The 144,179-nt window shown below is 38.2% G+C and overlaps 11 protein-coding genes and 2 pseudogenes across 16 annotated transcripts in view; 9 read left to right on the top strand and 4 right to left on the bottom strand.

The window, feature by feature from the left end:
* Window positions 1–10,112, top strand: part of LOC143566570 (palmitoyl-acyl carrier protein thioesterase, chloroplastic-like) — a 17,537-nt gene extending 7,425 nt beyond the window's left edge. The window contains exons 4-7 of the mRNA XM_077053238.1: window positions 8,563–8,679; window positions 8,777–8,948; window positions 9,627–9,695; window positions 9,882–10,112. Coding sequence (XP_076909353.1) covers window positions 8,563–8,679; window positions 8,777–8,948; window positions 9,627–9,695; window positions 9,882–10,109 — 586 coding nt within the window. The 3' untranslated portion in view covers window positions 10,110–10,112. The remainder of the gene's footprint in view (window positions 1–8,562; window positions 8,680–8,776; window positions 8,949–9,626; window positions 9,696–9,881) is intronic.
* Window positions 10,113–16,213: 6,101 nt separating this feature from the next.
* On the top strand, window positions 16,214–19,523 carry LOC143569158 (serine/threonine protein phosphatase 2A 57 kDa regulatory subunit B' kappa isoform-like). The gene is made up of 3 exons (XM_077055140.1): window positions 16,214–16,350; window positions 17,284–18,476; window positions 19,018–19,523. The coding sequence occupies exons 1-3, from the start codon at window positions 16,323–16,325 to the stop codon at window positions 19,327–19,329; spliced, it is 1,533 nt and encodes a 510-aa protein (XP_076911255.1). The 5' UTR covers window positions 16,214–16,322; the 3' UTR covers window positions 19,330–19,523.
* Window positions 19,524–21,503: 1,980 nt separating this feature from the next.
* Window positions 21,504–24,450, top strand: LOC143569150 (cytochrome b561, DM13 and DOMON domain-containing protein At5g54830-like). The gene has a single exon (XM_077055134.1). The coding sequence runs from the start codon at window positions 21,504–21,506 to the stop codon at window positions 24,183–24,185; it is 2,682 nt and encodes an 893-aa protein (XP_076911249.1). The 3' UTR covers window positions 24,186–24,450.
* A 935-nt stretch (window positions 24,451–25,385) lies between these two features.
* LOC143566561 (uncharacterized) lies at window positions 25,386–28,978 on the bottom strand. The gene is made up of 5 exons (XM_077053232.1): window positions 28,730–28,978; window positions 27,503–27,739; window positions 26,598–26,844; window positions 26,354–26,506; window positions 25,386–26,254 (listed from the first exon to the last, which is right to left on the bottom strand). Exons 1-5 carry the CDS (start codon window positions 28,976–28,978, stop codon window positions 25,911–25,913), a joined length of 1,230 nt encoding a protein of 409 aa, XP_076909347.1. The 3' UTR covers window positions 25,386–25,910.
* A 20,477-nt stretch (window positions 28,979–49,455) lies between these two features.
* On the top strand, window positions 49,456–50,067 carry LOC143566551 (uncharacterized). The gene has a single exon (XM_077053225.1). It carries the CDS (start codon window positions 49,456–49,458, stop codon window positions 50,065–50,067), a length of 612 nt encoding a protein of 203 aa, XP_076909340.1.
* A 22,639-nt stretch (window positions 50,068–72,706) lies between these two features.
* LOC143569142 (ABC transporter G family member 32-like) lies at window positions 72,707–81,540 on the top strand (annotated as a pseudogene). The gene is made up of 23 exons (XR_013141685.1): window positions 72,707–73,005; window positions 73,940–74,060; window positions 74,144–74,232; window positions 74,316–74,400; window positions 74,480–74,631; window positions 74,727–74,803; window positions 74,868–74,921; window positions 75,001–75,393; window positions 75,501–75,782; window positions 75,884–76,200; window positions 76,289–76,449; window positions 76,560–76,663; window positions 76,749–76,905; window positions 76,982–77,104; window positions 77,560–77,651; window positions 77,737–78,069; window positions 78,526–78,816; window positions 78,895–78,978; window positions 79,059–79,192; window positions 79,290–79,517; window positions 79,590–79,761; window positions 79,842–80,096; window positions 80,824–81,540. The product of XR_013141685.1 is annotated as an ABC transporter G family member 32-like (transcript).
* Window positions 81,541–82,259: 719 nt separating this feature from the next.
* LOC143569134 (transcriptional corepressor LEUNIG_HOMOLOG-like) lies at window positions 82,260–86,419 on the bottom strand. Its single transcript, XM_077055121.1, has 13 exons — window positions 86,319–86,419; window positions 85,181–85,278; window positions 84,982–85,088; window positions 84,586–84,729; window positions 84,429–84,488; window positions 84,271–84,346; window positions 83,995–84,044; window positions 83,578–83,859; window positions 83,388–83,487; window positions 83,196–83,299; window positions 82,973–83,122; window positions 82,515–82,667; window positions 82,260–82,411 (listed from the first exon to the last, which is right to left on the bottom strand). Exons 1-13 carry the CDS (start codon window positions 86,354–86,356, stop codon window positions 82,280–82,282), a joined length of 1,494 nt encoding a protein of 497 aa, XP_076911236.1. The 5' UTR covers window positions 86,357–86,419; the 3' UTR covers window positions 82,260–82,279.
* A 3,813-nt stretch (window positions 86,420–90,232) lies between these two features.
* On the bottom strand, window positions 90,233–92,530 carry LOC143566539 (uncharacterized). The gene has a single exon (XM_077053218.1). It carries the CDS (start codon window positions 92,528–92,530, stop codon window positions 90,233–90,235), a length of 2,298 nt encoding a protein of 765 aa, XP_076909333.1.
* A 6,309-nt stretch (window positions 92,531–98,839) lies between these two features.
* On the bottom strand, window positions 98,840–101,981 carry LOC143567732 (putative inactive receptor kinase At2g26730; annotated as a pseudogene). The gene is made up of 2 exons (XR_013141460.1): window positions 100,790–101,981; window positions 98,840–99,481 (listed from the first exon to the last, which is right to left on the bottom strand). The product of XR_013141460.1 is annotated as a putative inactive receptor kinase At2g26730 (transcript).
* A 2,525-nt stretch (window positions 101,982–104,506) lies between these two features.
* Window positions 104,507–109,476, top strand: LOC143569113 (putative inactive receptor kinase At2g26730). Of its 3 annotated transcripts, XM_077055113.1 has the most exons (3): window positions 104,528–105,566; window positions 105,618–105,813; window positions 108,636–109,476. In XM_077055113.1, exons 1-3 carry the CDS (start codon window positions 104,691–104,693, stop codon window positions 109,277–109,279), a joined length of 1,716 nt encoding a protein of 571 aa, XP_076911228.1. In that variant the 5' UTR covers window positions 104,528–104,690; the 3' UTR covers window positions 109,280–109,476. The 3 variants fall into 3 exon arrangements, with proteins under 3 accessions (XP_076911222.1, XP_076911228.1, XP_076911217.1); XM_077055107.1 differs by having other exon boundaries at window positions 104,507–105,813; window positions 108,645–109,476; XM_077055102.1 differs by having other exon boundaries at window positions 104,529–105,813.
* A 16,754-nt stretch (window positions 109,477–126,230) lies between these two features.
* LOC143569097 (uncharacterized) lies at window positions 126,231–128,420 on the top strand. Of its 2 annotated transcripts, none has more exons than XM_077055091.1 (2): window positions 126,231–128,061; window positions 128,164–128,420. In XM_077055091.1, the coding sequence occupies exon 1, from the start codon at window positions 126,232–126,234 to the stop codon at window positions 128,023–128,025; it is 1,794 nt and encodes a 597-aa protein (XP_076911206.1). In that variant the 5' UTR covers window position 126,231; the 3' UTR covers window positions 128,026–128,061; window positions 128,164–128,420. The 2 variants fall into 2 exon arrangements, with proteins under 2 accessions (XP_076911206.1, XP_076911201.1); XM_077055086.1 differs by having other exon boundaries at window positions 126,231–128,065; window positions 128,171–128,420.
* A 1,866-nt stretch (window positions 128,421–130,286) lies between these two features.
* On the top strand, window positions 130,287–131,737 carry LOC143566529 (uncharacterized). The gene is made up of 2 exons (XM_077053209.1): window positions 130,287–131,491; window positions 131,596–131,737. Exons 1-2 carry the CDS (start codon window positions 130,287–130,289, stop codon window positions 131,735–131,737), a joined length of 1,347 nt encoding a protein of 448 aa, XP_076909324.1.
* An 8,305-nt stretch (window positions 131,738–140,042) lies between these two features.
* Window positions 140,043–143,586, top strand: LOC143569087 (putative inactive receptor kinase At2g26730). Its single transcript, XM_077055079.1, has 2 exons — window positions 140,043–141,420; window positions 142,688–143,586. The coding sequence occupies exons 1-2, from the start codon at window positions 140,079–140,081 to the stop codon at window positions 143,356–143,358; spliced, it is 2,013 nt and encodes a 670-aa protein (XP_076911194.1). The 5' UTR covers window positions 140,043–140,078; the 3' UTR covers window positions 143,359–143,586.
* The last annotated feature ends 593 nt before the right edge of the window (window positions 143,587–144,179 follow it).

Here is a 144,179-nt window from a genome sequence, read left to right as displayed (position 1 = left end):
GGGTCAAACCTTTACCTCTGTAGCTCACCCGCAAGCGAATGGTCAAGTTGAAAGAACTAACCGGACCATCAAAGAGGGAATCAAGGCCAGACTAGGAACTAAAAGGACGGGTTGGGTCGATGAATTACCTCATGTGTTATGGGCCTTCTGCACTCAGAAAAATTCCAGTAATTGCGAAACCCCCTTTAGTTTAACTTATGGCACAGAGGCCATGATTCCGGCCGAAATCGGAATCCCATCCGTCATAGTTCTCATGATTGAAGATAACGATCATGAACTCCGGATGAACCTTAACCTCCTTGAGGAAAGAAGGGAATTGGCATCGATCCGAGAACATAATTATAAACGCTAGCTGCAAAAATATTATAACTCTCAGATCCAAAGATGTGAATTCGACGCGGGAGACTTCGTCTTCCGCAGTAATGAAGCCTCAGGGCAAGAGCCTCCGGGCAAGTTAGCCCCTACCTGGGAAGGACCTTATAGAATCCAGAAAATTCTATCTAAAGGTGCCTATAAACTAGAAAGGCTGGACGGGATGGAGATCCCTAGGTCTTGGAATGGGGCTCAACTGAGGAAGTGTTACTTTTAGTAAGTTTGTTTGTTGGCATGCATGCCTAGTCAGATGTCAAAAACCATTGTAATTTTGTTTCCTGTAATACGGCTTACGCCTCAGTTATGAAAATTTTCTTTTCAGTCATATAAGACTTGTATTATTATGTAATCTTTTATTGGCATACAAAGAAGATCCTATACACATTTATATTATGACAAATAAACAAAATATAGCGGATACAAAATCAAACCTTCTTTATTCACACAAATGGGATTACAAACAAACAAAAAAAAGGGATCAAGTTACAAGAACAGAAAAATTCATGGTGCAACATCATTATGCTCCGCACCCTCGCCTCCCGCATCATCGGCATGATCGTCATCTTCTTCTTCTTCGTTTTCTTCATCAAGTTCAATAAGAGTCTTTAGTTGCTGGATGCTATACTCCTTATCAGCAAGCTCGGATATCTGTTCCGTCAAAGAGAATTTCAAAGAATCAAAGTCCTTTGATTTCTGTTTAAGGATGGCAACAGTATCTTGGCCAGCCAAAACATACTCCTCGGGAAGCTTGGAGTTTAATCCAAACTGATAACCTTCTTGGAAGCCTAGTTGGCGACCGGCCTGTTTGGAAGCTTTGAGGAGGATAGCAACACAATTCCCAAGCTCATCACTAGCCTGGACATCAGCAATGACATGCCAAAATCATCATGCATAAATAACTCTAAACACTTAGATTATTTGTGGCTAGAATAAAATACATACCTTGGGAATAGCTTCCGCTAATAGCCATTTTTGATCCGCCTTGGCCCGGACAAGCTCCATCTTGTGACCAGCGCATTCCAGGGCTTGATCACGATATCTGACATTAAGATCAGCCAGGCGCTTGTCCTTGGCTGCTGACTCAGCTTGCAGGGTTTCCAGCAACTTGGTCTGGTCAGCCATCATCTTGGATTGTTCATCCAGTTGCTTTTGGAGAGTAATCTTGGCTTCCTCGGCAGCAGATCGGACAACCTTCTCCGCCTCCAGAGCCTGGTTGGCTTCCCTAGCTTCATTGATAGCCCTAAGAGCTTCTTCTTTGGCATCGGAAGCAGAGGCCGCCAGTTCATCCCATTCTTCATTCATCGCCAGCCAATCTCTGGTTATCTCATGGGTAGTGGAAATAGAATTTGCCACATAGTAAGTATGGGAGTTCAGCAACTCCTGGCGGACACTGAGGCGACGTCTTTCCTTTTCACCATGCGGAAGACTCTCCCGCATAAATTCATAACATGTGTTCACGTCACGGAATGTCGAATCCCGACGTAAGGTCCAATTAGGTTGATGTGGGGTAGGGTCTTCCTCTTCAGGAGTAGGGGAAGTTTGGGAAGCATAAGGGAACGTGCTTATCCCCCCCATGATCCCTGAAACGGTAAACATTATAAGAGGGCGACACCTTGGCATGATTAGTCGTGTCGACCCTCTTACCCTTTAAAGGCGAATCATCCGCCACAACTACCGGGCCCTCGACAATATTAGGAAGCGGTGGTGGCGGACGAACAGGAGAATCCTTCAAACCGGAAATACCTTCAGGAAGGTTATCCAGGTTTACTGAAAAACATCACCAAATGAGTTAGACACATTCTAATTCACATTAATAAAGATTTAGCTTACCTAACGAAGGATCGTCAGCGTCGAGTTGATCCAAACGAGCTCCCAAAGCAGCAAGGTTCGTCGTTTTAGATCTCTTCTTCTTTGAGACAACCTTGATTGGATTAACCTTGCGTTTTCCAGCCGCTTTGGAGACGCCCGCCTCACTCGCTTGACGATCACCCTCAGCAGTGAGGTCATCAGACGCAGGTCTCTTACCTTCTGCCTCAATTGTAGCATCATCTTGATCCGCCGTTTGGCTAGATGCAACCCTCTGGCGAGTGAGACCTGCAGATGAGTCCACAGCTCTATTAACATCAGTTGAACAAGCTTCTTCACAAAGTGATGACTCCTCGCTAGACGAGAAGAGCACAATCACTCCGTTGGAAGTAATAGCAGTCATAGGTTTGGGTTTCAAAATGCCCTCACCTTTCTGGATACAATCTTTAACATATGCCTCACCTTTGGCATACATCGCCTCGGAAACTTTAGGTTCCGGGCGGAAAGCTGTAGGGAATATAAAATTATGACGGGTGCGCTCAAGGAAAGGCGCATCCCTCTTATCGATTGGGCGTCGCACCATCATTCCCCCCTCGCAATCCAACAAAGTACTAAAGGCGGAACCTTCACCTACATAAAGCAAGAAAACAAAGTTAGAAAGTACTTAATGATAAAACAGAGATAACAACAAACTTACTCTTGTTGGTCTCCTTGTAGTATGGCTCCAGACTTGGAAACGGCCACAGGCGGCTCATCTTTGCACACACCATCGCCCCTTCATGAATTGGGCGTAGAGGAGTTGGGGTGGAGATCAGCGTTTCATACCACGACTGATATTCGTGAGCGCTGGCAAGAACTACGGACATGGGAGCATCCTCCTTACGCTTCGTCATCTTGAACGGAATGACGTCCTCATGAATCCAGAAAAACTTTGGCTTCCAGCCATGAAGGCTACGGAGCCATTCAGTGCCTATAATCCTCTTCTCGATGGAGGCAAAACTGTACCATCCATCACGAAAGGTCATCTTATAAAAAACGGCAAACATGCCAACAGTCGGTTCTAAGTTATGAGTTTGGCAACAAAATTCTAAATGTCAAATTCTCAACATTCCAAAGGGATGGATCTGCGATAGATGAATCCCATAAGTCGTTAAGATCGATCCGACAAATTTGGTAATCGGAACCCGAAAGTTCCCCGTGGTGAAATGGTCCACGTAGACAGCCATTTTATTCGGAGGAGGATTAGTGGCAATAGAACCACTAACAGGATGTTCCGGTTTCCACTCCATCGTTAATCCGTAAACATTAACAACGTCATTATAATCTTCTTCTTTAAGACAGACGACAACGTCGTTGATGGTGGGGGTATTCTTCTTCTCTTTAGCCATTTCAGTTTCAAAAAAATTAAGGAATCTCAGAAAGTTGCAGAAAAGTTTCAAGTGTTTGGGAGAAATCTGAAAGCGATAAAGATTAAGTGGAAACTGCAAGGGTTATATTTATACCCATCGCAATTAATGCGGTACATAGAGTGACAGAGGAGAGAGAAATGGCGGACCGCCAAATAGTTGACACGTCAGGCGGGAAATTCAAGATAGTGAAAACAGGCTATCATAAGGCGCCAGACACGTCTTATCAGTTGTCCTTAGTGAGCTTCTCTCTCCGCCACGTCATCATAAGTTATCCAAACGTTTAAACATTTCAAAAAGCTGTAAATTTCAAAAATATCTTTTAGAGATATTTTCTCCAAACAGTTGAATGTCCACAAAATTCGAAGAGGTTTTCTCATTAATGATTCAAAAGATAATTACAAAATGAGAAAGAAAAATTACAAGTGATAAAAATCTAAGAACATCCTAAGGGTTCGAGCTTGATGGATCTTCCGGAACCTTCTGCGAAGCATCTTCGGAGGAATCATCCTCAGATTCCTCCCCAAGGTAACTCTTCAAAAGTTGTACGCCGTCGTATACGGAAGCAAACTCCGGAAGCGCATCTTGTAAAGGAAATACTAGAGTGTCATGCTCCTTGACCCGGTCTGCACGATCTTGTTTGACGTTTACACCATATAGCGGATGGTCTTGAAATGTGCGGTTGCTTCGAGCATAACTTACTCCTTCATGGAAGCCCGCCACACGCTTAAGCGAAGAAGAGGCAGCCATCACATTAGCAAAGCTATCATTCAGCTCCTTACTTCCTTTAATATGGCGGACGACCTGTTGAGACAAAAACATAAGTTCCCAATATCAAAGAATAAGTGCGAAATAATAAACGATAAAGATTAACTTACAGCATCAACTCCCTGAGTAAGGAACCACTGACGGTCCTGCTCTGCACGCTCCGCCCGCGCTTGGAATTCTTTCGATTCCGCGATAGTTTCCTCATGAGCTTTGAGGAGGGAGTCATAAGCAGTCTGAATTTCAGCAGCATTTTGATCTTTAAGACTGACTCGTTCCTTTTGCAACTTTAGCTCCTCCTCAAGCTCATGAATTCGGGCACCCTGAAGAGCAACTTGATTCTCTAATGAGGAGTTGGTTTCCTGGGCACGGGCTAAATCATCTTTATCCTTCTGAGCCTTGGCCCGATCTGCCTCACGAATAGAATTTTGCCTTTCACAGGCTTCTTTCCATCGTCGAGCAGCGTCCGCGTTACGATCCTTCTCACTCTTGAGGGCGTTCTCCGCGTCGGCTTGCTTCCATCTAGCAGTTTAGGCGGCAATACGATGCCCCTCAGCCTCTTTTTTGGCAGCCTCAGTGGCCCGCCGAGCTTCTGCCACTTTCCCGCCAAGAGTACGCCACTCACTTAAGACCTCCTGGCTACCGGCCAAAGCATTAGCTAGATGATAAGATACGTTCGTGTGAAGGTCATGGCGGGAAAGGTCACGTTGAACTGCCATCTCAGCGGGTGGCGTACAATGTTCAACGAAATCCATACAAGTTCTAGGATGGGAGAACCGTGACCCGTTAGTAATCCCCCATGAAGGGACAAACAATTCGTGAGTATCACCCAGACCCGTATCCCCATAGTAACGAGAACCCAAAGGTTTAAGGCGAGCTGGGGTTGAAAAAGGCTGTTGGGGAGGAGACTGAAGAGGAGACTCCTCAGTCCTATAACCTTCCTCATTAACAGCAGGATCGTCCTGCTGACCACCAGTACCACCCCCAGCCTCAAAAAGATAGTTAAAACGATCATCAGTCTCAGACTGGACGTTAACCCCCTCTATAGTGGCAGTATCAATCTGAGGGGTTGGCGCTCTCTCCTCTACCAAAGGTGAGGATGGTTGATCCTCCGTGTTAATATTACTAGGAGGAGTCGGAGGCTTATCCTCTACATTTTTCTCTGGAGAAGGAGATGGTTGTTGATCAGTTTGAGGAGTTGGTGTAGGCAACTTCTCAGAGACATCTTCACTAAAGATCAGTGGATCTACAAACACAAAAGCTATTTTTAGTTACACACCTTATGAAAATATAGTACTTAAAAAGATTAATATGTACCTTCAACAGTGTCAATACGGTCAGCAAGGCTATATTGTGGCTTTTTAGGACGGCGAATTTTTCGTTTCTTCTTCGAAGGTCCCGCCTCAACATCCGCAGTCTCGACGCCCGCTTGTCCTGCTTGAGAAACCATAAAAGCTCTCTTTTTCTCTAATTCTACCAACAAATGGGAGACAGAAGAAGGTTCAGGTATGTCATCATCAGATTCCCTCTCTCCTTGGGAGATCGAGAAGTCAGAACTATCGCCGTCATCGTCACTCGACAATAAAGTGGCGATCATCCCATCAGAAGTAATAGCAAAAAGCGGATGAGGGTTCAGAACATACGCACCTGTTTCAAAGGTGGCGTTTGAGACAATGAGCTCAGCCCGCACCTTCTTTGGGAAAATGAAGCGGGACTTAGTTTTCTCGAGAATAGGCATGTCACTGGCATCCCGGATACCATGTCGGACACAACCCCTATCTTAAAAAAAGGGCGTCGAACATCGAATCCCGACCTGAGGAAATAAAAAAAAATCAATTATAGAAAGTATCGCAAAAAGAAGAAAAAATAGTAAGAATAACTTACGTTCATATAAGTCAACAAAAATAGGCTCCATAAATTCTGAGGCTCATAAGCGACTCATGCCTGCCCACACCAGGGCTTCTTCTGGCAGTGCCTGCATTGGTGTTGGTTCCATCGTAAGTACACGATACCATTCTTGACCTTCATGATTAGCAGTAATAACATCCGGAAGGGCAGAATTCACCGTACGGCGAACCATGTTCAACGGCACCACGTCCTCAGAAATCCAAAGGAACTTATTCCGCCAATCTTTAAATACCTTTTCAACTTCATATCCGATGCTTCGGTCAGAAAACCCCTAACACGTATACCAACCATCACGAATGGCAAGGCGGTAAAAAACTGGAAATCGATCAATATGTGGCACCATGTCACGTGCTATGCATACGAATTCATAATGACGAATTCGCATCATAGCACGAGGATGCAATTGAGATAAATGGATTCCATATGCAGTTTACACCTTCTGAAGGAATCTCGTTATGGGTAAACAGAAGTTCCCATGAACAAAATAATCTGCATACAAAGCCATTTTCCCAGGCGGTGGGAAACTGGCTATAGAACCGATAGAAGGAAACTCTGGTTCCCACTCTGGTGGAATACCATACGTTTCCAGTAATTTTTCATATTCTGAGTAGTCCCATGCAATTTCTATCTCATCAACTTCAGTCTGAACATTCGACATTTTAGGAAGATTTAAGGAAGACATATAAGAAAGATTCGATACTTTATCAGAGAGAAAATAAGAAGATAATCAGAGGAAAAAAGTGATAAAACTTATGAAGAAATGAGTCCCTCCTTATTTATACCCATCACAATTAATGCGATGGGATATGAACATTAGAGAGAGAAAAGCATCACCCAACCGGTGACTGCCACGTCACGCGGGAAATTCGAAAAAGAGAAAAAGTTGTACAGTTGGGTACAGTGACAGCCGTAAAAAACGTTCCATCACCTGTTCACGCGCCTGCGAGTGGTCAACTTGTCCTTTTTCATAATTATCCATACCATCAGAAGATATTTTCTACCTAACTTCTGAACAATAAAAATCCCCAAAACGCATTAAGTCCAGAATTTCACCAGCATAAAGATTTCACACGGAAGAAACACTGGACTGGGGGAACTTGTAGAGGTAGGGTACCAAAAAGACCCAAATACCCTTATGTACCACCCGTGGGTTACAGAGAATCCTCTTATAAGCCACCCGCGGGACACATGGACCACCCGCATATCACGAATAAGGAGGAACGTCCTCACAACACGCGCAGAAGCATCCTGGAATCCTAAAAAGTCATCCGCAAGACGGGATATCTGTCCGCCTCAACATCCGGAAGACAATGCCAGCGGGACAGCTGTCATCACTCAAATACTCTCTAAAAGGAGGTTCATGATTCTTACTTGGGGGATACGTGACTAAACAACCAATGAATAAAGGACATCTGGCCAATTTGTTATAACCTTGAACATGGCCAGGGTGCAATCCATCCTATCATTGGGCGACGCGTGTCTAGGTTGTTATACTCATGCACATGGGACGTATAGCTCAACCTATCACAAGAGGACACGCGTCCAGACAGTTATCAAAGATCTTCTAGAAGAGGACAGCTGGCCCAATCACTTTCCTACATTCTTCGGCTATAAATACCTTGTCAAACGGTATGAGGTATTCATTCACTCACTTGCATTCTGACTACACTTAGTCTGTTTACTTCAGTACTTTCTTCATTTACGAACGTTACTGATTCTCACGCCGGAGGGTGGTTACAGGAAGAACCCCCCCCCCTCTTGTCCTTCCTGTAACGAGACTCACGGTGTCTGTTTTGCAGGTTCCGGTCATTGAACTTTAGGAAGTCACACTCATATCATTGGTAGTAATTATCGTATCTTACCCAGTAGACTCATTGGATCCAGGACCCATACCCGGGGAGTGGATCCGTGTTTCTTCACTTTCTATTCTACACATTTAATTTGAGACATTTGTGTGCAACCTTAAAACATGTTTTAACATTCTAATCTTGATTTAGATGTTAAATTTTATTATAACTAACATAGATGTGACAAAAAAAAAATTCAAGCATTATTTATACTTTCTTGTTTTAATTGTGATACATAAGACAATTATATAACCGATCACCCATATCTCTTTCTAACCCTCGTTATATCTGTCAAACTCTACGTACACATGCATTATGCAGTTCTTGCGTTTTTGTGCTTGAATTTGGTTTTGTAATGAAGCTCAAGCAAACAAATTCCAAGATTGTTATATTCACATGTTATGCCGAGCTTATTAGTTATACCTCATTATATTTTGGCATGTTCGACTCATTTACAGGGGTGATGTCATTCGGGTCATGAAACCTTATTTAAGTATCTCTGGGAAACATAGTTTGCGTTGGGATATGCTGATTTGTGATTGCGAAACAAGTGAGGTATTGGTAAGAGCTACAAGGTAAGAAACAAAAAACAACCTTTGAAATACATGAATTAGAAGAATAACTAATATAACATGTGATCAATTATTTTTAAGAAGATGAAATAATGTGTAGTAATATGGTGGCGATGAATAGATCGACGAAAAGGTTATCCAAGATTCCTGATGAGATTCGGGCTATACTGAATCAGTTCTTTGTTGAGAAATCTCGTATTATTGTCAAGGATACAAGAATATTGCCGAAACTGGATGAGACCACTGCTGGTCATGTTTGTAGCGGTTTAATGGTGAGTAGGTTTCATGTGGGGATGCTCACTATACGATTCGACCAATTTTGATGAAATTTTAATCATTTTATGGAGTAACTAAATTGAATCGACCAAATTGACCAGATCGACCAAACTGGTTTGATTTGACGGTTGGTTCGTTTTTTATGATTGAGATCATACGGGCCATTAAATCTTAGAAATATTTGTGAAATTGTATACTTATAAAAAAGTACATAAGATGTTACCTTACAAGTATTAAATAAAAAAATGATAAAAAAGTATTGATTTTTTAATAAATAAATTGGTTAAATTGATAAAATATAAACATTATAATAAAACTAATTGTTGAATTTTTATACGCGAAAAAAAAATATTTGAATTTTTCTTAAAAAAGTTACAAGCTAAAAGGTTTTTTTTTCTCTTTATGTAATATTCAAGGCGGTAAAGTACCTGACATATTTCAAACCGTAAACCATAACTTGAACTGTGAAACTATCTCAAACTATAAAACAAACAATGATACTCCAAACTCCGTCAAACGGTCTGATTTAGCTTGTTTTTGGACGATTTTATTGGTCACAACAAATTTTGAACGATCCCTAGTTTCATTAGCTTCTTATATCTATTAGCCCTATCTATAGGTTTCTTGTTTCTTACGTAACCTTTTTCTTGTCGTGCATATGCATACATGTTTAGCCAAGATGGAGCGATTTGGATATTCAAGAACACGTTAATAACGTGAAGTATATTGGTTGGATCCTCGAGGTGGGCCGCCTTTTTTTTACTTATACGTTAGATGACGTAGTTTCATATCTAAATAACATAATTTTACTGATAAAATCATTATTAGCGGAAAAATTATTTACAAAATCTCAAGAAAAGAAAATTTGGCATCCCAGAGTCCTATAATTTATAGTTACTATTGATAAGAATAATTGATTGTTATTGTAGAGCATCCCAGAGTCACACTTGAAAAACTATGAGCTTGCTAGCATGACATTAGCATATTATAAAGAGTGTGAAAAGGACTGTATTTTACAGTCACTTACTTCTATACTTAAAACTGACAACAATGGTTATAATCATGTTGATTGCCACCATATGCTTCGACTTGAGGAAGATGGCAGCGTGGTCGTGAAAGGATGGACGAGGTGGCGCCCAAAATTCGATAAATGTTAGGAGTCATTATGGTTCTTGGTTGTGAAACAATCATCAAATTGTGTATTTGTTTAAGGGACACCTTGTAATAGTGTGTGCTTGCATGCATACTATGTAGCAAATAAAACACATGCCCATTTATTGACTTGTAACAATGCTTTATGAAATAATAATAACTAACATGCTTTTTGGGGAAGTTTAAAAAATTTGTAAATTTAACACACTACTAAGTACAGGGCTTTAGCACCATACAAGTAATCTTTCGGTAGACGGTAATTGCCGTTAATGGTATTTATAGGGACGAAAAGTGTATGGATTGAGCAAACAATAACTTCTAAAATAGTTAACACGAGAAGTGAGGTTTTGTGTAGGGGTGTAAACGAGCTAAGACACTCGCAAACTAAAAATAAGTTTGTTTAATAAACGAGCCCGAGCTTAAGTTATCGAGCTCGAGCCGACTTACGAGCTTTAATGAGCCTAGTATTTATACAATTTATTTAATGTATATAACAATATTATAAAACATTTTGAGAAAAATAACTAAATAGCAAACATTATATTACATTATATAAAAAAGTTATAATAAAAAATATATAAAATAGTTATAACTTATAAATATATAAAAGTTATTTAATAAACAATGAACGAACCGAGCCAGACCGAGCTCGAGTTTATAACACTACCCACAATCCAAATTTGTGCCTTAGAGATAGAGTTTGAAATGAGCTTAAGCTCGAGCTCTCTGCAAGTTAAACAAGCCGAGCTTGAGTCTAGTTTTGTGGGACAAAATGTGATGTTATAATAAACTAATATAACATATAGTCTATACAAAATCACTTTAGTTAGTCCACTGGACCACAAATTCTAAGTGGACCGAACCACTGGTCCTCTAACAGAAGCCCAAAATGAAAAGATGAAACGTCGGTATGAGAAAAAAAATATACATTGTTCGAAGTTCGAACAAGACCCATATTTTTATTTGTGAAAAAAAAAAACATATCCCTAACCAACACACACATAAATCGTATAACCAGAATACAACCCGTTTAACTCATTTATCAAAATGTCTTAAAAGGTCGGCGGATAATATTCAAGTTCTAAACACGTTGATCGATTGCTGGGTTGTAACAAAAGTAGGTTAGACAGGTTGTGAGTCGATTTGCTTAGATAAATATGTTGGGGGGAAACAGGTCAATCCAAACACTAATTGTTTTATTAAAGAAGTCAACCTAAACACGACCCGTATTTTAAACATATAAAATATGACAACCCAAAACTTGTTTATGTCCATGTCGTGTTAGAATATGTTTCAAATTGTATCGGAAATTGTCACTTTTACATATAAATCATAATATATAAAGTATAAATATACTACATACACAATGATAAAATATAAAGTAGGTTATCTTTAAAAATAAACAAAAGTATATTATTAGATTTGAATGGATCAACTTTTCATGTTATAACCTTTTATGTTTGTGTTGCTTTCTAACTGTAGCCTTATTTAATTATCATGAATTATGAATCAAGGATTCTTTTCCTTGATGAACAATCATATTCACATGGGTGTGATAATGAGTAGCTAAGAGACATTCCATTATTAGGACAACACATGACATACGTTAATTTATCCAAAAGAGTAAAATTACATATTTATAAACTATACTAGATATTATGTTTTTATTATTGGGAAAGTAAAATCACATATTTATTTTTTTTCTTAAAAAGTAGTTTCTCTACTCAAAACTTGAAAAAGTAATATTACTTCTTCTGTATTGAATATTTGAATGACTCTTATATAAAATAATTAAAAAAATCTTTCTATTTATTTAAGTGATGAAATTTGATTTTAATATTATGAGTTTATTAAAGGCAGTGAAAATGGTGAGGGCCATATATCATTATGTCATATTGTTACTTGGTCTGTTTTACACGCTCATGTCTCATCTTGTTCTCATTACTTTAATTATTATAATTCTGGTAATTAAGTGGATGAGATTAACTTTTAAAATATGGTAGTATTTGTAATTTGTTAAAACAAATTAGTAATGTAATCAAAGGCTCTAAAAATATCCATGAACTAGAAGAAAAAGAAATTGTGCTAAAACATTTGAAGCATATTAGGAGAATTGGTAAAAGATGAGTCCGACTTAACCCGACAAGGTCAGGCCGGATTCGGTAGTTATTATGTTATCTCTACGTGGAAAAAGTTAGTGCAATGTGACATAAGGAATGTTGTTTTTCCTCCAATGAGAGAAGAGATTACATTATCAAATCAGTTACACCTGAATAAATGATCGTATAGTGTGATGATGACATCAGGCTCTAATTTATCAATTTAAGTACATCACCATGATGTAACATATTCATTCACTCACATAGTGACTCACTCATACTCATGCTTAGACCTTGTTCGTGCCTGATTACATTTTCTTCCTAAAACCCCGATATATATTCTTACGCTAGCGAGTGGTCACAAGGAGAATCCCTTTTCTTTTGGTGAGACTAACGGCAATTTCATTTTGCAAAGACAGTAGACCAAGTATTGTCATCCAGAACTTTACAGGAGATATATCTTATAGATGAAAGCAATTACCTTATTCGATAATTCATTATTTTGATGATATTATTCACTCACAACCTGAACTTAAAATATGCCCGAATTTAATACTAATAGTTAATACAGTGGAACACACTAGTTAAATTTTAACAACAGAATCATATTAACTAACATAACTGTATCCGATCAAAAACCAAACCAAATCAAACGAAACCATGGTATTTGCTTTATTTATATAAATTCTATAACTCTATAGGCCATATAAAGTTATAAACCATATACCATTTATGTTATAATATAATATACCATTTATGTTACTATAATATATTGGTTCTACATTTTTTAGGATTCGATAATGGGTTAAATAGTTAAAATAATTCACTTTATTCAAGTTGTAAGCCTTTGCTTTCGGTTAGCATTTAAAAAACTAATTTTTACACAAGTGGTAAGCCTTAATTTGCTTTTATAAATTTCAATCAAATAAAGTACTTTTTGCTTTTGTAATTTTTCTCCCTTTTGTTGGAAATCACTAAAAGACAAAAGCAATATTTCAAACAAGCATATGTAAGCTTAAGCTTAACTTGGTTGTATCTGATTTAAGTTAAATTTGATTCGAAAACACTTTCATAAAGCAAAATCTAATTGTAAGCTTAAATAATAAAGAACATGGCTTTTACAGAGATGTTGGAGGTTGTTTATAAAAAGTATATAAAATTATTGTATTTTGAAATAGATTAATTAAATTAAATTAAATAGGTTAAAAAGTTTATATAAATATTTTTTATCACTCATAAGTTATATCAAAGAAAGTAAACAAGTCGAATCTCATCTCGTTTAAGCTTGAAATAATTTCCAAGCACAAAATCTAAAGCTTCGCCTTAGTTTGTAAACTTTTTTAAACTCGAGTTCAACTCGTGTGTAATTTTCAAACAAAGATTGTGTTGGTTAATTTTTTTATAATTGAATGAAATCCACGCATTTTTGAGCTTTTTTGTGTTTAACTCGATTCAAACTTTATTACACAATTGTAAGTAGCACACCGACGACACTTCTTGTTTACAACCCTATTAAGATATTAATTTGTTCATTGAAACAAATTTAAACAAGTAAACCAAAATCATATGCGGTCTAGTAACTCTTGTAGTATTAAAGCATGAAGAAAATGTGACACTTTAGTTGAAAAATCTTGTATAAACAAAAATGTAGATTCATAACAACGATAAAGTGGAAATGTTGACAAAATATAATAAACGTTAACCCACAGTCATGTCACTAGATTTGAACACTGCACATGCACATTGTTACAAAGAGGAGAAAGGGTCACCATTTGAGGGGAGGCGTTAATTGAATTGCGGACGCCAAGGCCCAAGGGAAAACAGCTCGGGGCCAAGGTGGTCTCAACTAGTCAGACTTTTTTATATTTTTTTTTAGTATTTAGTTAAACCCATTACTAAATGAAATGAGGCTTTACTCAAATGATCTTTGCTATGTGACTGGCTTGGTATAATAAAATAATAAAAAGGAAAATTGGTTTTTATTGGTCCCAACTATCATCTTTTGGTCACTGCCGGTCCCAACTAACGAATTAGCTGCTGACGGTCCCAACTTTTAACGTATTTGTTCCTAACGGTCCGTGACTAACAGAATTCCAACGTCGTTAGTTTCAGGACGCCGGAAAAACGTTTTTGGCCGGAAAACACAAATTTTTTCCCGAAACTCAACAATTTTGTCCCAAACATCATGGTAACTTTGTATCGTACATTTAGAAACATTTTTCTAGTAAAAGCCTCAATTATTGAGGTCGCCGGAACCCTAGAACCATCGTCGGAATCAGTTGATGGTGCTTAAGTGATGGTGGTTGGTTGGTTGTGAGTCAATTGGTGGTGGTGGTGGCGGTGTTCAGGTGGTGTTTCCCGGCAAAAAAAAGTTGAATTTCCCGGCTAAAAACGTTTTCCCGGCGACGGCGTTAGGATTCTGTTAACCGTGGACCGTTAAGAACAAATACATTAAACGTTAGGACCATCAGTGACCAATTCATTAATTGAAACCGACAGTGACCAAAAAACAATAGTTAGGACCAATAAAAACTAATTTTACTAATAAAAAGGACAGAATTACAAATTTTGTCCTTTAAAAAAAGTCAAATTACGGTTCGTGTCCTTTGTTAAGTTTCCTTGCAGGCGGTGTACTTTAAACATTTTTTTCCTACACGTTATGTCCTTTACGCTAACTGGGTTAGAAAAACTCAGTTAAGTATGACATGTGCCAGACATGTGATGGGCATAATTGTAATTTTAGTGTATCTTTAAATTAAAAAAAAAAAGAAAATATATATAATCCCCTCCTTTCTCTCTTCTTTCTCTCTAAGCCACCACCATCACCATAAACTCCGGCCACCATAAACTCCGGCCACCGCAAACGATCCCTATCACCCGAACCCGACCCATCCTTTTCCAAAACCCGTATCCCTATCACCCGAACCCGACCCATCCTTTTAAAAAATATTTATGGTTACATAAATTACTAACATCAACAAAATCATACAGTATCCTTAACAAATTCTTGATTCTAATAACAATTCACAAATTATTTTGGTTTCATACATGAATCAGGTAATGATTGAAGTAAATTAGTAAATGAGTAGCTAACCTATTAAGTCCACAACATTAAGAAGTAGTCGTTCGCTATCGTTTCCGTGCCGGAGAATCATCAACCGGACCTAATATACAGCCTGTAACAACCAATTAAATATAAAAACCTAAAATTCGTAATTAACTAAAAAAATAGACAAATTAAGACTCACAAAACTTATGGCGGTGGAAACGAAGTCGCTTTATCCACCCATCAATTGGAATTGGATACCAAGACAACTAACCACTCTAAATATTTTCATGTAGTTGGATCTTGCAACAAAAAAAAACAGATGGCTTTGGATCTTCAACAAAATCGTCGATGTGAAATTACAAAATTAGGTTTTGGCTTCAGATTTCAAACATATATACGATCCGGTGTAGTTGGCGACATAATTAGGTTTTTTCTTGGCGAATTCCGGTTCTTCTTCATCAGAGGATGGTGACGTGGAGGTTGAATCTGTGATGGAGATCGAAGCTGCGGCTAGGGTTAGTATTTGGAAAAGGATGGGTCGGGTTCGGGTGATAGGGATACGGGTTTTGGAAAAGGATGGGTCGGGCTCGGGGTGATAGGGATCGTTTGCGGTGGCCGGAGTTTATGGTGATGGTGGTGGCTTAGAGAGAAAGAAGAGAGAAAGGAGGGGATTATATATATTTTCTTTCTTTTTTAATTTAAAGATACACTAAAATTACAATTATGCCCATCACATGTCTGGCACATGTCATACTTAACTGTGTTTTTCTAACCCAGTTAGCGTAAAGGACATAACGTGTAGAACATGAACATTAAGTTTGAAACAACAAACAACATTAAGCTCAAACTTTCACACTTTAATATTCCAACTCCATTTCTTGGATCCTTATCTAAATAAAAAGAGGTAGTAGACATACACACACGGAGATAGATGGGCTCCGTAATTATCATTATTATTATGTCTGCAAATTCATATCAAAAAATTTTAACCTGAAAGAAATTTCTCTCTCTTCCAGCTTTCCATCTCATTTGCATGTCTTCTTCTCTCTGATTCTCTCTCACTCTCTCTCATGTCCATTTTTGTCCCAGAAAGTCCAGGTATATTATTATTATTATTCTCCATATATAAATATATATGTATATATATGTATGTATAGATCTTCTGTGAACACCACCTGATTCTTCTTCAGTGCTCTGACTTTTAGATTATTATTATATTACTACTACTGTCTTCTTCAATCTTTTATTTAATGTAAACACATGTTGCTAAGTACCCTACTGGCATTATCAAATTTTTATTCTTGTTACAGTTTGCTGCTGCCCACATATAATTGTTAAAGTTGTAACTTTTTTTTTTTTTTTTACAAAATTTGGGGGTTTAGGGCTTTTTATGATCTGGGTTAGTAGATCTTGATCTGGGCTTCAGTCTTTAGTTTCAGATCTGCAAATTACTGTTTTACTATTTTCTTCTTATCTTCAGGTTTTGTATGGTTTTGAGTGTGTTCTAGATCTGTTTGTATGTTTTGGTTGTGTTTATGAGTAATGAGTGTTATGTTTTCTTGTAAAGTTATTTTTTTTTTCATATAAAATGTTTTTTTAGATAAAAAAAATTCTTGAGAGGTGAAGTTTTTTACAATGGATATTATTAGGGATTTTTTTTATAAGTTTTTCTTGAATCATTTTCTTGAAAAGCTTTAATCTTTTTTCATTTGAAATTGGATCATAGGAATGGTATTTGGTTTTTTTTTATTGAAATAGTTTATTTAAAAGTTTATTTTTTCCCATTTAAGATAAGATCATAGCTATGAATATTAGATTTTCTTGAAATATTTTCTTTGAAGTTCAAAGTTTCTCATATTAGGTGAAATCATGTAGGGAATTTTTTTCTTGAATATATGCAATTAATCTTAATTACTTTCCACCTTTATGCTCCAAGAATCTGCTTATTATATCCCTAAATATTTAATAATTTCTTGAATATTTTTTTTGCTAATCATGATTCTGATATGTGTATTAATATGTGTATTTCAGGCTTATTATTGGCTGCAAATTCAACTATTCCTACTATGATTAAACAAATTCTAGCAAAACTCCCCCGAAAATCATCAAAATCGAATCAAAATTGTTCAGACGGGAGCAATGCAACCGGAACCGCAACAACTACTAATTTAACCAACAATGGCAGCTTCACCAACACGTGTAATGTTATTTCAAGTCGATTAAACGTGGTTAAAAAGATGTCATCATCCATCTTCCCGACATCCAATGGTGACATGATCCAGCCACATTTATCCTTTAAAGATGTCCAAAATTCAGAAAAGTCAAGACTTTTGATCAGTAAGTTGAATCTTTGCTCGATTGTATACGATTTTAATGATCAAGATAAAGATCATACAGAGAAAGATCAAAAACGGCAACTTTTAGTCGAAATTCTTGATTTTCTTGGGTCGGATACGGTAAAACTCACCGAACCCGCCATGTCAGCGATGTGTAAAACATGCGGGGCCAATCTTTTTCGCGAGTTTCCTCCAAAAAACTCCAACTTGCCACGTGGCGAGACCGAAGATGAAGATCTATGGTTTGATCCATCATGGTCACATTTACAACTTATTTATGATATACTCCTTAGATTTGTTAGTTTAAATTCTCTTGATCCAAAAGTTGCTAAACAATATATCGATCAACCGTTCTTGTTAAAACTACTAAATCTTTTCGACTCTGAGGACCCACGAGAACGCGAGTGTTTGAAGTCGGTTTTACATAGAATTTATGGCAAATTTATGGTTCACCGACCATTTATCCGAATGGCAGTCAGCAATATAATGTACCAGTTCGTTTACGAAACTGAAAAACACAACGGGATTGCTGAGTTACTCGAGATTTTCGGGAGTGTGATTAGTGGATTCACATTGCCATTAAAGAAAGAACACAAAATGTTTTTGTCACGGGTTTTGATTCCGCTTCATAAACCGAAATCCATTGGTAGCTACCACCATCAGCTAACGTATTGTGTGGTTCAGTTTATAGAAAAGGATCCGAGGCTTGCAAGTATTGTGATAAACGGGCTGTTAAAATATTGGCCCGTGACTAGCAGTCAGAAGCAATTGATGGTTTTGAGTGAGTTGGAAGAATTGCTCGAGATAATTCGGACCGATGAGTTTGAGAAAATTATGGTTCCGTTGTTTCGACGTATACGTTGTTGTCTTGACAGCTACCATTTTCAGGTAATTTAATGCTTTAACTATTTTTATGTTTATAATGTTAGATGGTAGATGTTTAACTATTTCGACCCGTTAGCCAATAAACGGGTTGATTCAGGATATTATCTCTAATGGGTTAGAGGGGTACAATTCAATGATTGGTTAAAACTGAAGCGGGATTGAACGGGTCAAATGGGTCGAAAGTCACTCGAAAGCGTATTCAAAATGCATAGAATCTAATCAATCTTATCATTTTAGATATTCATTATCATATAGTTTCTTAATCTTATTTTAAAAGTTTTATGGGAAAAAAAGTGTTTGCAGGGGCCGAGCCCGGCCCGGCCCGATTCCCACACTAAAGATTTTCTCCTTCTTACTGCTGCATTTGAATTATTTGCAATTCAATAAAGTGAATTATTATAACAATAGTTTTTGTAATTATTTAATACTAAATTATAAATTATAGATTTAAAAATAAAAATGGTTCGGTTTGATTTTATGGTTTAGTGGTATATAGACGTCACGTGCATATATAAATACTAATGTAAGCATTAATAATGTTTAGGTGGCGGAACGAGCACATTTCCTATGGAACAACGAGCACATACGTCATCTTATAATGAGTAACCGGCAAGTGATTATGCCTATTGTCTTCTCCTCAATACAACACAACTCAAAAATCCATCGAAACCGCACGGTTCTCAACCTAGCACAAAATGTGATGAAAATGTTTCACGAGGCGGATGAACAGTTGGTGCTCTCATGTCAAGGTAAGGCCGAGGAGGACAAATCGGCCACCAATGTGGTGGATGAGAGGCGGAGATTGACATGGGAGCACCTTGAAACCGTTGCAGGTAATGGTATCTCGTGTCAGTGATCAGTAATCGGCCACCAATGTACTTGTTACGGTTTTAAGAAGCGTTTTAGAACGGGCTTCTAGAGATGTCACAAAATGGCATGTGAAGGCCCTTGTTTAATATTTTGGTTTTTTTGAGGTTTGAGAATGTTTTTGATCTCATTTCAACAATGGTGTTTATGTATATTAATGGCGCCACATCATTCTTTTGGTTATGTTGTATTCTGCAAGTTAGTTGTCCATCATTGTGACTTAAATCTTGTATGTGACAAGATGGTAGGAAGATGGTTTGTGTAAACAAGAAACAATTGTCAAATCATTTGACAATGGTCACCTTATTATATAACTTGGTTTAGTAAAACACGAGCGGCTCTGATACGTTTTGGTCCCAAGCCGTGAGAGTACGTATCATGTATGTTTTAAACCTAACGATTTCGGGAAACAACAAACCAAATTGAGCGGGCTGGGGTCAGACGGGTAAGTTTTAAACCTAACGATTACATAAATATCAAATAAAAATTGACAATAAGATCTAACTCTATACGATCGCCATAATAATCTATACAACTATCACCAACATGATGACAACAATAATCAACGGACAAGATAATATGAGTTCAAAAAAAATGAAAGAGATGAACTCATATGACAAATAACTAGCGGTTTCAAGATGCGAGCAGTGAAGAAGATGTTTGATGATCATCTATTCTCGCTTAGAGCTTTCGATATAAGAAGATGAAGCATATTGTGCTCCAAATGACAACTCTAAATGTTCGCACAGGTGAATCAATTGAGGTCAAGTTAACAACTGGAAGAATAAACAGTAAAGTTGAATACTTGGTAAGCTCTAATAATATCTAAACTCGTGCTTCTATCTATAAAACTGGCAATTTAGCCTATAATAATCAAAAGTTAAAACACAGAGAAACATCATAAACATAAACAAAATTGAATGGTGGTTATGTGGTTACTTTAGTTGATAAGACGGTAGCTTTCATTGGCCTTAGATTCATCCTGGAATATTGCGTCATGTTATGTTGACTGGACGCTGACTAAGCTTCGGATAACGCCCCTGGTCACTCACCTAGCCATGTTGTGGATAAAGCCTCTGGTTGCGAGCCACTTTCCCAAACATTCCCCTCCAATTTGCCAACTGGAGCATCTACAACAACAGACCTTAACAAACCGTCATATAGGCGCCACATCATATTCCGAACTTTTCTTAAAAATACTCACTTTTTATATAATTTATATAACAAACTTTCACAAACCGTATTTAAAATATTATAATTGTATCATTGTATGTATATGTAATATATGTATGTATGCATGAGAGAGAGAGAGAGAGGGTGGCCTCACAAATTTGCCATTGTGCAAATTTGTGTTCATAAACCCCACCCCCACATCATTTGGACCTTGAGTTGCGTAGCCTGTTATAGATGCTCTTAGTGTCTGTGAGTCGGCTCGTGGTTGCCTGTTCGTGCCCTCATCACTGACACCTATTGTGGTGTTCGCAAGTGACGTGACACAAATCACCGTTCGGCCCCCGTTGGACTTGCCACAAATGGGGGTGCAAACTAGGCTCGTCTAATTTACACGGAGCTCGAGTTCGGCTCGTTTACTATTTATTATTTAGTTTTTATATATTTATAATTATTTTTATATATTTCTTTTTCATTTACAATTTTATGTATAATAAAAATATTTTATTGAGTTATTTGTAGTTATTTTTCATAACATCAAATATTATAATTAACACCTATTAAATATATAAAAAGAATTATATAAATGACATGCTCAATTAAGTTTGTAAGCTGGCTCGCACTTGATTAGCTTGGCTCAGTCGAGCTTTTTCATAAATCAATCTTAAATAGTTTGTGCAACAGCTCAACTCGTTTGCACGCATAGTGACAACGTAAAGTCTAATTAAATTATTTGAGACCATTTTGGTTTTACAAAAACTTTTCCCAAACTCCATCTTTGACCCGGATAACAAATAGACCTTTGACTTTATTATTATTTCCTTCGCATAGTATTATTATTATTCCATCTCTCTACACCGCCGCAGAGTTCACCACCCACCACCGTCTTCCGGCGATCAAATCCGGTAAGTTCGCCATCATTCGTTAAACCCTTCATAACCCACTTCAATCATCCAAAACCCAGATCGAATCTTACTTCTTTCACCAAAATCAATGGCTATTTCACACTTAATTTTGCTAATTTCATCATGCGTTATTATAACCCTGTTTGTACCCATCAAACCCGATCCGTTAAATTGCAGTCAATCCAACACTAGTTTAGTCAATTTCACTTCTCAATTTGTCATGGTTCAGCATCAATTGAGAGGATCTTTTAGTATTATTAATGATTGCTCGTTTAGGGTTAGTGAATTTGATATGCTTCCTGGTGGTTCTCATGTTCATTGGTGGGGTGCTTTAGGTGATGATTATGAGAATTTGGCATCTGGGTTTGTTATATCTGAGGCTCAATTGGATAGTATTACTTATAAAAATGATAGCTTTACTGTTAATTTGATGAGTAATGTTAGTTGGGATCTTATTAGGGTTGTCTCTGTTTGGGATTCTGATATGGGTTCCGATTTCGGGCATGTTTCGTTACCCGAGATGGGATCGAATAATTCGGGTAATTTAGGATCGAATAATTTGAGTGTGCAGCCGACGATGTTTGAAAACTGTAAGGTGTTATCGGATACGTATCGGTTAAGATGGACGTTGAACGAAGAGGATAATGTGATTGATATTGGGTTAGAGGGTGCGATCGGGATTCAAAACTATATGGCGTTCGGGTGGACGGAACCCGACCGGGAGCATGATCATATGCTTAAGGCTGATGTGGCGGTGACGGGTTTTACGGAAGAGGGTGTGCCGTTTGCGGATGATTATTATATTACGAAGTATAGTGAGTGTATGAAGAACGATGATGGTACGGTCGAGGGTGTGTGTCCTGATACTATGTATAATGTTTCGGATTCGGTTGACTTGGTGAATAATACTCGGTTAGTTTACGCTCATAGGAAAGACGGGGTGTCGTTTGTTCGGTTTCAAAGACCGTTAAAGTCGGTGGACAAGAAGTATGATTGGGATATTAATGTTACGGCCAAACGAACGTGTATTTGGGCTTTGGGTTTGATAAAACCACCCGATTCGATTCGACCGTATTACCTTCCGCAAAACCATGGTAAGACTTACGGGCACGTCCACGTTAACGTTTCCGAGCGGGTTAATGATTGTGTTGGGCCACTTGATGCAGAAGATAAGGAGGATCAAGAGTTGGTAATTGCAGATAAGAAAGAACCGATCGTTGTCACTTCGGGCCCTGCTTCGCGTTATCCGAACCCGCCAAACCCGTCAAAGGTTTTGTATTTAAACAAGAAAGAATCACCTGTTTTGCGAGTCGAACGAGGCGTGCCTGTAACGTTCTCGATACAAGCGGGTCATGACGTGGCATTTTACATCACGTCGGACCCGCTTGGCGGGAATGCGACTTCTAGAAATATGTTGGAAACGATTTTCACGGGCGGGCCGGAAGCACAAGGGGTGCAGTCGAGTCCTAAAGAGTTGACGTGGGCCCCGGATCGAAACACACCCGATCAAGTTTATTATCAGTCGGTTTTTACCCAAAAAATGGGTTGGCGGGTTCAGGTTGTTGACGGGGGTTTAACTGATATGTATAAAAACAGTGTTTTGTTAGACGATCAACAAGTTAATTTCTTTTGGACATTGTCGGATAAGTCGATATCGATAGCGGCCCGTGGCGAGAAGAAAAGCGGGTATCTTGCGATCGGGTTCGGGTCAGAAATGGAGAACAGTTTTGCGTATGTTGGTTGGGTCGATGTTAACGGTACGGGTCGGGTCAATACGTATTGGATAGACGGGATGAACGCTCAAAGTCTCCACCCGACCAAGGAGAATTTGACATATGTCAGATGCAAGTCGGAAAACGGTGTCATCACGCTCGAGTTTACCCGCCCGTTGGATCCGGGTTGTAACCGAAAAGAACGAATAGAGTGTAATAATATTATTGAACCGACAACTCCTCTCAAAGTGATCTGGGCCATGGGGGCAAAATGGTCATCTGACCATTTGACCGAAAGTAACATGCATTCGGTAAAAAGTAATAAACCGGTTCGGGTTTCGCTTATTCGTGGATCGGCTGAAGCCGAGGAGGATATAAGGCCCGTCTTAGCGGTTCATGGGTTCATGATGTTTCTTGCTTGGGGCATGTTTCTTCCGGGCGGGATTCTAGCTGCCCGGTTCACAAAACATCTACCCGGTGACATATGGTTTAAAGTTCATGTCTACTTACAATACGCGGGTTTAGTAATCACGTTTCTCGGGATTCTTTTTGCGGTTGCTGAGCTTCACGGGTTTTATCTCGGCTCATTACATGTCAAATTTGGATTCTTGACGATTCTCATGGGTTGCATGCAGCCCGTTAACGCGTACTTCCGGCCCAAAAAGGGGGGAAACGAAAACCCGTCAACGAAAAGGGTAGTTTGGGAATACATTCACACTTACGTCGGAAGGTGTTCTATTCTTGTCGGGATTGCCGCTCTGTTTACTGGATTGAAGCATCTAGGAGAACGATACGATGATGAAAATACCCTTGGGTTAAGATGGGCTTTGATCGTTTGGGTATTGTTAGGCGGTCTCACGTTTTTGTATTTAGAATATAATAAAAGGCGGAAGCAGGAGACGGTTACACATGGCAGTTGGGTTTTAGGTAATTCGGAAGACGAGGATGCGGATCTTTTAAGATCAAACGGGAATCATCGGGAGAACGATTCGGTTATGTCTGAAAGAGGGGAAGTTCAGATGGAACCGGTGTCAGGTGGGAGGTATACGGTTATCTAAATGTCGGGTTGTTTTCAGTTTTCAAGATTTGGTAGCCCATTATTATTCGGTTTTCATTTTTTATATGAACGATGTCGGCCCGGTTACCAGTTTTGATCTTGATGGCTTGTGTGTGTAATCAACATATTTGCAGGTTCTTGAGGGATAATTATATTTTTATGTACCTTTTTTTAACAGTCAATACATTTGTTATATTCATATACAGTTAACATATTTGCAAATAATTTTTAATGTTTTTTATGCTAGATGGTACATGTCTGGGTTCAAATTTGATGTATAAAGGGTGGCACCTAGACATGGAAATTTCGACCCGTTAGCCCATGAATGGGTTAGACCGGCACAATGATTGCCTAAAGCTGAAGTCAGTCAAACGGGCCGAAAATACTCGAAAGTGCATTTTAAACATCATTTTTATATAAATTTTAAGAGTGGGAAAGTGTTTGCAGGGCCGGGCTCATCTTGGCCCGGCCCAAGCCAACCCAATTCTCATATAAAAAGTTTCCCTTTTTACTGCTGCATTTGAAGTATTTACAGTTCAATAAATTGAATTATTCTAAGAATAGTTTTTGTAATTATTTGATACTAAATTAGAGATCTAAAAATAAAAATGCAAACAAGTATTGGTGGGTCAACTTGGTCCAATCTATCCTGGAATTTATGTGTTTAACCCAAACCCGTTTTGTCATGTTACCTGACTCGACCGGAGCTGTACGCAACTTGACTATAACTTGACCATCTTGGGTTGGTTCGGTTTGATTTTGTAGTTTAGTGTAATTTTCTATTTAGATTTGCATCTTCGGATCGAGGTCATTTCTTATGGAACAACGAGCACGTACGTCATCTCATTTCTTATAGACGTTTTGGTCCCAAAAATCGTGAGAGCACGTATCATGTACATGAGACGTGTAGATGTAGAACCAAGTTAACTTTATTACCATGTAGTATGCAAGTGAACTTTGTCAAATGACAATCAGAAAACAATTCCGGGTTGTATAGAAATTTATGGAATGCCAAAGGATTTTGGTTAAATGCAGGGTGTCCATCCATCCCGATTCTATCAGTTTGACAAATTATGGAATAACTGCTAACAACAGTTTCGGGAAACAACAAACCAGAGTGGCAACTGCAAATTAAACTCACTACCTCCAAATAACAAAAAAATGTGACTTTTGTAATCATAAAAGCTCAACCGTTTTAAAAAAAATAAAAAACAAAACCTGTTTTAACCCGACTAACCCATTTGATGTGACGCACGTGCAGATACCGAGCAAAAATTAACACAATATTTGCACAACTGCAAGAATTACATAACATGTAGAAGCATATGAAGGTTGATGCTAATGGCTCTCAAAGGTTTACACCACCATGGTCAAGTATGATAGGGCCCGGACATCCGCTTACAGCTGGTTCAGGTTTAACAACCTGAGGGAATAGATTGTGTTAAATATGATTACAAAAGCCATCATACATAATAATATTAAACATTTAACATTAATAAATTGAGCTAATTACCTGACAGTGCGATCAAGAGCAGGAATCACCCGCCTCTGCCACGTCCCCTCCCTCTTCTTCTACCTCGTCCCCTACCCCTTCCTCTGAACTCCCCCCTACCGTGGGCCCCGGGATCATCTCTTTCAAAACTAAACATGCTCATCCTGATATTATCAGCTTCTGTCACATGCTGACTTTGATGACCCTGAACCAATCACAACTTACCGTGTCAAATCAAAGCATTAACATAATAACAATAATAATCATGATTATAACAAAATAACTCAAGCAAGAATGAATGCTAACATGAAAATCTTCCAGATCAAACTGGTTTTGAAGCTGTCGTGCGAGATCCTCGTCTTGATTAACATTAAGGTTTTCTTGTTTCATTGATGAGCTCCCATTGGCTCGTTTTCTCTCCCATTCTTCAAGAGTCAACACAGAAGACTCGTTATCATCTTTACCCCTCCCTCTTGGTTTCCAACCTCTAGAATGCCCTTCATTTCGGTTAGAATTACTCATTTTCTGTAAAAGTTTCTGTGCAGCAGCCTGGTTTTGCACAGGTACAGACTCGGCCACTGTCATCAAGAAAATAAAAACTCAAATCAGTATTCTTATGTTATAAAAGGTAAGAGCAAAATTCAACATATTCTAATCATATTGTATTATATACAGACCTTCTTTTGGTCTTGCTTCGGTAGCAGGTTGTTTTTCTTCACTCTTCTCGGTAATAGAATCTGTTTTTAGATTATCGTCCCTGTTACCGGCCTTTTGATCAGAAACCCGTGAGCCACTCGTCTGTAAGGAGCCAGTGGGTCCAGAAGCTTTATCTGCAATTAACCAACCCGGAATTTGAATTAAAACAAAGTTTTTGATTGAACACATGCAATTTCCGAGATAAATAAGGGTTTTCGTATGAACCAGAAGATTTGCTGTGTTGAGTGATCCGCCGTGAAGGAGGGCCGGTCTGAAACTTCTGGAAAGGTGGTGGCCCACCAGTGTCATTACTTTGTGACAGTTTTAAGGTTGAGCGTGTAAACCCTGCATATTTTTGGTTCATCTCCCACTCTTCATATAGTGATGGAACAATACCTCCAAGAACAGTTACTACCTTTGCATTCAAGCATAAAATACCGCTGTGAATTACAACTTTATTTTCCAAGCGGATCTGTGAAGCAGAACCAACAACGGAATGAGAGGATACCCTTTAGCATAATAAATTTCATTAGAAAACAGGTTTCCTGGCCCTGTTGCATGTACACAACAACGTAACTACTGGAAAAAAAATGACTACTTTTCATCAGGTTATGACTTAAAGTGATCATTTATCAAGAAAAAAACTCACGGAATCAAATATGTGCACAATCGGAAACATGCATAGCAGCCACAAAATGACCATGTACCATGTATGCATAAATATTAATGTCTCAATCTTACTCTGAAGACAAGTATGATGATGCACGCACATTGTATGCATAGACGTTCATGCACAAGCATCTGCTATATATTTGTTTGTATGCATCTAAAGATCTAGACATACGCTACCCACATTTTCTGATTTTCAGTTCATGATCAAACTTTCTTGAAAGTACGGGTAGCTCCTAAGTTGTAACATTTCATCATATTAACTCAAATTAACGAATTACTTCATGAACACACCCCCATAATGAGAAATAAACAATTTGTGATTCAATGGTGTAAACTATAATCAACATCTAAAGAACATGACCATAATTCATAACTTATAATCACCAAAGGCCACACACAACTGTCCTAAACTATAATCAACACATTCTAAATGTATTAAATTTATCTATTATAAGTACCTTTGTGCCTGGAACAACATTATCAGGAAGGGAGGGAATGTGACTGAACTCTATTGCAGTCACCTCAGAGTGTCCATCAGTGAGCTTCAATCTCAATAACCGTTTGCTGCTCGAACCACCTGAACTCTCAGCTATACTACTTTTACTTATATCCCTAGCAGAAGAAACCTGCATAAACGCACCAGTTATATGCAAATTGCTCAGGATCGGCTCGAGAAAAAGATAGATCGAGACAGGCTTAAACGAGCTCGAGCCAAAAAATAAGCATGTTTAATAAACGAGCCTGAGCTGCACTTATCGAGCTCGAGCCAGCTCGCGAGCCTAAACAAACCTATTATTTATATAGCTTTAATTTAAATATATATTTATAATAGTTATTATTATATAAATTGTTGAAAAAATAACTAAATATTATATTTAAATTATACATAAGATTAAAATGCATGGTCAGTTCCACAAAAGAGTCATCCATGTTTGATTGGGCCATATGGCAGGCTGTGGTGGCGCCACATCAGCATTTTATGTTTTTTTCTTTAAAAATATATTATTTTGGGCTGACTAACTTATGTTTACAATCTAGTGCTGGTACCATCGATACCAACACAGTTCGTGTCGGTTCAACGCCGTAACGTGCCGTTATTTTGGTTTAAATATGTTCATATGATGTATTTTGGCATGACGAATTTATTTTTTCGATTAGTTCCGGTCCATAACCTGATACGGGCCGACAGCTTGCTGACTCGCAACCACACCGGGCGGGTGTTACCAACTAAGTACACATCATTTTATATAAATAATTTATATATCATAAACTATACAAGTAGCACTACTATTCCAGGCGTTTGCTAATTTCCTTTTTGGTTTTATTGCCATTGCTGTAACTAACGTAACCTATACCAACGCAATTCACATTGCTGCGCCAGCAGGTTTTGTTACCTAGTTAATTAGTAAATAGTAGACGAGCCGAGCTCGCGCTTGAAAACCTACTCACGAGCCAGACTCAAGCTTTCAAAATAGAGCTCGAAACGAGCCAAGCTCGAGCTCGAGCTCATTGTAAGCTAAACTAGCCAAGCTCGAGTTCGGCTCATTTATACCTAGGGGAAAACACAGTAACACCTACAGTTCTAATGTCAAACTTCTACAAAGAAGCTACAAAGAATGCAATTAATTGCTGATTAGAGTAAAAACCTAAAAGAACAAATTGATTTACGAGCACATGTAACTTGCCTGAAGAACTTTGGGGCCTTGAAAATGAGTAGATTTACGTAGAGTGGATGAATCAGGCAACGATTTGCCTCCGCTTGATCGTAAGTCAGTGTTAAGTAGCTCAGATTCAATGGAACGAATGTTGGTTGAAGGTCCAGAGAGTTTGGTTTCAATTAGGGTTTTGATTTGATTAATGTCTTGAAAACACCAGCCGCTGTTAGTTAGCGTTTGAATCAAAGCATCTGAAGAAGAAGCTGATGAAGTTGCCATTGTTGTGAATGTGAATGTGAATGTGAATGTGAATGTGAATGCATACCAGGTGTTCGATCAATTGTTTGAACGATATAAAGTTATAAACAACGGTTGTTAGTTTTGAAGCAATTTGACTAATCGGTTTTTGGTTAATGAGTTCGGTTTATTTGGTTTCGGTTTTGTTTGTTTAATTTCGTTAATGACTAAAATTAAATTTGGACAAAAAAATATCTTAGAAAAGAAATACGGTAAACAGATCTATAAATACATGAAATGAAAGAAAGTATATATACTTGAAATGCAAGTTAGATACACTCATCTACTTTAAAAATATTTCAGTTATATTCAGTTGATCGTTCAAAAGGGATAGGCTAAAATTTGAAATCTTGTTCATGATTAATGAACCTTCATGATAATTTGTTTGTGTTCCATTTTAAGGCTGATGAGTATACATCAGTGGGCAATCTTCAACGATTCAATGGTTCTAGGTGACAGCCACACGACAACCCATCCCTCACTAGTCTTATTGATCATAATAGTGTGTTGAAAATAACTTAAGCCCTTATATGTCTCCAATGCCTAAAACTACTTTTTACAAAACTCTTTGTTGTGGGGCTTCAAAGAGAGGGGCTAAGGTGATGTGACAGGGCTTTAAAGCCTCAACACCGTGTTGGGCCTTTGAAAGAGGGGCGCTAAAGTGGTGGCCGGCATTGTTTGTTGGGACATGAAAGGTGTAGTGGTTGAAGAATGTTGGCAAATGGTGGGCTTTTAACGTTAAAGCCCTCAATGTCTACGTGATATTAACGTGACACTTTATTGTAGACTTTAAAGCCTCTTCACAACTAGATGTTTAATCAAGATTCACTTCATCTTTGAATACTACCACATAAAAGTTTCATAACCCAATCCTTGTTTTTTTTATTTATTTAACAATGTTAACATATAAAAAAGTTTATAAACATTAATCATTTATAAATTTTCAAATAATAAAAATGCTCACAGGTCAACCAAACATCAATCACTTATAGAAACGTATGAAAAGTTCAACCCAAGTTAGTCCTATAGGTTTGATCCAAGTCCAAAAAATGCAACACGTTTCGACCTACGTTACTATTATCTTAAAAGCATGTTTCAACAGTTACCAATCTTGTTCAATATGATTTACACTTTATTTTGTTATGTGCTCTCCTTTTTTGGAAGCGGTCAATCGCATTATCATTAATAACACCTACAAATCCATCTTTTATAAGACACAAATTACACATACGCTCAAGCGATAATCATATACGATGAAATTAATATAAGCAAATGAATGAAAAGGTTAACTTGTCATGTAATAAAACAAGATGAATAATGAAATGAAAAGGTAAAAATGTAGTACCTTTCTTTTGTTGTTTTTTAACTTTTGGGTGGGCCTCATGAAAACGACTTTACTGCCCTACGCCCCTACAATAGACTTGTGTGTCCTTGCATAAAGATTTTGTGTCCTTCAATTTATCACTTTGAACTAAATACATATCAAGTTTGTTACATGCAAGTGGACAAAAAGACAAAATTGTAATTTCTGATTAATATGATTCAAGTTCATATTCTCTCATATTGTTCAATTTCGACTTCAACACTTGTTTGGATAACCTACCTGTGTAGTTATTTGATTGTTCTTTTGTATAGTTTAACTAATTAGCTTGAACATATGTGCAAATTTTCTTACTAGTTCCTTAATAAAAAAAATGTGTTTTGGAGCTCTTGCTAAACAAAATAAGCAAAAATATGTGAGCATATATCACATGTTCTAAGAATAGTTGTAGAACGTAAATCCACACGTTACAGCGTTACAATGATTTTATTATTATTGATTTTCATTTTAACGTCAACGTGTTACAGCGTTACAATGATTTTATTATCATTGATTTTCTTTTTAACGTCAACGTGCAAGCGAGATACAATGTGTAATGTGTGAGTAGTGAAGGCTTATAAAGTCCCTATCCAGTATTCATGGATTTGTACTTGTTTTTATACAATTAAATGCAAAACTGTATATGTTTTAAACCATAATTAAAGTAGTAGATCTTCTAGCCCCTAATTGTTGTGGTGGAAAAATCAAACTATTTGGGGGAGCCAGTTTGGATAAGACAGTACACATTATTTTTTTTTTAATTTTTTTTTTGGTTCTAATATTTTATATAACACAAAGCGAACTACATCTGGATAATGGATAAGCGAGTAACAAGCTGCGCGCTATCCCCTTTTGAATCGCAAATCCTATCCTACTAAATATAAATCCTTGGTTCCTCGGACTCTGCGAGTCACTGTGGACCACCTTCTGCACTCGCTTCAAGAAGCGAACCGCCTCGGGAGCTAGGGATCCAAATGTGTCGAAGGCAAAGGGAATGAACACGTGCTGATTCTCCAAACACGCTGCCTCATGCTTAGCAACCTTCCTAGATTCCGCTCTCAAAACCGCCTGTCCCGGTACGAAGCCACTGTCTCTCAGCCCCACCAACGGGGATACCCCAGTGAGATCAACACACACATGCTTACCCCCTGCCCAGCCAAACACAAGAACGTCCGCAGGACGCAAGGTAGATCTTCCCTCTCGCGGATCATACAGAAAGTTAACAGGTGCCTCTTTCTTGGCTGAGATCCCGGCACGCCTAAGCACATCCCATAAGACATCTCTAACCCAGTCATGACGATACTTGAATCCCGGCAATTCCTTACAGTGGAGGGCATGCTCACCAAATCTATCCAAACAAGCTTTTTTTACAAATGGGGCATGATTCATCTAAAGGGAAAAGAGGAATCATAAGCCGGTATTTAAGGATGGCTCTGTATTCAACTGCCGACATCCGTTGCCCAAGACCTTCAATGGGCACAACAGTCAAAAAATCCTGGGCATGAGCCCCCTTGAGACAAGCTAAAACTGCCTTTTGTCTCGGGGTCATATCGAATCGCTCCTCCAAATCATGAACGTGTTTACCATAAAGAGCACTCGCCAAGGTTTGTTGAGGTTTCTTTGGGGCGGTCTCCTTATCAGTAAAACCGCCTAGATCAAGGTCAGAGAGAGTTGTTCCAATATTACCAAGTGCATAAGAGTAGTCAGGATCTACCCCCAAAACACCAGTGTTTCGCAGAATGTGGTCCTGCAATTTCCACGACTGGGACCTGGAAGCCACAAAGGCATATGCGGAGACATCCTCAGCCAAGAAAATTCCTAAGCCTCCGCAACGCATAGGGAAGGAAGCCAACCTCCACTGGAGGTCCCCAAAATGCGGTCCTCCACACACAACAATATCTTCAATTGCCCCCCCCCCCCCCAGGCCCGCATCAAAGATGGACACAACCTCTTTGACATGTTCAGGTTGACAGGTCCGGAGCCCAAACACTAACTTAGCAACCCCCATGCACGAGTGCAACAAAAGGAGCTCACTTTGGGGGTCCCTCAGGTCCGGCAGGCGTTTCATAAGTTCAACCGCCCTCAAAGCTCTTTTAGTTGCCAAAGACCGAATAAACCCTGCATCCCGACTAACCGCTCCCCCAAGGAGTTTAACTCCCGTCACAGGCCTGCTAATCTCGCCAGGGAATAAACCCGGCACTTTCTTCGAATCATCACATGACGGCCAAAAAATCTCTGTTTTTCGGATATTAAGCCTAAGCCCTAGAGACGCCCTCTCTGAGCGAATAATGCCCAACGCTCTAGCAACCTCCTCAGACTTACCAATGATAGTGCCATCGTCTAAATACCAAGCATGGAAGGGCAATGAACATGCCCCCTGCACCCTAAGGATGAGCGGATGAAGGACCAACGCAAAAAGAAGAGGGCCAAGGGGTCCCCTTGCTGCACCCCAGTAAAAGCCCCAATATGAGTATCCCCCACATATAAACGGGCAGGACGTGGATATAAAAACTGGACCCATGGGAAGATGGATGGACATATGCAGCTAACTTCCCTGAGAAGGGTCGTCCGATCCACTTCGTTGAAGGCGTTAGAAAAATCAACAGTGAGCATAGCCAGGGACCCGTCAGAATGAAACGCGCTAAAAAATCTATTAGCACTATGCAATACCGCTTCTGCCCCATTAGGGATCCCAACCCCGAAATGGAAATCCCCTAGATAAGCAGCCACCCTTTTCCCTACTTTACTCATAGCGACTTTCGACACCAATCTTCTCCAAATGGCCCCCACTGCGATGGGTCTAATTCCATTGTCAGGTTTCAACAGGGGGGTCAACGGTGCCGAAGCAATGAACTCCGCTAGAACTTTAGGACAAAGCCCCCCAAGCCACAAGTTGACAACATCAGTGATGGCCTTTAAGAGCCCGGAGGCGGTTGGAGACCCCTGGCCACAGAAAGCGTCTAAAATATGCTGGGCCCGCAAACCATCCCCCCCGCAAGATGTACCTTTCGGGAAGGTTTTAATACGTTCCAGCACACAATCACCGTCCACCTGCAAGACCGGTTCCGATGGCACGACTGAGGGCATGGTCGGAGGGTCCACCACAGGATGTTTATCTATCAATGCTCTCAATGTATCCCCCCAGCAGGCGCGGCCCCGGATGAACACAGGACTTTGATCGCCGCTGTGTAATGGCCATCTGCTACCTTCCGGAGGCACTGCTTGATATTGCCCCCCCCCCCCCCCCTCTTCTTTATGTTGACAATCCCTCATCACAGGAGGTTCAAGGAGCGACAGCACCAACTCTTCTAAACCTGCCCCATCTTTCCAAACAACCAAAGCCCGCATAATAGAGCTACATTGAAGCGATTTTCTGTTACCGGACCTTCGTTCCTGCCTAGTAGCCGGTTTGAAAACACGTAACGTGCAACGAGGCAACAACAAAAGTTTAACCCAAACTTCAATAGACCCCGGGGCATCCACCACTTTACGGAGACCCCCTGACAAGGCCTAAGCAAAAGCCATGCGACACGCGGGCGGGATACTCTTGACAGTAGCAATAGGAATGGCGAGGATGCGCTCAAGGAGAGCGACATCGACCACAAACGTCTCAGACAGACCACTCCCAAGTTCCACCTGCGGATCGCGGGGTTAAGGGATCCCCACAATAAAATCAAAGTCGCCTCCTGCACGTGGGGTGCATTTAACCTCTTCTTTTCCGTGCCGACAAGGCCTATTCAAGGCATGCAGGGCCATGCACTCCCCGCATAACCAGTTCTTAAGCAAACGCAAGGTTTCGACAACGTCATTGTACACATTATGGAATTAATCAACAACATTATCAAAGCTCACGAAGGCATATATGTATTTGATAGAATCGGTGAAGAATACTCTACCCAATAAGATCAATTTTCATGTTTTCTCATCTCACTTTTTGCATAAATCGTCAGGCTAACATTCGTTTCTACTTAGTTGTAATACAAATATGGCACTCAAAAGCAATAACATTGGTAAATTATCAAGCAATTATAACGTAATAAAGTATGTAAAATGCATCAATTTACACAGTCTTTCCTTTTGAAACCCAAACCCATTTTTCATCCTCTTGACGGGTGTACCTCAATACCACATACGTCCGATGGTTGGGTCGGCCGGGTGGAGAAGATCTTTTCATGGTTAGATTCACTTCTCCTTCCACCACCTTCAAAGAAGGAAATGTGAAATGCTGGAAATTTTGTGGGATATATCTTCGGGGCACTTTTTATATGAATCTGTAACCACCCTCCAAATTTGGTTCCGCCTTAGAGTTTCACCCTAAACATGAATGCATTGTCACTATAAATACCCTTTGGTTTTTCCAATACCACCAAGTATTGATAGCCACTATGTCGAGGCAGTGCAGTTCGGTATTCATTTTGAATGACTCTCCAAAAACATGTTCACCTCATCTAATGAAATGCACCGGCCCCCTCCCCTCAACGATACAACTGCAACCTGTCGTTCCCTATAGATGGGACTAGTTCTTAGGGAATGATTCAAGTTCATTAGGGACTAAAACGTCGTTAACCAAGGCAGAAGAAGCCCAAGCTGGATAACCTGGATGAGTGTAGCTTTTAGGTCAGCATTTATGACATATAATCTTTATGACATAATTTGTTGTTTTGACCCCAAAATTTCAAAACTCAAATGTCAAAACCAAAACCAAAAACTGAAAGGCGGAAACCCAAAGGTTTTCAAAAATCAAAAACCGAACCAAAGTATTGCTTTTGATATACAACACTAGCTTTTAAATTAAGAAATAAAAAAAAAGTAGTAGTATTTTACATGGGAAATTTCGTTTAATAATAAAACAAAACCACCCACTTATGGAGAAATTAACAAAAAAAAAATTTTTATGAAACACTTGAAAGAAAATAATATCATATTTCAAGACAAGAAACGCAATCGTTCGTAAAACACATAACAAATAGAAATCTAGCTAACTTATTAAAGAATCAAACTTATTAAAGAATCAGTAATTAATATAAGCTAGGTTGAGTGAGTAATTAAGCACCTGCAAACCGTCGTTATTGTTACAGGAGAGAAATGATTAGTAGATCTGAAAATAAAAACAGGGAAATAAATGAGTTAATTAGTTAATCAGTAGAACAAACAATAGATATTTCGAACAACTAGCTTCATTAAGACTCACCTTTAAAGCTAAGAAAAACGTCATTAGTAGCTCTTCCGAATAAATGAACTTCAAAAACCCGCAATTGATAGCTTGCTAGATTGATCTTTGTAAACCTCATTTGTCTGGAAAAAAAAGTTTATCCGGTGTGGATCTCGGTTTGCCACTCAACGACTGGCATGGCAAGTGGTGTCGGTCGCAAACACCACCCCGGTGTAGTCGGTGCCGCTCAACGGCAAAGTTATAGTTGAAATATAACCGCCCGTTTCCACTGCGGCAAAGTTATTATTGTTGTTGAGCTTTTTTTTCTTCCTTATTATTTTAGTAAACTGCAGCTTGAGTTGAGGGTTTGGTGAATGGTGAGTTGCAAGAGGTGTTTTGAACTTTTTATTTTGAGAAGAAGATGGGGAAGAGAGGTTGCAGAGAGAGAAGATGGAGATATTAATACGTACATTGCTTAATTTATCCATGGAGATATATTCTCATACATGTTATTTATTTATATTTGTTATCATAATAATAAAAAGAATATATTATACACAAATCCACCGAGTCAAAACAAACACAAAACCATCAACCCGAGTCTACTCCATCCATCCAATCACAACCGTCCATTTTACCTCCAACCAATCAAAAACAACCTCACGGATCACCAATTCCTCTTACATATAGAGATATTTTAATATAATATGTAACTAGTATTTAGCAATGTTTTAAAAACCAGTATCTTACTTGTACTGGATTGGGTTAAAAAATGATACAACCGGTTAAACCGGGTTATACTGGGAGGTTCAACCGGCTGAATAATTTACCTTATAATATTTTATAAATGTAACTTTAATCCAAAAATAGCCCAAAACTAATTGATTTTATAACAAAAAATAATCCAAAAGTTAATCCATATTATAAGAATAATGTAAAAGCATTTAATCTTTAAAAAATAGTCTTAAAGTTTTACATATTTGAATGTTAATTGTTGAGTTAAAAGTAGTTACTATTGGCTGCAAATATCAAAAATTTATCGGACCTAAAACCGGTTTGCCGGTAAAAACCGGTATTTTAGACAAAAACCGCCGGTACGATGTTCTAGCAAACCGGACAAAAACACCGGACTCAATATACCGGCCTGTTGGGCGAAATCCGGTTTAACCGGCCGGTTTGAACTGGTTTTTAAAACACTGGTATTTAGACCCGCCGCAATGGTAAAGTTGGCAAAACAAACCTTTTTGGTGTCCAAGTAATGCTTTCTAAACAACTTAACTACTCGGCGAGGCAAACATTTAAATAGTAGCATGTGACAAAGGAAACAAACTCATAAACGTTTAAAAATGCTAGCGTTAGTCAAAACATAAATGAAAAGAAACGATACACAAAGAAACCATAAGAACAATTTGTATAACCATCCAACCATTAGTTATACTTCCAAATAGAAGCAATTCAACATTGATAAAATACCACTACAAAGCCTTTCAACTCTTGAAGCCTACAAAATGGAAACATACAAAATTAGTAGGAAAAAAACAACAGGTGGATATTGAATTAAAGCAAAAGACAAAAAAAATCAGAAAGTAGATAGAGCACTATTGAACAACTAAATGTTAGTATTTTAATGTATGGGTTGTGGGTGATTATTTTTTGATTGTGGTTAGATAGAAAAATATATATAAAAAATTGATGGAATAAGATTAAAAAATGACCTTTTGTTTACACAGCTTGAGATTTATCAACAATGTCACAGGTGCCTTTGTTGGTATATCCAACCTCTCTTCATCTTTGATCTTTTATGGAAAAAAGTAGCCTCTTACAAATCTTGACTTGTCATATGTAAACCTAAACAACAATAGCAGCGGCTTCAAATAGGCACAAATAAAATTCAAGAATAAACATGAGTGTGAAAGTAAACAGCAACGACAACGACAATAATAAAGTAGTAGACTTAAGATTGCAGCAGTTATGTAAATTTATATGACAGTAACAATGTATAATACAATTTTAATTTAATTAATAATTAATTTACATACCCAAAAAATATTAGTACTAACCTTGAGTTTAAATGCTTGTTCGCCGATTTCTCTGTCTATGCCATCTCTCTTTATTCTTTGACTGTGCTCGGGCCAAAGAGGTTTGGAGGGATGTCTCTTTGTGGTGTGGTTGGGACTTGACCGGACTCGAGTCGTTTGATGAACTTCTTCAGGTACCGACTCATTTCGATTTTATGTTGGGTAAGAGGATTCTATCTGCAATTATATATACCAAACTTGTAAATTCAAATGTAAAAGCTTCAAGCTAGTAATAGTAGCGTTCAAATATGGAGTTTTTTCTACCAACCTAAAATCTTGAAGCTACCTTAACCAAACAAAGTTTTTTATTGAATATGAATTTTTTCTTAAAAGCTTGAAACTCCTAAAAGCTACTTGTCAAACATACCCTAAAACATCGTTAACCAAGGCGGAGGAAGCCCAAGCCGGATAATCTGGACACGTGTAGCTTTTAGGTAAACCTTTATGACATAATTTGTTGTTTTGACCCCAAAATTTCAAAACCAAAACCAAAAAACTGAAAGGCGGAAACCCAAAGGTTTTCGAAAAACAAAAACCGAACCAAAATATTGCTAGCCCTAGCTTTTAAATTAAGAAATTTAAAAAAGTAGTAGTATTTTACATGAGAAATTTCGTTTAATAAAAAAATAAAACGACCCACCGATGGAGAAATTAACAACAAAACAGTTTTTATGAAACATTTGTAAGAAAATAATATCATATCTCAAGACAAGAAACGCAATCGTTCGTAAAACACATAGCAAATAGAGATCTAGCTAACTCAGTAGAGAATCAGTAATTAATATAAGCTAGGTTGAGTGAGTAATTAAGCACCTGCAAACTGTCGTAGTCGTTACAGGAGAAAAATGATTAGTAGATCTGAAAATAAAAAACAGTAAAACAAATGAGTTAATTAGTTAATCAGTAGAACAAACAATAGATATTTCTAAACAACTAGTTTCATTAAGGCTCACCTTTAAAGCTAAGAAAAACGTCATTAGTAGCTCTTCCGAATAAATGAACTTCAAAAGGCCACAATTGATAGTGTACTAGATTGATCTTTGTAAGCCTCATTTGTCTGCAGAAAAGAAAGTGTATGGAGAAGAAAGTGTGGCAACCATTTTTAGGGTTTAATATGCTAACTTAAAGTTGTGTGTTTTGGGCTGGAAATGAATAAGCCTATGGCTGCTGGCATATATATATGGTACATATATTTTTCGTTAGCCCATTTCTTTTTATATAGAACTGAAGTGAATGCAGGGCCGGCCCAACAGTAATATTGGGCCAAGCTTGGGCTTAAGGCCCCCAAAAAAAATAAGGCCACCATTTTAAGAATTTTTATTATTTATATATAGTGAAAATCAGTACTAATAATTTGTAATTAATAAGCTTTCTGTTAACACACTTTGTTCTAGTGGTTATTTACTTATTTTTAACTTCTAAAATATTGGAAGCTTCCTATTTTCCCACCTGTGTTCAATTCCCTAAAGCTATTTTTTGATTTTTGTTGATTTCTATGACCATTTCTAATTTACTTTGTTTTAATTTATATGATATATAAATCACATTATTGTTCTAAAGTAAAATTTTAAATTTTATAATCATATACAAAACATAATAATCCCTCTATAAATTTAAAAAATTGGTATTATATTTTATAATTTCGTCTCCTTAACTTTTAATAAAGGCCTCAAAAATTTTTTGTTGCTTTAGGCCACTAAAATGGTTGGGCACCACTGGTCAATGTAAATATGTAATATTACCGAATTTGTTTTTTCACTTGATGTGTATTATTTTGTAACTTTCATAAATCTTAAATCTATACTATGTAACAGTTTTGTTTTATGTACTATCTCTTCTATGCTTTGTATTTATATCCGGTTCGATTGCTTCGACGAGTTCAATAGATAGGCGATCAATCAGATAACATTAACCAAGTGAATTATGTATATAATCACACGACATATATAGCATATCTTCACAAACAAAATAGCATAGCATGTCATTGATCATATTTAGCAATGTAAACAAGGCTGAGACGGACTCATTTAAGATATTTTTTTTCTAAAACTCGAACATCTTTTTATTTATTAGTTAACTAATATATATTGATAATTATATCATGCATACAAATTACTCACAATTATTATCATTCTGTTAGAACGATGACTTTCTTATATGTTAGGCCAACCGTTATTGACGGCTACCACTTGAAAGTGTTGTGTCACCACAAGTGCAGAACTCTCTAAAGGTAAGACGATGGGACTAAAACCGGGTGGGCTCGAGATTCGAACCGAGAACCTCGCAACATGTAATTCATTTAAATATATACTATATATAACATAATATATATTTTATAGTACTTTTATAAATATTTTATAAATAAAAAATATAGTAAACAAATCAAATCAAATATATATATTTCGGTCCAAAATCGTCCAAAATTGGATGATTATATGTCAAAACTGGACCAAATCGGTTAAATGGAACGAGTTCTTACCTCAATTCAAGCTAAACTATGACGTCAAAATATATATCTCGTTTGCACGTTGACATCAAAAAGGATCTCCATAATAACAAAATTTGTGCTACAATGTAACATATGGATTTACGTTCTACAGTTATTCTTAGAACATAATGTGATATAAACTCACATATATTTTTTTATAAAGGAGTTACTAAGGAATATTGTACACGTTTTCGAGTTAATTAACTAAACTAGTAAACTTTAGAAAGAACCACTATTAAACTCGAGATTGAAGAATTTAATAAAATATTGAAATGAATATTAATTAGAAATTACACTTTTGTCTTTAGTATTCAAACTAATTTTATTTATATTTAGTTCAGACTTTAAAGTGATAATTTGAGGGACACAAAATCGTAGTGGAAGGACTCACAAGTCTTGTAAAGTTTTTTTCATGAGGCCCACTCAATACTTAAGAACTAAAGAACAAAAAAAGTACTACTTGTTATATGTAACGTTTTCATTTGGGTTATTCATCTTGTTTTATTACTCTATAGTTAACTTTTAACGTTGGGAATGACCCACACATATATATTTTTAATGAAAATATTAATAATATGTTATAAACTAAGTTTTTAAAAAGCTTCAGTTCACGAAGCTGAAATAATTATTTCAGGTACTATAATGGATTTAACCGAATGATTTGTATACCCGTATATATAGTTGATTAAGTGTGAGTTGTTTTTGTAGGTTTAAAAAAAATTCCTCCACCAATTCATCCGTAACAAATCGGTGACAGTTTCCCGAATCCCATTTAAAGAACCCCGGATCCAAGGGGTGGTGTTCCTGATCGCGCCAGGCTTTCCGGTTTCTAACCCGGCTCCACTTCATGCCCTCTAATTAATCAAAGTCAATGCTAAGAAATATATAAAAGAAAAAAGAAAAGAGAAAAAAATATAAACCACATGAACTATATGTGTAACGAATTCTTGTAATTACAAAATGTATATGTCACATAAAAAGATCCCTAATATTTCTTACATATACAAACCCTAAAACAATAAACCGGTTTTTGTGTCTCTCTCTATGGAAGACGAAGGTATGTATATTATGCTCATCATGTTTTTGTTTAAGCATTAATCAAGATATCTGCGATCCGTTACGGGATTTCTCAAATGTAAGGTATGAGTCCGGATAAACGGGTCAGGTCAAATGTAATAATTTTGTAAAACTACCACCACACCTATTGTGAATCTATGATTCTATAATATTATTTAATAGCATAAAGAAACATAGATATTACTTCTAGCAGGTAGGCGGGAAACAAGCTGCGCCGCCACTCATTTTTTAATTTCAAACCCTAACCTCCTAAAGACATACCCCTGCTCCTTTGGAGTCGACACATTGCTATGCACGATCCGTTGGACCTGGTTAGGAAACGGATAGCTTCCGATGCCAAGAGCCAAAGGTATCAAAAGCCAGAGGGACAAAAACATGTTGGTTCTCTTCGCAGGCTTTAGCATGTTTTTTCATCTTCTTCGTTTCAACCCTTTTCATTGCTTGCCCAGCTACAAAGCCATTATCCCTCAAACCAGCTAAGGGAGATACCCCTGTGAGGTCAACACAAGCGTGTTTTCCCCTGGCCCAACCAAAGACGAGCAAATCTGCCGGTCGTAGAGTGGATCTCCCTTCCGTGGGGACCAAAGTGGCCCGCTTAATGAGTAAAGTGTCCCAAATTGTTAGTTATATGACCAAAGTGCCCCTTAAGTTGATAGTTACGCACTTACGTGTAGAGGTGGGCAACTAAACTGGTTTGAAACCGATTATGTTGAAACCAGTTTGGAACCAATTGAAATTGTTGGCTCGGAACTGGTTTATAATTTTCTCCACTAAAACCGGTTGACTGAACCGAAACCGGCTAAATTAGGCAAAAACCGATCAACTCGAACCGAAACTGATCGTAACTTGGTCAAGAAACAGGGAAACCGATCATATGCTGGTTTTGACTTTTGTTAACCAAACCGAACCAGTTTCAATCCAAAACCGGTTTGTGCACCTCTAGTTACATGACCATAGTCCCCCCCCCCCCCCCGAACTTGATAGTTATATGACCAAATTACCCTCAAGTTGGTTCTAAATCTAAAGCAAGATATGAATGATTTGTGGATCCTAGGTTCCCTCCCTAATTGTAAGCTGAATCCGTTAATGCCAGCAATCTTATTTTTAAACGACTTGGTTTTTCTATCCAAAAAAGGGCTAACGACGCAGCTTGTTGTCCGCTTGCCTTCTATATTGATGTAAACACTACGTTTTAGTGAAATATTATATGCACATAGGTAGAAAAGCTCAAGTGAAAGGGAAGCGCCCTTGTGTTAAGACTCAAAGCTCTGCATCAGCAGCTACTGGTAACTACTCGTTTGATTGGTTATAAAACATATTAAGAGATCTGTATACAATACACTTGTACAAGTGTTTTTGGTTGAACATTAATCAAGATACGCAATCTTAACCAGCTTATAAATGTGCATAGGTAGAAAGGCTCAAGTGAAAAGGAAGCGCCCTTGTGCAGAGAACCCAAGCTCTGCATCAGCAGCAGCATCTACTGGTAACTCTTTGTTTAGTTGGGTTGGGTTAGAAAACATATTAAAAAGAAGTCTGTTGTTACAAAACCGATTCGACTAAATAGGATGGACGGGTAGCAGATTCATTCATTATATATATAGTGTTTTTGTTTGAGCATTAATATAATTAATAATTTTACGTACGCAGGTAGAAAAGCTCGAGTGAAAGGGAAGCGCAACAACCCTCGTGTTGAGAATTCAAGCTCTGCATTAGCAGCAGCAACAACTACTGGTAACCTCTTGTTTGGTTTTGTTGTAAAACATATTAAGATACATACAGGAACTTGATCCTTTATTTTCCTTTTTATAAATTTTAGTTTAATCATTTTATACATAGATCATATAAACACGCTTGTATGTGGTTGGTTAATAAAGAAGAAATAATGAAAAGTTTCAATAGAGCCACTCAAATTGAAGCAAAGTCATGTGATTCCTATTGATTCACTTTTAAACAACTGAAGAATACTGATATATGTATAGGTTTTCTCTAAAATGAAAATACTACAACAATAAGCATTAACCGGAAAACTTGAAAATAATAATAAGAGGCTGTATTATATTTAATCTGAATTTCCCTACAGTGACGGATGACGAGGCGGAAGTCGATTTAGTGATCTCCATTGAGATGCAACAAGCTGAATTAAGATATTTTAAGATATTTTAAGATGCAACTTGCTGGTAATCACTCCATATTATTAAGATATTTTAATATGGAAAATGCAATTGGTAACTAATTCTATACATGTATCATGTTCCCGTTTAACGATTTATTAATAATGAATTAATAGGTACTGTAGCTCCACGGAGCCCGTATTATGTGGATTACTCAGAATATCCACCTGGTACAGGTAACACCCTCTCGATGGTTAAGCTTGCTGGAGTTTCATATTCTTGGCTATAAAAGTAGTTTTAGAAGAAACGACTAAGCTAAGAATATTTTTGTCAAAACTGAAGCAAAAACTTACTTAATAAATGGTAATGATCAGATATTAAGTACTAGCTGCACTGGGAGGATGATCAAGTGGTTAAAAAAGTACCGAGGTGGGCTCGCGAGGATAGGCGACTGCGCCTCAAGTATCACGAAGCAGCTGAGGAGTTGGAAGTGGATGATCGTCCGGAGAGTCCTGTACAAGACCTATTGCCCTTGAGTGAGAATCCAAGCTATGCGTCACTAGTTGCTAAAGGTATTGATACAGTTTTAATGATGAATTGATCACTCAGTCTTATGTTCTCAGTCTTATGTTAACTAACTTAACTAACACTTGATATATAGGTTGCAAAGTTGAAGTCAATGGAACAAGCTGGGAGACCAGGGGGTTTGTGTAACTGTTAGTATTATTATTTCAGATGTTTTCACTTCTTGCTTTTGACTTTTCACGGTGTTGTTACTTTGAAACCGGTTGGTATTCCTAACTAATGATTGTGGCTTAAGATAAATTAGTGTTTTTTTTAATATTGTTTAACGTATAGTTTAGATTAATCTAGACAGCATTCAAGTCCCGTCAAGTTTCCGCTTCAACTCTCTAGTCTTTCCAAAAAACCATAGGCTTTTAAAGACGGGTAATCTTTATATGACAATTGACACTATAACTTATATGTTTCAAGAGGGATAACTAACCTTTACTCCTAAAACATAATTGGATTTTTTTTGGGTTTTTGTTTTTGGGTTTGCGAAGAATCGACTCCCGTGATAAAAAGACGTCTGACATTTGGTTATATGAGCAACAAAAACTTATCAATGTTTTGTGTGTGTTATCACTTTCTACTTTGACTTCTGCATAGACTCTAGCCTTTACTTCGTAACTATAGAGGTAGGGTACCAAAAAGGCCTAAATACCTTTAAATAAGGCCCGCCGGTCAATCAGAAGTCTCTCATAAGGCACCCACGGGACATATAAACTATCCGCATAATCAATTGAGGAAGAAACACTCTCATAGCACATGCGGAAGCATCATAGCACCCTCAGAAGTCATCCGCAAGAAGGAATAACCTTCCGCGTAAATGGCCACGAGGTAATGCTCCGGGACAGCTGTCACCTTCTAGAAGATTTACCAAGATGCTTTCTTGGGTAATACGTGATCTTTAGGCCAAATAGCCAATGACATCTGGCAAGGTCGTTATAACTGTGCACATGGCCAATATTCCCCCGATAACCAAATATAAAAAGACACGTGTCCAGGTTGTTATACATGCACATGCAACGTATAGGTTGAACCTATCACATAGGGACACCTTCCCACATCCTTCGGCTATAAATACCCTCTCGATCATCATAAGGTATTCATTCACAATCAATGTACTCTCTCAATTTACTTAAGTACTTTATCTTCTCATCAGGACTGTACTTATTCTCACGCCGGAGGGTGGTTACGGGAAGACCCCCCACCTCATCCTTCCCGTAACGAGCTCACGGTGTTCTGTTTTGCAGGATTCACGTCATTGGACTTTGGAAATTGTGTTCATATCGTATTGAAAGTTAACCGTATACTACTCTGTGGATTCATCGGATCTAGGACCATCAGTGGAGAGTAGATCCATGTTTCTTCATTGGCGTCATCCATGCTTATGTTAGAATTGCAAAAAAATTTTCCGTTCTCTTTACGATATGGCTCAGTTACCTAAAGGGCCGACGGAGAATCGAACACAACCTTCAAGTGATCTGAACCTTGAAACACGTGAAGGAGTAACATCTGTGTTTAATCGAATTACACCTCCTGCTACACGAACTGATGCCATGAACCCTGGAGGTTTTACCTTGGGTGGTTCAACGGCTCGGGGGTTGTTTGCTCAACAGGAGGACGTCACTCCGGCGGACACCGGAAACGTTGTTACACCAACTACTGACTTGGGGTATATCACAGCCCCAGGAGGTTCTAATATAAAGAACCTAGAACGTATTCCAAGAGAAGTCCATCGAACTCAGTCAGAGTTAGGTTTAGAAGAAGATTCCGGTGACTCTAATCTAAGAAGAGCTCACCGTCATAATCTCATAAACGAAGAAACTTTGTCTCCGGACGAGTGGCTTCGTGTTCAGCAAGAAAGTTTAAAAGCAGAGTATGAACGTCGGGTCCGGAATGAGCGTTTCCATGGTCGTACCTTGACATACGATGAGCCTCCCAGGAGATCAATTTCTCCTCCCATAAGGGGAAGCCACATCCAATACAGTTTGCCACCAGAGCAAAACATGAGCGAAACCCGAAGGTTGCGTCCTCGTCCCCGCATAGATATGCGGGTGCCATCATATGAGGACGATCTGGATGGGTACGACTCATCTTTTCGGCCGGATGGTAGTTTTTATAGCGGGGATAGTCGTCTTCCTTCTTCGGAGGAACTAGCTACTCGCGACCAGGTGTCCGCCATGCGGAATATCACAGCAATGCTGAACATGATTTTTCGAAACCATACCATCCGGAATCTTTTGCAGAGAAGTCGAAATTTATTCCAAGTATCGCACAGGTTTCATTTCCAGTAAACGTGAAGATTCTAACATCTGTTGGAACATATAATGGAATGACAGATCCTAGCGATCATTTGTTGAGATTTGTAGCAGTCGGGGGAGTCAGCGGTTGGACTCTTCCGTACCGGTGCCACATGTTCGCACTCACACTCACGAGATCTGCGAGAGAGTGGTTTGAGAAACTGCCTGCTGGACAAATCAAAAGCTGGAATGATTTCGTAGCAAAATTATCCCAACATTTTAGTCAACAAAAGAAACATACTCGTGACCCTTCGGAGATATTAGATGTTACAAGGCGAAATAACGAGTCTATTGAGAACTTCATTACTCGTTTTACTAACGAGAGCCTTAATATCGGAGGAGTAAGTGAAGACATGTTGCGTGGAGCATTTTGTAAAAACGTCCACAACGATGCCTTGATCCGTACTTTAACAGGAAGGGACGGAATGCCTAAGTCATGGGATGAAATCATGAAGGCATCAAAGTTGTTTGCAAGAACTGAAAAAACTCTAAGTTCCGGCTGTCAAAAGCAGTCTCCAAGGGTCGAATTCCAAACTACGAGTCCAAACAGACAAGATAAGGGACCAATATGGTCAAGACTTCAGCCATGTGCAGACTCGCCTAAACCTTTTGATGCAAGATCCTTGATCGGCAACAAGGGTAAAAGTAATTTTTCAGCTCGTTCCACCAACAGTTGGACTTAGTTATCAAAAACTCCCTCGGAAATTCTCACAACCGAGAATTTGACTTTCCGGAAGCCTCAACCAATACCAAGGAAGTCATTCCTTGATACTAAAAAACATTGCTCATATCATAATGATGTTGGACATAACACGAATGAGTGTGTGGCCCTCCGAACAGAAATTGAAGCAGCAGTTAAAAATGGTAAACTCGAACATTTGGTTAAGGGCGTACGAGCAGGGACTGGCAAACCTCCCGCAAAGGATAACCTGGGCCCAGCTAAAAGGCAAATCAAGGATCTAAATATCCACATGATTCAAGGGGGACATTCAGGTAAAGGAAAGATGAGGGATTATGAGGACGAAGAATGGAAGAGTGAACCGGTGATCTTTCCTCGGATCAAAGGCGGTTCGTGTAATAAAAACCCACTGATAATTACTACCGAATTTGGTCACTACCGGTCACAATATGTATTCTTCGACACAGGCAGCACGTCCGACATTATGTACGAACAGTTTTTCAAACAGTTGGACGATGAAGACAAAGAAAGACTACAGCCAATCCATGCTCCCGTATCTGGTTTCGGAGGAGAGATAATGCACCCGCGCGGTGTTATCACTTTCCCGGTCACATTAAGCGACGGAGTACGTTCGAGAACTGAAGAAGTAGAATTTTTGGTCTTACCAGCAACTTCCAAGCATGACATTATTTTGGGACGAGAGGCGATTGGAGATTTCAATGCCCACCCGTCCACAGCACATGGTGCAGTAGGAGTTCCGACTCGCACTGGTGTGGCAATAATTCACGTAAATCGGCATTGTTTTGCAACAGATAGCTCAAGACCAAGCAAGGTCCCAAGATAGGCTCAGAGGACTGAGTCAGAGAAATGGATCCTCAATAAAAAGTTTCCGGACCAAACCGTAATAATTGGTCCGTCCATCTCTGAAATCGTCCGAACCTTTCTAAAGCAGCTATTGATAAAAAACATCGACATTTTTGTATGGCAGCCTGCGGACATGACCGGTGTCCCGTGGAGCATTTCAGAACATAAGTTGAAGGTGAATCCATTAATCACCCCAATCGTACTGAAGAAGAGAAAAATGGGCTCGGAACAAACGAAGGCCATGAATGAACAAGTACAAGATCTTCTTCATGCTGGGATTATAAGAGAAATCAAATACCAAACATGGGTAGCCAACCCAGTGATCGTTCCAAAAAGCAACGGAACGTGGAGAATGTGTGTAGATTATAAAGATTTAAACAAAGCATGTCCGAAAGATTGTTACCCACTTCCGGAGATCGATTTGAAAGTAGATGCTGTAGCCTCATTTAAGTTCAAGTGCTTCCTTGATGCCTACAAGGGCTATCATCAAATCCATATGGCAGCTGGTGATGAGGACAAGACAGCATTCCGCACTGACCAGGGAACATTCTGTTACAGAATGATGCCTTTCGGGTTAAAAAATGCGGGAGCCACATATCAACGACTAATGGATCAGGCCTTCAAAGGACAAATAAGTCGGAATCTTGAAGTCTATATAGACGATCTGGTAATCAAAAGCACTGAAGAGGATCAAATGTTGAGGGATACCAAGGAAACTTTTGAAACACTGAGAAGTATCAACATGAAACTTAACCCAGCAAAGTGCTCCTTCGGGATGGAGGAAGGGAAGTTTCTCGGAGTAATTGTTACAGGCACGGGCTTTAAAGCTAACCCAAACAATGTTTAAGCAATAGCCTGCATGCCATCTCCCGAATCTCTCAAACAAGTTCAAACACTCAACGGCAGACTAGTAGCATTAAACAGGTTCCTGGCAAACCACGCTACTAAATCTTACCCGTTCATTTCAACATTAAGGAATTGCCTCAAAAAGGCACAGTTCAGATGGACTCCGGAAGCCGAACAAGCATTCCAGGAAGTCAAGAAGTGTTTAATGGAATTACCCACGCTAACTGATCCTCACGCGGGCGAACCATTAACACTATATTTGTCGGCATCTGACATTGCCATAGAGGCGGTCTTACTGACGGATAGGAAAAATGTTCAAACACCAATTTAATACGTCAATAGAACACTATCGAACCCGGAAACAAGATATTCAATGTTGGAAAAGATGGTTGTGGCATTGGTATATGCCGCCAGACGGCTCCGCAAATATTTCCAGGGCCACCCCATCAATGTATTAACCGGGTACAAACTCAAGAACGTGTTGAGTAAACCCGAGCTGTCTGGACGACTGGCGAAATGGGCTATCGAATTGGGTGAACACTCGATTGAATATAAGCCGAGACCAGCGATCAAGGGACAAGTACTCGCGGACTTCGTTACAGAAGTCCCACAGTACAAAGAACAAGAATGCCTAATCGAACAACAACCCCAAGCACCTCCGGAATAAGGGCAAGTTTGGTAATTGTTCACGGACGGAGCTTCCAGCAGCGAAGGGTCAGGTGCAGGCTTAAGATTAATCAACCCGGAGGGGCATGAATTTACGTATGCCATCAAGTTGGACTTTAAAAGTACCAACAATGAAGCGGAATACGAAGCCTTCCTGGCGGGACTGCGGATAGCAAGAAAGCTTGGAGTGAAACATTTAGAGGCTCGGGTGGATTCTATGCTAATTGCGGGACAAATAAACGGAACATACGAAGCTAAAAACGATGTCATGGCTTCTTATTTGTCACAAGCACGGGTCTTTATTCGCCAGTTTTCCTCCTTCAACATTGTTCACATTAAGAGGAGCGAGAACAAGTCGGCGGACGCTCTTAGTAAGCTAGCTTCAACGAATTTTGAGCATTTTGCCAAAGATATTCGTGTAGAAGTTCTAGACCATCCATCCGTTCCACAAAATCAAGTCCTGGTAATTCAAACTGGTGTCAAGTCTTGGATGTCACACATTATAGCTTACTTATCTTCCGGAGCACTTCCAGCAGGAAAGGCTGAGGCTCGGAAGATCAAGCATAAAGCTTTGAATTACCAATTGGCTGATGGTATCTTGTACCGAAGATCATTTCTTGGCCCACTCTTGCGCTGTGCAGACGCGGAAGACGCAAATTACTTAATCAGAGAAATTCATGAAGGCATTTGCGGATTACTAGCGGGACCAAGAATGACGGTTGCAAAAATCATGAATGCAGGGTATTATTGGCCCGGCATGCACTTAGACGCTGTGCAAGAAATCAGAAAGTGTGATTCGTGCCAGCGCCATGCCCCCAACACCCTGCGTCCAAAGAACGAACTGATTCCAGTAACTTCTGCCTGGCCGTTTCAGAAGTGAGCTATTGACATTATGGGACCTTTCCCAGAAGCCCCGGGACGAGTCAAGTTCCTGATAGTGCCAATTGATTACTTCACCAAGTGGGTGGAAGCCAAACTAGTCGCATCAATTACGGCTTCAAGCGTGAAAAAATTCCTTTGGGAATTTATCATTTGCCGGTTCGGTCTCCCGCAAGATGGTAAGTGACAATAGGACCCAATTTGCTGACAATGGATTGCAAGCATGGTTGAAAGAACTCCAAGTCATTCAAACTTTTACATCCGTTGCTCATCCACAAGCAAATGGTCAAATCGAGAGGACCAACTGAACTATCAAAGAAGGGATTAAGGCAAGACTAGGGACGAAACGAACAGGGTGGGTGGATGAACTGCCTCATGTACTTTGGGCTTTTCGCACCCAAAAGAACTCCAGCAATTTGGAGACACCCTTCAGCCTGACATACGGAACCGAAGCCATGATCCTCGCAGAAATCGGGATTCCATCCGCGAGAGTTCTGCTGATCAATGACAACGATCACGAACTCAGGATGAATCGGATCTGTTAGAAGAAAGAAGAGAGCTAGCATTGATTCGTGAACACAATTACAAACAACAACTTGAAAAATATTACAACTCACGAGTCCAAGTTGCAAGTTTGATGCGGGAGACTTTGTCTTCCGCAACAATGAAGCTTCCGGCCAAGAGCCTCTAGGCAAACTAGCCCCAACTTGGGAAGGACCTTACAAAGTCAAACAAGTACTAACAAAAGGTGCCTATAAGTTGGAGAAGTTAGATGGGACTGAGGTCCCTCGAACTTGGAACGCAGCACATTTGAAAAAATGCTATATATAACAGTTTTGTTCATCTTTTACTTTTTAGGCCTGCGTGCCCACATAGATTAGCAAGATATGCAATATCTTTTTGTAAGGCTTCTGCCCAACGAATACAGAATGTCCAGTTATTTCCATGACATTTTAAGATGTAATCTTTTATTGACAAAACCGAAGCTCCGGATAAGCACTTATATTATAGTACATAAGACAAAGTGCACCGGAAAAAACATAAAGACTTCTTGTTTTAGATCAAAAGAGATTACAATAAAGGAAGCAAGATTTACAAAATAGAAGTACATATACATCTACGGAGAAGCTTTTTCGCCCTCCGCAGAGTCTTCGGCGTCCTCATCGTCTTCCTCTTCAAGGTCTAGCAACTCCTTTAGTTGCTCGATGGCATCCTCTTTATTTGCAAGTTCCGATATATGGTCAAAAAGAGAAAACATCAAAGTATCAAACTCCTTGGTTTTCTCATCAAGGATAGACAAAGTATCCTTGCCGGCCAACACATATTCTTCGGGAGACAGGCCCTCGGAACCAAACTTATAACCCTCCTCAAAACCCATTTGTCGGCCCGCCTGCTCGGAGGCACGGAGGAGTATCACAACACAATTCCCGAGATCATCACTGTTGCGAACGTCGGTAATAACCTGTTAAGTCACACAAGTATAAGTAAGCACGCATAAACCCGGATCACTTATATCGGTAATAAGACTCGATACCTTGGGAATCGCTGTCGATAAGAGCCATTTTTTATCCGCTTGAGCCCGGAGGAGATCCATATTATGACCAACACATTCCAGAGCTTGGTCCCGACTCCTGGCATTCAGGCCAGACAAACGTTGATCTTTTGTCGCTGAGTCGGCTTGAAGGGTCTTGATAAGCTCAGCCTGTTCATCCAATCGTTTCTGGAGAGCAGTCTTAGCCTCCTCAGCTGCAAGTTGCGCGGCTTTCACCACTTCCATAGCCCGGTGAATATCTTGGGCGTCGGTCAGCGCCTTAAGAGCCTCTTTCTTTGCCCCAAGCAAGTTCCGCTCAGTCTCCTCCAACTCGTCATTCATAGCTAGCCAATCCCGGCGAAGTTCCTGATTGGTAGACACAGCGTTCGCCACATGATAAGAGTTAGAGTCTAACAGTTCTTGGCGGATGCGACGACGTTGTCTTTCCTTCTCTGCAGGAGGAAGGCTCTCGTTGAGATATTCCTGACAGACATCCGCATTGCTCAGTACTGAGTTTCGCCGTAACGTCCATCGAGGATGATACGGAGCAATGTCCTCACCCACCTGAGAGGAGGAAGCTTGTCCCCGCGTTTAAACACACCTACTCCACCCTGATCTCCAAAAATATGCTCATGATGAGATGGAGATGTGTGAAACTGTCTAGCTTCACCAATTTCTTTATTCTTAATAGGAGAAGAGTCCAACAAATCAATCGGCTCTTGAACAGTGTTAATTGGTGAAGTGGGTGGAGTCGGGAGTTCAGTAGCAGCAGAATCCTTCAGACCTGAAATAAGAACCTTCAAGTTATCCGGAAGCAAGGGATTAAGAAATAATGATAAGAAGTCAAGTTTTACCTTTCGAAACGTCATGGGCAGCAAGCTCTCGAAGCCGAGCACCCAGAGTCGGGACCTCAACCTTGGTCTTTTTCTTTTTCTTCTTCTTGGGCTCAGCATCGGAAGCTCGTACCTTTCGTTTCCCAGCAGCCTTAGAGGCACCTACCTCCACAGCCTGAGGTTCACCCTCAACGGATTGAGGACCGCCCTCCTCACCTGCGGATGGATCGGTGATGGTCTTCAAATCTTGCTTACGGGTCAAACCTATAGACAAAAGTGGAAGGTTAGCAGCACCAATCGGTAACTCCCCCTCACAGAGTGATGACTCCTCGCTGGATGAAAGAAGAACTATCACTCCGCTTGAGGTAACAGCGGTTACAGGGCGGGGTTGAAAAATACCTTCGCATTTTTTGACAAATTCCTCACCTTGGGCGTACATAGCCTCGGAGACAATAGGCTCCGGCGTAAGGCTTGAGGGGAAAACAAAAATACTTTGTGTACGCTCCAGAAAGGGTACGTCACGCTGAGTGATAAGACGGCGAACCATCATGCCTCCTCTCGTGTCCACAAGCGTAGAGAAAATCGTACCTTCACCTACAAAAGAAAAACGTCAAAGAAAGAATACTAGGAACCAGGAGTATGACAAGTAAACACTTACTCCCATCGGAATTCTCGTAATATGGTTCCAAGGTAGGAAACGGCCACAATCGACTCATCCGGGCATGAACCATCGCCCCTTCGTGAATAGGACGCATGGGCGTTGGCGTGCTGGTCAATGTGTCAAACCACTTGTGTCCCTCATATTCAATAACGGAAAATTCGGGCGTTGCGTCTTCCGGTTTCCGTTTCGTCATGGCAAAAGGAATGACATCTTCCCGAATCCAAAAGAACTTGGATTTCCATCCATGAATACTCCGGATCCATTCGAAACCAATCGGACCCTTTCCGGTGGTAGCAAAACCGTACCACCCATCACGATATGTCATTTTGTAGAAAATGGCAAACATGTTAACGGACGGTTCGTAATTGTGGGATTGGCAACAGAATTCGAAGTGACGAATCCTCAGCATCCCGAACGGGTGGATTTGAGATAAATGGAACCATACTTTCTTAATATGAAACTAACACACGGGCAACCGGAAATTACCCGTAGTGAAGTGGTCTAGGTATACGACCAACTTCTTCGGTGGCGGTGCCGTTGCAATGGCCCCAGGCGCAGGGCGTTCAGCCTCCCACTCCGGGGGAAAACCGTATACATTTTTAACATCCTCGAAGTCTTTTTCTTTAATATCACATCCAACTTTACTAATGGTGGGAGAATTCCTTTTCTGAGCAGCCATGGGAATCAAGTATTGAAGACAGGTGTATGAGAGCAGAATTCTCTGATTAAAGGGAAAATTTTGTAAGTAATAAGAATGGTTGAAGACATCAAGGCTTATTTATACTCATCGCAATTAATGCGACCGTCTGACTAACAGATGAGAGAGAAAATAAGGACCATGGGATGATGGACACGTTAGGCGGGAGAATCGAAAAAGTGGTTACAGGCTGTCAAACAAACTTCCTGTCAGCCCCCGCCCAAAATTTTCTCTCTGCCAAGTCACCAGTATTATCCATTCAACTTGCACAAATCTAAAATTTGAAGAAAGATATTTTGCAAAGATTCCTTTCATTAATATCCAAATGGTGATTACAAAAGCATGAAAAGAAAATCACAAGTGTGAGTTTTGACACATACATCTACCCTATGGATCCTAAGGCGCCGTGCCTTCCGGAGCATTCTGGTCCGCATCATCAGCCTTGTCATCACTCGATTGGTCATCATCAGACTCATCGTCAGACTCGTCATCAATGTATATCCGCAACTGCTTCACTCCATCTTCAGACAAGACAAATTCTGGAAGCATATGTTGCAGCGGAAAGACCAAATTATCATATTCTTGAACCCACATGTCAAGTTCTTGCTCCGCGTCAAGTCTGTAAAGAGGATGGCTCTCGACAGGTTTTTCGGATTGGCCAAAGGTCAACCCTTCGTTAAAACCTTTCACCCGGCCAACCCCTTTAGAAGCAGTCGTCAAGTTCACAAAGCAATCTGTGAGCTCCGTACTTCTCTTAACATGACGGATGACCTATATAAGCGGTCCGTTAAACGTCATAAAAAGAAGTAAACAAGGAAATTAAACAATATCCAAGAAAAAACTTACCGAGTCAAGACCGCGGGTGAGGAAATATCGCCTCTCCTGCTCAGCGCGCTCCGCCCGGCTTCGAAGTTGTTGCAATTCGGCGGAGGCGCGGTCACCAGCTTCAGTGTGAGACTGCAAGAGAGAGTCGTATGCGGACTGCATTTCGACAGTAGTCTTGTCTTTCATCTCAGATTGTTCTCCTTGCAGTCTTAAAGCTTCCTCGAGCTCTTGAATCCGGGCGTTTTGTTGAGACACTTCATCCTGTGCCTTCACCAATTCATCCTTTTTTCTTTGAGTTTCTGCTCGGGAAGCTTCAAGGGTGGCATTGGACCTCTCGCAGGCCTCCTTCCACCGCTTAGCAGCATCAGCATTCCGCTTCTTTTCTTGTTCAAGTGCAGCCTCAGCATAAGATTGTTTCCACCTAGCTGCACTCGCCGCTTTGCGGTGCTCCTCAGCCTCCTTTTTGGCAGCTTTCACTTCATCGGAAGCAGCACCAAGCTTACCACCCATTGTCCGCCACTCCCGTAAGATTTCCTGATTACAGGCGACTGTTAGTCAAGGAAACAGCTAAGTCAGAATGGAGTTCATCGCGGGGACGGGTCAGCTGGTATGCTTTCTCAGCCGGTGGCATACAGTGTTCAACAAAACTCAAACAAGTCTTGGAAGAAGTAACCGGGGATCCGTTGACAATGTCCCAAGACGGGACAAACAAATCATAATCTCCCCCCAATTGAACGTTCTCCAAATACTGGGAACTAGATGTCCCGAGACGAACAGGAGTGGAGGAAGATTGTTGAAACCCACCTTGGGTGGAACCTCCCCCAGCTTCATGGACATACGGGCCAGAAAAGAAATCATCTCCCCCACCCGATGAGAAGGGTAAGGAGGTAGGATTAAATTGAGGAACAGACTGGGGAAAAGTTTCATCAACCCTAAAACCTCCCAAAGTATCTTCAGGATTCTCTTGTTGAGGACCAGTGGCTTCAACATCTTGGAACAAATGGTCCAAAGACCCGGAGGTTATTGATTGAACGTTAGATCCCTCCTCGACTGCCTCAACAAGAGGAGTAACTGGTTTTTCCGTCTCCTTCTCCGGGGGAGGTGATGGTTGTTTCTCAAAAGTCGGAGTTGGCTTGGACAGCTTACCAATCACCGGACGCTCAGCAATAGACGAGTCTGCATAAGAATACCATAGTCAGATCCCATTACAACGGTTGACAAAAGTTAGCAAGTAAAAACTTACCTTTTACTGTCCCCAAACGCTCCGAAAGGTTGGGTGGTAATGGCTTCCTCGGTTGGTGCGTCCGGTGCTTCTTCATTTTTGGTTCCTTCCAGGCATCCGCAGCACTGGTGCCCGCGTCACTTGCCTGGGATGCACGAAGGGAACTCTTCCGGTACAGCTCTGCCAATAAATGAGAGACAGATGAAACTTCAGGAGCATCATCTGAGCTTTCCTCCTCAAGAATGGCAAAATCGTCACTTGGAATGACGATTATCCCGTCGGAGGTCAGCATGTTAAGAGGAGGAGGGTTTAAAATGTACGCACATGTTTCAAAGATAGCTTCCGAAACAACTGGTTCAGCACGTACTTTAACCTGAAAGAGGAAATATTGGGCAGTCTTCTCCAATATAGGCGTATGCTTCACATTGCGTATAGTTTTACTCACGCATCCCTTGTCATCCTCAAGCACGTTCAACATCGGACCAAAACCTGAAAGCAAATAACACACGTCACCAACAAAGCCTCAAAAACACGAAAAAGTAGAAAAAATAAAAACAGTAAGACTTACGGCCGTTTAATTCAACGAAGACAGGCTCCATGAAAGGTGAAGACCACAACCGGCTCATTCCCGCCCATACAAGGGCCTCCTCGGGAAGTGTCTGCATCGGAGTGGGTGATGCGGTCAACTTGTGGAACCAGTAACGCTTCTCGTGAGCGGCTGGAGCGATATCGATCAGGGCGTCGTTCGAAGAACGACGAACCATGACCTCCGGTATTACATCCTCGGAGATCCAGAAGAATCTTTTCTTCCATTCCTTGGAAATTTCTTCGGCCATATTGCCGATAATCCTATCCGGCACACTGTGGCAAGTATACCATCCGTTCTGATTCGCCATCTTATAAAATACAGCGAACCAATCCAACCGAGGAACTAAGTCGTGTGCTATACACACGAACTCGAAATGTTGAATTCGTATGACAGCACGCGGGTGAAGTTGGGACAAGTGAATCCAAAATGCCTTAATCACCCGTTGGAAGAACTTCGTAATAGGAAGACGGAAGTTGACATGCTCAAAATAATCGGCATATAGCGCCATCTTTCCTGGAGGAGGAAAGCTGGCTATAGAACCAGTAGAAGGGAACTCCGGTCCCCACTCCAGTGGAATACCATAAGTCGTAATAAGCTTTTGGTATTCCCCTTGGTCCCAACAGACTTCTATCTCATCGACCTCAGATTGCGCAGAAGCCATAGGAAACACTTGGTAAAAAATGTTTGGATTAGTTCAAAGGAATTAAACAGAAAGATCGAAAGATAGAAGAAAGAAAGCAAATCCGTAGTCAAGATTTGAAGGCGATAAAACTTCGAAAAGAAGTTAATTCTCTCTATTTATACTCACCGCAATTAATGCGATGAGATATGAACAGTAGAGAGAGGAAAAACCGGCCAGTAACATATAGCCACGTCACACGGGAAATTCGAAAAAGAGAAAAAGTTGTACAGTCGGGTATAGTAACAGCCGTCAAAAACGTCCTGTCACCTGCACACGCGCCTGCGAGTGGTCAACTTGTCCTTTTTCATGATTATCCACAAACAACAAAAGATATTTTCCACCAACTTGCAAAGTCAAAAACCCCCAAATCCATATCAAGAACAGAATTCCATCCGCATAAAATACTTCACACGGAAGAAACGTGGACTGAGGGGGGCTTATAGAGGTAGGGTACCAAAAAGACCTAAATACCCTTAAATAAGGCCCGCGGGTCAATCAGAAGTCCCTCATAAGGCACCCACGAGACATATAACTATCTGTTGGTGCATGTTTTGTAACAGATGATCTTTTGTGTTTGTTAGAATTGAGAGCAACGGTCAAAGGGGAGACTGTTGGTGCATTTTGTGACTGTCGCTATGCAATTCAGACCAGCAGAACGCCACAGGCGAAGTTAGCACAACTTCGCCTTAGGCGAAGTTAGAACAACTTCGCCAACGGCGAAGTTGTAACAACTTCTGCCTTAGGCGAAGTTATCACAACTTCGCCATAGGCGAAGTTAAGAACAACTTCGCCTACTGGCCCAAGCCCAAGCCCGAGAAGATGTTTTGTCTATATATATATGTGTCTTGTTTAGGTTTTGTATCCAGAAAATAAGTGTATTGTGTTATAGTTCATTTGTCTAGAGAGTAAAAGAGAGGAAGTGTCGTGAGAGACGACCCGAGGTAGAGCTCACCTCGGGTCGGACGTGTTTCTGTTTATGTTACGGTATGTAACGTGTTTTAATGATTATTATATAAGAATCTGCAGATTTGTTTATCCCGTTCTTGTATTTGTTCGTGTATTTGTTCGTGTACGTGTTTGTTGTTCTTCATCTTTACACCAATAAACGAGTCTAGGAGGATTCCGCACTCCTAGACCTCGTGCGGATCTCGTATCGATCAGCGACGCCCCGGGGGAACCTACAAGTGGTATCAGAGCCTTAGGCTCCTATGCTATGGTTCGAGATCTGCGTTTTGGTGTTTCTGGCACGTTTCTGTGCGTTTCTGGCCGAACAGCGCCGTAGGCGAAGTTATTGTTCATCAGGCGAAGTTGCCGTCACTGTTCGTAGGGTTTCAGCGAAGATATAAGGTCTGGCGAAGTTATGAACAGGCGAAGTTGACTTTAGGCGAAGTTGACTTCTCGGCGAAGTTATAGCCATGCGAAGTTATGGACAGGCGAAGTTAACTTTAGGCGAAGTTAACGAGAAAAAAAAACGTATTTTGGTGTTTTCGTCTGTATGGCCAGGTGTACACGATTATTGTGAGACCGAAGATGTTGTTCCGTCAACGAGTGATCTTGTTATCTCTTGGTCTTACGTGTGAACAAATACGTGTCAACTCTGGATATGGAGTTGAGTTTGTGAATGGGATATTGATTGAAACTGGATATTGACACATATTTGGGTGTTTGTGGGCAATGAAATTGTTGTTGTTCGAGGTGACCAATTGAAGAAAGTCAAATTGAACTGAAGGTTTTTGTCATTACTGGATTGCGGTCAGAGCATATTATTTATGTTACTTTCAAGGCGTTCGAGAATTGGATCCTGAAACGTGATGCTTATTTATTAGAGTGAAAATTCTGGAACAAGTTGGATTTAATCGGGAACTAAAGTGTTTATGTTCTTGATCGTTATCCCTGGTGATTGAAGATGCTTCGGATTAATTAATGGTCATGTGTTAGATTCTATCAAGGTGGTTTTGTGATGAAATTGATCACTTGATGTTGAGTAGTTGAAGATTAAACCTTATCGTATGCCGACGAGTTGGTGAAGTTGTGGAGGAAGCCCAACTTCACGTGTTGGTGAAGTCAGATGGACTCACGTGATTGGTTGAGATGATCTATTGGCACGAGGATGCATGCATTTCAAAGATCTCAATCGTTATAGTCGGAGAAGCTTACACTAAAGGGGAGATCTGATATGGAAGACGCTGGGTGACTGGTAGATTTGTGAAGCTATAGGACAGTTTCAGACACGGCTGGTTGATGAGCAAACAGAAGATCATCAGTTAAGAGGGAGTCTGTTGGTGCATGTTTTGTAACAGATGATCTTTTGTGTTTGTTAGAATTGAGAGCAACGGTCAAAGGGGAGACTGTTGGTGCATTTTGTGACCGTCGCTATGCAATTCAGACCAGCGGAACGCCACAGGCGAAGTTAGCACAACTTCGCCTTAGGCGAAGTTAGAACAACTTCGCCAACGGCGAAGTTGTAACAACTTCTGCCTTAGGCGAAGTTATCACAACTTCGCCATAGGCGAAGTTAAGAACAACTTCGCCTACTGGCCCAAGCCCAAGCCCGAGAAGATGTTTTGTCTATATATATGTGTGTCTTGTTTAGGTTTTGTATCCAGAAAATAAGTGTATTGTGTTATAGTTCATTTGTCTAGAGAGTAAAAGAGAGGAAGTGTCGTGAGAGACGACCCGAGGTAGAGCTCACCTCGGGTCGGACGTGTTTCTGTTTATGTTACGGTATGTAACGTGTTTTAATGATTATTATATAAGAATCTGCAGATTTGTTTATCCCGTTCTTGTATTTGTTCGTGTATTTGTTCGTGTACGTGTTTGTTGTTCTTCATCTTTACACCAATAAACTAGTCTAGGAGGATTCCGCACTCCTAGACCTCGTGCGGATCTCGTATCGATCAGCGACGCCCCGGGGGAACCTACACTATCCGCATAATCAATTGAGGAAGAAACACTCTCATAGCACATGCGGAAGAATCATAGCACCCTCAGAAGTCATCCGCAAGAAGGAATAACCTTCCGCGTAAATGGCCATGAGGTAATGCTCCGGGACAGCTGTCACCTTCTAGAAGATTTACCAAGATGCTTTCTTGGGTAATACGTGATCTTTAGGCCAAATAGCCAATGACATATGGCAAGGTCGTTATAACTGTGCACATGACCAATATTCCCCCGATAACCAAATATAAAGAGACACGTGTCCAGGTTGTTATACATGCACATGCAACGTATAGGTTGAACCTATCACATAGGGACACGTGTCCAGACGGTTATGCAGGCATATTCTTAAGGGACAGCTGGCCCAATCACCTTCCCACATCATTCGGCTATAAATACCCTCTCGATCATCATAAGGTATTCATTCATAATCACTGTACTCTCTCAATTTACTTAAGTACTTTATCTTCTCATCAGGACTGTACTTATTCTCACGGGTTACGGGAAGACCCCCCACCTCATCCTTCCCGTAACGAGCTCACGGTGTTCTGTTTTGCAGGATTCACGTCATTGGACTTTGGAAATTGTGTTCATATCGTATTGAAAGTTAACCGTATACTACTATGTGGATTCATCGGATCTAGAACCATCAGTGGGGAGTAGATCCCTGTTTCTTCAGTAACTAATGACCAAACTGATTACATGTCTTGATTCATGCTATACTGTTTGAGTTGGTGTTCCGAATTACAAAACTATGACTTGCTTGGAATGACTCGGTTAATCTCGTAATGTTGTTTGGGTTTGTAAACAATTGACATTAAGACATAATGATTAGTGTAATGTGCCTTTAAACAACTACGAGTTTTCATAAACATAAATACCTCGTGATATTGTATTAGGGAAACCGGGTTTTGATATTGTATAAAGATTCTCTAGCAACAAAAAAAACGCACATTTCATCATTACATATTGGCAAAATAACGACGATGGAATACTCACAAATCACAATGCCTTATCAAACTGGAAAATGTTGCTCTCTTGTCACGCGTCTCCAATTCAAGACAATGGTAACAAAAATACCTAGTGATCAAGGTAACCACCGCGTTGATTCAAGCCACCTTCTTTTTAACTGTTGATATTATTATTGAATAAAAAATAGACTAGCAAGAGGCTAGACTAGACACAACAAAAAAACTCGGATAAAGTTCACCAAATTACAAAGTAAAGATTCAAGCCACCAAACCATTATCTAGATATGATTATGAAAAATAATAACACCATCAACACTCGTTTTTAAAACTTTCTAAGGACTCTTATAACTTGTTTTTATTCTATATTTTTCCCAACATATATAACTATATGTTCAACTAATAAAATAAATAAAAATATTTCTATGGTAGATAAAAATGGATATATAAGTCATGGATAGTTAGAATATCAAGTCTGACTGATATTGTGAGAAGTCCGCTATAGAAAAAGAACAAATCTTTAACTTTCTTGTTTCACCACCGTTAGTCGGTAATGTGGATTGGCTATTAGCCTCATAATTGTCTCTAAAGTTTGATTGTAAAGTTTGGGTCAAAAGTGTATTTATCAAATAATATGTTTAGTGTCTATTAAGTATTTAGTAATCGATCAAGGACTCGTTATGTAAAGATTGTATCTTAGATTAGTGTTGTGTCATTCATTTAACGACGCATTTGTACATCATCAACCTGTGTATGTACGTATGTATATCCGGTGAGCACAATTGTAAACTTTGAGTTCATGATGTTTGATGGATTGAATAATGCTGGCCCGATAACTTTCAAGTGTCTCTTTCATACATCGTTCCTTCTCTTTCACGTTAATCAATAATCAGAGGTCTAGACTCTTCTTACTTTAGGGTTCGTTAAGATAATCCCAAAACAAGACAAAATTTTCAAGGTGCACTTAGATTATTTGGAAGATAAAGTTATAGGGGCCATCGACTAAATGTTGATTTGAAAGAAAATAAAATGTGAAAATGGTACATGTAGTTTTTCAAAAGTATGCATTTATGAAACACATGGATCAATAATAACCATTACACCTACTATATTTATTACAATTTATTATTCCACAACTATTATTTTTCACGTTTCTTCAATTAGTATGATCTCACTCATTCAATCAAATAAGTTATTAGCATATCCTATATATGTGTTGTTTTGTCATGTATCATTACTTGTTAGTTAAAATGCAAATGGAAGTGTCTAGAAGTTGAAATATTTGATTGTTTTTTCTGATATTTATTTACCTTTAGCTTTTATTAAATGATTAAATTCCACAGTCAAAACCACTTACCGGGAGCACATTACTCACAAATATCTTTTTCGTAACGCATTGGCAAAGCTTTGGGTAAATCATAGGAGTGACTAACATCACAGGAATGACAAAACTCAATACCTATAAAATTTTTTAGATGAAATTTCTAATATTTACATTACGAAGTGAAAAAACAGTGGTGACCGGAGACACCCATGCCCATCTTATCAATGTTGTTAAAACCGGACCGGACCGGCCGGTCGGACCCGGAATCGGTCCACCAACCGGTCCGGTTCTATACTGCTCGATCGGTATCCAGAAAATAATCGGCCGATCCGAACTGGTTGACTGGTCCGACCGGAAAACCGGACCGGTTCAACCGGTTTTCCTATTAAAAAAATATTTTTTTTTTGAAAAAATTGTTTTTCTAGCATTTTTTAAGCCGAATTCGTTCGTCCGGTCTGACCGGTTCGATCGGTTGAACCGGTGAACCGGTTGCCCAACCGGTTCGCTATCCTATCCGGTTATGAAAACATTGTCTCTAAGTCTTATCCTACACCCCTGTCATCGCGACAATAATAGAAATATTTGTCACCGTTGTATTAGTAGTAATAATAATATATTGAAATGCAATTCATAAGATTTTATTTATTTTGAATTATCATTCTGTCTAATTATTTTACTTGTACTCATGCTCCATACTTAAAAAAAATAGTTATTTAACATATCAATCTTTAACTTTTTTTCCGTTGGTATTTCTCTTCCCCTTATTATGTCAAATAAAAATAATTAAAATAAAAATAATTAATTTTATTTGTCTTTTCTTAATTATTTTTTATTTTTATTACTACTATTTGGACTAAATTTGAATTATTATTTTTGCTTGTTGGGCAGATGTACTTGATGTGTCATACTCCAATAATGGCTTCATAAAGCCTTCGTTGGATCACTTTGTTTTTACACCATTCATAAATTTAATGTTATTCTTTTCAAACATTGTAATTTGATTTTTGAAGCTATTTCTTTTATCCTTCATTTTTCATTCATAGCTACCTCAACACCACATCATCACCTTATCATCATTCATTCATATCACTTAACCCTATAATTATAAAAATCACACCTAAAGGTCGAGTATTCCCCGACTAGGACAAACTCTCAGAGAATAATTCTCGAGTACTCCCCGACTTAAGCGAGTGCTTGCAACTCCCTAGTCAATGACCTGACGGCGCTACAACCATTATGAAAGTTGTATGATAATTACAATGTTTATATATTACTTAAATATATATTGATTCAAGTACTTTATATATTCAAATACAAGCTCTTGCACCGTACAAGTGTACATGAATTAATAACCCGATTATATAAATAAAAATAAGCATGATCCTGTTTGATAAACTCGTGAAATGTTCTTTTCATACGACCAACTTTTACGTGTAACAATTTTTAAAAATCAATGTTCTTGTGTAACCTTTGAAATGATAATGACCCTCCATGATAAGATAGTTTGTTTGTGTTCCTTTTTAAGTATTACATGATTTCGGTGTTTGATGTATAATTATATATATCATATTATTGGTTTAACATTGAAAACAACAATTGTAAGTCATTAAATAACATGATCAATATGTTATATTAGTAGTTTAGTTCAAATGATGATGTTTTAAGATGGGCCACCTAGTTATTATAAGTTTGGATGCATATTTGTATAATGACATGTGAGTTTGTGACAATGTTATCTATTTCATAATTGATGTTAAAACAAGTCATTTATAACTTATTTCATAACTGATGTTGGCATAGATGGTTGACAATTAACATCATGTTTTAGAAAAGCTCACTCGAATATTGGAGGCATGGATAATTTCAAACGTTGTTTCTTATTTTAAAAAAAATAATAAAACGATGGGATCATCAATTACGTCAATCAAACATATTTATTCAACGCACCAATTTTATTTTTTAACCTCTTGATTTATTTTTTTCAATTTAAGATTTGACACCAGATACTGAATTTTTTAAAAAATAATATTAGTTTCCACTCAACATACATTTTTTATAAAGGTATATTGACTTTTATTAATCTAAAATATTATCTTTTGTTCGTTGTCGGCTCCAACTAACGAATTAGCTGCTGACGGTCCCATCTTGTAACGTATTTGTTCTCAACAGTCTGTGGCTAAAAGGATTCTAACGTCGTTACTTGCATGCCACCGGAAAAACGTTTTTGGCCAGAAAAATCACATTTTATGTCGGAATACTCAACCTAAACACCACCTGAACACCACCACCACCACTTGAGCACCACAAACGAATCCGACAATGGTTCTAAGGTTCCGGCGACCTCAACAATTGGGGCTTTTACTAGAAAGTTGTTCCTAAATGTCCAATCCAAGATTGCAAAGAAGTCTGGGACGAAAATGTTGAGTTGTCTAGAAAAAATGTGAGTTTTCCGGCAAAAACGTTTTTTCGGTGATCTACAACTAACAACGTTAGAATCTGAGTCGTGGACCGTTGAGAACAAATATGATAAAAGGTGGGATCGTCATAAACCAATTTGTTAGTTAGAATGAATAGCGACCACAAGACAATAGTTGTGATTAGTAAAAACAATACACCTTTTATGAATTATATTACGTTCTACGGCTGTTTAGTGGAGGGGCTACAAAATGAGGCGATTTGTGTCATGTGGCGTCCAGTCAGCAAAGAGTGGGGTTTTGTTTTAGAGGTGTAATGGCGTTGTAGCCCATTATATACATATATATGTATATATATCTCACACACAACTTATTATGATAATAATATATCCCAAAACACAACACTGGACAAAAATTTGTCCCCCCCCCCCCTTTTGTAGCTCGGGGGCGGTGTTCGCGTCTCTTTTCGTTCAGATTTGTAGCCCATTACACATAGCCTAATATATATCACCTACTAATGCATGTTTTCATTAAGTGTCACCTACTAAGAACGTTCATAATAGGATCACTGACCTACATGTAAGTATGTAACAGTCTAATCGGTGGCCAAAGACTACATTATGGCTAGGGTCCAAGCCCTTAGGTGATTTTTGTGGTTGAGAACTTAAGATTAGTTGGACTGCTTCCAAAAGATGAGGCTATTCATTTTATTCATGTTCTATTTTTCTTATTTTTGTTTTTTCTTTCTTCAACCTAAAAAAGATTTGGATTTTGGTTGAAGAGTGGCTTGTAGTGAAATTGTTGATTCTGAGATTTCTAGCAGGCTTGATGTATTGGCGAGTAGACTCGTCTTTAAATTTGGCTAAGAAAGAGATTGTTGGAGCGGTTTTTATTTATTTATTTTTTATTTTTTCTGATAGTCTGGTGGGCTATTTGGAAGCTTTGGATAAATGATACGATCTTCATGTGTTGTTGTTTGATGATATTATGTACTTTTTTTGGTACTCAAATAGGAAGAGTAAATACATATTAATTTGGATAGACCGGTTACAAAATCCTCTCATTTTCATGTAGTTTTTTTGTTCTTACGCAGCTAGTATCTTGCTAGTCAGTGTTTAATAAAATTCCGTCGTTAAAAAAAACTAATGAAATGTTAATCTATTTTTTATACGTAAACTTGTATATATTTTTTTCTTATGTAAAATACAAATATAAATATATGAATTTGGTACAGCTTAATAAAATTAAATATATCAACTTAGATCTACCTTTTAAGAACTCCATATTAAATTCAAGAACTCGAACTCGTTTATATAAACAAGTCATGTTCATATTACAGAATAATAAATTATATAATTTGGTTATGAGAAGCAAGAAGGTTTGTGAATTGTGAGAAGGACGGGTTACTTTTGAAAAGCTTGTAGTGATTTGTAAGTTTAGAAATTATAGATACTCTTTGATCCAATCATTTACACGTATAAAATATAAATAAAATACTTGGTATCAATACCAGTTCAATTTAAACAACGGAGATGCATGCTATACTTAGAAAGTATTTATACTCCGTGTTGTGGCGGAATACATCCGGAAATCGATCGGTATCGGTTCAATTCGTCATGACAAAAGTTTTATGATAAAAGGTTTATTACTAAAGTTGAGGGACCAAAATGTATATATTTAAATTTTATGAAAAAGTCCAATTAGCCAAAGTTTGTAACTAAAGTTTTCGATATCTTTCCTACGGTAACTGAATTCATGAATTATGACCAACAAAGAACATGTACGAGCCACGAAGTATATCGGTCAAGATTTTATTATTACCTTCTCACATGCAAATTGCTTTCTGTTAGGGGTGTTCATCGGATCGGATAACGGATTATTCGGGCTATTCGGTTCGGGTTATTCGGATTTGAGAATTTTTGGACCCTATCCGAAATCCGATCCGAATTAGGAATATTCCTATCTGATCCGAATCTATCCGAATTCAATTCAGATCGAATTCGGATAATATCCGAAAAATCCGAAATTATCTGAATAATCCGAAATAAGCCTAAAAATTTTTCCTATTTTTTCTGTTCATAACATTTAATAGCTTAGAATCACAATAAAAATACAAACCGTAAAATACGAATTACACTTAACACAAATTTAAAGATTAAACTTCAAATAATAGTTTAATTAATATACTAAACTGGAAAATATCACTAAAAACATATTTTTTATTCGGATTAAACGGATATCCGAATAATCCGAACAATCCGAATTTTTTGAAATTCCATATCCGAATCCGATCCGAATCCGAATTAGTTATTCGGATATTCGGATTGATCCGATCCGAATATCCGCATAAGAATTCGGATCGTTTTATTTGGGTTTCGGTTTCGGTTCGGATTTCGGTTTTATTCGGATTTCGGATTTCTTGAACACCCCTACTTTCTGTTAATATTTTTCTAAAACTGTCATACAACCTCAAAGTAGATCGAACCCCATACGTCCATATTTACATTTAAACCATTTTTGCCATCACGTCAAATGATGTGAAAAAATATGTATACTTTAAACCACATCAAACTCGATGCAGCTCGTTGTAAGGTGGCACACATTCACTTTTTAAGGTTTCATAAGGTTGTGTTCCCGAGTCTCATTTAAAGAGGTGATGGGAAGGAAATGTGAAGGAATCATGTTCTAGAGATTTATTTAAGGAGGGGAGGGGAAAGAAAAGGCTAGAAAACTTAAGTCCATACCCATCCTTCCAAATTAGAGAGATCAGAAGAGAAAATGTGTGTTTATAACATTAACTAGCTATTAACTTCTACATTTTCTTTTCTTTTCTTCAATTTTTTATCAAACTCAGGAACATGAAATGAAGAGACACGTTTTCCTCTTCCTCTCTTTCTTTTCTCTTTCAATTCTCTCCTTAAATGAAACTCGAGAACACACTGTAAGGCTGTGATTTCTATAAAAGGGATGAGGAAAAAATACGTATAAAGTTTGTAAGATGCCATTTAATACAATATAATTATAATAATAATAATAATTACAATTATTATTGCACACGTAAATGTGTGTTTTCAACCTATTTTTGTTTCTACATTAATTACAATCATTTGTTAGTATTGTAACATGGAAAATCAAATTTCTTATTAATTATTTTATTTGATAAAAAATTGCAAAACGATATATTGTGTCCATCAAAATCATTAATAAATGAACATTAAACTAATAATAGTAAATGACCGATTTGGTGGTTAAGAACTACATTTAGTTGTGACTTTGACTTATACACCAAAACCAAACAACGTATATACCTTCAATATACTCTTTTCATTTTCAACACAAGCTGATAAATGGCAACAAAAAGTTATATATTTATAATCAGATACAGTTGTATGTCGTAGATAATTTAATTTATTTTTATATTTAACTGTGCTCATCGGAAGCAGCTTCTCTATCCCTATAAGGTAGAGGTAAGGCTGTCTACATTTTACCCTGCTCAGACCCTACCATAGCTTTGCTATTGATGGGATATACTGAGTACGATAATGATGATGATGATGATTCAACTGTGCTCAGTATTTGGTCTCGGTAATTGTCGTTTTAAGAGGAACAGCAGTTCCCATCGAACTAGAATTCTCCGTTACACCTCAAATTATTAGTAAAATTATATTAAATTTTATAATAAATAGGCACCCCTTTAAATGAAGTATTTTATAGAATATTGATTGCCCATAGGAAAGCCATCATGTACCACTCAACCATATAAATATATAAATCATTAAATTGGTGTACCCTTATAGATCCTATATCCTATGCCAAGTCCTTAGGGTGAGGGACATAATCTTTCTTACCAAAAAAATGGAGAAAAACATAACAAAATAAATTCGTTAAAAATACATTAGAGAAAACATAGTAAAACTATTTTCAATTCCAACGTCTTGTGATTTCCACCTCCAGTTGTAGCATATCTTCACCGATACGATTGCTAATGTTAATTTCTCTTAATAAATTCTTACACTTTGAAGTCAGTTGGTAGATAGTAAGATCTATTGCTCTACTTTCTTGCATAAAATGATCAAACACTCGTTTTCAAAAACGATATGATCTTTGTGGGTTCTGGTGTCCTGGTCTTCGGAAACATGGACCAAGCCTTTGTCAATGCAACTTTTGCTTGGTAGTTTCATACTTTCATGCTCTTACTTATTGAAAGTTAATCTTGAAACGGTTCATCAAAAAAGTTGAAGAGGCTAAGTGAAAGAATTTTAGTAAGTTTATTTTGGTACGTTTATTTAGTATGGTAAGAATAAACTAGTTATTTAGTTTCCTAAAATGAGTTGTCATGTTTTGCAAGTTGTTAGTTTAGTATAAATAGATGGTTAGGGTTTATGTAATTTAGTTTCCCAAAGGGTGCCCCGACCACTCTTAAATTACTTAGACACATGGTATTGACCGCTCTTAAATTACGCGTCTAAATCAGGCTCTTATAAATTTTTAAACCAATTTGATTAATCTCTAATGGACACTCCCCTAGATATATAAGAATTAATGAAGATGGTCTACTAGTTTTTGTTTTAAAACTGAAAAACTAACACTTGTTACTATGGGTTCATAAACCTTGAAATCGACCGAGCGACCCAAACCTAAGCAAGTCGATAGTTCTACCAGTTTTGAGAGTTGTACGGTTCAACTCACAATTCAATTTCAATGGTTTAACAATATGAGAGACACTAGGAATTTATAATCGATGTGTAAGAAGCTTGAGTTTCTCAATAAAGACCCATGTTGTATCTCCACTAATAACACTTTGGGGTGAGGGGTATGAGTGACTTAATGAAGGAATACTTGGATCTTTTGTGATCACCAGTTTGATCTTGAAAGCTCCCGGATTTTACCATCAGTGGGTCTTTGACGAGTGAGTTTTCCCTAAAACTAAAGATAATTTGAAGAAGTTTACAGACTATATACGATTGGGTTGTGCCATCGGGCGGTGAACTTTTTTTCAATTGAGAGAGCCTGTACAAATTATATAGACAATTCTATGTTTTTGCTGATTTTTTTTTAAAATAAAAAAACCGCCAAATCATCTAAGTCTATAAAACCAGCTGGTTACACTGACCCCCCAACTTAATTGGTTCAAAACTGGCAGAACAATCACAAACACTCACTTTATTGCCATTAAAAAAAAACACTCACTTTATTACGTCACAACTATTATTTTCAAATTTCATCAAACTTATAATATTCTAAATAGTATAAATTATTTTTTAACATATTAGTATATCCCGGTAATGTCTATGGTTTGTCCGGTATGTGAGAAGGAGGACCCGGTCAAACATGTTTATGTATAATGTGAGTTTGCTCAAACGACATAGTGTTTGATCTCTCAATGATGTAAGGTAATCCTAATATTTGCTTTGTGTTCGGAATTTGGTTGAGTTGTATAAATTTTCTACGTTTCATAAAGCAAAAGCGAAAGTGTTCCATACGATTTGTTTAATCAATACGTGTTGCCTTTGGAAGAAACGGAACGTCCTAGTCCACAATGAGAAGCCGGTTAACCTTCAATATATGATTGAAGAGATTAAAGCTCTTGGTTATCTTTGGATCAAGCACATGTCTAAAAGAAAAGGTTTAACGTGAGAGGATCAGGCGAAATTTCGATTGTAATAAGTCATTGTTCCTACCTTTTTTTTGTTTGGTGACGGGCCTTGGTGATGTCAAGCCCAGTTTATTCTTGTAACAGCAATCGACAATGTTAATGTGAGCTTCTTACTAGTATTTTAATAAAAATTTTGTTTGCTTTATAAAATACAAATTATTATAATATCACTTAACAGATTCTACATAAATAAATTAACAAAGTAAATTCAAAGTTGACTTGGCATAACACTTTTATAAATTATAAGTAAAGTCAAAGTATAGTGGAGATTTTTGACCACATAGCGTTGGTTTTTCGTCACTAAAAGTAATTAAACCATCTCCCCATCCGTCACAATTAAGATCCTCATGCAATGTATACCCCACCCACGGACCAGCTGAAACCCAAACAACAAGTAGTAATGTTTCCTCCACGTGGTATGTAAGCCAACAAATATTAACACAATATTTTTTTAAAACTTTTTTTTTTAATGACAAATGTTCAACATCCAGATCACATGACAAATAGGTCTCCATTCCGCCCGAAAATCAGAACATGATGAATCGATCCATTCATACAGGAGAAAACTCACAACTAGAAACGAGACTCGAACCCACAGTCTCTCCTAAGAAAAGTAACGAGACTACTATGGCATGACCGACTTCAAGGATTATTAAATTTTTTTGATCGAATGCGAGAAAAAATTTGGGGCTTAAGTAAAACTTTTTTTTATTGGATTTAAATAATTACATTTTTAATGGGTTTTATGATTTGTGTTGTTTAATTTTTCATTTTATAAAAATGAGCTTAAATAAATTAGGTAAAAGGGTTTAAACATTACAAATTTATATGTTTTTTCAAATAATATGATATAATTAAAAAAGAAAGAATCCCAGCCTATCTAGATGATCGGCCATAGGACTACCTTTTGATCAATATTATCTTTCTTCCGGCTTAAAAGATGAATAAAGTACAGACGGTTAGTAAACATGATTTTGTAATTGACTATAACAATGAGATTATCAAAACTCATTCCATACCTTACCATTGTCACCAATAAAACATGTATACAACACTGCTAAAACACATGAAGAATTTTGATGGTCCATAAGTTCGTTTACTTTATCGGTTAAAGACCAAAATTGTACTATCCTGTAAATCATGTGTGTACTCCTTTTCTTTTCTTCAAAAAGTTAATCAATTTAAAAGTTATATACATACTATATAATATATAATGTACTTTAACACAAGAAAAACATTAAATTCCGGAAAAAATAGTCTTATAAACATAAGTGAATTATTAAATAAATACAACTATATTATTAAAATCAATTTAATAAATGTTATTAAAAATTAGTTTTAAAATATGAATAAGTAATTTAACAACTAAAGTGCATTTAATAATGGTACTTGGAGGTTTAATGTATCCTTAATTTCTTTAAAGATTAGATCAGGTCCACAAACATGAGTCAATGTTAAAAAAAACAAAGGTGCAAACGAGCAGAAATGATAAAAAAACTACTCGACCCTGAATCGATAAAAAGCTTGAAAAGAGTCGAGCTTTTTCAAATTCAGCCCGAGCCTCAAATAAATTTCCTTTAGTTATTAAGCTCATACTCGAAGCATGTATGAGAAGCTTGTTTAGACTTACCAAGCCTTAACCAACCTTTATATTTTTAAATTACACCTCTTTTGGATTTTAGTATATTAATTTCCCACCGCACAACCAAACTCGAGTCGAACTTTGTCTTATTTAAGGTACTACAAGAGCTCAAGCCAAACTTAGGCTCTTTTAAGGTTTTTATCAAACCATATAAAAAAACTTAAATTTATATAGTATAAGTTATACATAATAATAAACGATCCAACTCCAAGCTTGAAAAACAATTCATAAGTTGAGCTCGAGCTCGGGATATTGTGTGAAACAAAAGGTTATGAGTTCAAACACTATAACATATATAGTTGCAAAAATTTAGTCATTCAAAAAAAAAACTGAGCTCGAGTTTTAGAAAATTAGCTCGAAATAATTCGAACACAGGACCTTATGTACCCTAAGCATTATCCCACCACCAAGATGCCAAAATAATAATAATAATAATAATAATAATAATAAAGTATATATAAAGTTAACGTTTTGCTGAGAAAGGAGAGAGAAAAGAAAACCCGCCATTTAATGCTCACTCAACTACTTGAACAACAACTACTTATGTATGTAGTTAATAATATACTCCACATTACATTATACATGATAACAACAACAAGCTTTGCCTTTGCCTTTGCCATTGCAATTGCATTTACATTTCAAATCTAATCGTATAGGGTTTCGATTTCAACGTCTTCACAATAATGTGGAACTCAGCCGAGAACCTATCGGCGAGATCATCCTCGTTCCGTGAAGACGGTGACGACGAGGAGGCGTTACGGTGGGCGGCAATCGAGCGGTTGCCGACTTATAACCGGGTTCGAAAAGGCATATTTACGGATATTGTTGGTGACTCCAAGGAGGTGGAGGTTAATAAGCTTCAAGTTGAGGAGGTGAAGCTGGTGTTGGACCGGGTGTTGACCTCTGATGATGAGGATCGGAGGCGGTTTTTCGATCGAATGAGACGGAGATTTGATGCGTAATATAATTTAACTTGATTTGTTTTTTTTATGTGTGAGGTTTTGTGGTGGTGAATTAGATCGGGGGAGGAGGGAGCGTGTGGGTCGGTTTTGTGATGAAACCGAGGCGTCGGGTTTTTAATTTTGAAAATAGTTTAGTGTTTGGTTTGGGTTCGGTTTTGGTTTTTGGGGTTTCTATTTTTGGTTTGGGTTGGTTTTGTGATGAAACCGAGGCGTCATGTTTTTTATTTTGAAAATAGTTCCGTTTTCGGTTTGGGTCCAGTTTTGGTTTTTTCGGTTTCTATTTCTGGTTTGGGTTGGTTTTGTGATGGAACTGAGGTATCGGGTTTTTTATTTTGAAAATAGTTCGGTTTTCGGTTTGGGTCCAGTTTTGTTTTTTGTGATGAAATTGGGACTTCGGGTTTTTAATTTTGAAAATAATTCGGGTTTGGTTTTGGGTTTGGTCTTTTTGGTGTCGGGTTTTGGTTTTTTCGGTTTTGTCAGGTGAGCTTGAAAGTTTTGGGGCGATTTTTGTTGACCTAAAATAATGAATTTCGGCCTCAAATCATTTTGTTAAGTAATAGCTAATCATTATAATAAATTTGGGCAAAATTATCTATGTTACATATTTTTAATATCTAAAAGTCTATAAATTCGGTTATTTTTTTGGTATTTATTACACGCAAAACCAAAAGTGACCTGTAAGTTTGGTTTTTTTACGAAAACATAAAATCAAATCGTTGGCTTTTGTTTCGGTTTGGTTTTTTCGGTTTCACGCACACCTTTTTTGTTTCTTTTTTTTTACAATCTATTAAATTTAGAATCTTTAGTCTAGATTGTGATTTATGTTAGAAAAATTGCAAGATTCAAGTTTAAAAATGTCAATTGGTACAAAATTTGCAAGCATTCCTTTGTACATATTTTTATCTAAAGTTTTTAATGTTCTAATTGCAGTGTGGATTTGGAGTTTCCAAAAATTGAAGTCAGATTTCAGAATTTAAATGTAGAAACTTTTGTTCATGTTGGTAGTAGAGCATTGCCAACCATTACCAATTTCATCGTTAACATGACCGAGGTACGGTTACTTAATCGAATTTCTATTCATCAAACTAAGAATTTGCGGTTTTTATCGGTTACACTTCGTTATATATGAAACAGGCTTTCTTAAGACAATTGAGAATATACAAAGGGAATAGAAGAAAACTGACCATTTTGGATGATGTTAGTGGGATTATTAGACCTTCAAGGTGCGTTATCGAGTCAAAATATTGTTTTCGTAGTGAAAGTTTTAATCATTTAATTAATGATTAGTAACTTTATATATATGCAGAATGACATTGCTTCTTGGTCCTCCGAGCTCCGGAAAGACAACTCTGTTGTTAGCCCTCGCCGGTCGCCTTGGAAACCATTTGCAGGTATTAATATTAACTTTGTGTCTGCAATAACACGGTTTCGTTTATAAATCCTTTGTATAACATCTTGATTATCTCAAAGGTGTCAGGGAATATCTCTTACAACGGGCACAGTCTTAAGGAGTTTGAGAACATCGGCTTATGTTAGTCAACAAGATTGGCATATTGCAGAAATGACAGTTAAAGAAACTCTTGACTTATCTGCACGTTGTCAAGGCGTTGGATTTCAGTATGGTAAGCTCTTGGCTGTTCTGTTTGCTTTTTATGTTATATGTAATATGCATATTTTTTCGGGTGCAAAAATGATGAATGGCAGGTCTGCATTGTAGATATGCTTACCGAACTTACAAGAAGAGAAAAAATTGCTGGAATTAGACCTGATGAAGATTTGGATATATTTATGAAGGTATGTGATACATGTTTTTCCATCCTTGGTTATATAAATTTATAAATATATATATATTTTTTAGGCGTTGGCGTTAGGGGGACACGAAACATCGCTTGTTGTGGAGTACATTTTAAAGGTATTTATAAACATATTATGTTGTGGATCTTTAATAATATGTAAATTTTTTAAAGTACTAATGTTTTAACTTGACCAAGATCTTAGGCTTGGATACATGTGCAAACACCTTGGTTGGAGATGAAATGCTCAGAGGGATCTCCGGCGGGCAAAAGAAACGGCTTACAACCGGTGAGCTGTTGGTGGGCCCATCTAGAGTTCTTCTCATGGACGAAATATCGAACGGTCTTGATAGCTCAACCACGTACTAAATAATTCAGTATCTTAAACATTCAACCCGTGCACTTGACGGAACCACAGTGGTTTCTCTTCTTCAACCTGCTCCCGAAACTTATGATTTGTTTGATGATGTTATACTCATACGCGAGGGACATATCGTGTACCAAGGTCCACGAAACACGGCTCTTGATTTCTTCGCGCCTATGGGATTTCACTGTCCCAAAAGAAAGAATGTTGCAGATTTCCTTCAAGAAGTAAGTTATACATTTTATACATGATTATAAATATGTATAACATGTTTAATATAATAATATCCATATTTTTTTTTATTTCATTTATTTACATAAACTATATGCTACAGGTTGTTTCCGAGAAGGATCAAGAGCAATATTGGTCTTCTCCAAATCGACCTTATTGTTACATTCCAGTCAAAAAGTTTTCTGAAGCGTTTCGTTCATATCGAGTTGGGAAGAACTTAGTTGAGGAGTTAAATGTTCCGTTTGACAGACGATATAATCATCCAGCAGCATTGTCAACTTCTAGTTATGGTGTAAAGAGAAGTGAACTTCTTAAGACAAGTTTTGACTGGCAATTGCTACTCATGCAACGGAACTCGTTTATCTATGTTTTCAAATTCGTTCAGGTAATGCAACCGTGGATCACTTAGAAGTAGGTTATGTTTTATTTTTAACGGGTAAATGGATTAAGCTAAACGCTTTAACTAAATATAATGCTTTTTTTCAGCTTCTGTTTGTTGCATTCATTACAATGAGTGTTTTCTTCCGAACAACTTTGCATCATAACACGGTTGATGACGGAGGGCTATATCTCGGGGAACTTTATTTTTCTATGGTTATTCTTCTTTTTAACGGGTTCACAGAGGTCTCGATGTTAGTTGCAAAGCTCCCGGTGCTCTACAAGCATAGAGATTTACATTTCTACCCTTGTTGGGTTTACACACTCCCTTCTTGGGTTTTAAGTATCCCAACTTCACTCATTGAGTCTGGTATTTGGGTGGTGGTTACATACTATGTTGTCGGACTTGATCCAAATATTATCAGGTACACTATATACAACACGATTCTCCGCATAAGTCAAAATCCAGTGGATTATAATTTATAAAAGTTTTTTTTTTAATAAATTTTTCAGGTTCTTGAAGCAGTTTCTGCTGTATTTCTTCCTACACCAAATGTCTATCAGTCTTTTCCGTTTGATGGGATCGTTGGGTCGTAATATGATTGTGGCTAATACTTTTGGATCTTTTGCCATGTTGATTGTTATGGCTCTTGGTGGATATGTTATTTCAAGAGGTAAATTGATTTTTTTTTTTGTGATTACTGTACAAATATTAATATATTTTTTTTAAATTGTTTCTCCTTTTTATTTTATTATTTTTTTAAAATCTTCTGCATTGTAACAGATAGCATACCAAGTTGGTAGATTTGGGGTTTCTGGATTTCACCTTTGATGTACGCTCAAGATGCTGCGTCTGTGAATGAGTTTCACGGGCATTCTTGGGATAAAGTAAATTATCCCTCTTCAAAATATATCTAAACATGGTTAAATTTTTTAATTGCATGTATGTTATTAAAGAAGTTTTTTCATACAGAGAGTGAATCAATCAATGATGACATTAGGCGAAAAGGTGCTGAAAGCACGCAGTATTTTCCCTCAAACTTATTGGTATTGGATCGGTGTCGGTGCCTTGCTTGAATATACACTCTTATTCAATGCCCTTTTCACTTTCATTTTATCGTACCTTAACCGTAAGCCATCTCTGCTTTCTATATAATATCTTTTCTTTTAGTATAGTGTTTGTTGAGCTTTCTTTATAACTTATAGCCTTGGGAAGGAGTCAAGCTGTCGTTTCAAAGGAAGAAGTCAAGGACAAAGATGGAAAAGAGAACGGTGAAAGTGTTGTCATTCAGCTCAGAGAGTTTTTGGAGCATTCAGGCTCTTTTACTGGTAAGCATTGCTTCATTATAATGTTTAGATGAGCTTAATGGGCCTGTGGGCTAATGGGTCAAAACGGGTCGGATTTGATTGACTGATAGTACCGATGTACTTTCGCTTTTGTCATGTTAGTCGTTATACTTGTTTCTATACATTCATTCGAGTCACCAAAAGATGGCCTTGTCCCGTTTGGGTCATTATGCAAACTTCTTGTACTTTTTGGGTCATTATGATATTCTTTAAGAAATAGTCTAATATTTGGATTACATTGCTTTACAAAGTTTTATGCATTAAAAATACGCTTTAGGCGATTCTCAATCCATTTGACCTTATTTTAAAGTAAAAAATTTATTTGTTACACCATTTTGACTGGCTATGAATCAAAAAATTTATAATGTGGGTTCTTTCACACTATATTTCTCTGCATATAAGCTGATGAATCAAAACTGTGTATCATCATTTGTCAGGAAAGAATATTAATCAAAGAGGCATGGTTCTACCATTCCAGCCACTTTCCATGGCATTCAGCAACATCAATTATTACGTTGATGTCCCTCTGGTATGTACCTTGACATCATCATTTTCAGTTTTGTTTATTTATTTTTATTTTTGGCTAAACATTGCATGATTATGTATGTATTTAGGAATTGAAGCAGCAAGGGATCGTAGAAGATAGATTACAGTTATTGGTGAATGTTACAGGAGCGTTCAGGCCCGGTGTGCTTACTGCATTAGTGGGAGTAAGTGGTGCTGGCAAAACCACCTTAATGGATGTATTAGCAGGCAGAAAAACCGGTGGAGTAATAGAGGGAAGCATTTATATTTCTGGATATCCAAAGTCACAAGAAACTTTTGCTAGAGTTTCTGGTTATTGCGAGCAAAACGACATTCATTCGCCTTGTTTGACTGTTCTAGAATCACTTCTATTCTCTGCTTGGCTTCGTTTGCCTTCAGATGTTGACTCCAAAACACAAAAGGTACTTCTTTTATAAATATTAGCAATCATATGGACCCCCCCCCCCCGTTTGGTTTTCTAGGGCCTATACGGGTCGAATAGACGTTCGGTGCATGACAATGGTACGGAAGTGTCAGACCTGCAGTTTGACATGTCTGTTCGACTTGTATAGACCTATACGAGCCGTATAGGTCATAACATCCCGTATAGTACTTCGTGGATAAACTATATGCCTCGTATAGCCATAATATCTCATTCTTTGTTAAAAAAATTCACCTTCACTCGTATACATGCTATACGACTTGTTTAGGTTTTCCTCAACGCCATCTGACACCGTCTGACATCTATACAACTCGTATGTACCTATACAAGTCGTATAGATGTCAGACATTTATTGAATAACATCCTGGTGTATGTATATCCCGTGCCATCTAGAATGCCGTATGCATTTATAATAAACTTTTTTTTTCTCTATTAGATATTTGTTGAGGAAGTGATGGAACTTGTTGAGCTCACACCAATAAAGGGTGCATTGGTTGGTCTGCCTGGTGTTGATGGTTTATCAACCGAGCAAAGAAAACGGTTGACTATAGCCGTCGAGTTAGTTGCAAACCCATCTATAGTGTTCATGGATGAACCCACTTCAGGGTTAGATGCAAGGTCTGCAGCCATAGTCATGAGGACGGTTAGAAACATTGTAAACACAGGCCGGACTATCGTCTGCACAATACACCAACCGAGCATTGACATCTTCGAGGCCTTTGATGAGGTTATTGATACAAGAAACTTATTTCTTATATAATAAATATATCATCGTTAAAGCAAACTGATTTATACTGTTATGCAGCTCTTGTTTATGAAGCGAGGAGGACAACTCATTTACGCGGGTCCACTTGGTCCTAAATCATGCAAACTTGTCGATTATTTTGAGGTTTGGTTTTCTTATATTTTTCACTTAACGGGTCACATTGATCATAATAAATTGTTTCGTTATATATATATTTTATGCAGGCAGTTGAAGGAGTGAGGAAAATAAAATCCGGATATAATCCCGCAACATGGATGTTAGAGGTTACTTCACCAGCAGAAGAAGCCCGATTAGGTGTTGACTTTGCTGAGGTTTACAGACAATCCAAATTATTTGTGTAAGTGATGTGTGTGTGTGTGTGTATATATATATGTTATTTCTTATATTTGAGAAACTAATTATATATAAAAATAATTCTTAATATGTTTTTACAGACGCAATAGAGAGTTGGTCGAAAGGCTAAAGAAACCAAGAAATAATTCGAATAAACTGCATTTTCCAACCAAGTACTCGCGATCATACACGGATCAGTTTGCCACCTGTCTTTGGAAGCAATATCTTTCTTACTGGCGGAACCCGCAGTACACTGCAGTTCGGTTTTTCTACACCACTATCATTTCACTCATGCTTGGAACAATATGCTGGAAATTCGGTTCTAAACGGTGTGTAATAAATGCTTAATTATATATCATCTTTCTAGCAATGATTTAATTTAATTTAATTTGATATAATAGGGAGAGTCAGCAGGATTTATTTAATGCCATGGGATCCATGTACATAGCCGTACTATTTATAGGGATTACTAACGCGACGGCTGTCCAACCCGTCGTTTCTGTTGAAAGATTTGTTTCATACAGAGAAAGAGCTGCTGGCATGTATTCAGCTCTACCCTTTGCCTTTGCACAGGTCGGTTTTTATCGTCCGAATAATAATAATATTAACTTATATAAAACTTTATCTAAATTATTTTTATGTTTTATTTGTAGGGTGCAATTGAGTTTCCATATGTGTTAGCACAAGCACTTATTTACTGTACCATATTTTACTCTTTGGCTGCATTTGAATGGACCACATGGAAGTTTATATGGTACATATATTTCATGTACGTAACGATGCTATACTTCACGTTTTACGGGATGATGACTACTGCTGTGACACCGAATCACAATGTAGCCGCCATTATCGCTGCTCCTTTTTACATGCTGTGGAATCTTTTCAGTGGTTTTATGATTCCTCATAAGGTATTTTATCGGTTTATTATGTTTTCTTGAAAGCCTATAAACACTTCTTGAGTGTTTAGATGAAATATACACACACACATAGGGGAGAGATCACGAGAAAACTATTATTCATGAGAAAACTAAAGAAACTCCATACTGTATGTGCAGTAAGGGTGCGCGTGTCCGGTTTTGGGCTAATACCAAATCGAAAACCAAAACTTCGCTTTTTGGATATTTGAAACTGTTCGGTTTCGGTTTTTTCGGTTATTGCCTTTTGAGCTTGAAAATTATAGGCCGAAAAGAAAGTTGGCCGAAAATAATGAATTTAAGCATAAATAAAATTGTTAACGACTATTAAACATTTGGCCAAAAGTATTTAAGTTACATATATATTAAATTCTTATAAATTACTTAAAAATAAAAAAAATAAAAAAAAATCTACAATTCGTTTCGGTTTTTATTACATGCAAAACCAAAACCAAATACTAAAATATAAAACCAAACCGTCGGTTTTTGTTTTGGTTCGGTTTGGATTTTTCGGTTTTTTATCGGTTTTTTCACTTTGTTGCACAACCTTAATTTGCAGTATATATACTACATATATGTAGTACTAAACTACTAATATTATATTTGTAGTATAATATACTGCATATATGCAGTATGGAGTTTTTCGGTTTTCTCACGAAGAATGAGTTTTCTCTCTGTATATATTGTGTATGTAAACTGATTTTCGAAATGGTGATTGCAGAGGATTCCGATATGGTGGAGGTGGTATTATTGGGCCAACCCGGTAGCATGGACACTATACGGGATCTTCGTATCTCAATACGGGGACTTAGATAACCATGTGACATTATCAGACGGTGTCACTACTGTGCCTATAAATGTACTGGTCAACAAAGTGTTTGGTTACAGACATGATTTCCTTGGTGTTGCAGTTTTCATGGTGTTTGGCTTCTGCTTCTTGTTTGCGGTTATCTTTGCTTTCGCTATCAAATCGTTTGTCTTCCAAAAGAGGTAAAGGAAGAAAGCCAAGAATGTTGGAGTTATGTTCCTTTTTATGAACTAAAACAATATATAGAAAACATTTCAAATTTGTTAAATTAGTTATATATATATAGAATATGTTGTAGAGTTTTTTTTAGATTTATTATTTTTGTTTTTCGGATTGAATAATGATCCTTTCCTAGTGTTGTATTTGCAGCATAGTTTGTGACTTGCAAATTCATTGGTTTATAATACTTTTATATCTGGCTATGTGCAAAGAACTTCATTAGAATATGCGCTTTAAAACCGAAACGCAGCTCGTTATTAACATATCTATCCTAACATGTACTAAAGTGGTAATCGCATAACAAAACATCATATCACCTTCTAAAATCTACTATTAAGCACATAAATAGTTCTAAAGGTATACCCCAAAAACCTATTCATATAAATCCGTCGACGTCACCAAAAGATTTATTTACTACTCCAAAACGCCAAAATACATTAAACGTGTTGAAACGAAACTACTTCCAAAGCTTTAGGACATTGTCATTGTGACCAGCCGATGCTACCAAACCAGAGCCCGATACCACAAGTGCAGAAATAGGTTCTTCAACCGGCATCATCATCTTGTTCTCCGCCATGTTCCATAGCTCCATACTCTAAGTATTAACAAAATCAGTATTAATATAAAACTTTTTAATTTTGTTTATACTTTATTATTTTGTTTTTTTAAAGTAAATTACACAAATAACCCCCCAACTATTAATAGTTCAATACCCTTGATATTTTTCATAACCAGTACCTTACATGTAAAATGACTAAATTACCCTTCTACTGGTTAAAAGATGAAACCACAGTAACTGGTTAAAATGGCGAAACCTCAGGGACAAAAGGAGTATTTTAACTAATTTAAAAAATGAACAAAAGGTTTTTTAAAAATGTGATCTTTGTACCTGATAGCAGCCAATTATGATCAAAGAAGGATAACACGGATGGAATATTCCACAACAGAATCTTTTTCCGGGAACACTTAGATCATGAATGCAGTTTGCTTTCCCACCCAAATCCATTCTCCACACTTTTAACGACTCCTCACTTACGGATATCAGATGCTCGCCCAATGGATCCCAGCATAAAGACACCCTGCATTAAACGAAAAATAATAATTAAAATATAATAAGGTTGAAATAACTAACAATAAACCTTTAACTAAACTAATAATCAACCTTTAAAGCATTCCTACGCGCATGATTATTCTCCAAATCCAATAAAGATACAGTCTTTCCAGAAACAGATGCAATGTGCTTCCCGGTACCAGACTGAAATCTAACCAGATTCGCACCACCCTAAAAAAATAATAAAAAAAAGATTTACAACCAACACAAGATGTGATTATGAATCTTCTTCTTTTTTTTTTATTATTTTTTTTAAATATATTTATTTACTTACCTTGCTAACTTTAACACAACTAGCATTCTTGATGTTCCAGTAACGAGTCTCCGAGTCATCACAAGAGCAAATTAGGTCCTCTTTTTTAGGGTGAAAATCAATCGACATAACTGACCCAGTGTGCCCTGTGATTGTCTTGATTAATCTGCCCGGCTGCATATTACAATATATCAAGTTTATCAATATAACTATAAAAATGTAACTAGAAAAAGAAAAGCATTTGCGGGTCAACCACTTTGTCTTAAGCCCACAAAAATACCCATTTTATTTTAACTGTCACTGAAACAATATAACTGTACTCGTATTTGACATGCTAATTATTTATAAACACGTTCGAAAGTGAACAAAAAGTTTTCAAGTCAACTCGACCCGACCCGACCCATTTCAAAATTCACCCTTTTTTAGTCGACCCGACCCACCATTCATATAAGAAAAAGGATATGAAGCAATTGACTTACATTTTCAAGATCCCAAATCTTGACGGTTTTGTCAAGCGAAGAAGTAGCAATGCGTAGCATAGAGGGACTGAAACGGATATCAGTTATTGCTTGTGAATGTCCATCAAGTGTACCTTTAGTTTCAAGGGAATTTGTGCACCATAGTCTCGCCTGCGCACAAATATGATTAAATTAATAGAAACAAAAAAAAAGTAAAGAAAAAAAAGTAAAGTCAAGGTAACACCTTTTTGTCTTGCCCGCCAACCGCAACCAGTTTTCCATCAAACGAGATGTCACAACAATTAACGCTAGTTGCGTGAACACTTCCGATTTCCAAAAATGTGAAACCTTTTTACAAAAAATTATAAAATGCTAATTATCCAATTAGGCCCAAAAAAAAAGTTAAATGACATTAAACAGGACCTGACTTGCATACCGTTAGAGGGGTCCACATCAGCTTCTTTACCCGGCCGAGATAACTGGGAATTATCAATACCTTCCAATGCTCCATAATTCAAATACTCATCAATATTAATCTGCAAAATAATTTAATAAGATTAATAAATAATGGGTTGATTTCGGTCAACTCAAATTAGTCAACGGGTCAAACCGAAAACTAAACGCACCTTATCATTATGCGGAGAATGAGGCAGCGATGCTTCTGCTAAACTTGAGCAGTCTCCCGTAACAGTTGCAGTTCCTGATGTATTAGAAACACTTGAAGGCATCAATGGCCACTTTCTCATGTTTTCCATTGGATGATGAAGTTGACCATCACTTTGACTTCTTTTTCTTTCGTTCGGAGGCTGACTTTGACCCTCGTTTTTACCTGGGTAAGATAGTGAGGGCGGGTGTAGTGCACCCTGACCTTGATGCTGATGAATTCGTGCCCGAATTCCATCCGGTCCCTGTTGATTTCCATAATATAATCACATATCAAATATTATTACATGTGTTACACCTTGAGCTCTAAAAGTGATTATACAATATTGAAAAATCAGCTGAAACTAATATATTAATTTAGATATTAGGTTCAGACACACCGTCAGCGGCACTCCCGTTAAAGGCACATTATTTAACACTCCACTTGCTGCTGAAACATACAGCAAAACATAAGTGAATAATCCAACTTATGAAATTAAACAAGTCAATTCCGATTTTTTAAAGCTTAATTTACATTTTTGAAAGTATCACACTTTCCAAATCTTTTACAACAAGAATGGAAACCGACTCAGTAAAACTACTCAAAACGTTAAAACACACACACACACACACACACACATATATATATATAAGTATTAAGGCCAATCCAAAAGGACCATGAGCTCCACTCAGTAAACACTCAGACTCTTGAGCACCTTGATTGATCAAGTTATTGACCATAGCATTTATGTCCTGTTCCACCAAGAAACATTAGAAAATAAAGTAATGACATATTGTATAAAAAAAGCCGAAAGCTACACACAACTGAAGGTACCAAAGATTGATTCTCATTAAGGTGATTCATCAGTAAGCTCACATTGTCTCCATGCCATTGCTATATAAAAAATTAAAAAAATATATTGTTTTAATACGTATTATTATATGCAAAATCATAAAGAAAAAAACCGAAAATGCCATTTCGTAGTTCCTACCTTAGGAATCGCTTGCCTCATTGGGCCTGACGCCTCGGCAACCCAAGTGTTCCTTCCAGTAACAACATTGTTTGCATTGACATTTTGACTTTGACTGTGACGTTGACTTCCTTGCTGCTGCTGATGCTGTGGTACTCTAAAATTCTGTAATTAAACTCTAGATAAGTTAAAATTCATATAATAAACCTCACTTTATATAAATAACATTTGTCAGAATAAAAAGAAATGTGCTTTGACTTTCCAAGTCAAAGATATCAACTTGGAAATTAATCTTTTCTATAAACTTAAAAACTTGAATTTGTTAATTCACACATTCTGAGAGATTTAAAAGAATAATCGTGAAGTTTGACTCGTCCCAGTTGACAATTTGACTTTCAAATTCAAACGCAAGCTCACCTCATTGCTTGGTTCCATAAACCCTTGGTGGTGTTTGTACCTAGAAATAAAGGTATCCCAGAAAACCGTCCACCATTCACATAGGAAACCACGCGGAGCATCGATTGCTAGTGTCAAAAACCGATAAAACAATATAACGTTTAGATCCCTTAGATAAAGATAAAAACACAAACACAGATAAACTATCATATTCATTTACCGCGAAAGTTAAGGGGCACTTTTGCTTCCTCTAAAAATGTTCTTCTTGAAGCATTAAGTTTCCTCTTTGTAAGATAATCAAGAATATAAATATCCAACCTGTTTTCCAACAAAACAAACTGAAATTTCAAGAAAATCTCAAAAATAACAGTATTCATTCATAAACATTAACAAAAACATAATGTAAAGTAATTTTACATCAATATTTCAAGAAACATCAACATAGCATTTTAATCATCTAAAAATAAGAACTTTGAATTTAACCTAGGATTCTTGAACTGGTGACTCTATATGTATACACAATTACACATATATTTTACATACAGTTGATGATGAACAGTGGATCAATAAACCCCAAAAAACACCCTTATATAAAAACCAAAACTTTACACCTAATCACACACTAAAGAACCAAAAATCCCCATTTCAAGAAACATGCCAAGAATCTTGAAACAATAACACAATTACACATATTTTTAACACACAGTTAATGATGAACAGTGAATCAATAAACCCCAAAAAACTCTTGAATAAAAACCAAAACTTTACACCTAATCACACATTAAAGAAACAAAAATCCCCATTTCAAGAGACACAGCAAGAATCTTGAAACACGAACACAATGCAAAAGCGTAAACTCCGTTCGATAGAATCAAACAAACCTCAAATAACAGTATTCATCCATAAACATTACAAAAAATACATAATGTAAAATATTTCACATTAATAATAATAATAATAATAATCATTTTACACTTCAAATAGTCAGATGATCAAAATGCTATTTCAAGAAACATAACATATCATTTTGATCATCTCAGAAATTTGAAAAAAAAGTAATAAATAAAAAATTAAAACGTTTGCATTTAACCTAAGGCTCTTGAAATTGGTGATTCTATACACATATTTTCACACACATTTAATCATAAACAGTGGATCAATAAACCCCAATAAAAACCCTTGAATAAAAACCAAAACTTTACACATAATCACACACTAAAGACCCAAAAACCCTCATTTCAAGAAACACATGAAGAATCTTGAAACACAAAGACAATGCTAAAGGGTAAACCCTTGTTGAATAGAATAAAGCAAACCCACAAATAAAAATACAAAATTGATGGATGATTCATGCTTACATTGCATCACTGTCCATGATGTGTGGTGATTGAGACATGATTGTTAAACCCCAGAAAGTTAATAATAATAATAATAATAATAATAATAATAATAATAATAATAATAAATAAACTGAAAACGGCCACAATATACGATGAAATAGGCGAAAAGAAATGGTGATGAAAAGTGTAATCAGAATGTTTTTTTTAATATAGAATATAATATATAATAATATAATTATATGAAAGTAGAAAAATGTTTCTTTTTGACTTGGAAAGAGTACGGACTTGCTTCTACAAGAAGGTCCAAAGGCGGTTATATAATAATAATAATAATAATAATAATAATAGGGTAAGTTGCAATTTTTATCATAGTTAATGATTTAATGAATTTAGTGTCATATCATGTATTATTTGTTTTGAAAGATGTACTTTTTTATTTAGGGTGTAAATGAGTCAAATCGAGTTGAGCTTGACTATGTTTAAGTTTGACTTGTTTTGACTTATGAAAGCTCGAGCTTAACTTGTTTCGAGCTTTTTTTATAAGCTAGAGCTTGGTTTTGTGAGGTGTTTCTTAAGCTCGAGCTGGGCTCGGGCTTGGCTCGTTTTATTAACTATTAATTAGTTTATTTAAGTTTTTAATTGTTTTTATATATTTTGAGAAAACTGTAAACAAACCTAAACTCGGCTGGAGCTCGTGTAGTACCTTAAACGATCCAAAGCTCAGCTCAAGTTTGGGCTCGAACTCTAAATAGGCTTTATTGAGGCTCATGCTCGACTCGAGCTCAAGTAATTCGCGAGCAGCTAGACTTGTTTGCACCCAACTTTTAATTTAATTAGGTTGATTATGTTGATTAGTTTTTAAAGGTTTTGGTTATATTGTACTAACAAATTTTGTCTCGGTCACTAATTGGCAACAACTTTGTTGACAACACAAAGACAAATTGATAATACAACTTTGTCTCGATTATCAACATGATTCATGCACTTCGTCATGCCAAGTAACAACTTTCAACCAATGGTACATGAGAGGTGCAAAAACTATTGTTGCAAGACCTTCCTTAATTGTTGAAACTCCCCCGATGAGATACAGGAGTAGCCCGTGAACCTAAGCAATTCATCGTAGACAAAATCTTCAAACGTTGCATATCACACTGAGCTCAAACTCGACTATTTTTTAGCTGTATTGTTAAAGTTTAAGCTTAGCTCATGTACAGTTTTTCAAACTCAATTATATGTTACGAGTCCCACACACGTTATACATATTTAAAACACTAACTTAATCATCATATCGATGAATTTTTATGAGTAAAACTTTATCAATAACAACATAATTTAACAATTTACAGGAAAAGAAAACATGATTCAAAGAAACAAATAAGGAATTTGAAACTATAAAGGTATTAAAAAACTAATAAGATAATTAAATATATGCTTATTCTCCAAGTTAACATAAATACCTTCTTGGACTTTATGATCTCTACCAAACCGTTATGTAAGATCTACCGAACCGCCATTTGTTATTAACTTTATCACATATACACGATAAAAGGACAAAGGTGATGGTTCGGATGTTATAGTGGAACGGAACTATCTTTTAAGTGGTAAGCTTTTCACCTTTATTTCCTCCCATGTTCATTGCCTTTCCAACCATTCTCTTTTTTCGTTTGTCTTAAATAAATTAGAAAAAAAAGTGAATAAGAACCCACAAAAGCAATTGATGATGATTCTGATTTCATTTTATTTTTTGTTTATGAACCAACTAATACCCTATTCTTATTTCTTTTAGTTATGATATTTTTTATTCCTAGTAAAAAATCGAACTTATAAAATATTTTTTTTAAGTAAGATGTTATTATGAAATCGTAAACACTGCAAGAACATACGAACTTGATGATAATTTCATCGTCTCGACTTAAAACCGTGCATTCAGAGACGCACCTACCTTATATGCGATTCACCATTTTTTTGTTACATATGATGTTCATTTCGATTGACATGGATTTTTCTATGACGAACCCATTTATAAGAACGTATAGGTGCACAAATCGAGTATTTTGTAGGAACCAAAACTGGGTAGGAACTGGTTCCGGGTATGGTCAACAAAAGTCAAAACCGGGTCGACTAGGAACTGGTTCCAGGTATAGTCGGGTATTTGACTAGGCTTTTTTCGGGTAGGGTCGGGTTGGGCTTTGGTGGGTAAAGGTGGAACCGTTCCGGCGGGTCAGGTCCGGTTCCGGGGATACCATGGCGTACCCGAGGGTCGGATACGGGTAGGAACTGATTCCGGGTCAGGTACACCGGGTCGGGTTCGGAACCGGTTTATTAGTTATCGACAGTTGTCCAGTTGGCACTGCCCTCCGGTCATTTTGGCGGACAGATGTCTTGTCCTGCGGATGACTTCTGAGGGTGTTGGGATGCTTCCGCGCGTGGTACGAGGACGTTCTTCCTCTCCCGTGATATGCGGGTGGTCCATATGTCCCACGGGTTTAGGAGGTTCCTCAGTGACCCGCGGGTAGTACTTAAAGGTATTTGGGTCTTTTTGGTACCCTACCTCTATAACGTGTAAGCTCTAGTCTCTGCACCCAAGAACCCGCATTGTTTTTAGCCCATTACTAGAAGCTCATCTTACTAAATTTAGTAAACACAAATTTCATTTATATTTCAGTAACTCCAAATTAACAATCCAAAATTACCTAAAATAAACCAAAACTAAGGGCATGCTTGGGATTGAGTTTGAAAAATGGTGCGCTGCTAGGTTAGCTCTCTTAGTGCATGATTTACAGCGCCTAGGTTGAAATTTTGCCACACTACGAAGCTTGAATTCGGCCTTGGCTCTGGACCCAACATGGTACACTTTAGTAGTTTAATCCTAAACAATGAGGGTCAAGCACCAAGGGACTTGACCAAGTTGGCACCATTTCAGCCTAGGCGCTATAACGTCAACTACCTTTGATGCCTAACTGGTTTGGCAGTGCTACAACTTAACTAGCTTCGTTAGGCATTGAAGTAGCCTAGCTGATGTATCTGCATCCGAGTTCAAAAGTTGTCTGGGTATTTGGCTTGCCTAGGTAAGAAAGGTGACCGACATGGCCTGTTGCGCATCTTTGGAGTCTTGGTAGGAAACGGACCATCTTAGCCCGTTTATTCATGTTTGAACACTTCTGTGACCAGTTGAGACACATGTCATGACAAGGGAAGTGACAAGTTATTTTGAATGGAAAACCGGCAGGGCCTACTTATTGCGTAGCGGTGCCGAATGAGGTTGTGTTTAAATCCCTATTGAGCATGCATACTTTGGTTGAGAATTTTTTTTTCTTTGCCATTATTGTAAAGTTTTAAGTCAAACATACCTATGAGTAATTTTACCTAAGTTAAGTGATGCAAGTTGAGTAAAGTTAAACAGTTGTGGTTTGTCAAAATATTATTCATTCATCCTTTTTTTTTAATACTTTTATTTAGATGTCAAAACTATAAAACTATTAATCAAAGGCCGACAATCCTTTCTAGCTCTTTTCTTTTTCTTTTTTTAAAAAAGGCCAAAAGTAGATGATCACAAACAGCCTTAACACATAATAAATATAAACACCAATATGGATTATGGAGTAAGATAGACAACAAATGCATCCAAACATTCTTCAAATCACACCGGAAAAAAAAAAACCATTCTTCAAACCACACCGAAAAAAAAAAACATTCTTCAAATCACACCGAAAACTATACATTTACAACTGAAAAAAAAATATAAGCTAGTCAACATATTTTTGGGATGCTAATAGGCAGATTAACTTCTTGAAGGATATTATCCAATCATCCTGGAATATCAAACATATCACATTAATACAAATATGTACAATAGGAGGACACTGAAGGAGGAATACAAATAAACAAGAACTTACTTTATAACTTGAAGAACGAAGACGGTTTTTATGGAATCAGGGATTCCCTATATGAGCACGCCATTTGTTGATAAACGGCAAGTCACTTGGATTCATGCCTGAAATATTATCACCGTGATCTTTATGAAGGGTTTTGATTATTTCCTTAGTCTCACCTAGAAGTAGAGCCGCATCTTTGACACTGTCTTCCCTTTTCTCTATCGCATTAGTATGGCATTTCATTGTTATAACGTGGGGTAAGTTGGTGAGACAAGCGGCTATTATGTCAGCGATCATTGATGATAAACTATCGAACAGTTCCTTTCGGCTAACCTTGTCGTCAATGTTGGCTTGGTAGGTAAGCAGGATTGTTTTTGTTACATGATACATTGAGTTGGCACAAATAGACTTGCAACGTATGTAATCATCATCATTTATGCCTCCATCCGTTTTATCTATGTTTTTCGCTGTATCCCTGAACCATTCAACAATCTGTTGAGTTGTTTTCTTTGAGTCTTGAACCTTGTATCCTAGCCATTTTTGGTCTAGAAGAACTTCTTTCCACAAAATATCAGCTACCTTTTGACAGCTTACATCTTCATCAGTAACATTGAGACTTTCTTCCACATCTTTGACATATACTAGACCTTTCCATACACGTTCCAACAAGCTTTCAACTTCATTGTTTTTCTTTTCGTAAAGAGAAACGGCGATGGTTGTTAGGGTTATCACCGGTAAGCTCCAACAATCTTGATGTTCTACTGTTGATAGTAAAGATGGAACATGATGTTGATCAATGTCGTCGAACTTTGCAACACCTTTAAAACCACTACTACATTGTCCTATCAGCTTTATGATTTCATTGGGTTGCCTTTTTTCGCCCATTTTAATTAATCGGTTTACAGATTTCGAAAGGCCTACCAATGTTCTCTCAGCAAGCTTCATCTCATCTTCAAGATGCAAAACATACGGGCGAAGATCTTTGTTTCCTTCAAACTTATCAACCTTCTTACCTAATAACCACTTCACACCACGGAAACAATATAACACACATATCATAAAGACGAAGGGGACCAACGATATTATCTTGCACAATGTCACAACCTCCTTTTGGAATTCTATAGAAAAACCGAGAATTTTCCTTTTAAAAGTCTCAGTGATCACCTCGAGTTTGGGGCGGCTATGAAACAGGAGTTTTATACTAGCACGTTTCCAGTCATATAACTTGCTACTCCAGTAGCTTTCTACTTCAAAGACCTTAAAATGTTTTGAAATGATTTCGGAGGACACTTTAAAGCTTAAGGTTGCAAAACATCTAGAAAGCGGTGCAATTGTGCCAACTACGACTCCGATAAATTGTACTATGAGAATCACTATCATGGACCAACTATAATCCGAGTTACAATCCTTCTCTAATATAGAATTAATCGTCCAGGATATCGTAAGAGTGTGTAAGATAGTGATTATAACACATATTACCCCAGATGCGGACGTGGTTTGAAAGCAAGCTGTTATGAATTGGGGGCTGCCACTCCCCGCCATGATCCAATGGTTGATCACATGCTTTTCTAGCTTCTCAACCGTTAATAATTCTCCTGATGATGGTTGACTGTCTTTTAAAGCTCTTTCGTGTCGTTGTTGGTATTTCGATTCTATAATCTTTTTGGATTTTAGAATCGCTAAAGATGAACATACATGCACTATCAACAATACAAGTAACAAAGCTACATAAATGGTAGCTAGTATTGAATTGCGATGTTTACTTACGCCCAATGATTTAACATCATATTTTGGAGCAATATGCTGAAGAATTTGGGCATTTTCACTGTACGAAACAACGCCTGTGTGAATTTGAATGCAAACATTCACAACCAAGGTGATTACAAGAATACCCAAAGCTATGATGTTTGACAACAATTCATTGTTGTCCATGGTTGCTAAACAAGGCAATAAGTTAGCCATCATGGTGCACATAAAAGCCATGCTTCCAAGCTTTGTCACTTGGTCTACCTCGCCCGGCATAGAACCACTTAGATCCACAGGTAACTTCATTGCAATTGATATTACAGTGAGAAATGCAGCATTGATTCTAAAATATGTACATGGAAACCATAGCTTTCTACTACGGAAACCTTGTAGTAAATCAGCCACCATCGCAAGGACGCAAACCAGAGAAGCTACCGCGATATACATCCCAATCCATAACATAGGTTCGCTGTATTGGTTTGCTAGATCTGCGCGGTATATAGACTTTGCGTAACCCATCAACAAATTCTTCGTATTTTGATTAATCTCGAAATTATCGACGAGATCATCCAAGATGTTAAGATAAACATCTGTTGAGTTGTAACCCATAACGACTAAAAGTAATGTGACTAGAGCTTTGGACTGAGTTTTGGTTTCAAAACTTGCATATAATAAGGATGATCATTTACCAAATGGTAACGACAAATACTACCAGAAACACATGAATCATCTTCTTCCTTAAAGCTGCTACTTTCCAGCAAAACCTGTATGTATGAGTGTGACTAGATAATGTTTTTATGACTTCATCCTATCACCCGGGCCACGCCATGAAACTTTATTTGCAGTAATAATTGTGGAAAATAACACTTGAAAGCTGTCCCACACATAAAGATGTCTCTAAATGGATACCTTTTGATTTCCTTTCAATTATGCAAGCTTTTGTTCAATAATGCATTCAAAATATACGTACCAATTTGAAATGTGTGGGAATAATGATAATGATTTGATTTTTTAGCATAGTATAAGCAACATTTTTTGAAGCAAACTCGAGATAAAAGTATACGACTTAAGATTTGCATGCATGAGTCTTAGCAAGGGGTGTGCATGGGTCGGTTTTGGCCCAAAACCATAAGCATAACCGAGATGTCAGTTATAATGGATAACCAGTAACTATAATTACCGATCGGTTATGGCGGTTTCAATTAATAAGTTTTGAAGATTATAGCTGCTCGGTTATGGATCGGTTAATCATGAACTTGGGCCTAGCTAAAAATAGCTCAAAACAATAAAATTGGGTATTATTTGGGCCTAAAAGTTTCAACTTGAAGTTTTTTGTACATTGGAATAAATTGTTAATCCATATTTGTATATATATACTAGCATAGTACACAACATTAAAAACGTACATACAATTGGTTCGGTTTGGTTTGGTTTAGGCAGGCATGGAAACCATGTTACCATAACCGACCCACTATTTTTGGTTTTCAGAAAATCATTAAACTGACCAGTCGGTTTTTGATACGGTTCGATTATTGGTAAGTTAATTTGATTATATCGGTTAATTTGATTATTGGTAAGTTAATTAGTTTTTTGTACACCCTGATGAGTTTGAGTATACAGGCCGTTTATAAGAACATGCATATCATAAAATATAAATGTCACAACCCGTCTAAAGTTTGATTAAAGTTGTGTTTCATGAGTTTTCTATTTCGTGGGCCTTGAAGACTTTATGGAATGGAAATATGGTTCAAAGCAGTGGTGGAGTTAGTTAGGATATTCTTTATGGTGTTAACATCTTTAGTGCTCGGATTTCTTACAACCAAACGTCATAATTTCGAGTCGGGTGAGTCATCTACTAAAAGACAATTTCATAATGAAAGTGCATCGTTAAAGGAAAAACACACAATAAAATACAATGTCATTAGGCATGTAAACGAACGTGAAGGAGTGGCTGATTTGCCTAAGGTGTTACAAACATCCCTGGACTCATCGTCCTTGATGAGGCTTGCCCCACCATCGTAAACAGAATAAAACTTTAGTAGCTCTGATACCATTTGTAACATCTGACCTCTCATACCACAAATATTGTCTAGTTTACGGACAAGGGTTTTTGGTTTCCATGGTGACATTTCCCAGGATGTCACCTATCATGATATTATTCCACTTGAGCGTATTTAACGGTGAAATTATTTCTCTCATTCATTAGTATTAAGCTCAAAACGCGTTTATGAACCTGATATCTCTCTTATGGATAGAAAAGATCTAAACAATATGAGATTTACTTAAGGTGTAATAGTTAGATTGGTTAATTTTAACCCATCAACGATGACATACATTTAATGCACTTTGAAACATAATATTATATTAATTCCACATACTCAATTTCACTTCTCCTTCTTGATTGGTAGCTTCCCTAAATCGGTGTAGTATTTATATAGGATACATGGTTTGAAATATAACATAGATGTCAATTCTTTCACAAAAAGGATCTTGATCAATTATAAATGTAATCTAGTATACATCAGTGTTCTTAATATTTTTTTCTGCTGAATACTCCACCTTCTTCAAATGAATAGTAGCTTTCAAGCTTTTAAATATATGTATATATATATATATTACTGGAAACACATGAATCATGCTGCTGCATGAATTGATAAAGAGATGAAAATGACAGCAGCAGCCAGCTAGCAAAACCTGCATGAGGGTGACCAGATAAGCATATGCATGATCATTTTGAGGTCCTTCTGTTATATTTTACTATAAGAATCCAAAAATATTAATCCAGTCACCTGGACCAACCAATGAAGCTTTATGTACAATAATTGTGGAAAGCAACTCTTCACTTCCACATATAGTGCGGTCTAAAAGTTAATTTCTTTTCCGATTACAAGAGGGGGACGGGGTGGAGCGTGGTGGCATCCCATCTAGCGTGATGGCCTCACAAGCACCGCCACCGGTGCCCCCATCTAGCGTGATGGGGGGTTTTTGCGTGATGGTCATCACGCGGTGATATCTCACAAAACCTAACACACACACATAAACCTATATATATATGTATATGTATATGTATATGTATAGCCAGTGGCGGACTTAGGAATTATTTTCTTGGGGGGCGACATCGGAACTTAACACTAATCTTAAGGGGGGACGATCAGGATTTTCACATAAAAATAACACTAAAAAGAAAATTTAAGATGGGCGGCCGCCCCCCTTTCCCACTACATAGGTCCGCCTCTGTGTATACCAAAATCCATCACACTAACACCACACCCACTAAATTCCATCACTTATGATGTAACGTGGTGGGGTGATGTGTCATCATACCATTGGATGTGGTGGGTGATGGATTTGGAACCCACCCCTCCCCTAAAAGAACCAATTTGAAATGTAAGTTGTTCATCATTGAATAATGAATATATAATGATTATTTTCTTTCTTATTACTAAAAGACATCAAATATAGATGGACTTGACCAAAGAAGTTAACTAGGTCACCATAGTAGTCGTATAGCCTTATACGACTCATATAGATATATAGTTTTATGTGCAATTCAAGATTCAATCCGATATACATATTGAACAAGAACGACTATTTGACAAGATACAAGATTACGATAACTATTTGAAACAATATAAGATTTCGTCAATTATTTGACACGATACAAGAACCCGCCAATTATTTGACACGATACAGATTCCACCGTTAATTATTTGACATTTTACAAGCTTCCACCGGAGCTACTCTATACAAGACTAGAAGTTTCAACATTTTATTCATTACATTCTTGTTTCCTTTAATTCGTTCTATCACTTGTATTATCAATAATTTTAACTATATCTAGATCGAATTAGGTGGTGAATGTTCCAACATATCAACGATTTCCATCGATAAAGTTTAATCCAAACTAATTTTAATTCATTATGTTTTGTTTTAGTCATTCGTGTCTATAAAATCCTTGCCGATTTGGATTCAAGCTAGTGGTCGTGACATTCGTGTTGTTGTACTCTTCATATGGTCGAAGAAAAAGGTTGCAGGTCATGTGACAAAGTTTTTCTCAAATGCGATTGTAGTGGCGAATACACAGGTACAATGACAATTAAACGTTTTGGTATGAAAAATGCTAAATGTCCATTTGTAACATCCTACTTTAGATAATAATAAATAAAAGAATTTTGTTTACATAATGGTGTATTATTAATTAGTTAAGTTAAATAATAATAATAATAATAATAGAGTGTATGCTTTGAAAATAGAATATGGATTAAGGGATGGTGATTAGCCTAAGGTCCATGTTCTTGGAGGTATTCAGACACTTTTAAACCTTCCTATAACCCTCATTCCATCACCTAGCCTACATATACACACTCAAAAACGCACACAAACACTCCTTCAAACATGGATTCAGATCTGAGCTAAAGAGGAATAGATTTCATGTTCTAACATCATCGTCAAACAAGAAACATGTCTAAGATCCACGTGTTGAATCTGGTCCGAAGCAATACTGGAACCCAAAAAGGTATGTTTATGATATAGATGTTAGTTTTAGAAATCAGTTTGTCTTTAAGATTTGATATGGAGGCAAATCGGATCTTATAGTGTTAGAAAAACATAAACTTTATAGTAAATGACTTAACTTGTGTGAAACGGGACAAACGGGTGACGTTCGGACCTTGTTAAAGCGAGAAGTTGAAGTTGTTATGGCCCATGACTCGTTGTAGTAGTAAAACGGGTCTTTAAGAGACGAAAGAAAACATTTATAACTGAAAGGCATGGAAAACAATATTCGAATCGAGTTCTTGAGGAAACTCGATTCATTTGGAAGAAAAGTCTAAACGAATAGAATCGAAATGAAACTCGATTCGATTTAAATGAAACTCGACTCGATTAAACTCGATTAAATTTAAATGAAACTCAATCCGACTTAAATGAAACTCGACTCGATTTTATCAATTAATGGTGGAGCCAACTTCAATTCTACATTTACCGGCTACATTTTGTTAATTCTTGCTCACAACACTTTAATACTCCACATATTAATTCGTGGCTACATGCACACATTTCACTTTCTTTTAAATTGGTAACATAATGTTACCAATTATTTTAATTTCACCACGGGTTTAATCACTTGTTCGAGCATTAAGCTGAAGAGTGAATACGCGTATGTCTTGCAATGTTTAATTAATAGAATAATTCAACGTTTTAGCTTGTGCTCTCTTGGAACCTACAAAACATAAAAACACATTTGAAGTATCATAATCTTAACTTCAAACTAAATAAATCTATAAAATAAACTATTTAAAATTTTAAATACATGAAATACACTCGGTCATCAATAGATGGTCAGTAAAATGTGATATTTTGGTCTTTTTATGAATCAATATATATTCATTAATCGTGCCCTTTTATGCAAAATTGTGTGATGATGTTGAGTCCGAATTTCTCGTTTTGATGTTGTTAATTGACTAAGTACATGATCTTTGTTAATGACTGAAGCCTATTCCTGAACCTGTTATGATACGTCACTTGACCCGGCCGATCCACTCGTTTTATTAAACTTATTTGGTAGTAAAAATGCCCCAAATTCAGAGACTGTTTTAGGCCTCCAAAAGCCGACCCTGCGATCCAAAATTACCAACAAGACATCCATACAAGGTATTTTATGTGATAGGCTTAGCGAGAGCGTCTTACGGGTTTCAATGTTCCTCCACTCTTAGTGTCACAACAGTATCCAGAGCAAGTCACAACGACCTCTGGATCAAGAGAACCAGTGTTATTGGTAGATGTATCATGATTGATAAACTTTTGTGTTTTTTGATGTACTTATTTTGGTTGTTTGTTTATATTATTTGTTTTTTTTGTTTATTATTAAAAATTACCAACAACAACAAACACGTTAAAGTAATAAAAAGTTTATAAAAAAGACAACTCGTATAGCTATATACTAAATTATTAAAAGTTATAAATTTTGACAAACTACAAAAAAACAAGTCATATAAACTTACACGACTTGTATAGTGACCTATACAATTTGTATACACCTATACAAGTCATCTAACCACAAGACAATATCTAACATCTATATGAGTTATGTAGATTTATACAACAATTGTATAGATGTCATGTATCTGAAGAATGGAGTAGGGGTGTGTTTTTTAACCATACCAGAATACCAAACCCGACCCGAAGCAACCTGATATCCAAATAACCTGACCCGAATGAACCCGGCCTGATTAAACTTATAGCCCACCCGAGAACAAACAATCGGATATTTGGGTTGTAATATTCAAAATCGGGTTGACCCGAACAACCGGAATAACCCAAATAGCTAGGTTCGATGTATTATAAGCCTAGGGTAACCAAATGTCTCATGCTTTCAAGTCTTGGAAGGTGCATGCATACATATCATTAATATTAATAATTAGTTATGGCATCCTATATTCATTCCATTCATAATTTAATTTTAAAAAAACCCGAAATCTCTATTGGTCATATGTAATTATGTATTGATCGGAGGTTCTTCTTCTCCATTCCACAATCGACAGCCGCACATCACATTAATAGCATCACACAAATCCATGAAGCACTCCTACCAAGCTCTGATTTGATTATGATTTTATGAACATTCGAATTATGGTTTTATTTATGATCTTGTAAAAGATGAACTTTTATTAACTTGTTAAACTCGAAACCTGACCCAAACAACCCGACTTTATTTGGGTCAATTTGCTTTGAGTTCAAACCCGAACAACCCGACCCGAACAATCTAAAACCCGAATAAATAACCCGAAGAACACCCCTAGAATGGAGCCCGACCATTTACAATCAACTTCATAACAACTTGAACCAACCCAAAAAAATCACACACAATCTTAGTCCCATAGAATCTTGAAAGAAAAAAAAGAATATCACACAAGAGCATAAGGGTTTATGGTGTGACGGTACTCGTACTCAATGTATCTCGGGTATCTGTTGAAGGCGTATCAGCATACCCTTTCGAGTGGTCACATGAAGACAATCTCGGCCACTTATCAACCATCATGCTAACCACTTCTTCCATTGTTCGTCGTTGATCTCGCTCTTTCAACACACAATTCTTTGCAATTCGCAACAATTGCTTCATCTCTTCAATATTATGCTCCCTCCTTAATTTCAAATCAAAAATCTCAGCCTCCAATTCCTTGGATACAACCGACTGAACCAACTTAGAAAACGAGTCTTGCTTTGGATTTTGGCCCGTTAAAAGCTCCAATAACAAAACCCCAAAGCTATACACATCAGATTGGAATGTAACTTTGCGGTCCTTAGGATCTTCTGGGGCCCGATAACCTGTGATCACTTGATACTATATGGAGCTTGACTCGTCAAAAAGCTTGTTGAGACCGTAGTCAGACAAGGAAGCTTCGATGTTGGTTTCTTGTGATCTGAGGAGGATGTTTGAGGATTTGATGTTGCCGTGAACTTTTCCGGCTTCATGTAGGTATTTAAGTCCCCTAGCGGCACCGAGGGCAATTCTTATACGATGGTCCCAATCAAAGTGTGTTTGTCCCAAAGCTGTACTTCCTACAATTTTGTGGATTTAGAAGCTAAACTCAATGATGTAGTAGGAGTACCACATAACATGAGATATAATATAAATAAGTAAATAACAATTCGTACATTTTATTCATAGAACGTGATCATATGATAAAAGTTGGTATAAGGAAAAATAGAAACATAATAAAGACAACACATTCCAAAAGATTGTGGCAACAAATGATCGACCACATGCAAAAATGAAATCAATTATTATGCCCCCAACATCAATTATTGTAACACCATGATTTAATCATTAGTTCAAAATAAAATCTAGAGATAATAATGAAAGAGTCAAAGAGGGTATGCATCATTATATCCAGCAATTGTGAGCAATTTTCCTTCCGCGCTAATGACATGAGGATGATTTAGCCGTTTAGACTTGTGGCCTTAATGGTCTTAGGTTCAAATTCTGACTGAATATGATTTTTATATAGTGGTAGGTTTCCTTAGTGTTTTTGGATGAGTCAGATCTAGAGCGTTAAAATCAGTATGGACAATACATCCCCTCTCAGAAAGGTTCACTATGATATTAGAGATAGTTTCAAACACAGTTAAAAAATCAATACGTCCAAATGGAAACATTTTAAGCAATTATTATACCCAAACTTATTGTATTTTGACATCGTGTGTGTGTGTGTGTGTGGGTGGGGGGGGGGGGGGGGGTATTCACGGGTGCTTCAAAATACCTATAATCAAATCCTATGTTTGCGGTTAAAACAATTCAATTTCATTCTGGTTCAAGTTTCAAACGAAGAAACGCATCGTTAATGTTTAACCTTAACTTTTGAAAACATAAACTGAGTCATTAACTACAAATAAGTATAGTTCTTCATAGTCTTTTTTAAAATTATATAATTCAACCAATTTTTTGTATTCGTATTTTTGTGTTCGTATGAATCATCCGAAATTTCAGGGATGACTTTGTGTTTAACGATAAAATAATTACCCTTTTTTAAGATTCATTAATCCCTTTTAATATATACATATACCCTATTATGATCTCTATCTAGTTGCTACCAAGGTCTTTTTCTAAACACTTTGTTATATTAAAACTTTAGCATATAATTCTCTTTATAGAAATGACACTTTTGCAGCCAAGGTCTTTTTCTAAATAATTTGTTATATTAAAACTTTAGCATATAATTCTCTTTATAGACATGGAGGATTTGAAAATATTTCATGAGAATGTTTAGATTTTCTTTTTTTTTTTGGGAATACTTTTAAGGAAAACTCTACAGTACTAACTTATTCAAAATTCAGTGATAATAAAAGACCAAAAGACGAAGAAATTACCATGAAGTCGATCATATAAACTACCATCAGGCATGTAATCATAAACAAGCCACTTCTCATGTTTTGAATAATAATAAGCTCGCAATGGCACCACATTGTCGTTCTTCATCTTCCCCAAACTCTCCATTGTTGTCCTGAATTCGTTTGCGGTCACCATGACATCTATGATCAATCTTTTCACGACCACCGTTGTGTTCTTCCCCTCGAGTACTTGTTTGTACGACCTCCCAACACTCCCTTCTCCAAGAACTACCGCGGACGCATTCCACAAGTCATCCAAATCGAGACGGTAAATCCCCTCATCCAACACCACAATGTTGTTTCTCTCCTTGTATAATATTATAGGTTTTGGAGGTTGTTTGGTCTGCTGGTGTATCCTGTTCCGTACAAAGCATACTCTATCAATACCAGCAGACCAGACCCGACCGAAATACCTATTATTTCTGGTGTCTTTTTAGGGGTTTTCAATGGTTCATGATCAATAGGACACAAGGGTAGATACGAACTATTGCATACATTTTTAGAAGGAGCACCGCAAAGGAAAACATTTTTGGAGAATAAATTTTCCGGAAACTTAGAAAGCGAACGTGGAATCGAACTATTTAGTTTATTAAACGACACATTAAATTTTCTTAACTTCTTTGCATTTATGCACGGGAGCTGGCCAGTGAAATTGTTGTCACTTAAGTCGAGTCGAATAAGATTGGGGAAGTTCGAGAAACCCGAAGGGATGGTGCCCGAAAAGTTGTTATTATTTAACGAAAAGTGAGTAAGGGAGGTGAGGTTGGAGAAATCCGGAGGGAGTTCACCCGAGAGGCGGTTAAACCTGAGGGATAACACCCGAAGGCCAATTAACTTTCCAATCGTATTCAATGGTATTTTTCCGACGAGACTCCTCCCGGGTAACTTAAGGTAGACGACAGTTTCGTTGTTGGTGTTACAAGTAATGCCTTTCCAAGAGCAAGCGGGTTCGGAAGTGTTCCAAGTAGTGTTGTTAGGAACATTATGGAAGAAGTCAACGAGCGCTTGCCTCTCCTCAGAAAATAGCGAATCATGAGGTTTTGGTTTGGGTTCGGGTTCGGGTTCGGGTTCGGGTTTCACATGATCACTACACTCGTTTTGTAGTGGGAAAACAATAAGGAGTGAAAATAGGAAAATGGTTACTAGAGACATGGGGTGTGATGTTGTTTGGTAAGATAGTGAGGAGGTTTAAAGGGGGATACTTATAGAGGTAAAAGGCCTGGCTTGGCCTGTCCATTAACCTTTTCCAAAACTAACCACGTTAAATCCTGACAACTCGACTGACTTTTAATTATTAACTTGACGAGAATTTTAGTCAATCAGATTACGCCACCTGTCATAAAATCGTTGATTTGGCAATTTTATTAACAAACCATCTCTAACGGGATTCACGCAGCCCATGTCTTCGGTGGTCCGCCTAGTTGTTTGTTTGGTGGACTCGCATTAGCGTCCCCGTTGGGTTTTTATTGATCAATTTTCATATATATTTTTTAAATTCGTTTGCCGCTAGGACTTTGACACAACAATTTGAACGTGATCGGCTCATCTCCCACCTTTGGATTCTAGAAACTGACGAGTGAAACAATCAAATCTTTTAACAGCGTTTGTAACTATCATCAATACCTTATTTATAAAATACAGTAAGTTTATGAATACGTTGTTACCAACAAACCAGATGGTGACGGATTATTTTCCTATTTGGACTAAGTTTTTCCCTCTTCCGCCAAACGTATGGTGACGACATGTTGTTGGAATAGGTAGCCCTAAAACCAAAAAAATTCTAGAGCTTATCAACGATATGTCATCATTGCAGGCTTCTTATGTCGAACGACTTCATGTCATCACTAAAGGGTCGATGTACTAGATGATAGGGCACCTTGCTTATTGATATGCTTATGTCACTAGCTAGTCTCATTCTTCCAAGGAGTTATCAATGGAGTGGTCACAATTCCAACTAGTAGTACACCGTGTGCGTGGAAATGCAAGTACTTCCGACGTTGCATGACTTTCCTAAATCGTTGAGGCTCTCATGACGAGATGTAGGAGCAGCAAGTGACCCAAGCAATTCATCACAAATCGAGTAAAAGAGATTTTCAAACATTTGGCACGTCACACAAGGCTCATATATGCTCGACTCTTTTTGGACTATATTTTTAAAGCTTAAACTCAGTTCGTAGTTACACTTTGAAACTCGAGACTGAGTCAGGTTAGACTCATTCCTTTATATGTTAAAGAGTCATACTTGTGTTACACATACTTAAACCACTAGATTAATCAACATATCAATGAATTTTGATGACTAAGAACGTTCCAAGGAGGTCATTGTTGGGATGTTATAGTGGAGCTATTCGAAAGATAAGATTGGGGTGAAAGGGCACAAAATGATGTTAATGGAACGGATGGTGTGTTCCGTTTTGGGAGCCTGTATACGGATAGGAAAAGTGGAATCGCATGCCATTATGAAATATGAATGCAATGCAAAATTGGTGGAAGGAAGGGTTGGCGTTGTGACATCAAAATTGTTTTATCTTAAGCTCAAATTGTGTATCCAGTAGCTTTCTACTTCAAAGACCTTAAAATGTTTTGAAATGATTTCGGAGGACACTTTAAAGCTTAAGGTTGCAAAACATCTAGAAACCGGTGCAATTGTGCCAACTACGACTCCGATAAATTGTACTATGAGAATCGCTATCATGGACACAACTATAATCCGAGTTACAATCCTTCTCCAAAATAGAATTAATCGTCTAGGATATCGTAAGAGGGTGTAAGATAGTGATTAAAACACATATTACCCCAGAAGCAGACGTGGTTGGAAAGCAATTCAGCTGCTATTAATTGGGGGCTGCCACTCCCCGCCATGATCCAATGGTTGATCACATGCTTTTCTAGGCATCAGTTCGGGTCGGGAACCGAACCGGTTCTTGATTGGAACCGGTGCCATTTTATAACCCGGTGTGAAAAAACCGGTTTGGAACCGGTTCGGGTTTTCCATTTGAACCCGATTTGTGCACCTCTAGTTTAAACGAATAAATCTAACGGCTTGCATCACTCTTCCCCACTATTCCCTTTGAGAACTTGCTGTAATAAGATACTCCAAATGCCAAAACTGTTTAATAACAGATAATAACAATAGTAATATAGTAAAGGAATATATATCTCATAGAATAGTAACCAATTTTCAAAAGTGTTACAATTAAGTCACTCATGCATATTTTTCTTAAATTGGGTCACTAAATCTTCAAATCGAGTCTCACCGATTTTTTTGTGTGTCAAGAATAAAATGTGGAATATAAGATGTGGGTGTCGAAATTTGCAATATATATAATTATATTTAAAAATAAAAATAAAAAACGTTAATTATTTCAAAATTCAAAAATAAAAAATAAAATTCACGTCGTCACTCAACGTCAACATCAAAAAAATATATAAAAGGATTTTCTATGTGAAAAAAAAAACGCTAAAAAACATGTTAAAACCTTTAATCTAATAAAATATGAAAATTGAGTTATTTAGTTGGAATATTTTTTAAATTTAAGTGATTTAGTTGAAACATTTTTGAAATTTGGTTATTATTATATGAAAAATAGTAACGAGTAATGACGATTTCAATTAGAATTTCAATTAGCAAGGGCTATGTAGACCTACCAAAAATGCTAAAAACCCTACTTTAAAGCTTTTTACATTCACATTATTACATGTGTCACCTATTGATTGTAGCACACCTGTCCAATTCCAAAATTGTTATCCAAAAATTATTCTTTTCTACTATCCAAGTGAAATAAAATTAATAATTAAACTATAGTTAAACCCTAACACCTTTTATAAATATTCCTCACTCCCCCCTTAATATTCATCACACACACACACTCAAACATCCATGTCTCCGGTAGCCATTTTCCTGCTTTCACTTATAATTCTTCCACTCCAAACCGCCCGCAGCGCCGGCGACGACGACAACCCCAAAGAAACCCTGAAATCCAACGAGCGGGACGCGCTCCTCACCTTCATCAATGGAGTTGATCATGACCCAACTAAGCTCACCTGGGACAAGTTCAAACGCGCATGCTACGACTGGAAAGGCGTTATTTGCGACCCCGAAAAAACCACCGTCCTCTACATCCGCTTACCCGCCATCTCTCTCCTAGGAAAAATACCAGATAACTCACTCGGAAAGCTACCAAGCCTTCGTGTATTATCCATCCACGATAACGCCCTATCCGACAAGCTCCCACCTGATTTCGCCGAGCTTACCTCGCTCACTCGCCTTTACATACATAAAAACCAATTTTCGGGCCAGCTTCCCTACATAGAAGCGGATAATTTAATCAAACTTGATGTCTCGGTTAATAAATTAGTCAGTTCCATTCCACATCCGTTTTCTAAGTTCTCGTTGTCGTCATTCGACAACAACGATTACTTATGTGGTCCTCCGACCAAAAACGTGTGCAACGACACGTTTAATCCACCTCCGGATTGGGTAAAACCGAAGAAACACAGAATTGACGTACGGTTAATCGTCTGGATTACCGTAGCGTCAGGGATAGTGTTATTTATCCTTCTTTTGATCATACGGAAAATGATGTATAGTGAGACCAAACGACGTCGTCCTCTTTTAGTAGAGGTTAACAATTTGGTGTTTTTGGAGGACGGGTTTGGTTTCAAATTGGACGATTTGTTGAATGCGTCCGCGGAGGTTCTAGGGGAAGGGAGTGTTGGGACGTCGTACAAACAGACGGTTGTGGGAAAGGAGATGGTAATCGGGGAGTTAGGGAGCGTTGGGACGTCGAAAAAACGAGTGGAGGAGAAGAAGAGGATGGTTGTGGTGAAAAGATTGAGAGATGTTAAGGTGAAAGAACTCGAATTTAGAGATACAATGGAGGTTTTTAGGAAAGTGAAGAGCATAAACTTGGTTCCATTGGTAGCTTATTATTATTCGGAGTATGAGAAATGGCTTGTTTATGATTACATGCCTGGTGGTAGCTTATCTGACCGTCTTCATGGTACGTTCTTCATATTCGTTTATTTATTTATTTATGACAGCCAGTAGCGAAGTTTGAAAGAGTTCGTTGGGGGCTCGGTTAATTTGCATCATTAATTAGTTTTCACTAGAATTATACGAGTCATAAAAGGTTACATTGGTCGCATAAATTTATAAAGACCATATAACTTTTGCGAACCGACTTAAAGGGTGTATATGTATGTACATTTCCTGATCAAATGACAACTTTTATTAATAACGGCAAACTAACAAGACGTTATATGTCGGGAAAACAAATAAAAATGTTACATGGTTTATATGACAGCTTGTATACAATATGTACCATATATATAAAACCTTCGTTGTGGTTTAATGATAAGTTGAAAATGTTACATGGTTTAATTTGAAAAACTTGAAACACGTGAAGCATGAATGTTTCTTTGAAACATTATGCTTTAGTGCCAATGATGAGTTGGGTACAGCCTTATGCAATAGCTTTATTGAGAGAAATAATCTATAAAAGTAGTAGTGATATATTTAATTTAAAACTTTAGTCTAAAATATTTTAGATATATATTTGACAAGAACATAGATGTGTTTAAAAAAGAATTTATACCAAAGTTTAAGATAGATCCTAGAATTCCTTGTCACTTGTCATGAGTGATGCTATTTTCTTGCAACAAGAGAGAGAATGAGGTATAAATTGGAAGGAGGATACTTCTTAAAACTGTTAAAAGTTAAAACAAAGGGTGATTGTAAATCGTTAATATCAACCGATCACCATTCAAGTTAAAGATCGACTGGTTTGATCGTTTGGAAAACTATATGGCTCGGTTTACATTTTGAAAAGTTAGGTTAGCATAATATATGGCTTGAAACTCAGCAATATTGAATTAATTGATTAAAACACTATAAATTTTCAGAATTATAGAAAACCATCATCATATTTTCTTAACACTAGATCATCAATATGTGAATTTTTTTTTGGTTTTCAATTCTATTTTTATTATTATTGTTTATATATAACACAAACCGAGCTACATCTGGATAATGGGTAACCGGGCAACAAGCTGCGCCGCTATCCCCTTTTGAATCGCAAAGCCTATTCTACCAAATATAAATCCTTAGTTCCCTCGGGCTCTGCGAGTCACTGTGGACCATCTTCTGCACCCGCTACAAGAAGCGAACCGCCTCGGAAGCTAGGGATCCAAAAGTGTCGAAGGCAAATGGAATGAACACGTGCTGATTCTCCAAACACGTTGTCTCATGCTTAGCAACTTTCCTAAATATACTTTATGTTTTTATCCATAATTTTATAAGAAATGTTTGAAATCGGATTTGTTTTAACCGGTATATATAGTATGTTTCACACAGTGGCGAAGCTTGGACTCGAGCGTAGGGGGGCGAACTCAAAATGTATTTAAAAAAACCATAAACGAGGGGGGCGGCACAAATTTTTGGCCGAAACGGGTAAATTTAAACTACGTATAAAATTTTCGGACTAAAAAACGGATACGTTTATACTACTGCGAAAAAAATATGGAGTTTTCGGGGAAAAACGAGTAAGTTTACACTACCTATTAAATTTTCCGGGCGAAAAAACGGATACATTTACACTACTGTGAAAAAAAATAGGGAGGTCAGGCTCATATTTTCGGGCGAAAACAAGTAAGTTTACACTACGTATTAAATTTTCGGGCGATAAACGGATACATTTACACTACTATGAATAAAAATAGGGAGGTCGGATTCAAATTTTCGGGCGAAAACGAGTAAGTTTACACTACATTTTAAATTTTCTGACGAAAAACGGAAAATTTTACACCACTGCGCAAAAAAACAGGGGGGGTGCGAGGCCACCTCTGGCCCTAATAAAACTTCGCCATTGGTTCCACTTGATTTCTTGTTTTCCAAAAATATATTTTATGTTTTTATCCATAGTTTTTATTAAAACCAGACCATAGCTAGACACCCTTGAATATAAATCAATCCTTTGCCATTGAAAACTCAATAATTAAGTTGAGAGTATACATATTCATGTATGCAATTATACTCTCTTTCGTCATCATTTTCTATTCTTATTTTGAATTTTGTAGAACATATATTTTTACTCCTGAAATTCATTTAACCTAATTAAGTATTCATATTCATAAAAGTTCCTCTATATTAATATGAGTGAGTTCTTTATATTGTATAGAGTGGTTGTAAATGAAAGATAGAGAAAATATCACTATTCATGAGTAATTTTGGTAAAACATTGTTCGTACTCTATAATTTTTTTAATGTTTGTCTATAGTGGTTATAAGTAGAGGAAATAAAAAATAATAATAAGTATATGAAAAATATAATTTAATTGAAAACGAGAGAGATAGAGAGAGAGAAAATATAATCCTTTTAGTATAATTAGAGAGATAGAGATAGAAAACCTTTTGGAGATGCTCTAATTGCAAGGATTTAAACCTACAGTAATTTGTTAAAGGCAAACAATATAGCACTACATCACTAAGTGATGGGTTTATTTTGAATTCATAATAAAATTATGGTGTTACAATTTATGTTTGAGGTATAATAATTTCTCAAAATGTTTCCCATTTTTTTTGCCCCCGTCCTTTAGTTGCCACAATCTTTTTGAGATGTGCCATCTCTATTATATATCCTTTTGTTTTCTTGCATACTAACTTTTATCACATGATCACATTCTATAAAAATCCACGAAAGGTGATTTTTTTAATAATTGATATTATTAATCTACTTTTAGATGGATTATAAATCATCTCTCACAACGATTAATGGGTTGTATAGTTGGATCCATTTATCAAATACGAGTAAATGACTATTTTGTAGGAAGTATAGGTTCGCGACAAACACGACTCAATTGGGACCAACGGATGAGAATTGCAATGAGTGCCGCTAAGGGACTGGCATACTTACATGAAGCTGGAGTTGTTCATGGCAACATTAAATCATCAAACATCCTCCTCCGTCAAGAAACCAACGAAGCTTCCTTGTCTGACTACGGCCTCAACACGCTTTTTGGCGAGCCAGGTTCTTTAAACCGTCATGTCACTGGTTATTGGGCCCCGGAAGCTTTCAAGACAAGGAAAGTCACATTTAAATCTGATGTTTATAGCTTTGGGGTCTTGTTATTGGAGCTTTTAACAGGCAAAACTGTAAAGCAAGCCTCATTGGGTGAGGAAGGGGTCCATTTTTCGAACTTGGTCGAGTCAGTTATATGGGACGAACCAAAGCTTGAGATTTTTGATGTGGAATTAGGGAGAGATCGTAATTTTGAGATGTTGCAATTGTTACAAATTGCTAAGGATTGCGTATTGATTGTGCCTGAAAACCGACCAACAATGCATGATGTGGTGCGGAGGATGGATGATATGTGGTTGAGACCATCATTCGATGACCACTCTAGGGGATATGATGAAACCCCTTCAACGGACACCCGGGATACACCAAGTACAAGTATCTTCACACCGTAAACTCGTATAATCTAATGTGATTGCTTTTCGGTTTGGTGGTTTATGTTACTAAAATTGCGTGTGATTTTTATGGGTTGGGACAAGTTTCCATGAAATTAGGTGTTTAGGAGGTTGTGTACCTTTGTTTGGGGTGTGTTCTAAAATCTAAACCTTTTGGATCAATGAATAAATTAACAAAGGAAATTCTAAATGTAAAAGCCTTTTTTTTTGTTCGTGTTTGAGAAGATTCATTTAACTCGACTATGCAACATAAACTTGACACATTTAACTAAACATGTCGTTTATTTAAATACTTACACATACATGTTAATTTAATAAGTGGGTTAGATCACATGCTTAACATATTATATGTCAATTCGATCAATAATATGAATTAATGACATGACATGAATTTTGCACGGCTATATATAAGAGTTCAATTAGTGTCACATATTTAACATAATTACCGGCACACTCATTAACAAGGTTAATAAGCAATTAGACATAACTAACACATTAAAATAAAAGTTACCAAAGGTTAGGGGAGGAAGTTAACTTATTTTTTAGTTTAATTCTCATCAAAGTGATAAACGACTCTTAAACGTGTCATGTCTACCCACCCATTAACGTAATTATCATGATTGGTTAAACGTGCTATTCATGACAAACATTATAGGTGTGTTCCCTTTAGATAAGTTTCTCAATTGTGGCGTCCGTTTACAACTCAAACCTGTTTAACACAGATTTATCCGAATTCATATAGTCATGCCGTATTAATAGGCCGTTTATATTTCATATATGTATGAAAAATAGTTATGAAATGAAACCAATAAACCTTGGAGTCTTGGACACCAGCATTGTGTTTAAACACATTTTTCAAACAGTACTAATTTTGTAAATACTTTAATTTTTAAACTCCACCATTTTGGTAAAATAAGTTTTTCAAATACATCGATCCTTTTGGGAAAAAGATCCCGTGAAGACCGTAAAGTACTACAGAAGACTTTATATTAGTTGCAATTGCAAGTAGTTAATTAAGCTTTTGTTTTTAATTCGAATAATGTGGCATTATTAAACATCAACATAATGAAGTTTGATTTCGATCTAACTACTTTAATAATTAATATATATTAATGTACCGGTCTGTCAGCCTTAGTCGGGTTGAGTTACTAAAAGTAAATACTTGATACTATATATTTAACCAGTGTAATACACGTGTCTTTAACCTAGCTATATGTTTACTAATGATACATTATTTATAAAGCAATTAAAATATAATAGCATATTCGTTATTCAACTATTCTTAAACAAATTATTACATATTAATTAGGCTTTGAACACTAGCGTTTTATGTTTGATAAGAACTTAGTGGATGGTGAGCCAAAGAGGCTTTTGAGTTTTGAGATGTCTTTTCGACGTAATGGTTGCAATTAAAGTTTAATCGATGGTTCCCAGCCACTCACTTTACATAAGTAAGATCAAGTGATCGATGGGACCAAAATGTGTGGTTGTCGCAGTTACAATAGACAAGGAATGAAGTAAAATTGATGTGTATATTGTTGTTTTGTGCTATGATTTTTTATGTGAGACTGTGAGTTTGTTTTTTTATGATTTGTAATTTCTTGTTCGTAGAATTCTTTCATGCAGTCATGTGTCTTTTTCTTGGCTTAATTTTTTTTTATTAAACGATATTTTTTTAAATTATTTAATCTCATTAAACTCAAATCAAAACGATTACAAAAAATATCATGTAAACGGACAACAAGTTGCGCTACAACCCTTTTCGAATAGCAAAGGCGATCTTGCTAAAAACGAAGCTTTGGGACTTAGGAGCCGAAAAAGTACTATGCACGACCCGCTGAACTTTGCTCAGAAAATTTACTGTCTCTAGGGTCAGGAAACAAAATATATCAAAAGAAATTGGGAGAAACACATGTTAATACTCTAAACAAGCTTTTTCATGCTTAGCAATTTTGTCTGATCGATTCAACCTTCAAGAGAAGACACTCATGTAAGGTCCACACAAGCGTGTTTCCCGCTTATCAACCCAAACACAAGAGTATTAGTTGGTCGTAAAGTAGATCTCCCTTCAAACGGAGCCGTCAAAAAGTTAACAGTACGTGGCCTCCTTTTTGTCGGAAATCTCTGTTTGTTTTAGAACATCATACAGAGCATCCCTAACCAACTATTGCATGTATTTAAACCATGTAATTCTTTGCAACGCATGGCTTAATTACTTTGAAAAAAGAATAAACGGTTTATAAGCTAAGTGGTTGTATTTGTAAATTGTGATTATTCATGTACGGATTAAGTGATCTAAATGGTGTAAGTTATGAATACAACTAGATTTGGATTAACAGTAAAATGAGATACAATGCCACATATATAAGCTCATAAATAGAATGAGAATCGCTTGCCGCCGATTTTGTTACCAAACATTTAGCGACCAATCGTGCGACCCAAACTACTAGCGACTGTTAAAAAGTTGCTACCGGTTTTGTGATCCTCATTTTATTGATCAAATATTAAAGTTGTTATTCTTCCCAAACATTTCACACTACATTCAATATGCATTATTGAATAAAAGCTTTTAAAATTGAAAAAAAAATCAAATCAAATGGAATTCACTTTTTTAGACATCACGTGCAATGATTGTGAAGCTTTCAAGAAATTGTTTTCCACTATTATTGCAAATAAAGTTAAGGGTTGGCCCAGGAGATTGGATAAATTATTTAGTACGTTCCTATAATAAAATATAAATCAAAATCCAAAATATTATCATCTATCTACTTTTTTGGGTCACAAAATAGACTAGTGACTGCTGCCAAAGCAGCTTTAAGGAGGAGCATGATTCATGTGTTTCCCACAATATTATTACAAAGTTGTTAGACGCTAGTCAAGCGATCATGTATCGTTAAGGGTAAATCAGCTTTAAGGAAGAGCATATGTTTAGTACGTGATTTCTGAAGATGGGATTTTTGAAGTTTTCTCATAAAATTAATTTTTTTTATAATCTCTCCTTTGGTGTTTTGGCGGCCGGTTACATTTGTCGGTAATCACTTGCGACCATTTTGGTGACCACAATATTGTTTTTTTTTTTTTGTTTTTTTTTTGCTAGTGTTATTACCATCACAAATTGAGCGTCCGGATGCAGCTGATTTAGTTACTATTCCTTTAATGACAATATTATTGCAACCTAACTGTTAGTGACCGTAATCATGACGAAAACTATTTGCGACTAAACCTATCTAAGACCTTTTTGTCAAGTGATTTAGCAGCCAAGTTTAGTTCTAAACTACGACTACTTTTGTGATCTCCATTTTCTTCGCAAACAATTATGTGCTATCCAGCCGGTGTACGTAATTCATCATCACACCGGTTAAAGAAACCGGTTGAAAGTTAACTACTTCCAACTGTAAGTCAATTTAGCTATTGTGACCATAACAATAACAATACTAATTAACAACTATAATAAGTATTAGTCCAAATTAATTATGTAATTAAACTAATAATTATTATGCTTGTAAATCTTAACTCCTATACTTTTATCTCAACTGTGCTTTGCAAAATGTTTATACATTGTTCAAAAATCAAGTTGTTACTATTCCCAAACATTGCAAACGGCCACGTATATATTCTATATGCATTATTGAATAAAACCTTTTGAAACCGAAATAAAAATCAAATGGAATCCACTTTTAGACCGTACTATGAGTCTTTGAGTGGGAAGCTTTCAAGAATTCTTTTAATTCCACAATTATTGTAAATAAAGTTTCATGGATTTGATATAATATTTTTTTCTTATAATAAAAAATAAAAATAAAAAATCCACACAATTATCATGTATCTGCTTTTGGGTCACAAACTAAAGTAGTGATCAGTGATCACTGCTAAAGCAGCTTTAAGGAAGAGCATGATACATGTTTTTCCAGTAATATATTTAGTTACCGTCCGTAAGTCTAACTCATATGCAAATTTGAAATATAACAACTTATAATATAGCTCAAATTCCTAATCCTAGAGACCCAACTTCAATTCATCTCCAATATCAAATCCAATATGAGTTACACCTACTCAACAGATGACTATCTCCAACTTGTCGATGAACTCGTCGACGGCTACAATCTTCCCAAGAATATTATATATACGTTGCTTGGTTACGTGAAGCCTATATACCGATCCGATATGGAAAAAAAGTATAGTGAACCTATGTTATGGATTGGTTTGTTTATCGGATTAGCAAGCTTGGTGTGCATCCTTGCTATGGTGGCTGATTTTTTGCATGGTTTACGTAGCCGAAAGCTATGGTTTCCGTGCAAGTATTTTAGAATGAATGTTGCTTTTCTAGTTGTTATATTTGTGGCAATGAAGCTACTTGTGGATAGAAGTGGTGTGATACCGGGTGACGTGGATCAAGCCGGAAAGCTTGAAAGCATGGCCTTTATGTGCATCATGATGGCTAACTTATTGCCATGTTTAGCAACTGAAGAGGTAGGTCACAGCAGAGCCCAGTTGGTCCCGCAAGACTCACCTTGAACAGGGACGTCTGCGCAAAGGCCATCTGCTCCCGCAGGACCCACCATGCTCAGAGAACCTTACGCGCAGTACGCAAGCTGTACACGCAGGGAAAGCCTCCCAATGGTAAAGTACCCCGCCTGTTCCCGCAGTTGCGGATACAAGCCATCAGGGAAGGCTACCCGCAGACAGCAGGGCTACACGCACAAGACACTAGATACTTCAGTAGTCACATGAAGGGATGAGCAAGGCGGGAACAATCCCGCCTAAATGAGCCAGTCTGTATGATTCTGAAAGATCTTTTGTACTATACCTACCAAGGTATGGATAGGACAGACGATCTGACCAGAACAGCCCATGAGCCAATCACAGGGTGACAGCTCACCGACAACAGTGCGAGGAGGAGCACCCTCTAGTACTGTTTGTCACTATTAGCCGCTGCCTACTCACCAACCCTTACTGTGGGGCATGCACAGCCTACAGTTGGTGGAATAGTGTTACTGTTGGCCGTAACCTATTCACCAACCAGCATGGCCTGCGTACAATCCGCAGTAGGTGGGACGTGCATAGTCTACAGTTGGTGGAATAGTGCAGCCGACTTTGTTACTGTTGGCCGTAACCTACCCACCAACCAGTATGGCATGTGCATAGTCCACTGTTGGTAGAACAGGAATACTATTCAGCCGGCTGTACCTTCTAGGAAACCTACCTTCGGCTATAAATACTCCAACATCTTGGAATGGTAAGATCATCTGCTATCCAGTTATCTAGCAATCTCTTAATATACACTTATATTCAGAGCAACCTAGTCTGATTCTCACGCCGGAGGGTGGTCACAAGGAGGAACCCCCCCTTCTCAGTGACGAGCTTACGGTGTTTGTTTTGCAGGTCTCCTGAAGAACAGCCTTCTCAGCTAGATCTCATCCGTGGGAAACATTACTTAACCCCCAGATTATCTATAATCTGTACCGGGTCACTTAGTGTTTCTTCATTGGCGCCATCCGTGCATAAAAGCTAGAACTATTTTAGTTTTTTCACAATTTCTGAAGAAATGGTTAACGTTACTCCGGTCCAAAGGCCTGTAACCGACCAAGAAACCCCGATAACAACCCCAGCAACTGGGGGGAACACCGGCGGTTATACAATCCTTACGAACACTACCCCGACTACCCAAGCCGGGGCAAGTGCAGTAAATATTCCACTGGGGTTCACCGATACCCAGCTGGAAAAACGAACGAGGGTCCCTCGCCAAACACTAGATCAAGTGAAGGCGTGGGCCGAAGCACGACAAAGAGAATTCCAAGCCGAATTGGATGAACGCTTGCGTTCAGCTCAACAGGCCGACGAATTCGGCAGTACTCGCCAACACCTCAATATGAGCAGTGACTGCGAGTACTCAGACGACGAGTTGGAGTCCGATACCGACGCGAACCCTCGCCATAAGGCGAAAGGGAAGCGTAAGGAAACGGACGTCCAACCAAAAAGGAATTTTGGGGAAGCTTTTAAACCAATCGCGGAGAGAAACCCGCGTGACTTCTCCAAAACCTTTAGACCAACTGCTACAAATGCAGGAAAGTCAAAATTCGCAAGGGACATTGCGGAAGCAATCGCCCCGAGAAGTGCCAAACAAATGTCCAACATTGGCACTTATGATGGTCTATCCGACCCAGACGACCATTTGAACAGGTTCATTGCGGGGGCTACCGTCAGCAACTGGACGGAACCCACGTGGTGCTACATGTTCCAAATGACTCTGGTCGGAGCGGCCAGGGCATGGTTCGATCGTTTACCGATCCACCACATATATGACTGGGCGGACTTTCAGAACAAGTTCAGCCAGCACTTCAGCCAACAGAGGAAGTACACTGAAGAGCAGTGGACGATCCTCAACTGCGTGAGAGAGGAGGATGAATCTTTACTGGACTTCATCACTCGCTTCAACACCAAAAAGCTTAGTCTCGGCAACATAAGTGAGGATCTGGTTCGCGCCGCCTTCATCCAAGGCGCCGAATACCCAGAACTTATCAGCACATTGACGGGTAAGGATGGCATGCCATCAACTTGGGATGCCATCATGACGGCGGCAAAGCGCTTTGCCGAGACGGAAAAGCAACTGGGAAGGGATCTTCCCCAGAGTACACACCTCTACACGCAGAGGACAAGAGAGAACAATGTCCGGATCGCCCGGCAGAACAAAAAGAGGAGGCTAGGTATTTGGCAGTCAAGGGTAAACTTTGACACCTCATCCAGCTCTCGCCCTCTTGTTGGCGGAAGGGATAACACACACCCTTCAAACCGAAAACACCGGTGGACGCCACTCACGAAGAGCGTCACGGAGATATTTGCCACGGAAAAATTGCCATGGCCAAAAGCCCCATTGATCCGGCAGAAACCTAATGCGGATCAAAGCAAATCCTGTGATTTCCACGGGATAAAGGGTCATGGTACTGAAGAGTGCACATCCTTGAAGGATATTATTGAGACATTTGTCAAGGATGGAAGACTTGCACATCTCGTGGCATCAATCAGGAAGGGAGGAAGGAATGACAACCGGTACAGAGGTAACGGACGAAAGCCCGTCGACATCAGCATCAACATGGTTCATGGTAAGGTCAGAGGAAGAAAAAGGCGAGTGACAGAACCATGCGCGTGGAAGGAAGCTGAGGTGCGCTTCCCGCGAGTGCCAGGAGGCCCCAGCAAAGAAGGCCCCATCGTCATCAGAAGCCAGCTGGGGCATTACATCACTTCCCGCACTCTTGCTGACAACGGCGCTTCGTCGACAGTGATGTACAGGCAGTTCTTTGATAAGCTGGATGATGAAGATAAAGAACGCTTGGAAACGGTCTACGCTTCAATGGAAGGGTTTGACGGCAGTACAGAAACCCCCCTGGGTATCCTATCTTTCCCCGTTACTCTTACTGATGGGAATCATTCACGCACAGAAGACGTGGATTTTGTCGTGATGAAAAAGCCACACCACACGTACGACATCCTATTCGGAAGAGACGGGATGGCAAGATTCAATGCCGTGGTATCTTCAGTCCACGGCATGATGGGATGGCCAACAGCTGAGGGTGTAGCGATGATCTCTGGCATTCCCCATGTATGCATTGCATCTGTCTCATCTAAACCCAAACCGAAAAAGGCTAAACCAACCATCACTGAACCGGAAAAATGGGCCTTCAATGGCAAATACCCAGACCAGGCCGTTACCATTGGACCAACAATCGTTGATCCTACCCGCACATTACTCAAACGCTTACTGCAGAAAAACGCTGACATCTTTGCGTGGGCACCAGCTGACATGACTGGTGTACCCCGAAGTAAGGCGGAGCATAAGCTCAAGTGCGATCCGGCTGTTACGCCAGTCGTACAAAAGCGCAGAGTAATGGGGCCTGAACAAACTAACGCGTGTAGAACCCAAGTCAAGGAACTCCTTGACGCAGGCATCGTACGCGTTAGTAGATATCAAACATGGGTTGCAAATCCCGTAATGGTACCGAAGAATGACAAACAATGGCGCATGTGCATAGATTTCAAAGATTTGAACAAAGCATGCCCCAAAGATTGTTATCCGTTACCAGAAATTGATCTCAAGGTGGATTCGTTGGCACCATTTCGCCTTAAATGCTTCTTGGATGCGTATAAGGGGTACCACCTAATCCACATGGCCATAGATGACCAGGACAAAACCGCATTTCGGACGCCCGATGGTACATTTTGTTATAAAATGATGCCATTCGGACTTAAGAATGCAGGGTCCACGTACCAACGACTAATGGACAAAGAGTTTCATGCCCAGATCGGGAGAAACTTGGAAGTCTATATGGATGATTTGGTCATCAAAAGCCTCGAGCCAGAAGCGATGTTGAAAGACATTGAAGAAACTTTCAACACGCTCCGAAAAATAAACATGAAGCTCAACCCGAGCAACTGTTCATTTGGGATGGAGGAAGGGAAGTTCTTGGGAGTCATTGTTACTAAAGATGGCTTCAGAGCGAACCCTGAAAAGGTCGAAGCCATTGTTAAAATGGAATCACCTACCACCATCAAACAGGCTCAGACACTGAATGGACGACTAGTCGCACTTAATCGCTTCTTGGCAAACCATGCGGATAAGTCGTTTCCTTTCGTGTCAACATTGAGAAACTGCTTGAAGAAAACGCACTTCCGCTGGACACCAGAAGCGGAAGCAGCTTTTCAGGAGATTCGGTCACGCTTGATCGAACTTCCAACACTTACAGCACCACAAGCAGGAGAGGAGTTAATCCTATACCTTTCCGCAACAGATAGAGCAACCGGGGCAGTCCTGCTAGTAGAACGAAAGGGCATCCAGATGCCAATCTATTATGTAAGCCGAGTACTAACAGACGTAGAAACCCGGTACTCTACCCTCGAAAAATTAGTCTTAGCACTTATACACGCTTCACGCAGGTTAAGACGATATTTCCAGGGTCACCCAATTACCATTCTCACCAACTTCAAACTCTCAAACGTTCTAGGCAAACCCGAATTATCGGGACGTCTAGCCAAATGGGCAATTGAATTGGGAGAATATGCAATTAAGTACAAGCCAAGACCAGCCATAAAAGGCCAGGTCCTGGCCGATTTTATTGCAGAAGTCCCCGCTTCGCGGGAGAAAGAGTGCCAGGAGGAGGCTCAACCCTCCCCAGCACAGGACATCAATGATGTCTGGCGACTCTACACTGATGGAGCCGCCAGTAACGAGGGTTCAGGCGCAGGGTTAAAATTAACCAACCCAGCAGGCCAAGAATATACTTACGCTATTCGGTTGGATTTTCCAAGTACGAATAACGAAGCCGAATACGAAGCATTCTTGGCCGGTTTGAGAATTGCGCGTAAGATGGGAGTGAAAAACTTGGAAGCCCACGTGGATTCCATGCTGGTGGCCAACCAAATAAATGGGACGTACACGGCTGTGAACGACACAATGGCCCTGTACCTCGCCCAGGCAAAAACCCTCATGCGTGATTTTAATGATTGTAAAGTCATACACGTCAAGCGCAGCGAAAACAAATCTGCGGATGCGTTAAGCAAGCTTGCGTCACTAGCCTTCACCCATTTGGGAAAGGACATCAGCATTGAACTCCTCGAAGCACCATCAGTCCCGCACAAGGAAATTTGTGTCATCCAAACCGGTACAGAAACGTGGATGACACCGATAATAAATTACCTTGCAGCAGGAACACTACCAGAGTCAAAAACACAGGCAAGAAAACTACGCTGTAAAGCACTAAATTATCAACTTGTCAATGACATCCTTTACAGACGTAACTTTCTTGGCCCACTCTTAAGATGCGTGGACAACCAAGATGCTGATTACCTCCTAAGGGAAGTACACGAAGGCATCTGTGGGGTACACGCAGGTCCCCGCGCTGTTGTAGCCAAGCTAAACAACGCGGGATACTTTTGGCCGGGGATGCATACGGATGCACTGGCATACATCAGAAAATGCAAGTCTTGCCAGCTTTACGCACCCAACACGCACCGCCCGAAGAATGAACTTGTTCCAGTCACTTCTTCATGGCCATTTCAAAAATGGGCCATCGATGTGACAGGCCCATTTCCCACGGCAGCAGGAAATGTTCAGTTCCTAGTGGTAGCCATCGACTACTTCACCAAGTGGATAGAAGCAAAACCTTTAGCCCAAACAACCGCAAAACATATCAAAAAATTTATTTGGGAATTTATTATTTGTCGTTTTGGACTTCCACAGAATTTGGTGAGCGATAACGGCACCAACTTTGCTGATAAGAAGCTACAACAGTGGCTAAAAGAACTTCAAATCACCCACACCTTTACCTCAGTGGCACACCCGCAAGGTAATGGTGAGGTGGAAAGAGCAAACAAGAGCATCGTCGATGGCATAAAGAAAAGACTCTTGAAACACAGATCCGGCTGGGTGGACGAGCTTCCGCACGTCCTTTGGGCAAACAGAACGCTGAAGAAGGCCAGTACGGGAGAAACCCCGTTCAGTCTCACTTATGGCACTGAAGCCATGGTCCCAATCGAAATTGGTTTACCCTCACCAAGGGTCTTGATCCAGCCAGAAGACAATGATGCGGAAAGACGGCTAGACCTTATGCTAGCCGAGGAACGCAGAGACTTAGCCGCAGTGCGTGAAGAGAACTACAAACGACAAATGCAAAAGTACTACAACACGCGGGTAAAACTCTGCAACTTCAAGATAGGAGACTACATACTGCGTAACAACGAGGCTTCAAACCAAGAGCGCCCGGGAAAGCTGGCCCCGGTTTGGGAAGGGCCATACATTATCAAAGAAGTCCTGGGAAAGGGCGCATACCGGCTCGAAAGGCTCGATGGCACTCCCATCCCAAGAACATGGAATGGAGCTCAATTACGCAAATGTTATATGTAGATCAATTCCAAAACTTGTAAAGAAAAGGCCTAGAGCCACTTCTAATGGAAATGATTCTCCTTTCATAATGTGTTTACCTTTATCCTTATGAACTTCCCACTAGTGCCGGTATTTACCGCATAAACGGGGAGAAGTAAGTCGTTACGTGTGTAAGGCGGCAAAACCCGCATAAACACAACGTTAAGGGAAACCTACACGCAGGTATGATGTAAGTAAAGTTTAGCCATCCTTGTAAGTGCAAGTGACGGTCCTACCCGCACAATCACGAACAAAGAAGCAAAACTTCAACCTATCATCTACCACGTTCAAAGGTTATCCTAAAAAAAAAAAAAAAAGAGGAAAACCTACACGCAGGTCAGATATGGGTAAAGTTTAGCCATCCTACTAAGTGCAAGTGACGGTTATACCCGCACAGTCACGAAAGAGGAAGCAAAACTTCACACCTATTATCTACCACGTTCAAAGGTTAACTTATCCTCAAATAAGGTAAACCTACACGCAGGTCAGATGGTAAAGTTTAGCCATCCTACTACGTGCAAGTGACGGTCCTACCCGCACAATCACGGAAGAGGAAGCAAAACTTCACACCTATCTACCACGTTCAAAGGTTAACTTATTCTAAACACTTGGAAAATTGCTAAATTAAACTTAAGTAAGTCATAACGTTTATAAAGCAAGGAATCCAATGAATCAAGCGGTCTTAGCCGCGCAAAGATTTACATTTCATAAATATTCGTTTGTTACAAGAATGGCCGGGTAACTACCCGCCTACAAAGTAAATCTATACAAACTAAATCTATCCAAGAAGCGGGAAGGGATCTTCAGGATCAGGCTTCAGTGCCACTTCCACTTGGACCAGCGCCGTCAGTAGAGCGTGGCTGTTCAAGATAAGCCTTAAGGATAGGTAGCCCGTCATCTGCAGCAGCAATTTCATTCACCTTCTCCACCACCGGATGCGGGAAGGCGGCGTATTGATTTACTTCTTGGTCATATATGGCTTCAGTATCTACATTATACAAAGGGAAGTTGGATGGCGGGACGCCTTTCTCAACAAACCCTAGACCAAGCAGGAAGCCGACCCGTTCCCCATCCTCGTGAGAAGCGTTGAGGGCGGCGCTCATTGCATCGTCGTAAGATGTCTCTGAAAAGACCCGATGCACAACCTGCATAAGAAAATATACAAGTGTCAACACCCTATCTACAAAGAAAAGCGTGAAGACATGAAGATAGACTTACCTGAGACAACGCTTCTCGAAGAAGCCATTCCTTGGCAACCAGAGCTTCTTTAAGGGCGGCTTGAGCTTGGGTGCAGGCGCGTTCGGCTTCGCTTTTGTTAAGGTTGGCAAGTAGCACTTCCTTTGCGGCAGCCTCTTCGACGCCCTTAAGCTTCCGCTCTGTATGGTCAAGCACGCCCCTCTGGTCCAAGATCTCCTGGAACTTCTTGGCATCTTCCATCGCCAAGGCATCATGAGCGCGTTGGAGAGCCTCTAATTTGGCCTTGAGCTCCTCGTTCTCCACGCGTAAAGGCTCAGCAACGGCTTCAGCCTTGGTGGCCCTCTCGGTCGCGTTCCTCGCAGTCTCCTTAGCTAGCCGAAGCTGTTCGTTAACAGCTTGGGCAGCCTTGGAGCGGGCCTCGAGTCGCGCTTGAACCTCAACCTCGAGGGCCTTGAAGGCCTTCGCCTTCTCCGCAGCAGCTGCGGACAGCTTTTGGTTCTCCTCCCGAAGAGCCCGCGCTTGGGATACTTCCTTGGCGCGAGCTACTTTCAACTTGTCATTTTCACGACAAAGCAGCTCGACGCGCGGCTGCATCCGGGCTTGGAGAACTCGAAGCTCGTTGGTTAGCCTACCCTCCTGGTAGCTAGCCATGGCTTCCCCCAACGCACCATGGGGAGCAGCGTGGCGAGCCCATTCCACGCACTCCACAGGGGTACGAAGGGTTGTTCCTCGGCGTATGTTCCATCGAGGAACATACACTTCATTGGAATCCGAAACTGCAGAAAACAAAAAGCAGTTAGGAAAAGATGATAAAATATATAAGTAAAAAAGGGCCAAAGGAACCCTACGCACCTGTAGGGTCAATTACAGGCCGATAGCCGCCGAACCCATCACCTGAACCCAATGGAAATCCATCCAAGAGGTCAGGCAGATGGGAAGGTGGCGGAAAGATGCGAGAAGCCCCACGCGTACCTGAAGGACCGGCCGTCGTTGCCGATGACGGGGGCATGGTAGCAGCCGCCGTAGTCGCCGCCGCGGTCGCTGCCGCAGAATCCACGGCAAAAGTAACCGCCGCCTCTGTGAAGGATGCTGTAAAAATTGCACTCACAGCCGGCGGTGACGTCATCTCGGCTGGAACAGTCGGCTCAGAATGAGCAACTGAACCAGCGGAAGCAGGCGCAGGCGCCTGGGTCGTCGCCTCAGGTAGGCTGACCAAGCCTACCGTCATTGGCGGAGAGGTTGTACTCGGCCCCTCACCCTGGAATGCGCGAACATCCACACCTGCGTAAAGAAGAAAAGTGTTAAAAAGACTTGAAGATTATACTACGAAGATAAAAGCTAAGAGTTGTACTTACAGGGTTTCTTCAGCTTGAACGTACGGACGGGCGGGGACGAACCCGATGGAGCCGGTCTCTTGATGCCGGTCACCGTCGTCGTCATTGGTTCTCCAGAGGTAACAGTCGTAGCCTCCGGAACAGTGGTCTTCTCACCACCGGGCTTCCCCCCCGCCTCTTCACTATCTGACTCAGTGTCAGATAGGAGCACTGGATCGGCTGTGGAGGCCGCCTTCTCCTTCCCTTTCCCGCCGGCAGCCCGCTTTTTCCGCACTAACGAAGGACCATCTGCGGATTCCTCAGAAGAAGACAGGGTGTAAGCAATTCCAGCAGCGGGTACAGCACTGAGGGGTGGAGGGGAGAATAACGCCTTACCTGGCCGCCGGTGGCTCAGGATCTCGTGGCCCAGCGGATAAACCTCCACAAACCGATCCGCTGTTTGCTCCAGGATGGGCAACTCGTTCTCGTCAAGAGCACGAGTACCCATCCGCACAGGATCGTCAGCTTCCCGCGGGTACAGGAGCGACTCCAAATTGTTTCCCTCTGAAAGATAAGAAACAGTTAGAAGACAAACTCATATCAGCAAGAAAGACAAGACATACCATAAGGAGTAGAGTTCAAACCGTATTCGAGAAGGATGGGAACCTGAGACGCCTCCTTCCACACCCGGCTCATCCCCAGCATCACCATCCCGGACTCCGCAAACCGGTAAACCGGAGATTGGACCAGGGATATCTTCGAGAACCATTCCACCTCCTGGTAGTTGGGGGCGTGAAGGCTCGGAATTGCTTGGCCATTTTTAAACTTCATGGCAAGGGGGACGGCGCGGGCGGATATGTAGAAGAACTCCCGCTTCCACGATCGGAGACTGCGCTCGGTCGCACAAATCTTTAAACCCTTGATACGGGTTGTCAGGGTGTACCACCCCTGGATGCACCTCCAAGTATAGAAGGTCATCAGGCGGTCCACATGGGGCTCGATGCCCAGAATCCGGCACACCCACTCGAAGTGGCGAATCTTGGCGACCGCCATAGGGTGCAGCTCGGTCAAATGAACACCGTGCCTCTCAAGGACACGGTAAACAAACTTTGTCAATGGGAACCTAAGATTCCCATAGACAAAGAACGCTGCATAAACCCCGATCTTGCCTCTGGGGGCATCGTACACGGTCTGGTGGGATTCAGGAAACTCAGGCTCGAGAGGATCGAGCATGAACTTCCTAACAACATACCGGTACTGATCGCCGGGCAGAGCACACTGGCACTCGCCAGCAGTACTCCTATCATCGGTCGTAGGCTCGAAATCATGTGAAGACATCTTGCAAAAGGAAGAAGAAAACGATTTCAGTGGAATGCTCGACTAATTAGAGTATTCACCGGAAATCGCTGTAAAGATGAAGAGAAAATGTGAAAGTATGAATTGGAAAGGATCCTCCACCCCCTTTATATACTAATCGCAATTAATGCGGTGAATTTAATGCGGAGGAGAGAGAAATTGAAGGTGCAATGAAACTATGACGCGTGGCAAAAAGCAACCTGGCAACAGCTGTCAAAAGGACGCGTGCCAGTAATTTCGCGGCCACGCGCCCGAAAAATCGCGCCCACGCGCCTGAAAAAGCGTCAGGAATGACCATGTACTGTCACGTCACCATAACTTCCTGCACGTCCTGACACAGTCAGAAGAAACCGTCGCACGACGTTTCAGATGTTTGGACTGTTCTTATCCTTACCAACCTTTCGAATTTCAAAATTCAAAATTCAAAAAGATTCAAAAGTAAGCGGGAAAATACCGCTTACCTTGGCAACCAAGTAACCATAAGACGGATGCGGGTACAGTGTTAAGGCAAAACCCTTCACATACCTAGCACCCGCAGGGAATTGAAGCCAAAAAAACCCCGGCAACAAAGTAACTATAAGGCGGGTGCGGGTACAGTGTTAAGGCAAAACCCTTCACATACCTAGCACCCGCAGGGAATTGACGCCAGGGGTACCTTGAAAGTAAAGTAACTGTAAGACGAGCGCGGGTACAGTGTTAAGGCAAAACCCTTCACATACCTAGCGCTCCGCAGGGAATTGAAAGCAAGAAGGATCTTTTGGGCAATGCTTGTGGAAACGGAAATAACATCCCCGCATAGCGGGAACGTCGAGAACTACATTGTTTTGAGGCTCCAGGATGGAATTGGTGGTTTAAACATAATTGATCACTATGTTCAAAACCACTAAAACCTCAAGGAGAATCCACACAAGTGAGACTCAACGCTCCTGACTTGCGAGAAGGTTACATACCTACCCGCATCATACCCAAAGATCAAGCAAAAAAATCGGGAATTTTTGCAAGTGACATTTGGAAATCCGCGGGAAGAATCCCCACGGAGAACCTTAAAACTAAAAACCTTTTCAAAACCCCTTGCTTAAAGTCCAAAAGTTCACCTCACTTTATTGAACATTCATGAGAAGAACATTGGACTGGGGGGACTTGAAGAGGTAGTTCCCAGCAGAGCCCAGTTGGTCCCGCAAGACTCACCTTGAACAGGGACGTCTGCGCAAAGGCCATCTGCTCCCGCAGGACCCACCATGCTCAGAGAACCTTACGCGCAGTACGCAAGCTGTACACGCAGGGAAAGCCTCCCAATGGTAAAGTACCCCGCCTGTTCCCGCAGTTGCGGATACAAGCCATCAGGGAAGGCTACCCGCAGACAGCAGGGCTACACGCACAAGACACTAGATACTTCAGTAGTCACATGAAGGGATGAGCAAGGCGGGAACAATCCCGCCTAAATGAGCCAGTCTGTATGATTCTGAAAGATCTTTTGTACTATACCTACCAAGGTATGGATAGGACAGACGATCTGACCAGAACAGCCCATGAGCCAATCACAGGGTGACAGCTCACCGACAACAGTGCGAGGAGGAGCACCCTCTAGTACTGTTTGTCACTATTAGCCGCTGCCTACTCACCAACCCTTACTGTGGGGCATGCGCAGCCTACAGTTGGTGGAATAGTGTTACTGTTGGCCGTAACCTATTCACCAACCAGCATGGCCTGCGTACAATCCGCAGTAGGTGGGACGTGCATAGTCTACAGTTGGTGGAATAGTGCAGCCGACTTTGTTACTGTTGGCCGTAACCTACCCACCAACCAGTATGGCCTGTGCATAGTCCACTGTTGGTAGAACAGGAATACTATTCAGCCGGCTGTACCTTCTAGGAAACCTACCTTCGGCTATAAATACTCCAACATCTTGGAATGGTAAGATCATCTGTTATCCAGTTATCTAGCAATCTCTTAATATACACTTATATTCAGAGCAACCTAGTCTGATTCTCACGCCGGAGGGTGGTCACAAGGAGGAACCCCCCCCCCCCTTCTCAGTGACGAGCTTACGGTGTTTGTTTTGCAGGTCTCCTGAAGAACAGCCTTCTCAGCTAGATCTCATCCGTGGGAAACATTACTTAACCCCCAGATTATCTATAATCTGTACCGGGTCACTTAGTGTTTCTTCAGCAACCATGGGTAGTAATGAGCTTTTGACACACATCATAGCTTTGGGTGTTCTTGTAATCACCTTGGTTGTGAATGTTCTCATTCAAATAGCAACAGGAGTTGTGTCATACAAAGAAGATGCCCCTGTTATTCAGATTATTTCACCCAAGTATGCTGATGTTCAATCAATGGGCATAACTACAAATCGCAATACCATGCTATCCACCATTTATATGACTATGTTACTCGTGTTGTTGGTGATACATGTATGTTCGTGTTTAGCAATTCTAAAATCTAAAAAGATTATAGAATCGAAATACGAACGACGTCATGATAGTGCTTTGAAAGACATCCAAGGAGAATTATTAACGGTTGAGAAGCTACAAATGCATGTGACCAACCACTGGATCATGGCGGAAAGTGGCAGCCCACAATTCATAATCTCTTGCTTTCCAACGACGTCTGCTTCTGGGGTAATCTGTGCTTTTATCACTATCTTGCACACTCTTACTATGTCCTGGATTATTAAAGCTGGTTTGATGAAGGACTATAATTCGGATTATAGTTGGTCCATGATAGTAATTCTCATAGTACAATCTATCGGAGTCGTGATTGGTACAATCTCGCCGCTTTCTAGATGTTTTGCTATCTTAAGCTTTAAAGTGTCCTTCAAAATCATTTCAAAACATCTTAATGTCTTTGAAGTAGAAAGCTACTGGACTAGCAAGTTATATGTTTGGAAACATGCTAGTGTCCAGACTTTGAAAAAGCTTACTATTAGCTTTTGTATAGAATTTCAAGAGGGAGTTGTGGTGGTATGCAAGATAATATCCTTGATCCCATTTTCCTTGATGATATTTGTCTTGTATTGTTTGAAGTGGGCCGTGTTTAGTTCATCGGAACAAAATAAAGATCTTTGCGCATACGCTTTGCAACTTGAAGATGAGATGGAGCTTGCTGAGAGAACACTAGAACGCCTATCAAAATCCGTGAAACAAATGATCAAGAAGGGCGAAAAAAGCCAACCAAACAATCTCATGAAGCTGATTTTAGAAAGATCTTCTTGTGGTTTTCAAGGAGTTAAATGTTTTGATCACATCGATCATGATGTTCCATCGAAAGTGGAATATCAAGATTGCTGGAGCTTACCGGTGGTAACACTAACAGCCATCGCCGTTTCTCTTCCAAAAATCGAAAAGAAGGAAGTTGATAGCTTGTTGAAAAGTGTCAGGGAAGGTCTAGTATATGTCACACTTGTGGAAGAGATCCTCAATGCTACCCATGATTATGTAACCATTCAAGAGGCTGCACAAACTTTGTGGCAAGAAGTTGATGTCCACCACAAATGGTTAGGATACAAGTTGAAAGACCATGCTTTCCAAGACACTAGAGCTGCACAGATTGTCGAATGGTTTGGGGATACAGCTAGAAACATAGTTTACACGGAGGACATAACTAAGGATGATTGCATTAGCATGTCTATTTGTGCTAACTCGATGTATCGTATATCCAAAACAATCATGCTTACCTTCCAAACCGACATTGATGATAACGTTAATCAAAAGAACCTATTTGATAACTTATCATCAATGATCGCTGACATTATGGCTGCTTGTCTCACCAACTTACCGCAAGTTATAATAACGAAATGCCACACTAGTGTGATAGAGAAAAGGGAGACCACTGTCCAATACGCAGCTCAGCTTCTAGGTGAGACTACACAAATAATCAAAACCCTTCAAGATCGCGGAATTCCAAGCATGAATCCAGGTGACTTGTCGTTTATCGACAAATGGCGTGCCCATTTAAGGGACCCCTAATTCATCAAAAACCATTTTAGTTCTTCAAGTAATGGAGTAAGTTCATTTGCCTGAATATAATATCATCTTTATTTGTTTTCCTTCGTTGATTTCCTCCTATTTTATGCATTTATGCTAACACTTGAGTATGAACCGCAGTGTCAAGCTAATATTATTTTCATGGGCGAACACTTTTACTGCTCAAAGTAATCTAGGATGAGATTGAGATCGAATAATATGCTCCAGCTTGAAGAATAAAATGTGCACAAGTAGCACCAGAAGGTATATGTGATGATCAAGTCCTTGGCTCTCATAACTAGTACCCTTCCCTAGTTTGCTAGCTTGTAAATTGTTGTATAAATATTTGGTTTCTTGTGTGGTTTGAGGAATGTTTCAATGCATTTTCTTATGGTTTGTTGTCTTGGTTTACTGCTGCATTTTCTTACTCTGCGTATACATGTTCATTGTATGTGTTAACAATTAACTTAAGTTATTACTGGAACCCGAAAATTCAATATTCATGTCCACACTGTGTCACTAAAATTCGGGTTTTTTTCAGTCGGAAATATGTTCGAATCTATATCCTGTCATAGATGTGTCGAAACTTAAATTTTCTTAAGAAAACTGGATCTGTTATAATAATGTCACGTCTCTACGACCAATTTGCGATTAGTAATAATCATTTCTTTTTCTAAATTTTGTTGTATTATGATTTATTTTATTTCATCTCATCCTATATATAATATATATTGGTTTTTGCCCACGTTAGACCTAGATCGAAAGTCACATTTGAATTCGATGTGCGTGTGATGTAAAGCACTAGATGATATTTTTTTAGAAAAAACGATTTATAATTCAATAAGACATGAAATCATATTCTCTAATTTGTAGGCATGACAATAACTAACTACCACTTAGTTATTAAAAAGTTAACTCAATATTCAAGCTTTAATAAAATTCAATAGAAATCTAATCCTATAACAGATTAACCAGTTAGCTCCTACTAACCCGAATTAACATTAACTAAGAGCATCGGCAGCGTTGGAAGACCACCTCAACATCCTCTCTCTCTTCTCTCCTCACAACCTTGTCGGCCTCACGTCCGCTCTGTTGGACCTCCTTCATTTTCTCTTTCTCTCTCATCACAACCTTGTCTGCCTCACGTCCGATCTGCTGGACCTCCTTCACTTTCCCTCCTACAATGTACAAACGTCCCGTACATTGTAGGTAGTTTAAGTATACGTTAGGGGAAATATAGCTTTGGCATTAAGGATAAGCTTAACTTTGGCAGGGAGAGCTTAATTACCTTCTGCCCGTTTGCCTCCGCGTGTATGGTACTATGGTCCTTGTTTATTTTGATGTTAGGAGTATATTGGAGTATTTTTTATGGTGAAAGTTATGATAGTAATTAGTTCAAAAGGTTTTTCTTTGGATAACAATATTTAGTAAACCTTATTAATGACAATTTGACCTGTAGCACTTATAACTTTTACTTTTGTTAGCAAAAGCAATCCTAGTAACGTAATCATAATAAAATTACTCTTGATTTACACTAAATTTCCACTTGATACACTTGTAAGTTTCCTCACTTCATTCATAAACATCATTGCTAGTGAAATCAAGTGGAAATCACTTCTATGATTATGTTACCGGAGTTGTTCTTTGAAACGAAAGTAAATTTAAAGTATCATAGGTAATAGTCTAGATTGTTAAAATTAAATTTATCTTCAACATAATCTTTCAAAATATTGCTATTCAAGTTATGTTGCATTCAAGAGCAGCTTTGATGATAGTGTCCATGGTGATACATCCACATTGATGTATATTCGTTCATTATGTTAAAGCTTTTGTAATTAAAGAGACCAATCAACGTAGAATCCACTTTTTGACGGCACTGTGTGGTAGTGAACAATTATTGCAAATAAAGTTTCATGGATTGGCCCAGATGATTGGATTTGGATAATATATTTGATTCCAAAATAAAACCCCACAAAATGATATCATGCTTCTCATGTCACACTCATAAAAATAAAATGCAGGTTTTGCTGGAAGGTAGTGTGACTGCTGCAAATTAAAACAGCTTTAAGGAAAAGCATGATTCATGTGTTTCTGGTAATATATTTATATATATATAGTTACCATCAGTAAATCTATCATTGTTCTTATCTCATATATAACAACTAATTAATAGTTTTAAGTCTTTCTCAACAACATAAATCTCATCCCAAACCCAAACACAAACCCAAAATCCAATACTATTGTAATTCATCATATCAGTCACTATGGGCGCAACAGAAGATTATCTTAAAGTTATAGATGAATTAGCAACTGAACTGAACAGTAATAATACGTCTGGAGATATCATACAACAGTTGTTGGGTTACTTGAAGTCCGTATACCAAAAAGATATGGACGACAAGTACGCCGCACCTATGTTGTACATTGGGATGTATATCGCGTCAGCGTCTCTGGTGTGCATCCTTGCGATGGTGGCTGATCTATTATATGGTTTACATCGCAGAAAGCCATGGTTCCCGTGTAAGTATTTTAGACTTAATGCGGCTTTTCTTGCTTTAATATCTATTGCGATGAAGTTACCCGTGGATCTAAGTGGTTCCATGCCTGGTACTGTGGACCAAGCGGGAAAGCTCGGAAGCATGGCCTTTATGTGCACCATGATGGCCAATTTGTTGCCTTGTTTAGCAAGTATGGACAACGATCAACTTTTGTCGAACGTTACAGCTTTGTGTATTCTAGTGGTTACCATGGTTGTGAATGTTGTCATTCAAATACAAACGGGAGTTGTGTCATACGGTAAAGATGCTCGTATTGTTGCACATATTGCTCCTGAATATGATCAAACTTCATTGAGCATAATTAAACATCGCAATATCATACAAGCAGCCATTTATGTGACTTTCTTACTCGTATTGACGATGGTACATGTATCTTCGTGTCTAGCGATTCTAAGATCCAAAAAGATTATAGAAACGAAATACCAAGAAGGTCATGCTCGAGCTTTAAAAGAATTCCAAGCACCAGATAACCAAGCTTCAAAAGAATTCCAACAAGCAACAGATGACCAAGCTTCAAAAGAATTCCAACAAGCAACAGATAAAGAGCGAATGGTTAAGAAGCTAAAAAAGCATGTGACCAGCTACTGGATCATGGCTGGAAGTGGCAACCCCCAATTCATAGCGACTTGCTTTCGCACGACATCTGCTTCCGGGGTAACATGTCTTTTGGTCACTGTCTCACACACTCTTACTATTTCCTGGACTTTTAAAGATATTTTCGATAAGAACTCGTGTCAATCGGATTATGCTTGGTCCATGATAGTAATACTAGTAGTACAATATATTGGAGTTGTGGTTGGCACAATTGCACCACTTTCTAGATGTTTTGCAACCTTAAGCTTTAAAGTGTCCCCTGAAATCATTTCAAACCATTTTAAGGTCTTTAAAGTAGAAAACCACTGGACATACAAGTTACACGAGTGGAAACGTGCAAGTATAGATCTCTCATTCGGTAGCCATAAACTCAAAGTGGTCATAGATACTTTGAAAAGGCTAATTCTTTGGATTTGTATAGAGCTTCAAGAGGGAGTTGTGGTGGTATGCAACATAACTACTTTGTTCCCTTTTGTCTTTATGATATGTGTCTGGTATTGTTATCAACGTTTGAAGTGGTTAAAGTCGGTGTTAATTCGTTCATCGGAAGAAAGGAGTACTGATCAAGGGATTAATAGTAATTCCTTGGAACTAAACAAGAAGGATCTTGATTTATATGTTTTGCACCTTGAAAAGAAGATGGAACTTGCCGACAGGACGTTGGGAGGGCTTTTTAAATCGGTGAACCGCTTGATCAAAAAGGGTGAAAATCGCCCACCAGAAAATCTCATAATGCTCATTAAAAAATCTACTAGAGGTTATCCCGGAGTTGGAAAGTTTGATCACAGTGATCACTATGTTCCCAGTTTACGATCAAAAGAGCGATATCCGGAAACCTGGAGCTTACCAGTGGTAACCCTAACTGCCATCGCGGCTTCTCTTCAAGAGAATGACGTTGATAGCTTGTTGAAAAGCGTGAGAGAGGGTATAAAATACATGACACGTGTGGAAGAAAGCCTGAATGTTGGTGAAGACTATGTAAGCATTCAGAAGGAAGCTAAAAATTTGTGGAATGAAGTTGATCTTTACAAAACATGGTTAGGACACAAGTTGAAAGGCAGTTGGTTTGAAGGAAAAAAAGGTTTAGAGATTGTTAAATGGTTTAGGGACACAGCTAAAGGCATAGATAAAAGTGATGAAGGAAGATATGATAATGATCACTTGCATTACAAGTATATTTGTGCCAGCTCAATGTATCATATAACAAAAACAATCATGCTTAACTACCACGACGATGATGAGGTTAGCCAACAAGTTTTGTTTGATCATTTAAAGTCGATGATCGCTGACATAATAGCCGCTTGTCTCACCAACTTACCACAAGCTATAATAAAAAAATGCCAGCTGACGCGATAGAAAAAAGGGAGGCCAGTGTTAAAGATGCAGCTAGACTTCTAGGTAGGACTAAAAATATTATGGAAATTCTTGCAGCTCGTGATGATACTCCAGGCGATATGGATCCAAGTGAGTTTCCGTTTATCGACAAATGGCGTGCTCGTTTAAAGAACCCTCAAGTAGAGAAGTAAGTTCATGACTTCATGGTTACTTTGTTTTCCTCTTTAGATTTTCTAATTATGTGGTGGTTGTATTAATGTATATACTTCATGCAGTGTCTGATGTTCCAAGATGATTGAATAAGCTCCTTGAAGAAGTTACTTCACATGATTAACATCCAGAAAGTATATATGTTAAACAAGACCTTGGTTCTCAAAAGTTCTACCCTTTCCGTTTAGGCGGTTACTAGTAAATTGCTCAGTTGTATATATGTGGTTTGAGGAATATCTTTATGCATCGTGTTGTCTAATTGTACTCTATGGTGGTGTTTATGAGTTTATCGTATTGTGTTAATATGTTGTCTGATCTTACCCTATGGCGGTGTTTGTCTTATCGTGTTGATCTTACTATATATCATAACTTCTAAATTTAAAGAGTTGTCCTGCTTGATAAAGCCAACCGGTTTGATCATCGCCCTCAAAATGTGGGAATTGGAGCTTAAGATAGGGTTTAGGGTTGTTGGCGTAGACAAAATGGTTCCCCAGGCGAAACCAAATAGTGACCTGGAAGACGAACCTAACCCGCTGGTGGTATGGTCTTGATTCTTGAAGGCTTGAATAGCAACAATGACACTCTACCTTTCAACCATCATCTGCTCGAATTGAGCATCATGGTGGCCTAAGGTTTCGAGTGTTCCTTGATGGAACTCGGCATTGGTTTTCTTACACGTATCCTTGGATCAGAAACGCTCCGATACCATTGATGTGGGTCAATCGGATTCAATGCCCAAGTTAGAAAATAAAGGGAAGTTTAAAAGAAAAGTAGAAAGAGGGATAGTTTTTCTAATTCTAACTCAAAATATTAACAAAAAAAATAATAAACCATAAAACTAGGAACACTACTGCTAAAAGAAAAAGACTTTACATATTTATGAAAATTACTAAATAAATAAGCACATTCAAGTTATGTCATAGTTCTTTAATTTTATTGTGTTTATAATAAATTTTGTTCTTTGCCAAGTTATGTTATAGGCATTGTGCTATTTGAGATGATGGTTATATGAAGCCCGTTTATTAGTAGAACTAGAATCAAGCTCGATTAATAATCGTCAACTTTGTAAATCCATATAATTACTTAGTATTTGAAGCTTTTTTAATTATTATTAACTAAAATTATTATTAACTAAAGCGTCGAGGTTTATGACCCGATGGCCAAATTGGTACTAAAGTTCATGAACGAAGTCAAACATCACTAGGATAAGCAAATGGAGTAACTTGAGGGTCGTTAGGCACTTATAGGCCTCGTATCGGGAATGACTAAAACTCGAAGCGTAGGGGGGCATCACCCCAACTTTTGTAACTAGTTTTATACTCATCCCATAAAGGTATTTCAAAATGGTAAAATTAGAATTTAATTAAAAATCTTTATTAAAATTGTAATTTTGACTCGTTTACTAAAAGTATAATTTTGACTTATTTACTAAAAATAGTATTTTTGACTCGTTGTCTGGAAAAGATTATTATATGATAATAGAATAATGACACTTTTGGTTTCTTAGCTCCGGATGCCGTGGACCTTTTGAATAGGGTTCAGAAAGTTGTGTATAGTAACGTATCATCCCATAAGAATCAAAACTTTGTTTTTAGTCGGATTGGGTTTGCTATCCAAAAGGGGGTTGACACACTGCTTGTTGCCCGCTTACCTGCCACTTCATTGTAAATCGTTTGGACGTATCTATGAAATATAATTACATTTTGGCTTCCATCTCTAGTTATAAGGTTAAAAATGTATTAAAGATACGAGAAAACATTTTAAAATATGCAGCTCACAAAGTTACGTATAACTTTTACAGCCAATATTTGTTTTAATAGCACTTAGACGAGCTGTTGTCATTGGAATATGTAGTTTGTGACTTCGTCTTGTATAAGGTTTCAAATGTTCCTACTGCATCATTCCATATTTTGTGTCTTGTTTTAATATCAAGTTTTCCTAACACTAACACGACTAAGTTTATTTTTTTTTTTAAATTAAACAGTGAGCATGATTTTCCAATAATTTGTTAAGGGTTATAACTAACAATGCTGATATTGAATACCATGTATATGGGCTATCACTTGGGCCCGCTTATGTTGGAGAGCAAAGATGCGGAGTTGCCGACTCCACTGCTTGTTCGGTTTCGGCCCATATATGTAGGCTTTCGCCAGGCCCAATCGGATTCACCTAGAGATGCACAACTCGTGGTTTTCTAATACCTTGTTTCTGGTATGGAATCGAGATCGGGTATTGGCTATACCTGGGTCGGTTCGGGTCCAGATACTGTCTCTAAAAATCATATCCTATGCACCAGGTTCGAGTCGGGTATAGATCCGGGTATTTGAATACCCTATTTCCAAGTATTGGAAAACATTATTTTCAGGGTTTTTTTTTGCTATATTTCGTGTATAGATTGAAGTTTTTAAGAGACTACAATTTTTTTGGGTATTTTTCTAGTATTTTTTAAATATTTTTCAGGTAATTTCGGGTATTGATCGAGTATTTGAAAAAACCCGGTTTCGGATATTGGAAAATGGAAGGGGCAATTGCATATTTCCCCCTCTAAAACTTTTTAAATACATATATACCCAACCCAAATACTCGTTTCGCGAATGGAACCCGTTCCTGTTTTCGGGTATTACCCGTATAAATCGGGTCTGGTTTTGGGTACGAGTTTTAGTACTAAAATGCGTATCCTATCACCCTATGAGTATGGTAGGATACGGTTTTGGGTATTAAAAATCCGGATATAAAAATACTCCGGATTTGGTTTATTTTTCACCTCTAGATTTCACAACAATAAGTAAAGCAAGTAGTTATTTCGGTTCTTTAAGTTTTAAGACCACTGCAGTAAACACTTTTGCTTTCTCTTGGACTTTTTCGTATGACTTTGGGCTCAGCAGGCTTTGTCTTTCGGTGTAGTTTTTGGGCTTTCTTATGGAACCCATTTTGTCTTCTTGTATTCTTTTCGGATTTGACGTTTCTAAAGCAAATATTCACTTCCCAATACATATAAATGTTTATATTAAAAATAGAGGTGCAAATCGTAGCCGATTAAGTGAACAGAAAACCAGATATATAAGTCCTCCCATAACTACTAATGAAAATGCATCCAAAACAATCAATATTTATGTTTTAAGTAAGTTTAAATCAAATTCATTTGTTTATCATACAATAATCACTATATAAAATGTTAACAGCTATAGATTAGTTTTATTATCGTCGCTGTTAAGGCTAAAGGGTATACACCAGTGAGCAACCCCCACTGATCCGAGGTGGCAGCCACCCCTTACCGACCTCAGTTGGAACACCCCCCCCCCCCCCGGTCGCGCGTGACCTGAGGCTACTGAGGGGGCGCTCAGTCACATCAATGAGGATGAAGGCGGCCCCCATTTAATATGTGAAGGGTGATTTTAAATATTATATAAATTAAAATTAATAAAAGTAGAGAATGGTGGAGAAATGATGAAAAGTGGTGTATTTTCTTGGTTGAAGGGTGTTAAATGATGATGTTGAATGATGGGGGTAAAGCTGACGTGACAAATAAGAGGAATGGTATTGAGGGGCGTATACCCCTTAACCTAAGCAAGTGGTCGTTACTAATATTGGGAACGATCATACGTGTTCATCACTTAAAAGCATTTGTATTGGTTGTGTTTGAAACAAAGAAAATATAAATAATCAAACCATTGTCAACCTGAATCATCTTCATCTTTTCTGTTTTTTCTCTCTTAATCTTCTACAAAATTAATTGGGTGTGAGAAATGTTAAGAAAAAGCTCAAAGTTGGCTCAGGTACAGTTGGTGGTCGCCAATCCAAACGATTGAAGACATCAGCGTCAAATGATTTCGCGCCGTTGCAACCTGATTTTGATGCGCACTTGTGTCAATCTTAACGACACGGATGACAAATTTAAGTTTCTTACTATCGTGTCGTATTTCTGTTTGTTTCTACTTCCTATGTTTAAGTTTTTTTTTATTTTATTTTAAATTTAGTTGTAACCTTTTTAAGTGATTTTTAGTTTACAAAAAAGTTATAATTATAAAAAAAATAGCTAATGATTAAAGGAGCGTTAACTAATCTACATCTATTACACTTGTTTTTTGGATTTGTTAGTTAAAGCCTAATGTATGTGATGTAGTGACGTGATGTGACGTTTTAACTAACATCCACATAACACACAGTCTTAAAAGGTGAAGTAAGCTAATACAATTGAATAAGTCAGGGATTATCTTTTATCAAGTTCGTCCAACATTTATTAATTTGTAAAATAAAACAATAATAATGATTTACAAACAAATTCAATTAGAAATCTAAAAATGTTAGAAAGGTTCTAGGTTTAAACATAGATAAAGACGTATATTATTGGTGTAAGATACTATAAATTGTTATTTTTTTTCTTTCCAAAATGTTAGGTGTTTTGATTCTCTTTTCTCTCCAATTTGATGAGCATCCTTAGACGAAACAATACTTTAAAGCTCGAAGTAGCTTTAAAATATTTAATATTGTAATATATATAGTAACAAAAAATTTAAATTACTTGTAATATAATCAATGAATTATTGTATTTTTGGCGTAATGTTAACTCCAGAATAATATAATGTTGTTTTGTGGACACCCCGACAATTTCAACCAACACTCAAATACTTTTAGTCCCAACCATATTTCACTTCTTTTTTATTTATTTCTTTTAACATTATTTTATTAAATACAACAATGAAGCATTTATGTCCAACTCTTCGAGCTGTTGTTGCCGTCTATGAGCTCACGAAATTGTTGTGTTTTTAATGCATGCAATTGGTTATTTATTCAACACGACTCTTATTGTTGTGCTTATAAATATGAAGTTTCTTCAACGCTATTTAATATTATTTAGTTCTAATATTTTCAGAAATGTGATCGCAATAAATTGAGGACAATAAAGTTAATAGCAAATTTGTCAATTCGTTGGGGACCGGATGAGGGGACGTAGTTGAAGTATATATCGAGTTATTATTGTTTTTATTTTGAACGATCAATAAAGTTCGGTCATTCAGGTGCATTAATCGGCGAAAGGATATATCAAATTATAGTTATTTCATCTAAAACAAAATATGTATTACGTTAATTTATATTTTATATTCACAAATGAAATTTATGTTAAAAACTTAATATGATTAGAGCTATAACGAGATTTATATAAATCAAATTTGAATTTCATACAATGGCCTAGGTTATGATTCGTGAGTTAAAGGAACATGTTACATGCATAAATATAATAAAAATATAATTTATTTTTGAAATTACTTTAGTAAACAACTAAACATTATTATCTTTGGAATTTGAATCATATATATTGATCAGCGCACACATATAACAAAACAATTCTTTACACAGATACAAACAAAGAGAAAGGTTAATTGGAGGGGAAAATTTTAGAAATCATGTAACAGTCAGTTTTATAGGAAAATAAAATCCTCATTAAAAATAAAAAATAAAAAATAAAAAACTCAATTTTAGATGTAAAACAATTCATTTTATGCATTTTTTTTTGTTTTTATATGCAAACAAATGATAGAAAATGTGCTAATAAAAAGAACAAGCATAAACAAATATCAAGGAAAACGGAAAATTTATAAAACATTTACGAACGCAATTGAGTGAACTTGGGCTCTACACATGTTGCTCATTTAATATTTTTAACAAAATTCAATGTTTACGATCATTTGTATGAAATGAACATAAATGAACTATATGCCGAACACTTCATAAACAGTTCGTCAAACGTTCATTATTTCATTTCCTTGACAATCTCTATATTACTTAATAAAAAAGATATCTTTCAAATGATACTACCAAAACATTCCATTATACGAGATTTACTTACTAAACAATGTCACATTATTATTATTATTGTTATTATTATTTCAACACAATTATTCATTAATTTCCAAAAACAAAATTGATTATACCAACTTTGCCACTTTGGCATCAAACACATTAATAACCAGCCTTAATTAGCAAACACTAACCATTTCTTAACATTAATTATCCTTAATTAAAAAAAGCTAAAAAGGGAGCGTTTTTATTTTTTATTGTTGGTTGACAGCCAATACGACACTGTTCTCACCTTTTTTCCTCTTTTTCTTTTCCACAATATTATATAACATTAAATAATATTATATTATTATTTTAATAACCAACGAATAGATTATCCCCGTTTAATCGTTAATCTCCCCCCCAGCGCCCCACCAACTTGTTACCAGTTAATCCCAATTTATTTAAAATCGGTCGAAATTAAAAAAAAAATACACATAAAATTTGGAATATCCGAATATATTTATAGTAGAAATTTTACATAGAAATTCCAATCCACTTAATCTCGACTAATCCATATTAACTCGAATAATCGTTAGTACCTACCCTATCGTCTGACTAGTGTTTGACGATTTCAACAACAGTGCCACCAGCTAACCATCTGAACAGAGCCCTAAGAGCATTCTCATTCAACCCTCTGATTAAAATCCAAATTACACTAAAACACATTACATTTTGTCTCTGATTTTTAATTAAATAATACTTGTTTATATCTTTATCATTACAGTTCTTTTTCTTTCACTCACAACCACTTTCAAAATATATTAAAAATTATAGCATGAATAGTAGCTTTTTAAATATACAGAAAAATCACTACGTTTTTTAAAATATAAAAAATATTCAATCACAACACCCTAAATTATATATTATAAATTATAAAAATACCATTCACATTAAATAGGGATGAGAATGCTCTTAAACGTCACTAAGTTATCTTGTTCCGGTGAAACCCACCTGTCTAAAGACCAACATAAAAGTAAAAAAAAAATTTGGAAGACCAACTAAGTAAAATCGGTTACTCCGTACACGACCCCCATTGGCTAAAGGTAGCCCAAGCCGGCCCCGAGTCCGGACGGACGTAACCCCTAGCGGTCCACCTATTGAGAGATTCCCGGATAAAACCCGACCCCAACGCCCTCCAACGGCACGACAGCAAGGAGCCGGTAAACCTGGGTGAGATCAGGACTCGAACCCTGGCAAGCAGGGTCACCCTCATATCACCCATATAAACTGATGATAGTGAGGTTTGAACCTTACCTCTTACCGGTATAGTGAGTGTTCTACCACTAAGCCACGACCAATTTTTTAAAATAATAATAATAATAATAATAATAATCCAACCACACTCGTGATTTATCATCATCTTCTCTCTAAAACAAGACATTCATTCATTCTCTTTCTCTTTCTCTCATGGCCGCCTGTCGCCGGAAACCTCCAAAATAACCACCACCACTACCAGTAAACAACTCCATCTTTATCTCACCTATACAAACAAAACCACACTGCATTTCATTTCTTCCGATGGCTTCATTTTCCGCTATTCTCTCCTTTATTATTATTATTATTATTATCATTAACCTCGCCCACCACCAAGTAACCTCCGATTTAACCCAAGAGAAACAAGCTCTCCAAACCTTCATCTCCACCCTCCCTCACGACTCTCGCTACTCATGGAACTCAACAGCCTTCGTCTGCACCTGGCGCGGCGTCACGTGCGATACCACCAACACCTCCGTCGTATCACTCCGCCTCCCCGGCGCTAGACTCGTCGGAAAAATCCCGGCCAACACCATCGGAACGTTAACCAACCTCCGTGTACTCTCTCTCCGTTCCAACGGCCTCTCCGGCAACATTCCGTCGGACTTTTCAAATCTAAACTCGTTACGAAGTGTTTACTTGCAGAATAATAAGTTTTCCGGTGGGTTTCCGGCGAGTTTGACGGCGGTGAGTGGAGTGGAGAGACTAGATCTCTCTGGTAATCAGTTTTCCGGTGAGATTCCGTTTGGTGTTAACAATTGGAAGAAGCTGACTCAGCTTAGCTTAGAGAATAATACTTTTTCCGGCGAGATTCCGAACATTAACGTTGCGAGTATAACCGAATTAAATTTATCGAATAATAATCTCAACGGGTCTATTCCGAAAGGTTTAGCTAGGTTTCCAATAACAGCATTTTCCGGCAATATTAATCTGTGTGGTGACCCTTTACCGAAATGTAACAATTCGTTTTTTCCGTCACCGGCGCCGTCTCCGTCGTCAATTTCATCTCCTCCGGTCGGAAACAAGTCTAATAAAAAGCTTTCAACCGGAGCTATAATCGCTATAGCAGTTGGATCTGCTTTGATTCTCGCTTTGCTTTTACTAATACTTTTATTATGCTTACGTAAGCGAAGAAACAAACATGATAGACACCCAACAAAATCACAAGCTCCAGCTGCTGCGTCTGCTGGAGCCGCAGCAGCTGGAGCTGGAGGTTCCAGATCTATACCAGATGCTGGAACCTCGTCGTCAAAAGACGACATCGCTGGGGCCTCTGGTGACACAGAGCGGAATAAGTTAATATTCTTTGATGGGGGGATTTATAGTTTCGATTTGGAGGATTTATTACGTGCTTCTGCTGAGGTGTTGGGGAAAGGGAGTGTTGGGACTTCGTATAAGGCGGTGTTGGAGGAAGGTACTACGGTTGTTGTGAAACGACTGAAAGATGTAGTTGTGACTAAGAAGGAGTTCGAGACGCAGATGGAGGTTTTGGGGAAAATGAAGAATGAGAATGTGGTTCCGTTGCGAGCGTTTTATTATTCGAAAGATGAGAAGTTGCTGGTTTCGGATTACTTGCCTGCTGGTAGCTTGTCTGCAGTTCTTCATGGTGAGTTTTTTGTTTGTGTTCTAGGGTTAGCAGGCATTGTGTACAAATTGATAACTTTTTGGTAGAATTGGTTAGGAGTTGTGAATACATTAAAACTATAATGCTTTAAAGAGTTGTACACTGCAGCAATTAAAAGGATAGGACCACATTTAGGTAACTTAATTCATGCTTTACAATTTGTTCACATTGTTTGAATAGCTGCAATTATATTATTAGGGGTTTTAAATGAGGCGTGCCCGGGCTTGGCTTGTTTCGAATTCTCTCTAAAAGCTTGGCTCGTGAATTGTTTTTTCTAGCTTGTGCCCGGCTTGTTTATATATATCAATTTGTTTATCTATATATGTTTTTATTTAACTGTATATATGTAATAAGAAAAACTTTAAACACGCCTAAGCTCGAATCAAGCTCTTGCGGTAACTTAAACGATTTAAAGCTCAGCTCAAGCTCAAGCTCAACTGTTCAGTGTGAAAGTAAATATATATTTAGAGTGTGAAATTAATATATAGAAGTAAAAGAGTTAAAAACTCAATGCTTGTTGATGTCTAACGAGTCTAAACGAGCTTCCCATCCAGTGCTCGAGCTCTGACTGGTTAACTAAGCGAGCTTTATATGAGGCTTAGACCCGTTTGAGCTCTACAAAAGCTCGGCTTGTTTAGAGCTTTTTATCAATCTGAGCTCGGTAGCTTACGAGCAGCTCGGCTCATTTGCGCCCTTGATTGTTATGTTCAGCATAATGTAAAGACATGATGTACCTATTGCTGAAATGGTTGTACATTCCATCTAGATAAATATCTTTATTAAGAGGATGAGATATTATTTAATTAAAAGAACAGATTTAATCTACCTAATTAGATGATATTATCCAGCTAAGTTATACTGTCTTAAAGTACTAAATCTACGTAATTGTCGGAAGCATGTTTTTCTCTTTTTTGATAAAAGACATCCATGTGGTGTGAAATACGCATCCTGGCGCATGATATCTTTGTGGGCTACCAGCATGTGAGTTGTAAATGTTACACTTAACTTCCTTTATAAAACCAATAATTGCTACATGCCCTCAACATGTTTATTTGGTTTCCACTTCTTTCAATCATCATAAAGAGAATGTTTTTCCTTTTTTGCCCTTTAGTGTCCTTTGGTTTCCTTCAATTTCACTCCTTTTGTGGACCCTCAATTTGCATTTATGACTTGTACTGTACAACTATTTGATGCATTGATTATTGTTGTGAATGTGTGATGATTTGTGTGATATGTTGTTATTTTGTAGGAAGTAGAGGCTCGGGCCGGACACCGCTCGATTGGGACCATAGGATGAGGATCGCGTTGAGTGCTGCTAGAGGGATTGCATACTTACACGTGGCGGGAAAAGTCGTTCACGGGAATATTAAGTCATCCAACGTCCTCCTCCAACAAGACACCATGAGAGACGCTTGCGTGTCGGACTTTGGGCTCAACACGCTCTTTAGTGGGACGAGCTCACCGAACAATCGGGTCACGGGATACCGGGCCCCGGAAATTCTGGAAACCCGAAAAGTTACTTTCAAGTCTGATGTTTATAGCTTTGGGGTTTTGCTGTTGGAGCTTTTAACAGGGAAGGCGCCAAACCAGGCGTCGTTGGGTGAGGAAGGGATTGATTTGCCTCGGTGGGTCCAGTCCGTGGTTCGAGAAGAATGGACGGCCGAGGTGTTTGATGTGGAGTTGATGAGGTACCAAAACATCGAAGAGGAGATGGTTCAGTTGTTACAAATAGCAATGGCGTGTGTATCGACTGTGCCAGATCAACGACCATCAATGCAGGAGGTGGTGAGGATGATGGAGGATATGAATCGGGCTGAGACCGATGACGGGTTGAGACAATCGTCAGATGACCCGTCAAAGGGATCTGATCATACGCCTCCAACCGAGACCCGAAACTCACCTGCGACTGTCACGCCGTAGACTCGAATAATTTCGGCATGAAAATAGAGTAGAGAATTAATTTTTGGAAAAAAAATATTCCCCTCTTTTTTTTTTCTTTTTCGTTTTGGTGATTTTGTGTTTATTTCAATATGTGAAATTGATTTTTATGAGTCGGGTCAAGTTGGGTTTCATAGGAGTTGATTTGGAAATAGTTTTTTATGTGTTATTCTTTGGTAAATGTCAAGCAAAAGAACCAAGATTCTTGCATATGATCATGTGTATGTTCTCTTCTTAAATTTGTTGTTTTTTTTGTGATTAAGCCTAATGTAGCTCTAAAATAATTGTTTTTTCATGTTCTTATTTTTTAAAAAGTTTCAAATATAATTTTTTTAATTACTTCTCTTAAAATAAGAATTTTAAAAACCAATTTTATTTGGCAAGTTTGAGGTATATTAAATTGGGATATTATATTCAGAAACCAGTCTTATCTTTTAGACATCTATTCATCTCGTATAAGTTTATACGAGACATATATATGCCTCTATGTCTTGTATGGAGCGACATACATGTACGACCTGTGTAGGCCCATACAAGTCGGATACGGATAGATGTCTAAACGACTCATATTGCCATATACGACTCATACAGGTGCATTTTGTATGGTCTATACGAGATGTATTGTTTACTTGTCAACGTCTTCTCTCTATCGTCTCTAACGAACCTGCATAGGCCTATGCAAGTCGTATAAATGCTAGATGGTGCCTAAACATCGCATTCCTAAACTGACTAAACTTATTATATAAAATAAAATACATATGTATTTTAGCCCTTAATATTGGTAAAGTTTCATCCACAAAGTT

The sequence above is a fragment of the Bidens hawaiensis genome, unplaced genomic scaffold (genome assembly GCF_021521415.1).
Source record: "Bidens hawaiensis isolate Kalapana, Puna unplaced genomic scaffold, B.hawaiensis_p1.1 tig00001236_1, whole genome shotgun sequence".
NCBI classification, from domain to species: domain Eukaryota; kingdom Viridiplantae; phylum Streptophyta; class Magnoliopsida; order Asterales; family Asteraceae; genus Bidens; species Bidens hawaiensis.
This window is presented reverse-complemented; position numbering and strand designations above follow the sequence as displayed.

What these genes read in the sequence shown, in the direction of transcription:
- LOC143569158 (XM_077055140.1), top strand. Translation starts at nt 16,323, where the DNA reads ATGTCCATTTTTGTCCCAGAAAGTCCAG. An exon ending in TTTTGTCCCAGAAAGTCCAG is followed by an intron (nt 16,351 to 17,283) that starts GTATATTATTAT and finishes TGTGTATTTCAG; the next exon opens with GCTTATTATTGGCTGCAAAT. An exon ending in TTGACAGCTACCATTTTCAG is followed by an intron (nt 18,477 to 19,017) that starts GTAATTTAATGC and finishes AATAATGTTTAG; the next exon opens with GTGGCGGAACGAGCACATTT.
- LOC143569150 (XM_077055134.1), top strand. Translation starts at nt 21,504, where the DNA reads ATGGCTATTTCACACTTAATTTTGCTAATTTCATCATGCGTTATTATA.
- LOC143566561 (XM_077053232.1), bottom strand. Translation starts at nt 28,978, where the DNA reads ATGGCAACTTCATCAGCTTCTTCTTCAGATGCTTTGATTCAAACGCTA. An exon ending in AAGGCCCCAAAGTTCTTCAG is followed by an intron (nt 27,740 to 28,729) that starts GCAAGTTACATG and finishes AGCTCGTTTAAG; the next exon opens with CCTGTCTCGATCTATCTTTT. An exon ending in CGAAGCAAGACCAAAAGAAG is followed by an intron (nt 26,255 to 26,353) that starts GTCTGTATATAA and finishes TCTTGATGACAG; the next exon opens with TGGCCGAGTCTGTACCTGTG.
- LOC143566551 (XM_077053225.1), top strand. Translation starts at nt 49,456, where the DNA reads ATGGCTTCTTATTTGTCACAAGCACGGGTCTTTATTCGCCAGTTTTCC.
- LOC143569134 (XM_077055121.1), bottom strand. Translation starts at nt 86,356, where the DNA reads ATGTCTCAATCACCACACATCATGGACAGTGATGCAAT. An exon ending in TTAATGAGAATCAATCTTTG is followed by an intron (nt 84,347 to 84,428) that starts GTACCTTCAGTT and finishes TTGGTGGAACAG; the next exon opens with GACATAAATGCTATGGTCAA. An exon ending in TTGGCGGGCAAGACAAAAAG is followed by an intron (nt 83,123 to 83,195) that starts GTGTTACCTTGA and finishes ATTTGTGCGCAG; the next exon opens with GCGAGACTATGGTGCACAAA.
- LOC143566539 (XM_077053218.1), bottom strand. Translation starts at nt 92,530, where the DNA reads ATGGGTTACAACTCAACAGATGTTTATCTTAACATCTTGGATGATCTC.
- LOC143569113 (XM_077055102.1), top strand. Translation starts at nt 104,691, where the DNA reads ATGTCTCCGGTAGCCATTTTCCTGCTTTCACTTATAATTCTTCCACTC. An exon ending in CTTATCTGACCGTCTTCATG is followed by an intron (nt 105,814 to 108,635) that starts GTACGTTCTTCA and finishes ACTATTTTGTAG; the next exon opens with GAAGTATAGGTTCGCGACAA.
- LOC143569097 (XM_077055091.1), top strand. Translation starts at nt 126,232, where the DNA reads ATGGGTAGTAATGAGCTTTTGACACACATCATAGCTTTGGGTGTTCTT.
- LOC143566529 (XM_077053209.1), top strand. Translation starts at nt 130,287, where the DNA reads ATGGGCGCAACAGAAGATTATCTTAAAGTTATAGATGAATTAGCAACT. An exon ending in GAAAACCACTGGACATACAA is followed by an intron (nt 131,492 to 131,595) that starts GTTACACGAGTG and finishes GGATTTGTATAG; the next exon opens with AGCTTCAAGAGGGAGTTGTG.
- LOC143569087 (XM_077055079.1), top strand. Translation starts at nt 140,079, where the DNA reads ATGGCTTCATTTTCCGCTATTCTCTCCTTTATTATTATTATTATTATT. An exon ending in CTTGTCTGCAGTTCTTCATG is followed by an intron (nt 141,421 to 142,687) that starts GTGAGTTTTTTG and finishes GTTATTTTGTAG; the next exon opens with GAAGTAGAGGCTCGGGCCGG.